The sequence below is a fragment of the Schistocerca serialis genome, chromosome 8 (genome assembly GCF_023864345.2).
Source record: "Schistocerca serialis cubense isolate TAMUIC-IGC-003099 chromosome 8, iqSchSeri2.2, whole genome shotgun sequence".
Lineage (NCBI taxonomy): Eukaryota > Metazoa > Arthropoda > Insecta > Orthoptera > Acrididae > Schistocerca > Schistocerca serialis.
In genome coordinates this window covers 22,350,682-22,494,860 of record NC_064645.1, presented here as the reverse complement: position 1 = coordinate 22,494,860, position 144,179 = coordinate 22,350,682, and the positions used below count along the sequence as shown (strand labels likewise).

The 144,179-nt window shown below is 42.1% G+C and overlaps 1 protein-coding gene across 1 annotated transcript; it reads left to right on the top strand.

The window, feature by feature from the left end:
• Positions 1 to 29,044: 29,044 nt before the first annotated feature.
• LOC126416530 (uncharacterized protein K02A2.6-like) lies at positions 29,045 to 117,900 on the top strand. The gene is made up of 3 exons (XM_050084277.1): positions 29,045 to 30,207; positions 106,417 to 106,992; positions 117,887 to 117,900. Exons 1-3 carry the CDS (start codon positions 29,181 to 29,183, stop codon positions 117,898 to 117,900), a joined length of 1,617 nt encoding a protein of 538 aa, XP_049940234.1. The 5' UTR covers positions 29,045 to 29,180.
• Positions 117,901 to 144,179: the final 26,279 nt, after the last annotated feature.

Sequence of the window (144,179 nt, the reverse complement as noted above, 5' to 3'; positions counted from 1 at the left end):
GCCGCCATAAGTACAAGAATAGAGACTCTTCTTACAGTCGGTGCTTTGAGCATTCCCTGTGAGACCAGTATTAGTTTCCGATACACCACTGCAGGTTCAATGTATTTCTTGGACCTTCACATTGACGATTATACACAGAAATAGAATCGGAATTAAATACAAAAGGCACAATGCCGCCTTACGTACAAGAATGGAGACTCTTCTTACAGTCGGTGTTTTGAGCATTCCTTGTGAGACCAGTATTAGTTTCCGATACACCACTGCAGGTTCAATGTATTCCTCGGAGCTTCACATTGACGATGAAACACACAAATCGCATCGGAATTAAATACAAAGGGCACAATGCCGACTTAAGTACAAGAATACAGACTCTACTTACAGTCGGTGCTTTGAGCATTCCCTGTGAGACCAGTATTAGTTTCCGATACACAACTGCAGGTTCAATGTATTCCTCGGAACTTCACATTGACGATGAAACACAGAAATCGCATCGGAATTAAATACAATAGGCCCAATGCCGCCATAAGTACAAGAATAGAGACTCTTCTTACAGTCGGTGCTTTGAGCATTCCCTGTGAGACCAGTATTAGTTTCCGATACACCACTGCAGGTTCAATGTATTCCTTGGACCTTCACATTGACGATGAAACACAGAAATCGCATCGGAATTAAATATCAAGGGCAGAATGCCGCCTTAAGTACAAGAACAGAGACTCTTCTTACAGTCGGAGCTTAGAGCAGTCCCTGTGAGACCTGTGTTAGTTTCCGATACAGCACTTTTGGTTCAATGTATTCCTTGGACGTCCACATTGACGATGAAACACAGAAATTGCATCGGAATTAAATACAACAGGCACAATGCCGCCTTAAGTACAAGAATAGAGATTCTTCTTACAGTCGGTGCTTTGAGCATTCCCTGTGAGACCAGTATTAGTTGCCGAAACACCACTGCAGGTTCAGTGTATTCCTTGGACTTTCACATCGGCGATGAAAAACAGAAATGGCATTGGAATTAAATACAAAGGGCACAATGCCGCCTTAAGTACAAGAATAGACACTCTTCATACAGTCGGTTTTTTGAGCATTCCCTGTGAGACCAGTATTAGTTCCGATACACCACTGCAGGTTCAATGTATTCCTTGGACCTTCACATTGACGATGAAACACTGAAATTACATCGGAATTAAATACAAAAGGAACAATGCCACCTAAAGTACAAGAATAGAGACTATTCTTACAGTCGGTACTTTGAGCATTCCCTGTGAGACCAGTATTAGTTTCCGATACACCACTGCAGGTTGAATGTATTCCTTGGAGCTTCACATTGACGATGAAACACACAAATCGGATCGGAATTAAATACAAAAATCACACTGCCGCCTTACGTACAAGAATACAGACTCTACTTACAGTCGGTGTTTTGAGCATTCCCTGTGATACCAGCATTAGTTTCCGATACGCCACTGCAGGTTCAATGTATTCCTCGGACCTTCTCATTGACGATGAAACACAGAAATCGCTTCGGAATTAAATACAAAAGGCCCAATGCCGCCATAAGTACAAGAATAGGGACTCATCTTACAGTCGGTGCTTTGAGCATTCCCTGTGAGACCAGTATTAGTTTCCGATACACCACTGCAGGTTCAATGTATTCCTTGGACCTTCACATTGACGATGAAACACAGAAATCGCATCGGAATTAAATATCAAGGGCAGAATGCCGCCTTAAGTACAAGAACAGAGACTCTTCTTAGAGTCGGAGCTTTGAGCAGTCCCTGTGAGACCTGTGTTAGTTTCCGATACAGCACTTTTGGTTCAATGTATTCCTTGGACGTCCACATTGACGATGAAACACAGAAATTGCATCGGAATTAAATACAACAGGCACAATGCCGCCTTACGTACAAGAATGGAGACTCTTCTTACAGTCGGTGCTTTGAGCATTCCTTGTGAGACCAGTATTAATTTCCGATACACCACTGCAGGTGGAATGTATTCCTTGGAGCTTCACATTGACTATGAAACACAGAAATCGCATCGGAATTAAATACAAAAGCCACAATGCCTCCTTAACTACAAGAATAGAATCTCTTCTTACCGGCGGTACTTTGAGCATTCCCTGTGAGACCAGTATTAGTTTCCGATACACCACTTTAGGTTCAATGTATTCCTTTGACCTTCACATTGACGATGAAACACAGAAATTGCATTGGAATTGAATACAACAGGCACAATGCCGCCTTACGTACAAGAATGGAGACTCTTCTTACAGTCGGTGCTTTGAGCATTCCTTGTGAGACCAGTATTAGTTTCCGATACACCACTGCAGGTTGAATGTATTCCTTGGAGCTCCACATTGACGACGAAACACACAAATCGCATCGGAATTAAATACAAAAGGCACAATGCCGCCTTAAGTACAAGAATACAGACTCTACTTAGAGTCGGTGCTTTGAGCATTCCCTGTGAGACCAGTATTAGTTTCCGATACACCACTGCTGGTTCCATGTATTCCTCGGACCTTCCCATTGACGATGAGACACAGAAATGGCTTCGGAATTAAATACAAAAGGCCCAACGCCGCCATAAGTTCAAGAATAGAGACTCTTCTTACAGTAGGTGCTTTGAGCATTCCCTGTGAGACCAGTATTAGTTTCCGATACACCACTGCAGGTTCAATGTATTCTTTGGACCTTCACATTGACGATGAAACACAGAAATCGCATCGGAATTAAATACCAAAGGCACAATGCCGTCCTAAGTACAACAATAGAGACTCTTCCTACAGTCTGAGCTTTGAGCATTCCCTGAGACACCGGTATTAATGTCCGTCACACTACTGCAGGTTCAATGTATTCCTTAGACATTCACATTGACGATGAAACACAGAAATCGCATCGGAATTAAATACCAAAGGCACAATGCCACCTTAAGTGCAAGAATAGAGACTCTTCTCACAGCCGGTTCGTCAAGTATTCCCTCTGAGACCAGTATTAGTTTCCGATACACAACTGCAGGTTCAATGTATTGCTTGAACATACACATTGACGATGAAACACTGAAATTACATCGGAATTAAATACAAAGGGCACAATGACGGATTAAGTGCAAGAAGAGTGAGACTTCTTAGAGACTGTGCTTTCATCCAAACCTGTGACACCAGTATTAGTTTCCGATACAACACTGCTGGTTCAATGTATTCCTTGGACCCTTACATTGACGATGAAACACAGAAATCGCATCGGAATTAAATACAAAGGGCAGAATGCCGCCTTAAGTACCAGAACAGAGACTCTACTTACAGTCGGTGCTTTGAGCATTCCCTGTGAGACCAGTATTAGTATCCGATACACCACTGCTGGTTCAATGTATTCCTCGGACCTTCACATTGACGATGAAACACAGAAATCGCTTCGGAATTAAATACAAAAGGCCCAATGCCGCCATAAGTACAAGAATAGAGTCTCTTCTTACAGTCGGTGCTTTGAGCATTCCCTGTGAGACCAGTATTAGTTTCCGATACACCACTGCAGGTTCAATGTATTCTCTGGACATTCACATTGACGATTATACACAGAAATAGCATCGGAATTAAATACAAAAGGCACAATGCCGCCTTACGTACAAGAATGGAGACTCTTCTTACGGTCGGTGCTTTGAGCATTCCCTGTGAGACCAGTATTAGTTTCCGATACACCACTGCAGGTCCAATGTATTCCTTGGACCTTCACATTGACGATGAAACACAGAAATCGCATCGGAATTAAATACAAAGGGCAGAATGCCGCCTTAAATACAAGAACAGAGAATCTTCTTACAGTCGTTGCTTTGAGCATTCCCTGTGAGACCTGTGTTAATTTCCGATACACCACTGCTGGTTCAATGTATTCCTTAGACGTTCACATTGACGATGAAACACAGAAATTGCATCGGAATTACATACAACAGGCACAATGCCGCCTTATGTACAAGAATGGGGACTCTTCTTACAGTCGGTGCTTTGAGCATTCCCTGTGAGACCAGTAGTAGTTTCCGATACACCACTGCAGGTTCAATGTATTCCTCGGACCTTCACATTGACGATGAAACACAGAAATAGCATCGGAATTAAATACAAAAGGCCCAAAGCCGCCTTAAGTACAAGAATAGAGACTCTTCTTACAGTCGGTGCTTTGAGCATTCCCTGTGAGACCAGTATTAGTTTCCGATACACCACTGCAGGTTCAATGTATTCCTTGGACCTTCACATTGACGATTATACACAGATATAGCATCGGAATTAAATACAAAAAGCACAATGCCGCCTTAAGTACAAGAATAGAGATTCTTCTTACAGTTGGTGCTTTGAGCATTCCCTGTGAGACCAGTATTAGTTGCCGACACACCACTGCAGGTTCAGTGTATTCCTTGGACTTTCACATCTGTGATGAGAAACAGAAATGGCATTGGAATTAAATACAAAGAGCACAATGCCGCCTTAAGTACAAGAATATACACTCTTCATACAGTCGGTTCTCTGAGCATTCCCTGTGAGACCAGTATTAGTTTCCGATTCACCACTGCAGGTTCAATGTATTCCTTGGACCTTCACATTGACGATGAAAGACGGAAATCGCATCGGAATTAAATACAAAAGGCCCAGTGCCGCCTTAAGTACAAGAATAGAGACTCTTCTTACAGTCGTTGCTTTGAGCATTCCCAGTGAGACCAGTATTAGTTTCCGATACACCACTGCAGGTTCAATGTATTCCTTGGACCTTCACATTGACGATGAAACACAGAAATCGCAACTGAATAAATAGAAAAGGCACAATGCCGCCTTAAGTACAAGAATACAGACTCTACTTACAGTCGGTGCTTGAGCATTCCCTGTGAGACCAGTATTAGTTTCCGACACACCACTGCAGGTTCAATGTATTCCTTGGACCATCGCATTGACGATGAAACACAGAAATCGCATTGGAATTAAATACAAAGGGCACAATGCCGCCTTAAGTACAAGAATAGAGGCTTTTCTTACCGTCTGTGCTTTGAGCATTCCCTGTGAGACCAGTATTAGTTTCCGATACACCACTGCAGGTCCAATGTATTCCTTGGACATACACATTGACGATGAAACACTGAAATTACATCGGAATTAAATACAAAAGCCACAATGCCTCCTTAACTACAAGAATAGAAACTCTTCTTACAGTCGGTGCTTTGAGCATTCCCTGTGAGACCAGTATTAGTTTCCGATACACCACTGCAGGTCCAATGTATTCCTTGGACCTTCACATTGACGATGAAGCACAGAAATCGCATCGGAATTAAATACAAAGGGCAGAATGCCGCCTTAAATACAAGAACAGAGAATCTTCTTACAGTCGTTGCTTTGAGCAGTCCCTGTGAGACCTGTGTTAGTTTCCGATACACCACTGCTGGTTCAATGTACTCCTTGGACCTTCACATTGACGTTGAAACACAGAAATCGCATCGGAAGTAAATACAAAGGGCACAATGCCGCCTTAAGTACAAGAATAGAGGCTTTTCTTACCGTCTGTGCTTTGAGCATTCCCTGTGAGACCAGTATTAGTTTCCGATACACCACTGCAGGTCCAATGTATTCCTTGGACATACACATTGACGATGAAACACTGAAATTATATCGGAATTAAATACAAAAGCCATAATGCCTCCTTAACTACAAGAATAGAAACTCTTCTTACAGTCGGTGCTTTGAGCATTCCCTGTGAGACCAGTATTAGTTTCCGATACAGCACTTTTGGTTCAATGTATTCCTTGGACGTTCACATTGACGATGAAGCACAGAAATCGCATCGGAATTAAATACAAAGGGCAGAATGCCGCCTTAAATACAAGAACAGAGAATCTTCTTACAGTCGTTGCTTTGAGCATTCCCTGTGAGACCAGTATTAGTTTCCGATACACCACTGCAGGTTCAATGTATTCCTCGGACCTTCACATTGACGATGAAACACAGAAATAGCATCGGAATTAAATACAAAAGGCCCAAAGCCGCCTTAAGTACAAGAATAGAGACTCTTCTTACAATCGGTGCTTTGAGCATTCCCTGTGAGACCAGTATTAGTTTCCGATACACCACTGCAGGTTCAATGTATTCCTTGGACCTTCACATTGACGATTATACACAGAAATAGCATCGGAATTAAGTACAAAAAGCACAATGCCGCCTTAAGTACAAGAATAGAGATTCTTCTTACAGTCGGTGCTTTGAGCATTCCCTGTGAGACCAGTATTAGTTGCCGACACACCACTGCAGGTTCAGTGTATTCCTTGGACTTTCACATCTGCGATGAAAAACAGAAATGGCATTGGAATTAAATACAAAGAGCACAATGCCGCCTTAAGTACAAGAATATACACTCTTCATACAGTCGGTTCTTTGAGCATTCCCTGTGAGACCAGTATTAGTTTCCGATACACCACTGCAGGTTCAATGTATTCCTTGGACCTTCACATTGACGATGAAAGACAGAAATCGCATCGGAATTAAATACAAAAGGCCCAGTGCCGCCTTAAGTACAAGAATAGAGACTCTTCTTACAGTCGTTGCTTTGAGCATTCCCAGTGAGACCAGTATTAGTTTCCGATACACCACTGCAGGTTCAATGTATTCCTTGGACCTTCACATTGACGATGAAACACAGAAATCGCAACTGAATAAATAGAAAAGGCACAATGCCGCCTTAAGTACAAGAATACAGACTCTACTTACAGTCGGTGCTTGAGCATTCCCTGTGAGACCAGTATTAGTTTCCGATTCACCACTGCCGGTTCAATGTATTCCTTGGACCATCGCATTGACGATGAAACACAGAAATCGCATTGGAATTAAATACAAAAGGTACAATGCTGCCTTCAGTACAAGAACAGATACTCTTCTTACAGTCTGTGCTTTGTCCATTCCCTGTGAGACCAGTTTTAGTATCCGATACACCACTGCAGATTCAATGTATTCCTTGGACACACACATTGACGATGAAACACTGAAATTACATCGGAATTAAACACGAAAGGAACAATGCCGCCTTAAGTACAAGAATAGAGACTCTTCTTACAGTCGGTGCTTTGAGCATTCCCTGCGAGACCAGTATTAGTTTCCGATACACCACTGCAGGTTCAATGTATTCCTTGGACATACACATTGACTATGAAACACTTAAATTACATCGGAATTAAATACAAAAGCCACAATGCCTCCTTAACTACAAGAATAGCAACTCTTCCTACAGTCGGTACTTTGAGCATTCCCTGTGAGACCAGTATTAGTTTCCGATACACCACTTTAGGTTCAATGTATTCCTTGGACCTTCACATTGACGATGAACACAGAAATTGCATTAGAATTAAATACAACAGGCACAATGCCGCCTTACGTACCAGAATGGAGACTCTTCTTACAGTCGGTGCTTTGAGCATTCCCTGTGAGTCCAGTAATAGTTTCCGATACACCACTGCAGGTTGAATGTATTCCTTGGAGCTTCACATTGACGATGAAACACACAAATCGGATCGGAATTAAATACAAAAATCACACTGCCGCCTTAAGTACAAGAATACAGACTCTACTTACAGTCGGTGCTTTGAGCATTCCCTGTGAGACCAGTATTAGTTTCCGATACACCACTGCAGGTTCAATGTATTCCTCGGACCTTCACATTGACAATGAAACACAGAAATCGCTTCGGAATTAAATACAAAAGGCCCAATGCCGCCATAAGTACAAGAATAGAGACTCTTCTTACAGTCGGTGCTTTGAGCATTCCCTGTGAGACCAGTATTAGTTTCCGATACACCACTGCAGGTTCAATGTATTCTTTGGACCTTCACATTGACGATTATACACAGAAATAGCATCGGAATTAAATACAAAATGCACAATGCCGCCTTACGTACAAGAATGGAGACTCTTCTTACAGTCGGTGCTTTGGGCATTCCCTGTGAGACCAGTATTAGTTTCAGATACACCACTGCAGGTTCAATGTATTCCTTGGACCTACACATTGACGATGAAACACAGAAATCGCATCGGAATTAAATACAAAAGGCACAATGCCGCCTTAATTCCAAGAAGAGTGAGACTTCTTAGAGTCTGTGCCTTGATCCTTTCCTGTGAGACCAGTATTAGTTTCCGATACACCACTGCAGGTTCCATGTATTCCTTGGACCTTCACATTGACGATGAAACACAGAAATCGCATCGGAATTAAATACAAAAGGCACAATGCCGCCTTAAGTACAAGAAAACAGACTCTACTTACAGTCGGTGTTTTCAGCATTCCCTGTGAGACCAGTATTAGTTTCCGATACACCACTGCAGGTTCAATGTATTACTTGGACCTTCAAATTGACGATGAATCACAGAAATCGCATTGGAATTAAATACAAAAGTCACAATGGCGCCTTAAGTACATGAGTAGAGACTCTTCTTACAGTCGGTGCTTGGAGCATTCCCTGTGAGACCAGTAATAGTATCCGATACACCACTGCAGGTTCAATGTATTCCTTGGACGATCACATTCACGATGAAGCACAGAAATCGCATCGGAACTAAATACAAAACGCACAATGCCGCCTTTAGTACAGGAATAGAGACACTTCGTACAGTCGGTGCTTTGAGCATTGCCTCTGAGGGCAGTATTAGTTTCCGATACACCGCTGCAGGTTCTAGGTATTCCTTGTACCTTCACATTGACTATGTAACACAGAAATCGCATCGGAATTAAATACAAAAGGCACAAGGAAGCCTTAAGTACAAGAATAGAGACTCTTCTTACAGTCGGTGATTTGAGCATTCCCTGTGAGACCAGTATTAGTTTCCGATACACCACTGCAGGTTCAATGTATTCCCTGGACATACACAATGACGATGAAACACTGAAATTACATCGGAATTAAATACAAAAGACACAATGCCTCCTTAATGCTAGAAGAGTGAGACTTCTTAGAGTCCATTCTTTGATCCTTTCCTGTGAGACCAGTATTAGTTTCCATACACCACTGCATGTTCAATGTATTCCTTGGACCCTCAAATTGACGATGAAACAAAGAAATCGCATCGGAATTAAATACAAAAGGCCCCATTGCCGTCTTAATCACAAGAATAGAGACTCTTCTTACAGTCGGTGCTTTGAGCATTCCCTGTGAGACCAGTATTAGTTTCCGATACACCACCGCGGGTTCAATGTATTCCTTAGACCATCACATTGACGATGAAACACAGAAATTGCATCGTAATTAAATACAAAAGGCACACTGCCGCCTTAAGTACAAGAATACAGACTCTACTTACAGTCGGTGCTTTGAGCATTCCCTGTGAGACCAGTATTAGTTTCCGATACACCACTGCAGGTTCAATGTATTCCTCGGACCTTCACATTGACAACGATACACAGAAATCGCTTCGGAATTAAATACAAAAGGCCCAATGCCGCCATAAGTACAAGAATAGAGACTCTTCTTACAGTCGGTGCTTTGAGCATTCCCTGTGAGACCAGTATTAGTTTCCGATACACCACAGCAGGTTCAATGTATTCTTTGGACCTTCACATTGACGATTATACACAGAAATAGCATCGGAATTAAATACAAAATGCACAATGCCGCCTTACGTACAAGAATGGAGACTCTTCTTACAGTCGGTGCTTTGAGCATTCCTTGTGAGACCAGTATTAGTTTCCGATACACCACTGCAGTTTGAATGTAGTCCTTGGAGCTTCACATTGACGATGAAACACACAAATCGCATCGGAATTAAATACAAAAGGCACAATGCCGCCTTAAGTACAAAAATACAGACTCTACTTACAGTCGGTGCTTTGAGCAGTCCCTGTGAGACCAGTATTAGTTTCCGATATACAACTGCAGGTTCAATGAATTCCTCGGACCTTCACATTGACGATGAAACACAGAAATCGCATCGGAATTAAATACAATAACCCCAATGCCGCCATAAGTACAAGAATAGAGACTCTTCTTACAGTCGGTGCTTTGAGCATTCCCTGTTAGACCAGTATTAGTTTCCGATACACCACTGCAGGTTCAATGTATTCCTTGGACCTTCACATTGACGATTATACACAGAAATAGGATCGGAATTAAATACGAAAGGCACAATGCCGCCTTAAGTACAAGATTAGAGATTCTTCTTACAGTCGGTGCTTTGAGCATTCCCTGTGAGACCAGTATTTGTTTCTAAACACACCACTGCAGGTTCAGTGTATTCCTTGGAGTTTCACATCGACGATGAAACACAGAAATGGCATCGGAATTGAATACAAAGGGCACAATGCCGCCTTAAGTACAAGCATAGACACTCTTCTTACAGACGGTGCTTTGAGCATTCCTGTGAGACCAGTATTAGTTTCCGATACACCACTTTAGGTTCAATGTATTCCTTGGACCGTCACATTGCAGATTATACACAGAAATCGCATCGGAATTAAATACAAAATGCACAATGCCGCCTTAAGTACAAGAATAGAGACTCTTCTTACGGTCGGTGCTTTGAGCATTCCCTTTGAGACCAGTATTAGTTTCCGATACACCACTGCAGGTCCAATGTATTCCTTGAAACTTCACATTGACGATGAAACACAGAAATCGCAACGGAATAAAAACAAAAGGCACAATGCCGCCTTAAGTGTAAGAATACAGACTCTACTTACAGTCGGTGCTTTGAGCATTCCCTGTGAGACCAGTATTAGTTTCCGATACACCACTGCAGGTTCAATGTATTCCTTGGACCATCGCATTGACGATGAAACACAGAAATCGCATTGTATTAAATACAAATGGCACAATGCCGCCTTAAGTACAAGAATAGAGAGTCTTCTTACTGTTGGTGCTTTGAGCATTCCCTGTGAGACCAGTATTTGTTTCCGATTCACCACTGCAGGTTCAATGTATTCCTTGGAATTACACATTGACGATGAAACACAGAAATGGCATCGGAATTTAATACAAAGGGCACAATGCCGACTTAAGTACAAGAGGACTGACACTCTCACTTTCTATGATTTGAACCTCTCCTGTGAGTACAGTTTTAGATTCCGATGCATCAATTCAGGTTTACTGTATCCCTTGGACCTTCTTATTGACGATGAAACACAGAAATTGCATCCGAATTTTATACAAAAGGCACAATTCCGACTTAACTACAAGAGGACTGACACTCTAACTTTCTATGATTTGAACCTCTGCTGTGAGTCCAGTTTTAGATTCCGAAGCTTCACTTCATGTTTACTGTATCCCTTGGACCTTCTTATTGTCGACGAAAAACAGAAATTGCATCCGAATATAATACAAAAGGCACAATGCCGACTTAAGTACAAGAGGACTGACACTCTAATTTTCTATGATTTGAACCTCTCCTGTGAGCCCAGTTTAAATTCCGCTGCTTCACTTCAGGTTTGCTGTATCCCTTGGACCTTCTTATTGACGATGAAACACAGATTTTGCATCCGAATTTAATACAAAAGGCACAATGCCGACTTTAGTACAAGAGGACTGACACTCTCAATTTCTATGATTTGAACCTCTCCTGTGAGTCCAGTTATGGTATCCGATGCTTCACTTCAGGTTAACTGTATTACTTGGACCTTTTTATTGACGATGAAACACAGAAATTGCTTCCGAATTTAATACAAAAGGCACAATGCCGACTTAAGTACAAGAGGACTGACACTATAAATTTCTATGATTTAAACCTCTACTATGAGTCCAGCTTTAGATTCCGATGCTTCACTTCAAGTTTCCTTTATACCTTGGACCTTCTAATTGACGATGAAACACAGAAATTGCATCTGAATTTAATACAAAAGGCACAATGCCGACTTAAGTACAAGAGGACTGACACTCTCACTTTCTATGATTTGAACCTCTCCTGTTAGTCCAGTTTTAGATTCCGATGCTTCACTTCAGGTTTCCTGTATACCTTGGACCTCTTATTGACGATGAAACACAGATATTGCATCCGAAATTAATACGAAAGGCCCAATGCCGACTTAAGTACAAGAGGACTGACACTCTAACTTTCTATGATTTGAACCAGTCCTGTGAGTACAGTTTTAGATTCCGATGCTTCACTTCAGGTTTACTGTATCCCTTGGACCTTCTTATTGACGATGAAACACAGAAATTGCATCCGAATTTTATACAAAAGGCACAATTCCGACTTAAGTACAAGAGGACTGATACTCTAACATTCTATGTATGAACCTCTCCTGTGAGTCCAGTTTTAGATTCCGAAGCTTCACTTCAGGTTTACTGTATCCCTTGGACCTTCTTATTGACGATGAAACACAGAAATTGCATCAGAATTAAATTCAAAAGGCACAATGCCGACTTAAGTACATGAGGACTGACACTCAAACTTTCTATGATTTGAACCTCTCCTGTGAGTCCACTTTTAGATTCCGAAGCTTCACTTCAGGTTTACTGTATCCCTTGGACTCTCTTATTGACGATGAAACACAGAAATTGCATCCGAAATTAATACGAAATTCACAATGCCGCCATAAGTACAAGGGGACTGACACGTTCAATTTCTATGATTTGAACCTCTCCTGTGAGTCAAGTTTTAGATTCCGATGCTTCACTTCAGGTTTTCTGTATTCCTTGGACCTTCTTATTGACAATGAATCACAGAAATTGCATCCGAATTTTATATGAAAGGCACAATGCCGACTTCAGTACAAGAGGACTGACACTCTAACTTACTATGATTTGAACCTCTCCTGTGGGTCCAGTTTTAGATTCCGATGCTTCACTTCAGGATTACTGTATCCCTTGGACCATCTTATTGACGATGAAACCCAGAAATTGCATAAGAATTTAATACAAAAGGCACAATGCCGACTTAAGTACAAGAGGACTGACACTCTCAATTTCTATGATTTAAACCTCTCCTGTGAGTCCACTTTTAAATTCCGATGCTTCACTTCAGGTTTCCTTTGTACCTTGGACCTTCTTATTGACAATGAAACATTGAAATTGATCCGTATTTAATACAAAAGGCACAATACCGACTTAAGTACAAGACAGTCACTCTCACTTTCTATGATTTGAACCTCTTCTGTGAGTCCAGTTTTAGATTCCGATGCTTCACTTCAGGTTTACTGTATCCCTTGGACCTTCTTATTGACGATGAAATACAGAAATTGCATCCGAATTTAATACAAAAGGCACAATGCCGACTTAAGTACAAGAGGACTGACACTCTCACATTCTATGATTTGAACCTCTCCTGTGAGTCCAGTTTTAGATTCCGATGCTTCACTTCAATTTTACGGTATCCCTTGGACTCCCATATTGACGATGAAACACAGAAATTGCATCCAAATTTAATACAAAATTCACAACGCCGACTTAAGTACAAGAGGACTGACACGTTTACTTTCTATGATTTGAACCTCTCCTGTGAGTCAAGATTTAGATTCCGATGCTTCACTTAAGGTTTACTGTATCCCTTGGACCTTCTTATTGACGATGAATCACAGAAATTGCATCCGAATTTTATATAAAAGGCACAATGCCGACTTAAGTACAAGAGGACTGACACTCTAACTTTCTATGATTTGAACCTCTCCTGTGAGTCCAGTTTTAGATTCCGATGCTTCACTTCAGGTTTACTGTATCCCTTGGACCATCTTATTGACGATGAAACACAGAAATTGTATCCGAATTTAATACAAAAGGCACAATGCCGACTTAAGTACAAGAGGACTGACACTCTCACTTTCTATGATTTGAATCTCTCCTGTGAGTCCAGTTTAGATTCCGATGCTTCACTTCAGGTTTCCTGTATACCTTGGACCTTCTTATTGACGACGAAACACTGAAATTGCATCCGATTTTAATACAAAAGGCACAATGCCGACTTAAGTACAAGAGGACTGACACTCTAACTTTCTATGATTTGAACCTCTCCTGTGAGTACAGTTTTAGATTCCGATGCATCACTTCAGGTTAACTGTATCCCTTGTACCTTCTTATTGACGATGAAACACAGAAATTGCATCCGAATTTTATACAAAAGGCACAATTCCGACTTAACTACAAGAGGACTGACACTCTAACTTTCTATGATTTGAACCTCTGCTGTGAGTCCAGTTTTAGATTCCGAAGCTTCACTTCAGGTATACTGTATCCCTTGGACCTTCTTATTGACGACGAAAAACAGAAATTGCATCCGAATATAATACAAAAGGCACAATGCCGACTTAAGTACAAGAGGACTGACACTCTAATTTTCCTATGATTTGAACCTCTCCTGTGAGCCCAGTTTTAAATTCCGCTGCTTCACTTCAGGTTTGCTGTATCCCTTGGACCTTCTTATTGACGATGAAACACAGATTTTGCATACGAATTTAATACAAAAGGCTCAATGCCGACTTTAGTACAAGAGGACTGACACTCTCACTTTCTATGATTTGAACCTCTCCTGTGAGTCCAGTTATAGAATCCGATGCTTCACTTCAGGTTAACTGTATTACTTGGACCTTCTTATTGACGATGAAACACAGAAATTGCATCAGAACTAAATTCAAAATTCACAATGCCGACTTAGGTACAAGAGGACTGACACTCTAACTTTCTATGATTTGAACCTCCCCTGTGAGTCCAGTTTTAGATTCCGATGCTTCACTTCAGGTTTACTGTATACCGTAGACCTTCTTATTGACGAAGAAACACAGAAATTGCATCGGAATTAAATTCAAAAGGCACTATGCCCACTTAGGTACAAGGGGGCTGACACTCTCACTTTCTATGATTTGAACCTCTCCTGTGAGTCCAGTTTTAGATTCCGATGCTTCACTTCAGATTTACTGTGTACCTTGGAACTTCTTATTGCCGATGAAACACAGAAATTGCATCCTAATTTAATACAAAAGGCACAATGCCGATTTAAGTACAAGAGGACTGACACTCTCAATTTCTATTATTTGAACCTCTCCTGTGAGTCTAGTTTTAGATTCCGATGCTTCACTTCAGATTTATTGTATACCTTGGACCTTCCTATTGACGATGAAACACAGAAATTGCATCCGAATTGAATACAAAAGGCACAATACCGACTTCACTACAAGAGGACTGACACTCAAACTTTCTATGATTTGAACCTCTCCGGTGATTCCAGTTTTAGATTCCGATGCTTCACTTCAGGTTATTGTATCCCTTGGACCGTCTTATTGACGATGAAACACAGAAATTGCATCCGAATTTAATACAAAAGGCACAATGCTGACTTAAGTACAAGAGGACTGACACTCTCCCTTTCTATGATTTGAACCTCTCCTGTGAGTCCAGTATTAGATTCCGATGCTACACTTCAGGTTTACTGTATCCCTTGGACCTTCTTATTGACAATGAAACACAGAAATTGCTTCCGAATTTAATACAAAAGGCACAATTCTCACATAAGTACAAGACGACTGACACTCTAACTTTGTATGATTTGAACCTCTCCTGTGAGTCGAGTTTTAGATTCCGTTGCTTCACTTCAGGTTTACTGTATCCCTTGGACCTTCTTATTTACGATGAAACACAGAAATTGCATCCGAATTAAATACAAAAGGCACAATGCCGACGTAAGTGCAAGACGACTGACACTCTCACTTTCTATGATTTGAACCTCTCCTGTGAGACGAGATTTAGATTCCGATGCTTCACTTCAGGTTTACTGTATCCCGTGGATTTTCTTATTGACGATGAAACACAGAAATTGCATCCAAATTTAATACAAAAGGCACAATGTCGACTTAAGTACAAGAGGACTGACACTTTCACTTTCTATGATTTGAACCTCTCCTGTGAGTCCAGTTTTAGATTCCGATGCTTCACTTCAGGTTTACTGTATACCATGGAACTTCTTATTGACGAAGAAACACAGAAATTGCATCGGAATTAAATTCTAAAGGCACAATGCCGACATACGTGCAAAAGGACTGTCACTCTAACTTCCTATCATTTGAAACTCTCCTGTGTGTCCAGTTCAAGATTCCGATGCAACACTTCAGGTTTACTGTATCACTTGGACCATCTTATTGACGATGAAACACAGAAATTGCATCCGAATTTAATACAAAAGGCACAATGCCGACATAAGTAAAGGAGGACTGACACTCTCACTTTCTATGATTTGAACCTCTCCTGTGAAACCAGTTTCAGATTCCGATGCTTCACTTCAGCTTTACTGTATCCCTTGGACCTTCTTATTGACGATGAAACACAGAAATTGCATCCGAATTTAATACAAAAGGCACAATACCGACTTAAGTACAAGTGGGCTGACACTCTAATTTTCTATGATTTGAACCTCTCCGGGGAGTCCAGTTTTAGATTTCGCTGCTTCTCTTCAGGTTTACTGTGTCCCTTGGACCTTCTTATGGACGATGAAACACAGAAATTGCATTCGAATTTAATACAAAATGCACAATTCTGACTTAAGTACAAGACGATTGACTTTCTAACTTTCTATGATTTGACCCTCTCCTGTGAGTCCAGTTTTAGATTCCGTTGCTTCACTTCAGGTTTACTGTGTTCCTTGGACCTTCTTATTGACGATGAAACACAGAAACTTCATCCGAATTTAATACAAGAGGCAAAATGCCGACTTAAGTACAAGAGGACTGACACTTTCACTTTCTATGATGTGAACCTCTCCTGTGAGTCCAGTTTTAGATTCCGAAGCTTCACTTCAGGTTCACTGTATCCCTTGGACCTTCTTATTGACAATGAAAAACAGAAATTGCATCCGAATTTAATACAAAAGGCACAATGCCGACTTAAGTACAAGAGGACTGACACTCTAATTTTCTATGATTTGAACCTCTCCTGTGAGTCCAGTTTTAGATTCCGAAGCTTCACTTCAGGTTCACTGTTTCCCTTGGACCTTCTTATTGACGACGAAAAACAGAAATTGCATCCGAATTTAATACAAAAGGCACAATGCCGACTTAAGTACAAGAGGACTGACACTCTAACTTTCTATGATTTGAACCTCTCCTGTGAATCCAGTTTTAGATTCCGATGCATCACTTCAGGTTTCCTGTTTACCTTGGACCTTCTTATTGACAATGAAACAGAAATTGATCTGTATTTAATACAAAAGGCACAATGCCGACTTAAGTACAAGACAGACACTCTCACTTTCTATGATTTGAACCTCTTCTGTGAGTCCAGTTTTAGATTCCGATGCTTCACTTCAGGTTTACTGTATCCCTTGGTCCTTCTTATTGACGATGAAACACAGAAACTGGATCCGAATTTAATACAAAAGGCACAAGGCCGACTTAAGTACAAGAGGACTGACACTCTCACATTCTATGATTTGAACCTCTCCTGTGAGTCCAGTTTTAGATTCCGATGCTTCACTTCAATTTTACGGTATCCCCTTGGACTCCCTTATTGACGATGAAACACAGAAATTGCATCCGAATTTAATACAAAATTCAGAATGCCGACTTAAGTACAACAGGACTGACACGTTCACTTTCTATGATTTGAACCTCTCCTGTGAGTCAAGTTTTAGATTCCGATGCTTCACTTCAGGTTTACTGTATCCTTTGGACCTTCTTATTGACGATGAATCACAGAAATTGCATCCGAATTTTATATAAAAGGCACAATGCCGACTTAAGTACAAGAGGACTGACACTCTAACTTTCTATGATTTGAACCTCTCCTGTGAGTCCAGTTTTAGATTCCGATGCTTCACTTCAAGTTTACTGTATCCCTTGGACCATCTTATTGACGATGAAACACAGAAATTGCATCCGAATTTAATACAAAAGGCACAATGCCGACTTAAGTACAGGAGGACTGACACTCTCACTTTCTATGATTTGAATCTCTCCTGTGAGTCCAGTTTTAGATTCCGATGCTTCACTTCAGGTTTCCTGTATACCTTGGACTTTCTTATTGACGACGAAACACTGAAATTGCTTCCGATTTTAATACAAAAGGCACAATGCCGACTTAGTTACAAGAGGACTGACACTCTAACTTTCTATGATTTGAACCTCTCCTGTGAGTACAGTTTTAGATTCCGACGCATCACTTCAGGTTTACTGTATCCCTTGGACCTTCTTATTGACAATGAAAAACAGAAATTGCATCCGAATTTAATACAAAAGGCACAATGCCGACTTAAGTACAAGAGGACTGACACTCTAATTTTCTATGATTTGAACCTCTCCTGTGAGTCCAGTTTTAGATTCCGAAGCTTCACTTCAGGTTCACTGTTTCCCTTGGACCTTCTTATTGACAATGAAACAGAAATTGATCTGTATTTAATACAAAAGGCACAATGCCGACTTAAGTACAAGACAGACACTCTCACTTTCTATGATTTGAACCTCTTCTGTGAGTCCAGTTTTAGATTCCGATGCTTCACTTCAGGTTTACTGTATCCCTTGGTCCTTCTTATTGACGATGAAACACAGAAACTGGATCCGAATTTAATACAAAAGGCACAAGGCCGACTTAAGTACAAGAGGACTGACACTCTCACATTCTATGATTTGAACCTCTCCTGTGAGTCCAGTTTTAGATTCCGATGCTTCACTTCAATTTTACGGTATCCCCTTGGACTCCCTTATTGACGATGAAACACAGAAATTGCATCCGAATTTAATACAAAATTCAGAATGCCGACTTAAGTACAACAGGACTGACACGTTCACTTTCTATGATTTGAACCTCTCCTGTGAGTCAAGTTTTAGATTCCGATGCTTCACTTCAGGTTTACTGTATCCTTTGGACCTTCTTATTGACGATGAATCACAGAAATTGCATCCGAATTTTATATAAAAGGCACAATGCCGACTTAAGTACAAGAGGACTGACACTCTAACTTTCTATGATTTGAACCTCTCCTGTGAGTCCAGTTTTAGATTCCGATGCTTCACTTCAAGTTTACTGTATCCCTTGGACCATCTTATTGACGATGAAACACAGAAATTGCATCCGAATTTAATACAAAAGGCACAATGCCGACTTAAGTACAGGAGGACTGACACTCTCACTTTCTATGATTTGAATCTCTCCTGTGAGTCCAGTTTTAGATTCCGATGCTTCACTTCAGGTTTCCTGTATACCTTGGACTTTCTTATTGACGACGAAACACTGAAATTGCTTCCGATTTTAATACAAAAGGCACAATGCCGACTTAGTTACAAGAGGACTGACACTCTAACTTTCTATGATTTGAACCTCTCCTGTGAGTACAGTTTTAGATTCCGACGCATCACTTCAGGTTTACTGTATCCCTTGGACCTTCTTATTGACGATGAAACACAGAAATTGCATCAGAATTAAATTCAAAATTCACAATGCCGACTTAGGTACAAGAGGACTGACACTCTAACTTTCTATGATTTGAACCTCCCCTGTGAGTCCAGTTTCAGATTCCGATGCTTCACTTCAGGTTTACTGTATACCTTAGACCTTCTTATTGACGAAGAAACACAGAAATTGCATCGGAATTAAATTCAAAAGGCACTATGCCCACTTAGGTACAAGGGGGCTGACACTCTCACTTTCTATGATTTGAACCTCTCCTGTGAGTCCAGTTTTAGATTCCGATGCTTCACTTCAGATTTTCTGTGTACCTTGCAGATTATACACAGAAATCGCATCGGAATTAAATACAAAATGCACAATGCCGCCTTAAGTACAAGAATAGAGACTCTTATTACGGTCGGTGCTTTGAGCATTCCCTTTGAGACCAGTATTAGTTTCCGATACACCACTGCAGGTTCAATGTATTCCTTGGACCATCGCATTGACGATGAAACACAGAAATCGCATTGGAATTAAATACAAAAGGCACAATGCTGCCATAAGTACAACAATAGAGACCCTTCTTACTTTCGGTGCTTTGAGCATTACCTGCGAGACCAGTATTAGTTTCCAATACACCACAGCTGGTTCAATGTATTCCTTGGACATACACATTTACGATGAAACACTGAAATTACATCGGAAATAAATACAAAAGCCACAATGCCTCCTTAACTACACGAATAGAAACTCTTCTTGCAGTCGGTGTTTTGAGCATTCCCTGTGAGACCAGTATTAGTTTCCGATACACCACTTTAGGTTCAATGTATTCCTTGGACCTTCACATTGACGATGAAACACAGAAATTACATTGGAATTAAATACAACAGGCACAATGCCGCCTTACGTTTAAGAATGGAGACTCTTCTTACAGTAGGTGTTTTGAGCATTCCTTGTGAGACCAGTATTAGTTTGCGATACACCACTGCAGGTTGAATGTATTCCATGGAGCCTCACATTGACGATGAAACACACAAATCGCATCGGAATTAAATACAATAGGCACAATGCCGCCTTAAGTACAAGAAAACAGACTATACTTACAGTCAGTGCTTTGAGCATTCCCTGTGAGACCAGTATTAGTTTCCGATACACCACTGCAGGTTCAATGTATTCCTCGGACAATCGCATTGACGATGAAACACAGAAATCGCATTGCAATTAAATACAAAAGGCACAATGCCGCCTTAAGTACAAGAATAGAGAGTCTTCTTACTGTCGGTGCTTTGAGCATTCCCTGTGAGACCAGTATTAGTTTCCGATACACCACTGCAGGTTCAATGTATTCCTCGGACCTTCACATTGACGATGAAACACAGAAATCGCATCGGAAGTAAATACAAAAGGCCCAATGCCGCCATAAGTACAAGAATAGAGACTCTTCTTACAGTCGGTGCTTTGAGCATTCCTTGTGAGACCAGTATTAGTTTCCGATACACCATTGCAGGTTCAATATATACTTTGGACCTTCACATTGCCGATTATACACAGAAATAGCATCGGAATTAAATACAAAAGGCACAATGCCGCCTTACGTACAAGAATGGAGACTCTTCTTACAGTCGGTGCTTTGACCATTCCTTGTGAGACCAGTATTAGTTTCCGATACACCACTGCAGGTTGAATGTATTCCTTGGAGCTTCACATTGACGATGAAACACACAAATCGCATCGGAATTAAATACAAAAGGCACAATGCCGCCTTAAGTACAAGAATACAGCCTCTACTTACAGTCGGTGCTTTTAGCATTCCCTGTGAGACCAGTATTAGTTTCCGATACACAACTGCCGGTTCAATGTATTCCTCGGACCTTCACATTGTCGATGAAACACAGAAATCGCATCGGAATTAAAGACAATAGTCCCAATTCCGCCATAAGTACAAGAATAGAGACTCTTCTTACAGTCTGTGCTTTGTCCATTCCCTGTGAGACCAGTATTAGTATCCGATACACCACTGCAGATTCAATGTATTCCTTGGACATACACATTGACGATGAAACACTTAAATTACATCGGAATTAAATACAAAAGGAACAATGCCGCCTTAAGTACAAGAATAGAGAGTCTTCTTACTGTCGGTGCTTTGAGCATTCCCTGTGAGACCAGTATTAGTTTCCGATTCACCACTGCAGGTTCAATGTATTCCTTGGAATTACACATTGACGATGAAACACAGAAATGGCATCGGAATTAAATACAAAGGGCACAATGCCGCCTTAAGAACAAGAATAGACACTCATCATACAGTCGGTGTTTTGAGCATTCCCTGTGAGACCAGTATTAGTTTCCGATACACCACTGCAGGTTCAATGTATTCCTTGCACCTTCACATTGACGATGAAAGACATAAATCGCATCGGAATTAAATACAGAAGGCCCAGTGCCGCCTTAAGTACAAGAATAGAGACTCTTCTTACAGTCGTTGCTTTGAGCATTCCCTGTGAGACCAGTATTAGTTTCCGATACACCACTGCAGGTTCAATGTATTCCTTGGACCTTCACATTGACGATTATACACAGAAATCACATCGGAATTAAATACAAAAGTCACAATGCCGCCTTAAGTACAAAAATAGAGACTCTTCTTACAGTCGGAGCTTTGAGCATTCCCTGTGAGACCAGTATTAGTTTCCGATACACCACTGCAGGTCCAATGTCTTCCTTGGACCTTCACATTGACGATGAAACACAGAAATCGCATTGGAAATAAATACAAAAGGCTCAATGCCGCCTTATGTACAAGAATACAGACTCTACTTACAGTCGGTGATTTGAGCATTCCCTGTGAGACCAGTATTAGTTTCCGATACACCACTGCAGGTTCAATGTATTCCTTGGACCATCGCATTGACGATGAAACACAGAAATCGCATTGGAAATAAATACAAAAGGCACAATGCTGCCTTAAGTACAAGAACAGAGACTCTTCTTACATTCTGTGCTTTGTCCATTCCCTGTGAGATAAGTTTTAGTATCCGATACACCACTGCAGATTCAATGTTTTCCTTACACATACACATTGACGATGAAACTCTGAAATTACATCGGAATTAAATACAAAAGGAACAATGCCGCCTAAAGTACAAGAATAGAGACTCTTCTTACTTTCGGTGCTTTGAGCATTCCCGGCGAGACCAGTATTAGTTTCCGATACACCACTGCTGGCTCAATGTATTCCTTGGACATACACATTGACGATGAAACACTGAAATTACATCGGAATTAAATACAAAAGCCACAATGCCTCCTTAACTACACGAATAGAAACTCTTCTTACAGTCGGTGCTTTGAGCATTTCCTGTGAGACCAGTATTAGTTTCCGATACACCACTTTAGGTTCAATGTATTACTTGGACCTTCACATTGACGATGAAACACAGAAATTGCATTGGAATTAAATACAACGGGCACAATGCCGCATTACGTACAAGAATGGAGACTCTTCTTACAGTCGGTGCTTTGAGCATTCCCTGTGAGACCAGTATTAGTTTCCGATACACCACTGCATGTTCAGTGTATTCCTTGGACTTTCACATCAACGATGAAACACAGAAATGGCATCGGAATTGAACACAAAGGGCACAATGCCGCCTTAAGTACAAGCATAGACACTCTTCTTACAGTCGGTGCTTTGAGCATTCCTGTGAGACTAGTAATAGTTTCCGATACACCACTTTAGGTTCAATGTATTCCTTGGACCTTCACATTGAAGATTATACACAGAAAATGCATCGGAATTAAATACAAAAGGCACTATGCCGCCTCAAGTACAAGAATAGAGACTCTTCTTACGGTCGGTGCTTTGAGCATTCCCTTTGAGACCAATATTAGTTTCCGATACACCACTGCAGGTCCAATGTATTCCTTGGACCTTCACATTGACGATGAAACACAGAAATCGCATCGGAATAAATACAAATGGCACAATGCCGCCTTAAGTGCAAGAATACAGACTCTACTTACAGTCGGTGCTTTGAGCATTCCCTGTGAGACCAGTATTAGTTTCCGATACACCACTCCAGGTTCAATGTATTCCTTGGACTATCGCACTGACGATGAAACACAGAAATCGAATTGCAATTAAATACAAAAGGCGCAATGCCGCCTTAAGTACAAGAATAGAGACTCCTCTTACAGTCTGTGCTTTGTCCATTCTCTGTGAGACCAGTATTAGTATCCGATACACCACTGCAGATTCAATGTATTCCTTGGACATACACATTGACGATGAAACACTGAAATTACATCGGAATTAAATACAAAAGGAACAATGCCGCCTTAAGTACAAGAATAGAGAGTCTTCTTACTGTCGGTGCTTTGAGCATTCCCTGTGAGACCAGTATTAGTTTCCGATTCACCACTGCAGGTTCAATGTATTCCTTGGAATTACACATTGACGATGAAACACAGAAATGGCATCGGAATGAAATACAAAGGGCACAATGCCGCATTAAGTACAAGAATAGACACTCTTCATACAGTCGGTGCTTTGAGCATTCCCTGTGGGACGAGTATTAGTTTCCGATACACCACTGCAGGTTCAATGTATTCCTTGGACCTTCACATTGACGATGAAAGACATAAATCGCATCGGAATTAAATACAAAAGGCCCAGTGCCGCCTTAAGTACAAGAATAGAGACTCTTCTTACAGTCGTTGCTTTGAGCATTCCCTGTGAGACCAGTATTAGTTTCCGATACACCACTGCAGGTTCAATGTATTCCTTGGACCTTCACATTGACGATTACACACCGAAATCGCATCGGAATTAAATACAAAAGGCACAATGCCGCCTTAAGTACAAAAATAGAGACTCTTCTTACAGTCGGTGCTTTGAGCATTACCTGTGAGACCAGTATTAGTTTCCGATACACCACTGCATTTCCAATGTATTCCTTGGACCTTCACATTGACGATGAAACACAGAAATGGCATCGGAATGAAATACAAAGGGCACAATGCCGCCCTAAGTACAAGAATAGACACTCTTCATACAGTCGGTGCTTTGAACATTCCCTGTGAGACCAGTATTAGTTTCCGATACACCACTGCAGGTTCAATGTATTCCTTGGACCATCGCATTGACGATGAAACAAAGAAATCGCATTGGAATTAAATACAAGAGGCACAATGCAGCCTTAAGTACAAGAACAGAGACTCTTCTTACATTCTGTGCTTTGTCCATTCCCTGTGAGATAAGTTTTAGTATCCGACACACCAATGCAGATTCAATGTATTCCTTGGACATACACATTGACGATGAAACACTGAAATTACATCGGAATTAAATACAAAAGGAACAATGCCGCCGTAAGTACAAGAATAGAGACGCTTCTTACTATCGGTGCTTTGAGCATTCCCTGTGAGACCAGTATTAGTTTCCGATACACCACTGCTGGTTCAATGTATTCCTTGGACATACACATTGACGATGAAACACTGAAATTACATCGGAATTAAATACAAAAGCCACAATGCCTCCTTAACTACACGAATAGAAACTCTTCTTACAGTCGGTGCTCTGAGCATTCCCTGTGAGACCAGTATTAGTTTCCGATACACCACTTTAGGTTCAATGTATTCCTTGGACCTTCACATTGACGATGAAACACAGAAATTGCATTGGAATTAAATACAACAGGCACAATGCCGCCTTACTTACAAGAATGGAGACTCTTCTTACAGTAGGTGCTTTGAGCATTCCTTGTGAGACCAGTATTAATTTCCGATACACCACTGCATGTTGAATGTATTCCTCGGAGCCTCATATTGACGATGAAACACAAAAATCGCATCGGAATTAAATACAAAAGGCACAATGCCGCCTTAAGTACAAGAATACAGACTCTACTTACAGTCGGTGCTTTGAGCATTCCCTGTGAGACCAGTATTAGATTCCGATACACCACTACAGGTTCAATGTATTCCTCGGACCTTCACATTGACGATGAAACACAGAAATCGGTTCGGAATTAAATACAAAAGGCCCAATGCCGATATAAGTACAAGAATAGAGACTCTTCTTACAGTCGGTGCTTTGAGCATTCCCTGTGAGACCAGTATTAGTATCCGATACACCACTGCAGGTTCAATGTATTCTTTATACCTTCACATTGACGATTATACACAGAAATAGCATCGGAATTAAATACAAAAGGCACAATGCCGCCTTACGTACAAGAATGGAGACTCTTCTTACAGTCGGTGCTTTGAGCATTACTTGTGAGACCAGTATTAGTTTCCGATACACGACTGCAGGTTGAAATTATTCCTTGGAGCTTCACATTGACGATGAAACACACAAATCACATCGGATTTAAATAGAAAAGGCACAATGCAGCCTTAAGTGCAAGAATACAGACTCTACTTACAGTCGGTGCTTTGAGCATTCCCTGTGAGACCAGTATTAGTTTCCGATACACTACTGCAGGTTCAATGTATTTCTCGGACCTTCACATTGACGATGAAACACAGAAATCGCATCGGAATTAAATACAATAGGCCCAATGCCGCCATAAGTACAAGAATAGAGACTCTTCATACAGTCGGTGCTTTCAGCATTCCCTGTGAGACCAGTATTAGTTTCCGATACACCACTGCAGGTTCAATGTATTCCTTGGACCTTCACATTGACGATTATACACAGAAATAGCATCGGAATTGTGGTGTCACCGCCAGACACCACACTTGCTAGGTGGTAGCTTAAATCGGCCGCGGTCCATTTAGTACATGTCGGACCCGCGTGTCGCCACTGTGTAATCGCAGACCTAGCGCCACCACCAAGGCAGGTCTCGTGATACGAGAGAGCACTCGCCCCAGTTGTACGAGAACCTAGCTACCGCCCAGTTGTACGAGAACCTAGCTACCGACCAGATGTACGAAGCCTTTCTCTCTCATTAGCCGAGAGACAGAATAGCCATCAGCTAAGTTAATGGCTACGAACTAGCAAGGCGCCATTTGTATCCGTGCCTATAGCTTACGAGTATTCAAGAGAGATGTATTCCAAGGACTAATTAAAAGATAAGTAATAAGCATCTACATACTTTTCTTCTTATTCATTTATAAGTTCTCATGTTCCAGACTTCACGCCCGTCGGCGTTAGCCTTGCGTGCCCTATCGACTACAGCGTTAGTCTAGCGTTCATTTTCAGCCATATCAACTTCACGGTGTCGGCCCAGCTACCGACACAACATTGGCGACGATTTAAAGTGTTCTGATTGCTTACATTTAATTGTGTCATGGCTTCGCCACATTCTCCAGATGTACTGTCCGAATTTTATCGCTTGCAGAATCAGCAGACGCAGGCGTTACTGGATGCCCTTGGACAGCTCGTCCAGGGTCAACGTACCATTCAAACCGATGCGGCCGCCGCCGCTTCTTCGCTACCGCTGCCACTAAACGCTGTTGCACCTCCCTTTCGACCATACGTGGCAGCCGATGAGACGTGGCAAGAGTGGTCTCGCCAGTTCAACTTCCACCTTGCTGCCTACAGAATTCCAGGTAATGAGCGGCAGCCGTTTTTGCTTTCGTGTGTCGGTGTGTCCACATACCGTGTGATAGTGAAATTGTTTCCCCGACGCGACGTAGCAACTCTGTCCTACGAGGAAATTTTGTCTGCATTAGATGCCTATTTCAAAGAAACAGTTAATGTGGTTGCAAAACGGTATACGTTCTTTTGTACAAAACGTACGGCCGGTCAAACTAATAAGGAGTGGGTAGCAACATTGCAAGGACTTACTAGGGACTGTGCTTTTGAATGTGACTGTGGTCTTTCTTATTCAGATACAATGGTGCGTGATGCAATTGCACAGAACGTTTCTGATGTTCGCATACGGGAGCAAATTTTGAAACTAGTTAATCCCTCCCTTCAACAAGTGATAGACATATTGGATAGACAGGACACACTTGACTGTGCTCAGGAATCTTTTGAAACTTCGCCAGCCGTGTGTAACATTAACCGGCCCGCTGGACGCGCTGCGCGGCCCGGTAACCGGGCCTCGCGAACGCCCGCACAACTGCCATCGCACAAACAAACGCAGCTGCCGCCGCGCGCTATGCCACGTGTGCCGCGCCAGCCCACAAATGTAGTGAAATCATGCCCGCGGTGTGCTACTAGACATTCGCGTGAACATTGCCCGTCACGCCAAGCTATTTGCTTTTTCTGCAATAAGAAAGGACATGTTCAAAGTGTTTGCCAGAAAAAGCTCAGATCCGACAATCACAATCATTCCAGGCCCTTTGCTTCGCGCCGGAATCGTACCAAGGACACTCAGGCTCGTGGACCTTCGCTTATGGACATTCATGTCGTTAATTCCGCTTCGTCCAGTGACACTTTCTCTCACAGTAACTGTGTTCGTCCCACAAAAACTGTGCGTCGACGTCGCCGGAAATCACGTCAATTAGCAAGTGATTCTGTACCAGTGTCTGTTCCAATTGCACAAAACAGTCGCTCTTGTCGTCAGCAGGACAATAAACTTTTTGTGGACTTAGACTTTGAAGGCAAAGTTATACCATTCCAGCTCGATACCGGAGCTGCAGTTTCATTGCTCAATCACGACACGTACAAACAACTGGGCAAACCTCCGTTGCGTTCCGCACATGTTAAGCTAACTACATATTCCGGACAGAAAATTCCTGTGTTAGGACAGTGCAGCCTTCTTGCAACATACAAGGGACAAACAAAACTTGTGTCATTTTACGTTCTTCGTTCTTCTTCTGCAGTGAACTTGTTTGGTCTAGACTTGTTTCAGTTGTTTAACATGTCTATTGTAAATCAGGTCCTATCAGTGAATCGGACTGTGCCTACAGACAGTGTTTCTCGGCTGTGTGACGAATTTGCAGACATTTTTGCACCGGGCTTAGGTTGCGCTAAAAACTATGAAGCACATTTAGAACTGAAGGTAAACGCGCAACCGAAATTTTTCAGGGCGCGCAATGTTCCCCACGCATTGCGTGATGAGGTCGCAAGAACGTTACACGATCTCGAATCACAGGGTGTAATTGAACGTGTGCAAGCTTCTCTCTGGGCCTCACCCTTAGTAATTTTGCCAAAACCTTCCGGAAAATTGAGACTTTGCGTGGACTTCAAGGCCACAGTGAATCCACAGCTAGTGACTGCTACTTTTCCTTTGCCCCGCCCGGAAGATCTTTTTGCTAAACTGTGCCCGGGAAAATATTTTTCAAAGTTGGACCTAGCCGATGCGTACTTGCAAATACCGGTGGACGACGAATCCCAGCGCGTATTGGTGGTTAACACGCATCTTGGATTGCACCGCTTCAAAAGACTGCCATTCGGGTGTGCATCCGCCCCTGCCTTGTTTCAGCAATATTTACAAACTATTTGTGCGTCGGTCCCTACTGCAGCAAACTATCTGGACGATATAGTGATCTCCGGACAGACAGAAGAAGATCATCTTGCGAACTTACGAACATTATTTCAGGTCTTGCGGCAAAATGGTCTTCGCTTGAGGAAGGACAAATGTGTGTTTTTTGCTCGTGACTTACCATACCTGGGACATGTCATTAATGCCCAAGGCATACATCCGAGTCCAGAGCACCTCCGTGCCATACAAGAATTGCCTTCCCCTCAAAATATGAAACAGCTACAGAGTGTGTTAGGTAAAATTAATTATTACAATAAATTTGTGCGCAATGCCTCTTCCATTTCAGCTCCGCTTCATCGCTTACGCCGTAAAGGTGTTCCGTTTCTCTGGACGACGGAATGCGAACGCGCCTTTCGCCAGTTGAAATCGGCGTTGCTTTCTAATACTTGCCTTACGCCATTCGATCCCCAGAAACCCCTTTTGTTGATGGTAGATGCATCGGATTTCGGGATCGGTGCTGTGCTTGCGCACAAAGTTGGCTCCCATGATCGCCCTATTGCCTTTGCGTCCAAATTGCTCTCGTCTGCGCAAAGAAATTATTCACAGATAGAGAAAGAAGCTTTGGCTCTCGTGTTTGGTGTTACTAAGTTCCATGATTTCTTGTATGGTCGTCACTTTACCATCATCACAGACCACAAACCTTTGACATCGCTTTTTCATCCGACCAAGCCTGTACCTCCACGTACAGCGCAGAAATTCATTCGCTGGTCTATTTTCCTCTCGCAGTACCGCTACGATATCTTGTATCGGTCCACTGCTAAGCACGGAAACGCCGATGCGTTGTCCCGTTTGCCTGTTGCTGAGGATAAAGCATTCGATTCTTCCGAACTTGCTTGCATGTTCATTGATTCGGAAACCGATGAAGTGGTCGAATCGTTTCCGATTGATTTTCGTCGTGTCGCTACAGCCACAGCTGCTGACCCTGTCCTTGCTACTGTTTTACGTTTTGTTACTACGCAATGGCCTTTGTCAAAGTCTCGGATCGAGGATCCGTTGGTTCGCCGATTTTTTGCTCACAAGGAGAGACTTTTTGTTCGACGTGGCGTTTTGTTGTTGCGTTCTGATAATGATCAGTCCAGAGTCGTGGTCCCACGTTCGTTACAGTCCTCTGTTTTACGGCTTCTTCACCAAGGACATTGGGGTATAGTGCGAACGAAACAACTTGCTCGTCAGCACTGTACTTGGTTCGGAATCGATGCTGCGATTACGAATATGTGTTCTTCGTGCCCGGCGTGTGCCGAACAACAATCCGCACCGCCGCGGAAAGTCTTTGCGTGGCCAAAAGCCACTTCCCCTTGGCAACGCTTGCACATTGATTTTGCTGGTCCATTCTGGAATGCTCGATGGTTGGTTCTGGTCGATGCCTTCAGTAATTTTCCTTTTGTTGTCCGGATGTCTTCCACGACGTCCTCCGCCACCATCCAAGCGTTGTCTGCTATCTTTTGCATTGAAGGTCTTCCGCAGACTATTGTTTCCGACAATGGCCCACAATTCATGTCCGCAGAATTTCAGTCATTCTGCCAGGCCAATGGTATTCAACATCTGACATCCGCGCCGTTTTCGCCTCAGTCCAACGGTGCCGCTGAACGATTGGTCCGGACTTTCAAGTCACAGATGTTGAAATTGAAAGAGTCGCATTCTCGGGAGGACGCATTGTTGCTCTTTTTGTCTTCGTATCGCTCTCAGCCCCGAGATGGTCGCTCGCCGGCCGAGTTGCTCCACGGTCGTCCTCATCGCACCTTGATGTCTTTGCTGCATCCGCCGCATCAGGTTCCTGTGCAGCGGCAGACTCCTGCTTTTGCTCCAGGCGACGTTGTATTTTATCGCAACTATCGAGGTTCACGGCGTTGGCTCGCAGGGCGCATTCTTCGCTGCCTCGGCCGCGCGATGTACTTGGTTTTGGGGGCCTCTGGTGAGGTGCGTCGGCATCTCAATCAGCTGCGCCTCTGTCGTCTCTCGGGTTCTGCCGCTCCCCGTCTGCTTTCAGCGACGGTGCCGTCCGGTCAGCGCCCTGGGGACCCAACTACTGGCTCGCCTCATCCCCAGGTGTTACCGACGATGCCTTCCATTTTGCCCCATGGCGACGCGCCGCCGCAGCAGCAGCAGCCGCCGCCGCCGCCGCTTGTTCTCCCGCCGGCGCCGCCCGCATTCGACGCTTCGTTGCAGCCGCCAAGCGCCTCCCAGGGTCACGCGCCGCCGATCGCTTCCCGTGACCAGCTGTCCTCCGCCATGGAACTCCCGCCCGCTCCGGACCACAAGACGTCATCGCGCGTCGGCTACCCCGACGCAATGGAGGTTGATCATTCGGTCCCTCCTCTCTCTTTACGGGCGCATACACCGCATGTTGACGTGCACCCTGGACTAGTTTTTCAGGCGTTTCCTAGCTCCCCTCGGACCGAATGGCCGGGTGCGGGTGGCACAGCCTCGCCTGTTGTTAGGCTCCCCACCTCCTCGCATACGTCAACATGTGGTCCTCCCCACGGCGGGCGGAAGCCTTATCACACGACCGTTCGCCGATTTGCGGGGGAGGAATGTGGTGTCACCGCCAGACACCACACTTGCTAGGTGGTAGCTTAAATCGGCCGCGGTCCATTTAGTACATGTCGGACCCGCGTGTCGCCACTGTGTAATCGCAGACCTAGAGCCACCACCAAGGCAGGTCTCGTGATACGAGAGAGCACTCGCCCCAGTTGTACGAGAACCTAGCTACCGCCCAGTTGTACGAGAACCTAGCTACCGACCAGATGTACGAAGCCTTTCTCTCTCATTAGCCGAGAGACAGAATAGCCATCAGCTAAGTTAATGGCTACGAACTAGCAAGGCGCCATTTGTATCCGTGCCTATAGCTTACGAGTATTCAAGAGAGATGTATTCCAAGGACTAATTAAAAGATAAGTAATAAGCATCTACATACTTTTCTTCTTATTCATTTATAAGTTCTCATGTTCCAGACTTCACGCCCGTCGGCGTTAGCCTTGCGTGCCCTATCGGCTACAGCGTTAGTCTAGCGTTCATTTTCAGCCATATCAACTTCACGGTGTCGGCCCAGCTACCGACACAACAGGAATTAAATACGAAAGGCACAATGCCACCTTAAGTACAAGAATAAAGATTCTTCTTACAGTCGGTGCTTTTAGCATTCCCTGTGAGACCAGTATTAGTTTCCGATACACCACTGCAGGTTCAGTGTATTCCATGGACTTTCACATCGACGATGAAACACAGAAATGGCATCGGAAAGAAATACAAAGGGCACAATGCCGCCTTAAGTAGAAGCATAGAAACTCTTCTTACAGTCGGTGCTTTGAGCATTCCCTGTGAGACCAGTATTAGTTTCCGATACACCACTTTAGGTTCAATGTATTCCTTATACCTTCATTTTGACGATTATACACAGAAATCGCATCGGAATTAAATACAAAAGGCACAATGCCGCCTTAAGTACAAGAATAGAGACTCTTCTTTCTGTCGGTGCTTTGAGCATTCCCTGTAAGACCAGTATTAGTTTCCGTTACACCACTGCAGGCCCAATGTATTCCTTGGACCTTCACATTGACGATGAAACACAGAAATCACATCGGAATAAATACAAAAGGCACAATTCCGCCTTAAGTACAAGAATACAGACTCTACTTACAGTCAGTGCTTTGAGCATTCCCTGTGAGACCAGTATTTGTTTCCGATACACCACTGCAGGTTCAATGTATTCCATGGACCATCCCATTGACGATGAAACACAGAAATCGCATTGCAATTAATTACCAAAGGCACAACGCCGCCTTCAGTACAAGACTAGGGACTCTTCTTACAGTCGGTGCTTTGAGCATTCCCTGTGAGACTAGTATTAGTTTCCGATACACCACTGCAGGTTCAGTGTATTCTTTGGACTCTCACATCGACGATGAAACACAGAAATGGCATCGGAAATAAATACAAAGGCCACAATGCCGCCTTAAGTACAAGAATAGACACTCTTCTTACAGTCGGTGCTTCGAGCATTCCCAGTGAGACCAGTATTAGTTGCCGATACACCACTGCAGGTTCAGTGTATTCCTTGGACTTTCACATCGACGACGAAAAACAGAAATGGCATCGGAATTAAATTCAAAGGGCACAATGCCACCTTAAGTACAAGAATAGACACTCTTCATACAGTCGGTGATTTGAGCATTCCCTGTGAGACCAGTATTAGTTTCCGATACACCACTGCAGGTTGAATGTATTCCTTGGAGCTTCACACTGAAGATGAAACACACAAATCGCATCGGAATTAAATACAAAGGCACAATGCCGCATTAAGTACAAGAATACAGACTCTACTTACAGTCGGTGCTTTGAGCATTCCCTGTGAGACCAGTATTAGTTTCCGATACACAACTGCAGGTTCAATGTACTCCTCGGACCTTCACATTGACGATGAAACACAGAAATCGCATCGGAATTAAATACAATAGGCCCAATGCCGCCATAAGTACAAGAATAGAGACTCTTCTTATAGTCGGTGCTTTGAGCATTCCCTGTGAGACCAGTATTAGCTTCCGATACACCACTGCAGGTTCAATGTATTCCTTGGACCTTCACATTGACGATTATACACAGAAATAGCATCGGAATTAAATACGAAAGGCACCATGCCGCCTTAAGTACAAGAATAGAGATTCTTCTTACAGTCGGTGCTTTGAGCATTCCCTGTGAGACCAGTATTAGTTTCCGATAAACCACTGCAGGTTCAGTGTATTCCTTGGACTTTCACATCGACGATGAAACACAGAAATGGCATCGGAATTGAACACAAAGGGCACAATGCCACCTTAAGTACAAGCATAGACACTCTTCTTACAGTCGGTGCTTTGAGCTTTCCCTGTGAGACCAGTATTTGTTTCCGATACAATATATTCCTTGGACCTTCACATTGCCGATTATACACAGAAATAGCATCGGAATTTAATCCAAAAGGCACAATGCCGCCTTAAGTACAGGAATAGAGATTCTACTTACAGTTGGTGCTTTGAGCATTCCCTGTGAGACCAGTATTAGTTGCCGATACACCACTGCAGGATCAGTGTATTCCTTGGACTTTCACATCGACGATGAAAAACAGAAATGGCATCGGAATTAAATTCAAAGGGCACAATGCCACCTTAAGTACAAGAATAGACACTCTTCATACAGTCGGTGCTTTGAGCATTCCCTGTGAGACCAGTATTAGTTTCCGATACACCACTGCAGGTAGAATGTATTCCTTGGAGCTTCACACTGAAGATGAAACACACAAATCGCATCGGAATTAAATACAAAGGCACAATGCCGCCTTAAGTACAAGAATAAGACTCTACTTACAGTCGGTGCTTTGAGCATTCCCTGTGAGACCAGTATTAGTTTCCGATACACAACTGCAGGTTCAATGTACTCCTCGGACCTTCACATTGTCGATGAAACACAGAAATCGCATCGGAATTAAATACAATAGGCCCAGTGCCGCCATAAGTACAAGAATAGAGACTCTTCTTACAGCCGGTGCTTTGAGCATTCCCTGTGAGACCAGTATTAGATTCCGATTTACCACTGCAGGTTCAATGCATACCTTGGACCTTCACATTCAAGATTATACACAGAAATCGCATCGGAATTCAATACAAAAGGCACAATGCCGCCTTAAGTACAAGGATAGAGACTCTTCTTACGGTCGGTGCTTTGAGCATTCCCTTTGAGACCAGTATTAGTTTCCGATACACCACTGCAGGTCCCATGTATTCCTTGGACCTTCACATTGACGATGAAACACAGAAATCGCATCGGAATAAATACAAATGGCACAATGCCGCCTTAAGTGCAAGAATACAGGCTCTACTTTCAGTCGGTGCTTTGAGCATTCCCTGTGAGACCAGTATTAGTTTCCGATACACCACTGCAGGTTCAATGTATTCCTTGGACCATCGCACTGACGATGAAACACAGAAATCGCATTGCAATTAAATACAAAAGGCGCAATGCCGCCTTAAGTACAAGAATAGAGACTCTTCTTACAGTCTGTGCTTTGTCCATTCCCTGTGAGACCAGTATTAGTATCCGATACACCACTGCAGATTCAATGTATTCCTTGGACATACACATTGACGATGAAACACTGAAATTACATCGGAATTAAATACAAAGGGGACAATGCCGCCTTAAGTACAAGAATAGAGAGTCTTCTTACTGTCGGTGCTTTGAGCATTCCCTGTGAGACCAGTATTGGTTTCCGATTCACCACTGCAGTTTCAATGTATTCCTTGGAATTACACATTGACGATGAAACACAGAAATGGCATCGGAATTAAATACAAAGGGCACAATGCCGCCTTAGGTACAAGAATAGACACTCTTCATACAGTCGGTGCTTTGAGCATTCCCTGTGAGACCAGTATTAGTTTCCGATACACCACTGCAGGTTCAATGTATTCCTCGGGCCTTCACATTGATGATGAAACACAGAAATCGTTTCGGAACTAAATACAAAAGGCCCAATGCCGATATAAGTACAAGAATAGAGACTCTTCTTACAGTCGGTGCTTTGAGCATTCCCTGTGAGACCAGTATTAGTATCCGATACACCACTGCAGGTTCAATGTATTCTTTGGACCTTCACATTGACGATTATACACAGAAATAGCATCGGAATTAAATACAAAAGGCACAATGCCGCCTTACGTACAAGAATGGAGACTCTTCTAACAGTCGATGCTTTGAGCATTCCTTGTGAAACCAGTATTAGTTTCCGATACACGACTGCAGGTTGAAATTATTCCTTGGAGCTTCACATTGACGATGAAACACACAAATCACATCGGAATTAAATACAAAAGGCACAATGCCGCCTTAAGTACAAGAATACAGACTCTACTTACAGTCGGTGCTTTGAGAATTCCCTGTGAGACCAGTATTAGTTTCCGATACAACACTTTAGGTTCAATGTATTCCTTATACCTTCACATTGACGATTATACACAGAAATCGCATCGGAATTAAATACAAAAGGCACAATGCCGCCTTAAGTAGTAGAATAGAGACTCTTCTTACTGTCGGTGCTTTGAGCATTCCCTGTCTGACCAGTATTAGTTTCCGATACACCACTGCAGGTCCAATGTATTCCTTGGACCTTCACATTGACGATGAAACACAGAAATCGCATCGGAATAAATACAAAAGGCACAATTCGGCCTTAAGTACAAGAATACGGTCTCTACTTACAGTCGGTGCTTTGAGCATTCCCTGTAAGACCAATATTAGTTTCCGATACACCACTGCAGATTCAATGGATTCCTTGGACCTTCACATTGACGATTATACACAGAAATGGCATCGGAATTAAATACGAAAGGCACCATGCCGCCATAAGTACAAGAATAGAGACTCTTCTTACAGTCGGGGCTTTGAGCATTCCCTGTGAGACCAGTATTAGTTTCCGATACACCACTGCAGGTTCAATGTATTCCTTGGACCTTCACATTGACGATTATACACAGAAATAGCATCGGAATTAAATACGAAAGGCACCATGCCTCCTTAAGTACAAGAATAGAGATTCTTCGTACAGTCGGTGCTTTGAGCATTCCCTGTGAGACCAGTATTAGTTTCCGATACACCACTGCAGGTTCAGTGTATTCCTTGGACATACACATTGACGATGAAATACTGAAATTACATCGGAATTAAATACAAAGGGAACAATGCCGCCTTAATTACAAGAATAGAGAGTCTTCTTACTGTCGGTGCTTTGAGCATTCCCTGTGAGACCAGTATTAGTTTCCGATACACCACTGCAGGTTCAATGTATTCCGTGGAATTACACATTGACGATGAAACACAGAAATGGCATCGGAATTAAATACAAAAGGCACAATGCAGCCTTACGTACAAGAATGGAGACTCTTCTTACAGTCGTTGCTTTGAGCATTCCTTGTGAGACCAGTATTAGTTTCCGATACACGACTGCAGGTTGAAATTATTCCTTGGAGCTTCACATTGACGATGAAACACACAAAGCACATCGGAATTAAATACAAAAGGCACAATGCCGCCTTAAGTACAAGAATACAGACTCTACTTACAGTCGGTGCTTTGAGAATTCCCTGTGAGACCAGTATTAGTTTCCGATACAACACTTTAGGTTCAATGTATTCCTTATACCTTCACATTGACGATTATACACAGAAATCGCATCGGAATTAAATACAAAAGGCGCAATGCCGCCTTAAGTACAAGAATAGAGACTCTTCTTACCGTCTGTGCTTTGTCCATTCCCTGTGAGACCAGTATTAGTATCCGATACACCACTGCAGGTTCAATGTATTCCATGGACCATCGCATTGACGATGAAACACAGAAATCGCATTGCAATTAAATACCAAAGGCACAATGCCGCCTTAAGTACAAGAATAGATACTCTTCTTACAGTCTGTGCTTTGTCCATTCCCTGTGAGGCCAGTATTAGTATCGGATACACCACTGCAGGTTCAATGTATTCCTCGGACATACACATTGACGATTACACACAGAAATCGCATCGGAATTAAATACGAAAGGCACAATGCCGCCTTAAGTACAAGATTAGAGACTCTTCTTACAGTCGGTGCTTTGAGCATTCCCTGTGAATCTAGTATTAGTTTTCGATACACCACTGCAGGTACAGTGTATTCCTCGGACTTACACATCGACGATGAAACACAGAAATGGCATCGGAATTAAATACAAAGGGCACAATGCCGCCTTAAATACAAGAATAGACACTCTTCTTCAGTCGGTGCTTTGAGCATTCCCTGTGAGACCAGTATTACATTCCGATACACCACTGCAGTTTCAATGTATTCCTTGGACCTTCACATTGACGATGAATGACAGAAATCGCATCGGAATTCAATACAAAAGGCCCAATGCCGCCTTAAGTACAAGAATAGAGATTCTACTTACAGTGGGTACTTTGAGCATTCCCTGTGAGACCAGTATTAGTTTCCGATACACCACTGCAGGTTGAATGTATTCCTTGGAGCTTCACATTGAAGATGAAACACACAAATCAAATCGGAATTAAATAGAATAGGCACAATGCCACCTTAAGTACAAGAATACAGACTCTACTTACAGTCGGTGCTTTGAGCATTCACTGTGAGACCAGTATTGGTTTCCGATACACAACTGCAGGTTCAATGTATTCCTCGGACCTTCACATTGACGATGAAACACAGAAATCGCATCGGAATTAAATACAATAGGCCCAATGCCGCCATAAGTACAAGAATAGAGACTCTTCTTACAGTCGGTGCTTTGAGCATTCCCTGTGAGACCAGTATTAGTTTCCGATACACCACTGCAGGTTCAGTGTATTCCTTGGACTTTCACATCGACGATGAAACACAGAAATGGCATCGGAATTGAACACAAAGGGCACAATGCCGCCTTAACTACAAGCATAGACACTCTTGTTACAGTCGGTGCTTTGAGCATTCCTGTGAGACCAGTATTAGTTTCCGATACACCACTTTAGGTTCAATGTATTCCTTGGACCTTCACATTGAAGATTATACACAGAAATCGCATCGGAATTAAATACAAAAGGCACAATGCCGCTTAAGTACAAGAATAGAGATTCTTCTTACGGTCGGTGCTTTGAGCATTCCCTGTGAGACCAGTATTAGTTTCCGATTCACCACTGCAGGTTCAATGTATTCCTTGGAAATACACATTGACGATGAAACACAGAAGTGGCATCGGAATTAAACACAAAGGGCACAATGCCGCCTTAAGTACAAGAATAGACACTCTTCATACAGTCGGTGCTTTGAGCATACCCTGTGAGGCCAGTATTAGTTTCCGATACACCACTGCAGGTTCAATGTATTCCTTGCACCTTCACATTAACGATTACACACAGAAATCGCATCGGAATTAAATACAAAAGGCACAATGCCGCCTTAAGTACAAAAATAGAGACTCTTCTTACAGTCGGTGCTTTGAGCATTCCCTGTGAGACCAGTATTTGTTTCCGAACACCACTGCTGGTTCAATGTATTCCTTGGACATACACATTGACGATGAAACACTGATATTACATCGGAATTAAATACAAAAGCCACAATGCCTCCTTAACTACACGAATAGAAACTCTTCTTACAGTCGGTGCTTTGAGCATTCCCTGTGAGACCAGTATTAGTTTCCGATACACCACTTTATGTTCAAGGTATTCCTTGGACCTTCACATTGACGATGAAACACAGAAGTTGCATTGGAATTAAATACAACAGGCACAATGCCGCCTTACGTACAAGAATGGAGACTCTTCTTACAGTAGGTGCTTGGAGCATTCCCTGTGAGACCAGTATTAGTTTCCGATACACCACTGCAGGTTCAATGTATTCCTTGGACCTTTACATTGACGATTATACACAGAAATAGCATCGGAATTAAATACGAAAGGCACAATGCCGCCTTAAGTACAAGAATAGAGATTCTTCTTACAGTCGGTGCTTTGAGCATTCCCTGTGAGACCAGTATTAGTTTCCGATACACCACTGCAGGTTCAGTGTATTCCTTGGACTTTCACATCGACGATGAAACACAGAAATGGCATCGGAATTAAATACAAAGGGCACAATGCTGCCTAAAGTAGAAGCAAAGAAACTCTTCTAACAGTCGGTGCTTTGAGCATTCCCTGTGAGACCAGTATTAGTTTCCGGTACACCACTATAAGTTCAATGTATTCCTCATACCTTCACATTGACGATTATACACAGAATTCGCATCGGAATTAAATACAAAAGGCACAATGCCGCCTTAAGTACAAGAATAGAGACTCTTCTTACTGTCGGTGCTTTGAGCATTCCCTGTCAGACCAGTATTAGTTTCCGATACACCACTGCAGGTCCAATGTATTCCTTGGACCTTCACATTGACGATGAAACACAGAAATCGCATCGGAATAAATACAAAAGGCACAATTCCGCCTTAAGTACAAGAATACAGACTCTACTTACAGTCGGTGCTTTGAGCATTCCCTGTGAGACCAGTATTAGTTTCCGATACACCACTGCAGGTTCAATGTATTCCATGGACCATCGCATTGACGATGAAACATAGAAATCGCATTGCAATTAAATACCAAAAGCACAATGCCGCCTTAAGTACAAGAATAGAGACTCTTCTTACAGTCTGTGCTTTGTCCATTCCCTGTGAGACCTGTATTAGTATCGGATACACCACTGCAGATTCAATGTATTCCTTGGACATACACATTGACGATTGCACACAGAAATCGCATCGGAATTAAATACGAAAGGCACAATGCCGCCTTAAGTACAAGACTAGGGACTCTTCTTACAGTCGGTGCTTTGAGCATTCCCTGTGAGACCAGTATTAGTTTCCGATACACCACTGCAGGTTCTGTGTATTCCTTGGACTTTCACATCGACGATGAAACACAGAAATGGCATCGGAAAGAAATACAAAGGGCACAATGCCGCCTTAAGTACAAGAATAGACACTCTTCTTACAGTCGGTGCTTTGAGCATTCCCTGTGAGACCAGTATTAGTTTCCGATACACCACTGCAGGTTCAATGTATTCCTCGGTCCTTCACATTGGCGATGAAACACAGAAATCGAATCGGAATTAAATACAAAAGGCCCAATGCCGCCTTAAGTACAAGAACAGAGACTCATCTTACAGTCGGTGCTTTGAGCATTCCCTGTGAGACCAGTATTAGTTTCCGATACACCACTTCAGGTTCAATATATTCCTTGGACCTTCACATTGCCGATTATACACAGAAATAGCATCGGAATTAAATCCAAAAGGCACAATGCCACCTTAAGTACAAGACTAGAGATACTACTTACAGTCGGTGCTTTGAGCATTCCCTGTGAGACCAGTATTAGTTGCCGATACACCACTGCAGGTTCAGTGTATTCCTTGGACTTTCAAATCGACGATGAAAAACAGAAATGGCATCGGAATTAAATACAAAGGGCACAATGCCGCCTTAAGTACAAGAATAGACACTCTTCATACAGTCGGTGTCTTGAGCATTCCCTGTGAGACCAGTATTACTTTCCGATTCACCACTGCAGGTTCAATGTATTCCTTGGACCTTCACATTGACGATTATGCACAGAAATCCCATCGGAATTAAATACAAAAGTCACATTGCCGCCTTAAGTACAAAAATAGAGACTCTTCTTACAGTCGGTGCTTTGAGCATTCCCTGTGAGACCAGTTTTAGTATCCGATACACCACTGCAGATTCAATGTATTCCTTGGACATACACATTGACGATGAAACACTGAAATTACATCGGAATTAAATACAAAAGGAACAATGTCGCCTTAAGTACAAGAATAGAGACTCTTCTTGATGTCGGTGCTTTGAGCATTCCCTGCGAGACCAATATTAGTTTCCGATACACCACTGCAGGTTCAATGTATTCCTTGGACATTCACATTGACGATGAAACACTGAAATTACATCGGAATTAAATACAAAAGCCACAATGCCTCCTTAACTACAAGAATTGAAACTCTTCTTACAGTCGGTGCTTTGAGCATTCCCTGTGAGACCAGTATTAGTTGCCGATACACCACTTTAGGTTCAATGTATTCCTTGGACCTTCAAATTGACGATGAAACACAGAAATTGCATTGGAATTAAATACAACAGGCACAATGCCGCCTTACGTACGAGAATGGAGACACTTCTTACAGTCGGTGCTTTGAGCATTCCATGTGAGACCAGTATTAGTTTCCGATACACCACTGCAGGTTGAATGTATTCCTTGGTGCTTCACATTGACGATGAAACACACAAATCGCATCGGAATTAAATACAAAAGGCACAATGTCGCCTTAAGTACAAGAATACAGACCCTACTTACAGTCGGTGCTTTGAGCATTCCCTGTGAGACCAGTATTAGTTTCCGATACACCACTGCATGTTCAATATATTCCTCGGACCGTCACATTGACGATTATACACAGAAATAGCATCGGAATTAAATACGAAAGGCACAATGCCGCCTTAAGTACAAGAATAGAGATTCTTCTTACAGGCGATGCTTTGAGCATTCCCTGTGAGACCAGTATTCGTTTCCGATACACCACTGCCAGTTCAGTGTATTCCTTGGACTTTCACATCGACGATGAAACACAGAAATGGCATCGGAATTAAATACAAAGGGCACAATGCCGCCTTAAGTACAAGCGTAGACACTCTTCTTACAGTTGGTGCTTTGAGCATTCCCTGTGAGACCAGTATTAGTATCCGATACACCACAGCAGGTTCAATGTATTCCTTGGACCTACACACTGACGATGAAAGACAGAAATCGCATCGGAATTAAATACGAAAGTCCCAGTGCCGCCTTAAGTACCCAAATAGATTCTTCTTACAGTCGTTGCTTTGAGCATTCCCTGTGAGACCAGTATTAGTTTCCGATATACCACTGCAGGTTCAATGTATTCCTTGGACCTTCTCATTGACGATTATGCACAGAAATCGCATCGGAATTAAATACAAAAGGCACAATGCCGCCTTAAGTACAAGAGTAGAGACTCTTCTTACAGTCGGTGCTTTGAGCATTCCCTGTGAGACCAGTATTAGTTTCCGATACACCACTGCAGATCCAATGTATTCCGTGGACCTTCACATTGACGATGAAACACAGAAATCGCATCGGAATAAATACAAAAGGCACAATGCCGCCTTAATTACAAGAACACAGACTCTACTTACAGTAGGTGCTTTGAGCATTCCCTGTGAGACCAGTATTAGTTTCCGATACACCACTGCAAGTTCAATGTATTCCTTGTACCATCGCATTGACGATGAAACACAGATATCGCATTGCATTTAAATACAAAAGGCACAATGCCGCCTTAAGTACAAGAATAGAGACTCTTCTTACAGTCTGTGCTTTGTCCATTCCCTGTGAGACCAGTATTAGTATCCGATACACCACTGCAGATTCAATGTATTCCTTGGACATACACATTGACGATGAAACACTGAAATTACATCGGAATTAAATACAAAAGGAACAATGCCGCCTTAAGTACAAGAATAGAGACTCTTCTTACTGTCGGTGCTTTGAGCATTCCCTGTGAAACCAGTATTAGTTTCCGATACACCACTGCAGGTTCAATGTATTCCTTGGAATTGCACATTGACGATGAAACACTGAAATTTCATCGGAATTAAATACAAAGGGCACAATGACGCCTTAAGTACAAGCAGAGTGAGACTTCTTAGAGTCTGTGTTTTGATCCTATCCTGTGTGACGCGTATTAGTTTCCGATACGCCACTGCAGGTTCAATGTATTCCTTGGACCTTCACATTGACGATTACACACAGAAATCGCATCGGAATTAAATACAAAAGGCACAATGCCGCCTTAAGTACAAGAATAGAGACTCTTCTTACAGTCGGTGTTTGAGCATTCATTGTGAGACCAGTATTAGTTTCCGATACACCACTGCAGGTTCAATGTATTCCTTGGACCTTCACATTGACGATGAAACACGGAAATCGCATCGGAATTAAATACAAAAGGCACAATGCCGCCTTAAGTACAAGAATACAGACTCTACTTACAGTCGGTGCTTTGAGCATTCCATGTGAGACCAGTATTAGTTTCTGATACACCACTGCAGGTTCAGTGTATTCCTCGGACTTTCACATCGACGATGAAACACAGAAATGGCATCGGAATTAAATACAAAGGGCACAATGCCACCTCAAGTACACGAATGGAGACTCTTCTTGCAGTCGGTGCTTTGAGCATTCCCTGTGAGACCAGTATTAGTTTCCGATACACCACTGCAGGTTCAAAGTATTGCTTGGACCTGCACATAGGCGATGAAAGACAGAAATCGCATCGGAATTAAATACAAACTGCCCAATGCCGCCTTAAGTACAAGAATAGAGACTCTTCTTACAGTCGGTGCTTTGAGCATTCCCTGTGAGACCAGTATTAGTTTCGGGATACACCACTGCAGGTTCAATGTATTCCTTGGACCTTCACATTGTCGATTATACACAGAAATCGCATCGGAATTAAATACAAAAGGCACAATGCCGCCTTAAGTACAAGAATAGAGACTCTTCATACAGTAGGTGCTTTGAGCATTCCCTGTGAGACCAGTATTAGTTTCCGATATACCACTGCAGGTTCAATGTATTCCTTGGACCTTCACATTGACGATGAAACACAGAAATCGCATCGGAATTAAATACAAAAGGCACAATGCCGCCTTAAGTACAAGAATACTGACTCTACTTACAGTCTGTGCTTTGAGCATTATCTGTGATACCAGTATTAGTATCCGATACACCACTGCAGATTCTATATATCCCTTGGACATACACATTGACGATGAAACTCTGAAATTACATCGGAATTAAATACAAAAGGAACAATGTCGCCTTAAGTACAAGATTAGGGACTCTTCTTACTGTCGGTGCTTTGAGCATACCCTGTGACACCAGTATTAGTTTCCGATACACCACTGCTGGTTCAATGTATTTCTTGGAAATACGCATTGACGATGAAACACTGAAATTACATCGGAATTAAGTACAAAGTGCACAATGACGCCTTAAGTACAAGCAGAGTGAGACTTCTTAGAGTCTGTGTTTTGATCCTTACCTGTGCGACCCGTATTAGTTTCCGATACGCCACTGCAGGTACAATGTATTCCTTGGACCTTCACATTGACGATTACACACAGAAATCGCATCGGAATTAAATACAAAAGGCACAATGCCGCCTTAAGTACAAGAATAGAGACTCTTCTTACAGTCGGTGCTTTGAGCATTCCCTGTGAGACCAGTATTAGTTTCCGATACACCACTGCATGTTCAGTGTATTCCTTGGACTTTCACATCGATGATGAAACACAGAAATGGCATCGGAATTATATACAAAGGGCATAATGCCGCCTTAAGTAAAAGAATAGGCACTCTTCTTACAGACGGTGATTTGAGCATTCCCTGTGAGACCAGTATTAGTTTCCGATACACCACTGCAGGTTCAATGTGTTCCTTGGACTTTCACATTGGCGATGAAACACAGAAATCGCATCGGAATCAAATACAAAAGGCACAATGCCGCCTTAAGTACAAGAATACAGACTCTTCTTACTGTCGGTGTTTTGAGCATTCCCTCTGAGACCAGTATTAGTTTCCGATACACCACTGCAGGTCCAATGTATTCCTTGGATCTTCACATTGACGATGAACCACAGAAAGCGCATCGGAATTAAATACAAAAGACACAATGCCGCCTTAAGTACAAGATTAGAGACTCTTCTTACAGTCGGAGCTTTGAGCATTCCCTGTGAGACCAGTATTAGTTTCCGATTCACCACAGCAGGTTCAATGTATACCTTGGACCTTCACATTGACGATTATACACAGAAATCGCATCGGAATTAAATACAAAATTCACAGTGCCGCCTTAAGTACAAGAATGGAGACTCTTCTTACAGTCGGTGCTTTGAGCATTCCCTGTGAGACCAGTATTAGTTTCCGATACACCACTGCAGGTTCAGTGTATTCCTTGTACTTTCACATCGACGATGAATCACAGAAATGGCATCGGAATTAAATACAAAGAGCACAATGCCGCCTCAAGTACAAGAATAGACACTCTTCTTACAGTCGGTGCTTTGAGCATTCCCTGTGAGACCAGTATTAGTTTCCGATACACCACTGCAAGTTCAATGTATTCCTTGGACCTTCACATTGACGATGAAAGACAGAAATCGCATCAGAATTAAATACAAAAGGCCCAATGCCGCCTTAAGTACAAGAATAGAGACTCTTCTTATAGTCGGTGCTTTGAGCATTCCCTGTGAGACCAGTATTAGTTTCCGATACACCACTGCAGGTTCAATGTATTCCTTGGACCTTCACATTGACGATTATACACAGAAATTGCATCGGAATTAAATACAAAACGCAAAATGCAGCCTTAAGTACAAGAATAGAGACTCTTCTTACAGTCGGTGCTTTGAGCATTCCCTGTGAGACCAGTATTAGTATCCGATACACCACTGCAGATTCAATGTATTCCTGGGACATACACATTGACGATGAAACACTGAAATTACATCGGCATTGAATACAAAAGCAACAATGCCGCCTTAGGTACAAGAATAGAGAAACCTTCTTACAGTCGGTGCTTTAAGCATTCCCTGTGAGACCAGTATTAGTATCCAATACACCACTCAGTGTTCAATGTATTCCTTGGACATACACATTGACGATGAAACACTGAAATTACATCGGAATTAAATGCAAAAGGAACAATGTCGCCTTAAGTACAAGAATAGAGACTCTTCTTACTGTCGGTGTTTTGAGCATTTCCTCTGAGACCAGTATTAGTTTCCGATACACCACTGCAGGTCCAATGAATTCCTTGGACCGTCACATTGACGATGAAACACAGAAATCGCATCGGAATTAAATACAAAAGGCACAATGCCGCCTTAAGTACAAGAATAGATACTCTTCTTCCAGTCGGTGCTTTGAGCATTCCCTGTGAGACCAGTATTAGTTTCCGATTCACCACTGCAGGTTCAGTGTATTCCTTGTACTTTCACATCGACGATGAAACACAGAAATGGCATCGGAATTAAATACAAAGGGCACAATGCCGCCTCAAGTACAAGAATAGACACTCCTCTTACAGTCGGTGCTTTGAGCTTTCCCTGTGAGACCAGTATTAGTTTCCGATACACCACCGCAGGTTCAATGTATTCCTTGGACCTTAACATTGACGATTATACACAGAAATCGCACCGGAATTAAATACAAAAGGCACAATGCCGCCTTAAGTACAAGAATACAGACTCTACTTACCGTCGGTGCTTTGAGCATTCCCTGTGAGACCAGTATTAGTTTCCGATACACCACTGCAGGTTCAATGTATTCCTTGGACCTTCACATTGACGATGAAACACAGAAATCGCATCGGAATTAAATTCAAAATGGCACAATGTTGCCTTAAGTACAAGAATAGGGACTCTTCTTACTGTCGGTGCTTTGAGCATACCCTGTGACACCAGTATTAGTTTCCGATACACCACTGCTGGTTCAATGTATTCCTTGGAAATACGCATTGACGATGAAACACTGAAATTACATCGGAATTAAATACAAGGGCACAATGACGCCTGAAGTACAAGCAGAGTGAGACTTCTTAGAGTCTGTGTTTTGATCCTTTCCTGTGCGACCCGTATTAGTTTCCGATACGCCACTGCAGGTACAATGTATTCCTTGGACCTTCACATTGACGATTACACACAGAAATCGCATCGGAATTAAATACAAAAGGCACAATGCCGCCTTAAGTACAAGAATAGAGACTCTTCTTACACTCGGTGCTTTGAGCATTCCCTGTGAGACCAGTATTAGTTTCCGATACACCACTGCAGGTTCAGTGTATTCCTTGGACTTTCACATCGATCATGAAACACAGAAATGGCATCGGAATTATATACAAAGGGCACAATGCCGCCTTAAGTAAAAGAATAGGCACTCTTCTTACAGACGGTGATTTGAGCATTCCCTGTGAGACCAGTATTAGTTTCCGATACACCACTGCAGGTTCAATGTATTCCTTGCACTTTCACATTGACGATGAAACACAGAAATCGCATCGGAATTAAATACAAAAGGCACAATGCCGCCTTAAGTACAAGAATACAGACTCTACTTACAGTCGGTGCTTTGAGCATTCCCTGTGAGACCAGTATTAGTTTCCGATACACCACTGCAGGTTCAATGTATTCCTTGGACATTCACATTGACGATGAAACACAGAAATCGCATCGGAATTAAATACAAAAGACACAATGCCGCCTTAAGTACAAGAATAGAGACTCTTCTAACAGTCGGTGCTATGAGCATACCCTGTGAGACCAGTATTAGTATACGGTACACCACTTCAGGTTCAATGTATTCCTTGGACATACACATCGACGATGAAACACAGAAATGGCATCGGAATTAAATTCAAAGGGCACAATGCCGGCTTAAGTACAACAATAGAGACTCTTCTTACAGTCGGTGCTTTGAGCATTCCCTGTGAGACCAGTATTAGTATCCGATACACCACTGAGTATTCAATGTATTCCTTGGACATACACATTGACGATGAAACACTGAAATTACATCGGAATTAAATGCAAAAGGAACAATGTCGCTTTAAGTACAAGAATAGAGACTCTTCTTACTGTCGGTGTTTTGAGCATTCCCTCTGAGACCAGTATTAGTTTCCAATACACCACTGCAGGTCCAATGTATTCCTTGGATCTTCACATTGACGATGAAACACAGAAAGCGCATCGGAATTAAATACAAAAGGCACAATGCCGCCTTAAGTACAAGAATAGAGACACTTCTTACAGTCGGTGCTTTGAGCATTCCCTGTGAGACCAGTATTAGCTTCCGATTCACCACAGCAGGTTCAATGTATACCTTGGACCTTCACATTGACGATTATACACAGAAATCGCATCGGAATTATATACAAAAGGCACAATGCCGCCTTAAGTACAAGAATAGAGACTTTTCTAACAGTCGGTGCTTTGAGCATTCCTTGTGAGACCAGTATTAGTTTCCGATACACCACTGCAGGTTCAGTGTATTCCTTGTACTATCACATCGACGATGAATCACAGAAATGGCATCAGAATTAAATACAAAGGGCACAATGCCGCCTCAAGTACAAGAATAGACACTCTTCTTACAGTCGGTGCTTTGAGCATTCCCTGTGAGACCAGTATTAGTTTCCGATACACCACTGCAAGTTCAATGTATTCCTTGGACCTTCACATTGAAGTTGACAGACAGAAATCGCATAAGAATTAAATACAAAAGGCCCAATGCCGCCTTAAGTACAAGAATAGAGACTCTTCTTACAGTCGGTGCTTTGAGCATTCCCTGTGAGACCAGTATTAGTTTCCGATACACCACTGCAGGTTCAATGTATACCTTGGACCTTCACATTGGCGATTATACACAGAAATCGCATCGGAATTAAATACCAAAGGCACAATACCGCCTTAAGTACAAGAATAGAGACTATTCTCATTGCCGGTGCGTCGAGTATTCCCTGTGAGACCAGTATTACTTTCCGATACACCACTGCAGGTTCAATGTAATCCTTGAACATACACATTGACGATGAAACACTGAAATTACATCGGAATTAAATACAAAGGGCATAATGACGCCTTAAGTGCAAGAAGAGTGAGACTTCTTAGAGTCTGTGCTTTGATCCTATCCTGTGACACCAGTATTAGGTTCCGATACAACACTGCAGTGTCAATGTATTCCTTGGACCTTCACATTGACGATGAAACACAGAAATCGCATCGGAATTAAATACAAAGGGCAGAATGCCGCGATAAGTACAAGAATAGAGACTCTTCTAACAGTCGGTGCTTTGAGCAGTCCCTGTGAGACCTGTATTAGTTTCCGATACACCACTGCTGGCTCAATGTTCTCCTGGACCTTCACATTGACGATGAAACACAGAAATCGCATCGGAATTAAATACAAAGGGCAGAATGCCGCGATAACTACAAGAATTGAGACTCTTCTTACAGTCGGTGCTTTGAGCATTCCCTGTGAGACCAGTATTAGTATCCGATACACCACTGAGGGTTCAATGTATTCCTTGGATATACACATTGACGATGAAACACTGAAACTACATCGGAATTAAATACAAAGGGAACAATGTCGCCATAAGTACAAGAATAGAGACTCTTCTTACTGTCGGTGTTTTGAGCATTACCTCTGAGACCTGTATTAGTTTCCGATACAACACTGCAGGTCCAATGTATTCCTTGGACCTTCACATTGACGATGAAACACAGAAATCGCATCGGAATTAAATACAAAAGGCACAATGCCGCCATAAGTACAAGAATACAGACTCTTCTTACAGTCAGTGCTTTGAGCATTCCCTGTGAGACCAGTATTAGTTTCCGATTTACCACTGCAGGTTCAATGTATACCTTGGACCATCACATTGACGATTATACACAGAAATCGCATCTTAATTAAATACAAAAAGCGCAATGTCGCCTTTAGTACAAGATTGGAGACTCTTCTTACAGTCGGTGCTTTGAGCATTCCCTGTGAGACCAGTATTAGTTTCCGATACACCACTGCAGGTTCAGTGTATTCCTCGGACTTACACATCGACGATGACACAAAGAAATGGCATCGGAATTAAATAAAAAGGGCACAATGCCGCCTTAAGTACAAGAATAGACACTCTTCTTACAGTCGGTGCTTTGAGCATTCCCTGTGAGACCAGTATTAGATTCCGATACACCACTGTAGGTTCAATGTATTCCTTGGTCCTTCACATTGACGATGAAAGACAGAAATCGCATCGGAATTAAATACAAAAGGCCATATGCCGCCATAAGAACAAGCATAGAGACTCGTCTTACAGTCGGTGCTTTGAGCATTACCTGTGAGACCAGGATTAGTTTCCGATACACCACTGCAAGTTCAGTGTATTCCTCGGACTTACACATCGACGATGAAACACAGAAATCGCATCGGAATTAAATACAAAGGGCACAATGCCGCCCAAAGTACAACAATAGAGACTCTTCTTACAGTCGGTGCTTTGAGCATTCCCTGAGAGACCAGTATTAATATCCGATACACCACTGCACGTTCAATGTATTCCTTAGACATTCACATTGACGATGAAACACAGAAATCGCATCGGAATTAAATACCAATGGCACAATACCGCCTTAAGTACAAGAATAGAGACTATTCTCATAGCCGGTGCGTCGAGTATTCCGTGTGAGACCAGTATTACATTCCGATACACCACTGCAGGTTCAAAGTAATCCTTGAACATACACATTGACGATGAAACACTGAAATTACATCGGAACTAAATACAAAGGGCACAATGACGCCTTAAGTGCAAGAAGAGTGAGACTTCTTAGAGTCTGTGCTTTGATCCTATCCTGTGACACCAGTATTAGGTTCCGATACAACACTGCAGTGTCAATGTATTCCTTGGACCTTCACATTGACGATGAAACACAGAAATCGCATCGGAATCATATACAAAAGGCACAATGCCGCCTTAAGAACAAGATTAGAGACTCTTCTTACAGTCGGTGCTTTGAGCATTCCCTGTGAGACCAGTATTAGTTTCCGATACACTACTGCAGGTTCAGTGTATTCCTCGGACATACACATCGACGATGAAACACAGAAATGGCATCGGAATTAAATACAAAGGGCACAATGCCGCCTTAAGTACAAGAATAGACACTCTTCTTACAGTCGGTGCTTTGAGCATTCCCTGTGAGACCAGTATTAGTTTCCGATACACCACTGCAGGTTCATTGTATTACTTGGACCTTCACATTGACGATGAAACATAGAAATTGCATCGGAATTAAATACAAAAGACACAATGCAGCCCTAAGTACAAGATATAGACTCTACTTACAGTCGGTGCTTTGAGTATTGCCTGTGAGACCAGTATTAGTTTCCGATACACCACTGCAGGTCCAATGTATTCCTTGGACCTTCACATTGACGATGAAACACAGAAATCGCAACGGAATTAAATAAAAAAGGCACAATGCCGCCTTAAGTACAAGATTAGTGACTCTTCTTACAGTCGGTGCTTTGAGCATTCCCTGTCAGATCAGTATTAGTTTCCGATACACCACTGCCGGTTCAGTGTATTCCTCGGACTTTCACATCGACGATGAAACACAGAAATGGCATCGGAATTAAATACAAAGGGCACAATGCCGCCTCAAATACAAGAATAGACACTCTTCTTACAGTCGGTGCTTTGAGCATTCCCTGTGAGACCAGTATCAGTTTCCGATACACCACTGCAGGTTCAATGTATTCCTTGGACCTTCACATTGACGATGACAGACAGAAATCGCATCAGAATTAAATACAAAGGGCCCAATGCCGCCTTAAGTACAAGAATAGAGACTCTTCTTACAGTCGGTGCTTTGAGCATTCCCTGTGAGACCAGTATTAGTTTCCGATACACCACTGCAGGTTCAATGTATTCCTTGGACATTCACATTGACGATTATACACAGAAATCGCATCGGAATTAAATACAAAACGCAAAATGCAGCCTTAAGTACAAGAATAGAGACTCTTCTTACAGTCGGTGCTTTGAGCATTCCCTGTGAGACCAGTATTAGTTTCCGATACACCACTGCTGGTTCAATGTATTCCTTGGACCTTCACATTGACGATGAAACACAGAAATTGCATCGGAATTAAATACAAAAGGCACAATGCAGCCTTAAGTACAAGAATAGAAATTCTACATACAGTCGGTGCTTAGAGCATTCCCTGTGAGACCAGTATTAGTTTCCGATACACCACTGCAGGTTCAATGTATACCTTGGACCTTCACATTGGCGATTATACACAGAAATCGCATCGGAATTAAAAAACAAAAGGCACAATGCCGCCTTAAGTACAAGATTAGAGACTCTTCTTACAGTCGGTGCTTTGAGCATTCCCTGAGAGACCAGTATTAATATCCGGAACACCACTGCAGGTTCAATGTATTCCTTAGACATTCACATTGACGATGAAACACAGAAATCGCATCGGAATTAAATACCAAAGGCACAATACCGCCTTAAGTACAAGAATAGAGACTATTCTCATAGCCGGTGCGTCGAGTATTCCCTGTGAGACCAGTATTACTTTCCGATACACCACTGCAGGTTCAATGTAATCCTTGAACATACACATTGACGATGAAACACTGAAATTACATCGGAATTAAATACAAAGGGCATAATGACGCCTTAAGTGCAAGAAGAGTGAGACTTCTTAGAGTCTGTGCTTTGATCCTATCCTGTGACACCAGTATTAGGTTCCGATACAACACTGCAGTGTCAATGTATTCCTTGGACCTTCACATTGACGATGAAACACAGAAATCGCATCGGAATTAAATACCAATGGCACAATACCGCCCTAAGTACAAGAATAGAGACTATTCTCATAGCCGGTGCGTCGAGTATTCCGTGTGAGACCAGTATTACATTCCGATACACCACTGCAGGTTCAAAGTAATCCTTGAACATACACATTGACGATGAAACACTGAAATTACATCGGAACTAAATACAAAGGGCACAATGACGCCTTAAGTGCAAGAAGAGTGAGACTTCTTAGAGTCTGTGCTTTGATCCTATCCTGTGACACCAGTATTAGGTTCCGATACAACACTGCAGTGTCAATGTATTCCTTGGATCTTCACATTGACGATGAAACACAGAAATCGCATCGGAATCATATACAAAAGGCACAATGCCGCCTTAAGAACAAGATTAGAGACTCTTCTTACAGTCGGTGCTTTGAGCATTCCCTGTGAGACCAGTATTAGTTTCCGATACACTACTGCAGGTTCAGTGTATTCCTCGGACTTACACATCGACGATGAAACACAGAAATGGCATCGGAATTCAATACAAAGGGCACAATGCCGCCTTAAGTACAAGAATAGACACTCTTCTTACTGTCGGTGCTTTGAGCATTCCCTGTGAGACCAGTATTAGTTTCCGATACACCACTGCAGGTTCATTGTATTACTTGGACCTTCACATTGACGATGAAACATAGAAATTGCATCGGAATTAAATACAAAAGACACAATGCAGCCCTAAGTACAAGATATAGACTCTACTTACAGTCGGTGCTTTGAGTATTGCCTGTGAGACCAGTATTAGTTTCCGATACACCACCGCAGGTTCAATGTATTCCTTGGACCTTCACATTGACGATGACAGACAGAAATCACATCGGAATTAAATACAAAAGCCCCAATGCCGCCTTAAGTACAAGAATAGAGACTCTTCTTAGAGTCGGTGCTTTGGGCATTCCCTGGAAGACCAGTATTAGAATCCGATACACCACTGAGGGTTCAATGTATTCCTTGGATATACACATTGACGATGAAACACTGAAATTACATCGGAATTACGTACAAAAGGAACAATGTCGCCTTAAGTACAAGAATAGAGACTCTTCTTACTGTCGGTGTTTTGAGCATTACCTCTGAGACCTGTATTAGTTTCCGATACACCACTGCAGGTCCAATGTATTCCTTGGACCTGCACATTGACGATGAAACACAGAAATCGCAACGGAATTAAATAAAAAAGGCACAATGCCGCCTTAAGTACAAGATTAGTGACTCTTCTTACAGTCGGTGCTTTGAGCATTCCCTGTCAGATCAGTATTAGTTTCCGATACACCACTGCCGGTTCAGTGTATTCCTCGGACTTTCACATCGACGATGAAACACAGAAATGGCATCGGAATTAAATACAAAGGGCACAATGCCGCCTCAAATACAAGAATAGACACTCTTCTTACAGTCGGTGCTTTGAGCATTCCCTGTGAGACCAGTATCAGTTTCCGATACACCACTGCAGGTTCAATGTATTCCTTAGACCTTCACATTGACGATGACAGACAGAAATCGCATCAGAATTAAATACAAAGGGCCCAATGCCGCCTTAAGTACAAGAATAGAGACTCTTCTTACAGTCGGTGCTTTGAGCATTCCCTGTGAGACCAGTATTAGTTTCCGATACACCACTGCAGGTTCAATGTATTCCTTGGACATTCACATTGACGATTATACACAGAAATCGCATCGGAATTAAATGCAAAACGCAAAATGCAGCCATAAGTACAAGAATAGAGACTCTTCTTACAGTCGGTGCTTTGAGCATTCCCTGTGAGACCAGTATTAGTTTCCGATACACCACTGCTGGTTCAATGTATTCCTTGGACCTTCACATTGACGATGAAACACAGAAATTGCATCGGAATTAAATACAAAAGGCACAATGCAGCCTTAAGTACAAGAATAGAAATTCTACTTACAGTCGGTGCTTAGAGCATTCCCTGTGAGACCAGTATTAGTTTCCGATACACCACTGCAGGTTCAATGTATTCCTTGGACCTTCACATTGACGATGACAGACAGAAATCGCATCGGAATTAAATACAAAAGCCCCAATGCCGCCTTAAGTACAAGAATAGAGACTCTTCTTACAGTCGGTGCTTTGAGCATTCCCTGTGGGACCAGTATTAGTTTCCGATACACCACTGCAGGTTCAATGTATTCATTGGACCTTCACATTGACGATTATACACAGAAATCGCGTCGTAATTAAATACAAAATGCACAATGCCGCCTTAAGTACAAGAATAGAGACTCTTCTTACAGTCGGTGCTTTGAGCATTCCCTGTGAGACCAGTATTAGATTCCGATACACCACTGCAGGTTCAGTGTATTCCTTGCACTTTCACATCGACGATGAAACACAGAAATGGCAACGGAAGTAAATACAAAGGGCACAATGCCGCCTCAAGTACAAGAATAGACACTCTTCTTACAGTCGGTGCTTTGAGCATTCCCTGTGAGACCAGTATTAGTTTCCGATACACCACTGCAGGTTCAATGTATTCCTTGGACCTTCACATTGACGATGACAGACAGAAATCGCATCGGAATGAAATACAAAAGCCCCAATGCCGCCTTAAGTACAAGAATAGAGGCTCTTCTTACAGTCGGTGCTTTGAGCATTCCCTGTGGGACCAGTATTAGTTTCCGATACACCACTGCAGGTTCAATGTATTCATTGGACCTTCACATTGTCGATTATACACAAATATCGCATCGGAATTAAATACAAAAGGGAAAATGCCACCTTAAGTACAAGAATAGAGACTCTTCTTACAGTCGGTGCTTTGGGCATTCCCTGTGAGACCAGTATTAGTATCCGATACTCCACTGAGGGTTCAGTGTATTCCTTGGATATACAAATTGACGATGAAACACTGAAATTACATCGGGATTAAATACAAAAGGAACAATGTCGCCTTAAGTACAAGAATAGAGACTCTTCTTACTGTCGGTGTTTTGAGCATTACCTCTGAGACCTGTATTAGTTTCCGATAGACCACTGCAGGCCCAATGTATTCCTTGGACCTTCACATTGACGATGAAACACAGAAATCGCAACGGAAGTAAATACAAAAAGCACAATGCCGCCTTAAGTACAAGAATAGAGACTCTTCTTACAGTCGGTGCTTTGAGCATTCCCTGTGAGACCAATATTAGTTTCCGATTTACCACAGCAGGTTCAATGTATACCTTGGACCTTCACATTGACGATTATACACAGAAATCGCATTGGAATTAAATACAAAGGCACAATGCCGCCTAAAGTACAAGATTAGAGACTCTTCTTACAGTGGGTGCTTTGAGCATTCCCTGTGAGACCAGTATTAGTTTCCGATACACCACTGCCGGTTCAGTGTATTCCTCAGACTTTCACATCGACGGTGAAACACAGAAATGGCATCGGAATTAAATACAAAGGGCACAATGCTGCCTTAAGTACAAGAATAGACACTCTTCTTACAGTCGGTGTTTGAGCATTCCTTGTGAGACCAGTATTAGATTCCGATACACCACTGCAGGTTCAATGTATTCCTTGGACCTTCACATTGACGATGAAACAAAGAAATCGCATCGGAGTTAAATACAAAAGGCACAATGCCGCCCTAAGTACATCAATAGAGACTCTTCTTAAAGTCGGTGCTTTGAGCATTCCCTGAGAGACCAGTATTAATATCCGATACACCACTGCAGGGTCAATGTATTCCTTAGACATTCACATTGACGATGAAACACAGAAATCGCATCGGAATTAAATACCAAAGGCACAATGCCGCCTTAAGTACAAGAATAGAGACTATTCTCATAGCTGGTGCGTCGAGTATTCCCTGTGAGACCAGTATTACTTTCCGATACACCACTGCAGGTTCAATGTAATCCTTGAACGTACACATTGACGATGAAACACTGAAATTACATCGGAATTAAATACAATGGGCACAATGACGCCTTAAGTGCAAGAAGAGTGAGACTTCTTAGTCTGTGCTTTGATCCTATCCTGTGACACCAGTATTAGTTTCCGATACAACACTGCAGTGTCAATGTATTCCTTGGACCTTCACATTGACGATGAAACACAGAAATCGCATCGGAATTAAATACAAAGGGCAGAATGCCGCGATAAGTACAAGAATAGAGACTCTTCTTACAGTCGGTGCTTTGAGCAGTGCCTGTGAGACCTGTATTAGTTTCCGATACACCACTGCTGGTTCAATGTACTCCTTGGAACTTCACATTGACGATGAAACACAGAAATTGCATCGGAATTAAATACAAAAGGCACAATGCCGCCTTAACTACAAGAATTGAGACTCTTCTTGCAGTCGGTGCTTTGAGCATTCCCTGCGAGACCAGTATTAGTATCCGATACACCACTGAGGGTTCAATGTATTCCTTGGATATACACATTGACGATGAAACACTGAAATTACATCGGAAATAAATACAAGAGGATCAATGTCGCCTTAAGTACAAGAATAGAGACTCTTCTTACTGTCGGTGTTTTGAGCATTAACTCTGAGACCTGTATTAGTTTCCGATACACCACTGCAGGTCCAATGTATTCCTTGGACCTTCACATTGACGATGAAACACAGAAATCGCATCGGAATTAAATACAAAAGGCACAATGCCGCCATAAGTACAAGAATAGAGACTCTTCTTACAGTCAGTGCTTTGAGCATTCCCTGTGAGACCAGTATTAGTTTCCGATTTACCACTGCAGGTTCAATGTATACCTTGGACATTCACATTGACGATTATACACAGAAATCGCATCGGAATTAAATACAAAAGGCACAATGCCGCCTTAAGTACAAGATTAGAGACTCTTCTTACAGTCGGTGCTTTGAGCATTCCCTGTGAGACCAGTATTAGTTTCCGATACACCACTGCAGGTTCAGTGTATTCCTCGGACTAACACATCGACGATGAAACACAGAAATGGCATCGGAATTAAATACAAAGTGTACAATGCCGCCTTAAGTACAAGAATAGACACTCTTTTTACAGTCGGTGATTTGAGCATTCCCTGTGAGACCAGTACTAGATTCCGATACACCACTGCAGGTTCAATGTATTAATTGGACCTTCACATTGACGATGAAAGACAGAAATCGCATCGGAATTAAATACAAAAGGCCCAATGCCGCCATAAGTAGAAGCATAGAGGCTCTTCTTACAGTCGGTGCTTTGAGCATTACCTGTGAGACCAGTATTAGTTTCCGATACACCACTTAAGGTTCAATGTATTCCTTGGACCTTCGCATTGACGATGAAACACAGAAATCGCATCGGAATTAAATACAAAAGGCAAAATGCCGCCTTAAGTACAAGAATAGGGACTCTTCTTACAGTCGGTGCTTTGAGCATTCCCTGTGAGACCAGTAATAGTTTCCGATACACCACTGAGGGTTCAATGTATTCCTTGGACCTTCACATTGACGATGAAACACTGAAATTACATCGGAATTAAATACAAAAGGAACAATGCCGCCTTAAGTACAAGATTAGAGACTCTTCTTACTGTCGGTGCTTTGAGCATTCCCTGAGAGACCAGTATTAGTTTCCGATACACAACTGCAGGTTCAATGTATTCCTTGGAAATACGCATTGACGATGAAACACTGAAATAACATCGGAATTAAATACAAAGGGCACAATGCCGCCTTAAGTACAAGAATAGACACTCCTCTTACAGTCGGTGTTTTGAGCATTCCCTGTGAGACCAGTATTGGTTTCCGATACACCACTGCAGGTTGAATGTATTCCTTGGAACTTCACGTTGACGATGAAAAACAGAAATCGCATTGGAATTAAATACAAAAGGCACAATGCGGCCTTAGGTACAAGAATAGAGACTTTTATTACAGTCTCAGCTTTGAGCAATCCCTGTGAGACCAGTATTAATATCCGATACACCACTGCAGATTCAATGTATTCCTTGGACATACACATTGACGATGTAACACTGAAATTACATCGGAATTAAATACAAAAGGAACAATGCCGCCTTAAGTACAAGAATAGAGACTCTTCTTACAGTCGGTGCTTTGAGCATTCCCTGTGAGACCAGTAGTAGTTTCCGATACACCACTGAGGGTTCAATGTATTCCTTGGACCTTCACATTGACGATGAAACACTGAAATTACATCGGAATTAAATACAAAAGGAACAATGCCGCCTTAAGTACAAGAATAGAGACTCTTCTTACAGTCGGTGCTTTGAGCATTCCCTGTGAGACTAGTATTAGTTTCCGATACACCACTGCTGGTTCAGTGTTTTCCTTGTACTTTCAGATCGACGATGAAAGACAGAAATGGCATCGGAATTAAATACAAAACGCAAAATGCAGCCTTAAGTACAAGAATAGAGACTCTTCTTACAGTCGGTGCTTTGAGCATTCCCTGTGAGACCAGTATTAGTTTCCGATACACCACTGCAGATTCAATGTATTCCTTGGACCTTCACATTGACGATGAAACACAGAAATTGCATCGGAATTAAATACAAAAGGCACAATGCAGCCTTAAGTACAAGAATACAAATTCTACTTACAGTCGGCGCTTAGAGCATTCCCTGTGAGACCAGTATTAGTTTCCGATACACCACTGCAGGTTCAATGTATTCCTAGGACCTTCACATTGACGATGAAACACAGAAATCGCATTGGAATTAAATACGAAAGGCACAGTGCGGCCTTAAGTACAAGAATAGAGACTCTTCTTACAGTCGGTGCTTTGAGCATTCCCTGTGAGACCAGTATTAGTTTCCGATACACCACTGCAGGTTCAGTGTATTCCTTGCACTTTCACATCGACGATGAAACACAGATATGGCATCGGAATTAAATACAAAGGGTATAATGCCGCCTCAAGTACAAGAATAGACACTCTTCTTACAGTCGGTGGTTTGAGTATTCCCTGTGAGACCAGTATTAGTTTCCGATACACCACCGCAGGTTCAATGTATTCCTTGGACCTTCACATTGACGATGACAGACAGAAATCACATCGGAATTAAATACAAAAGCCCCAATGCCGCCTTAAGTACAAGAATAGAGACTCTTCTTAGAGTCGGTGCTTTGGGCATTCCCTGGAAGACCAGTATTAGAATCCGATACACCACTGAGGGTTCAATGTATTCCTTGGATATACACATTGACGATGAAACACTGAAATTACATTGGAATTACGTACAAAAGGAACAATGTCGCCTTAAGTACAAGAATAGAGACTCTTCTTACTGTCGGTGTTTTGAGCATTACCTCTGAGACCTGTATTAGTTTCCGATACACCACTGCAGGTCCAATGTATTCCTTGGACCTTCACATTGACGATGAAACACAGAAATCGCAACGGAATTAAATAAAAAAGGCACAATGCCGCCTTAAGTACAAGATTAGTGACTCTTCTTACAGTCGGTGCTTTGAGCATTCCCTGTCAGATCAGTATTAGTTTCCGATACACCACTGCCGGTTCAGTGTATTCCTCGGACTTTCACATCGACGATGAAACACAGAAATGGCATCGGAATTAATTACAAAGGGCACAATGCTGCCTTAAGTACAAGAATAGACACTCTTCTTACAGTCGGTGTTTGAGCATTCCCTGTGAGACCAGTATTAGACTCCGATACACCACTGCAGGTTCAATGTATTCCTTGGACCTTCACATTGACGATGAAACAAAGAAATCGCATCGGAATTAAATACAAAAGGCACAATGCTGCCCTAAGTACATCAAAAGAGACTCTTCTTACAGTCGGTGCTTTGAGCATTCCCTGAGAGACCAGTATTACTATCCGATACACCACTGCAGGTTCAATGTATTCCTTAGACATTCACATTGACGATGAAACACAGAAATCGCATCGGAATTAAATACCAAAGGCACAATGCCGCCATAAGTACAAGAACAGAGACTCTTCTTACAGTCGGTGCTTTGAGCATTCCCTGTGAGACCAGTATTAGTTTCCGCTTTACCACTGCAGGTTTCAATGTATACCTTGGACCTTCACATTGACGATTATACACAGAAACCGCATCGGAATTAAATACAAAACGCACAATGCCGCCTTAAGTACAAGATTAGAGACTCTTCTTACAGTCGGTGCTTTGAGCATTCCCTGTGAGACCAGTATTAGTTTCCGATACACCACTGCAGGTTCAGTGTATTCCTCGGACTTACACATCGACGATGAAACACTGAAATGGCATCGGAATTAAATACAAAGGGAACAATGCCGCCTTAAGTACAAGAATAGACACTCGTCTTACAGTCGGTGCTTTGAGCATTCCCTGTGAGACCAGTAATAGTTTCCGATACACCACTTTAGGTTCAATGTATTCCTTGGACCTTCACATTGACGATGAAACACAGAAATAGCATCGCAATTAAATACAAAAGACACAATGCAGCCCTAAGTACAAGAATATAGACTCTACTTACAGTAGGTGCTTTGAGCATTCCCTGTGAGACCAGTAATAGTTTCCGATACACCACTGAGGGTTCAATGTATTCCTTGGACCTTCACATTGACGATGAAACACTGTAATTACATCGGAATTAAATACAAATGTAACAATGCCGCCTTAAGTACAAGAATAGAGACTCTTCTTACTGTCGGTGCTGTGAGCATTCCCTGTGAGACCAGTATTAGTTTCCGATACACCACTGCAGGTTCAATGTATTCCTTGGAAATACGCATTGACGATGAAACACTGAAATTACTTCGGAATTAAATACAATGGGCACAATGACGCCTTAAGCGCAAGAAGAGTGAGACTTCTTAGAGTCTGTGCTTTGATCCTATCCTGTGACACCAGTATTAGTTTCCGATACAACACTGCAGTGTCAATGTATTCCTTGGATCTTCACATTGACAATGAAACACAGAAATCGCATCGGAATTAAATACAAAGGGCAGAATGCCGCGATAAGTACAAGAATAGAGACTCTTCTTTCAGTCGGTGCTTTGAGCAGTCCCTGTAAGACCTGTATTAGTTTCCGATACACCACTGCTGGTTCAATGTACTCCTTGGACCTTCACATTGACGATGAAACACAGAAATTGCATCGGAATTAAATACAAAAGGCACAATGCCGCCTTAACTACAAGAATTGAGACTCTTCTTCAGTCGGTGCTTTGAGCATTCCCTGTGAGACCAGTATTAGTATCCGATACACCACTGAGGGTTCAATGTATTCCTTGGATATACACATTGACGATGAAACAGTGAAATTACATCGTAATTAAATACAAAAGGAACAATTTCGCCTTAAGTACAAGAATAGAGACTCATCTTACTGTCGGTGTTTTGAGCATTACCTCTGAGACCTGTATTAGTTTCCGATACACCACTGCAGGTCCAATGTATTCCTTGGACCTTCACATTGACGATGAAACACAGAAATCGCATCGGAATTAAATACAAAGGGCACAATGCCGCCATAAGTACAAGAATAGAGACTCTTCTTACAGTCGGTGCTTTGAGCATTCCCTGTGATACCAGTATTAGTTTCCGATTTACCACTGCAGGTTCAATGTATACCTTGGACCTTCACATTGACGATTATACACAGAAATCGCATCGGAATTAAATACAAAAGGCACAATGCCGCCTTAAGTACAAGATTAGAGACTGTTCTTACAGTCGGTGCTTTGAGCATTCCCTGTGAAACTAGTATTAGTTTTCGATACACCACTGCAGGTTCAGTGTATTCCTCGGACTTACACATCGACGATGAAACACAGAAATGGCATCGGAATTAAATACAAAGGGCACAATGCCGCCTTAAGTACAAGAATAGACACTCTTCTTCAGTCGGTGCTTTGAGCATTCCCTGTGAGACCAGTATTACATTCCCATACACCACTGCAGGTTCAATGTATTCCTTGGACCTTCACATTGACGATGAATGACAGAAATCGCATCGGAATTAAATACAAAAGGCCCAATGCCGCCTTAAGTACAAGAATAGAGACTCTTCTTACAGTCGGTGCTTTGAGCATTACCTGTGAGACCAGTATTAGTTTCCGATACACCACTTCAGGTTCAATGTATTCCTTGGACCTTCACATTGACGATGAAACACAGAAATCGCATCGGAATTAAATACAAAAGGCAAAATGCCGCCTTAAGTACAAGAATAGAGACTCTTCTTACAGTCGGTGCTTTGAGCATTCCCTGTGAGACCAGTATTAGTTTCCGATACACCACTGCAGGTTCAATGTATTCCTTGGACCTTCACATTGACGATGAAACATAGAAATTGCATCGGAATTAAATACAAAAGACACATTGCAGCCCTAAGTACAAGAATATAGACTCTACTTACAGTCAGTGCTTTGAGCATTCCCTGTGAGACCAGTAATAGTTTCCGATACACCACTGAGGGTTCAATGTATTCCTTGGACCTTCACATTGACGATGAAACAAAGAAATCGCATCGGAATTAAATACAAAAGGCACAATGCCGCCCTCAGTACATCAAAAGAGACTCTTCTTACAGTCGGTGCTTTGTGCATTCCCTGAGAGACCAGTATTACTTCCGATACACCACTGCAGGTTCAATGTATTCCTTAGACTTTCACATTGACGATGAAACACAGAAATCGCATCGGAATTAAATACCAAAGGCACAATGCCGCCTTAAGTACAAGAATAGAGACTATTCTCATAGCCGGTGCGTCGAGTATTCCCTGTGAGACCAGTATTACTTTCCGATACACCACTGCAGGTTCAATGTAATCCTTGAACATACACATTGACGATGAAACACGGAAATTACATCGGAATTAAATACAATGGGCACAATGACGCCTTAAGTGCAAGAAGAGTGAGACTTCTTAGAGTCTGTGCTTTGATGCTATCCTGTGACACCAGTATTAGTTTCTGATACAACACTGCAGTGTCAATGTATTCCTTGGACCTTCACATTGACGATGAAACACAGAAATCGCATCGGAATTAAATACAAAGGGCAGAATGCCGCGATAAGTACAAGAATAGTGACTCTTCTTACAGTCGGTGCTTTGAGCAGTCCCTGTGAGACCTGTATTAGTTTCCGATACACCACTGCTGGTTCAATGTACTCCTTGGACCTTCACATTGACGATGAAACACTGAAATTGCATCGGAATTAATAACAAAAGGCACAATGCCGCCTTAACTACAAGAATTGAGACCCTTCTTGCAGTCGGTGCTTTGAGCATTCCCTGTGAGCCCAGTATTAATATCCGATACACCACTGAGGGTTCAATGTATTCCTTGGATATACACATTGACGATGAAACACTGAAATTACATCGGAATTAAATACAAAAGGAACAATGTTGCCTTAAGTACAAGAATATAGACTCTTCTTACTGTCGGTGTTTTGAGCATTACCTCTGAGACCTGTATTAGTTTCCGATACACCACTGCAGGTCCAATGTATTCCTTGGACCTTCACATTGACGATGAAACACAGAAATCGCATCGGAATTAAATACAAAAGGCACAATGCCGCCATAAGTACAAGAATAGAGACTCTTCTTACAGTCGGTGCTTTGAGCATTCCCTGTGAGACCAGTATTAGTTTTCGATACACCACTGCAGGTTCAGTGTATTCCTCGGACTTACACATCGACGATGAAACACTGAAATGGCATCGGAATTAAATACAAAGGGAACAATGCCGCCTTAAGTACAAGAATAGACACTCTTCTTACAGTCAGTGCTTTGAGCATTCCCTGTGAGACCAGTATTACATTCCGATACACCACTGCAGGTTCAATGTATTCCTTGGACCTTCACATTGACGATGAAAGACAGAAATCGCATCGAAATTAAATACAAAAGGCCCAATGCCGCCTTAAGTACAAGAATAGAGACTCTTCTTACAGTCGGCGCTTTGAGCATTACCTGTGAGACCAGTATTAGTTTCCGATACACCACTTTAGGTTCAATGTATTCCTTGGACTTTCACATTGACGATGAAACACAGAAATCGCATCGCAATTAAATACAAAAGACACAATGCAGCCCTAAGTACAAGAATATAGCCTCTACTTACAGTAGGTGCTTTGAGCATTCCCTGTGAGACCAGTAATAGTTTCCGATACACCACTGAGGGTTCAATGTAATCCTTGGACCTTCACATTGACGATGAAACACTGTAATTACATCGGAATTAAATACAAATGAAACAATGCCGCCTTAAGTACAAGAATAGAGACTCTTCTTACTGTCGGTGCTGTGAGCATTCCCTGTGAGACCAGTATTAGTTTCCGATACACCACTGCAGGTTCAATGTATTCCTTGGAAATACGCATTGACGATGAAACACTGAAATTACATCGGAATTAAATACAATGGGCACAATGACGCCTTAAGCGCAAGAAGAGTGAGACTTCTTAGAGTCTGTGCTTTGATCCTATCCTGTGACACCAGTATTAGTTTCCGATACAACACTGCAGTGTCAATGTATTCCTTGGACCTTCACATTGACAATGAAACACAGAAATCGCATCGGAATTAAATACAAAGGGCCGAATGCCGCGATAAGTACAAGAATAGAGACTCTTCCTACAGTCGGTGCTTGAGCAGTCCCTGTAAGACCTGTATTAGTTTCCGATACACCACTGCTGGTTCAATGTACTCCTTGGACCTTCACATTGACGATGAAACACAGAAATTGCATCGGAATTAAATACAAAAGGCACAATGCCGCCTTAACTACAAGAATTGAGACTCTTCTTCAGTCGGTGTTTGAGCATTCCCTGTGAGACCAGTATTAGTATCCGATACACCACTGAGGGTTCAATGTATTCCTTGGATATACACATTGACGATGAAACAGTGAAATTACATCGTAATTAAATACAAAAGGAACAATGTCGCCTTAAGTACATGAATAGAGACTCATCTTACTGTCGGTGTTTTGAGCATTACCTCTGAGACCTGTATTAGTTTCCGATACACCACTGCAGGTCCAATGTATTCCTTGGACCTTCACATTGACGATGAAACACAGAAATCGCATCGGAATTAAATACAAAAGGCAAAATGCCGCCTTAAGTACAAGAATAGAGACTCTTCTTACAGTCGGTGCTTTGAGCATTCCCTGTGAGACCAGTATTAGTTTCCGATACACCACTGCAGGTTCAATGTATTCCTTGGACCTTCACATTGACGATGAAACATAGAAATTGCATCGGAATTAAATACAAAAGACACATTGCAGCCCTAAGTACAAGAATATAGACTCTACTTACAGTCAGTGCTTTGAGCATTCCCTGTGAGACCAGTAATAGTTTCCGATACACCACTGAGGGTTCAATGTATTCCTTGGACCTTCACATTGACGATGAAACAAAGAAATCGCATCGGAATTAAATACAAAAGGCACAATGCCGCCCTCAGTACATCAAAAGAGACTCTTCTTACAGTCGGTGCTTTGTGCATTCCCTGAGAGACCAGTATTACTTCCGATACACCACTGCAGGTTCAATGTATTCCTTAGACTTTCACATTGACGATGAAACACAGAAATCGCATCGGAATTAAATACCAAAGGCACAATGCCGCCTTAAGTACAAGAATAGAGACTATTCTCATAGCCGGTGCGTCGAGTATTCCCTGTGAGACCAGTATTACTTTCCGATACACCACTGCAGGTTCAATGTAATCCTTGAACATACACATTGACGATGAAACACGGAAATTACATCGGAATTAAATACAATGGGCACAATGACGCCTTAAGTGCAAGAAGAGTGAGACTTCTTAGAGTCTGTGCTTTGATGCTATCCTGTGACACCAGTATTAGTTTCTGATACAACACTGCAGTGTCAATGTATTCCTTGGACCTTCACATTGACGATGAAACACAGAAATCGCATCGGAATTAAATACAAAGGGCAGAATGCCGCGATAAGTACAAGAATAGTGACTCTTCTTACAGTCGGTGCTTTGAGCAGTCCCTGTGAGACCTGTATTAGTTTCCGATACACCACTGCTGGTTCAATGTACTCCTTGGACCTTCACATTGACGATGAAACACAGAAATTGCATCGGAATTAATAACAAAAGGCACAATGCCGCCTTAACTACAAGAATTGAGACCCTTCTTGCAGTCGGTGCTTTGAGCATTCCCTGTGAGCCCAGTATTAATATCCGATACACCACTGAGGGTTCAATGTATTCCTTGGATATACACATTGACGATGAAACACTGAAATTACATCTGAATTAAATACAAAAGGAACAATGTTGCCTTAAGTACAAGAATATAGACTCTTCTTACTGTCGGTGTTTTGAGCATTACCTCTGAGACCTGTATTAGTTTCCGATACACCACTGCAGGTCCAATGTATTCCTTGGACCTTCACATTGACGATGAAACACAGAAATCGCATCGGAATTAAATACAAAAGGCACAATGCCGCCATAAGTACAAGAATAGAGACTCTTCTTACAGTCGGTGCTTTGAGCATTCCCTGTGAGACCAGTATTAGTTTTCGATACACCACTGCAGGTTCAGTGTATTCCTCGGACTTACACATCGACGATGAAACACTGAAATGGCATCGGAATTAAATACAAAGGGAACAATGCCGCCTTAAGTACAAGAATAGACACTCTTCTTACAGTCAGTGCTTTGAGCATTCCCTGTGAGACCAGTATTACATTCCGATACACCACTGCAGGTTCAATGTATTCCTTGGACCTTCACATTGACGATGAAAGACAGAAATCGCATCGAAATTAAATACAAAAGGCCCAATGCCGCCTTAAGTACAAGAATAGAGACTCTTCTTACAGTCGGCGCTTTGAGCATTACCTGTGAGACCAGTATTAGTTTCCGATACACCACTTTAGGTTCAATGTATTCCTTGGACCTTCACATTGACGATGAAACACAGAAATCGCATCGCAATTAAATACAAAAGACACAATGCAGCCCTAAGTACAAGAATATAGCCTCTACTTACAGTAGGTGCTTTGAGCATTCCCTGTGAGACCAGTAATAGTTTCCGATACACCACTGAGGGTTCAATGTAATCCTTGGACCTTCACATTGACGATGAAACACTGTAATTACATCGGAATTAAATACAAATGAAACAATGCCGCCTTAAGTACAAGAATAGAGACTCTTCTTACTGTCGGTGCTGTGAGCATTCCCTGTGAGACCAGTATTAGTTTCCGATACACCACTGCAGGTTCAATGTATTCCTTGGAAATACGCATTGACGATGAAACACTGAAATTACATCGGAATTAAATACAATGGGCACAATGACGCCTTAAGCGCAAGAAGAGTGAGACTTCTTAGAGTCTGTGCTTTGATCCTATCCTGTGACACCAGTATTAGTTTCCGATACAACACTGCAGTGTCAATGTATTCCTTGGACCTTCACATTGACAATGAAACACAGAAATCGCATCGGAATTAAATACAAAGGGCCGAATGCCGCGATAAGTACAAGAATAGAGACTCTTCCTACAGTCGGTGCTTTGAGCAGTCCCTGTAAGACCTGTATTAGTTTCCGATACACCACTGCTGGTTCAATGTACTCCTTGGACCTTCACATTGACGATGAAACACAGAAATTGCATCGGAATTAAATACAAAAGGCACAATGCCGCCTTAACTACAAGAATTGAGACTCTTCTTCAGTCGGTGTTTGAGCATTCCCTGTGAGACCAGTATTAGTATCCGATACACCACTGAGGGTTCAATGTATTCCTTGGATATACACATTGACGATGAAACAGTGAAATTACATCGTAATTAAATACAAAAGGAACAATGTCGCCTTAAGTACATGAATAGAGACTCATCTTACTGTCGGTGTTTTGAGCATTACCTCTGAGACCTGTATTAGTTTCCGATACACCACTGCAGGTCCAATGTATTCCTTGGACCTTCACATTGACGATGAAACACAGAAATCGCATCGGAATTAAATACAAAGGGCACAATGCCGCCATAAGTACAAGAATAGAGACTCTTCTTACAGTCGGTGCTTTGAGCATTCCCTGTGATACCAGTATTAGTTTCCGATTTACCACTGCAGGTTCAATGTATACCTTGGACCTTCACATTGACGATTATACACAGAAATCGCATCGGAATTAAATACAAAAGGCACAATGCCGCCTTAAGTACAAGATTAGAGACTCTTCTTACAGTCGGTGCTTTGAGCATTCCCTGTGAATCTAGTATTAGTTTTCGATACACCACTGCAGGTTCAGTGTATTCCTCGGACTTACACATCGACGATGAAACACAGAAATGGCATCGGAATTAAATACAAAGGGCACAATGCCGCCTTAAGTACAAGAATAGACACTCTTCTTCAGTCGGTGCTTTGAGCATTCCCTGTGAGACCAGTATTACATTCCGATACACCACTGCAGTTTCAATGTATTCCTTGGACCTTCACATTGACGATGAATGACAGAAATCGCATCGGAATTAAATACAAAAGGCCCAATGCCGCCTTAAGTACAAGAATAGAGACTCTTCTTACAGTCGGTGCTTTGAGCATTACCTGTGAGACCAGTATTAGTTTCCGATACACCACTTTAGGTTCAATGTATTCCTTGGACCTTCACATTGACGATGAAACACAGAAATCGCATCGGAATTAAATACAAAAGGCAAAATGCCGCCTTAAGTACAAGAATAGAGACTCTTCTTACAGTCGGTGCTTTGAGCATTCCCTGTCAGACCAGTATTAGTTTCCGATACACCACTGCAGGTTCAATGTATTCCTTGGACCTTCACATTGACGATGAAACATAGAAATTGCATCGGAATTAAATACAAAAGACACATTGCAGCCCTAAGTACAAGAATATAGACTCTACTTACAGTCGGTGCTTTGAGCATTCCCTGTGAGACCAGTAATAGTTTCCGATACACCACTGAGGGTTCAATGTATTCCTTGGACCTTCACATTGACGATGAAACACTGAAATTACATCGGAATTAAATACAAAAGAAACAATGCCGCCTTAAGTACAAGAATAGAGACTCTTCTTACTGTCGGTGCTTTGAGCATTCCCTGTGAGACCAGTATTAGTTTCCGATACACCACTGCAGGTTCAATGTATTCCTTGGAAATACGCATTGACGATGAAACACTGAAATTACATCGGAATTAAATACAAAGGGCACAATGCCGCCTTAAGTACAAGAATAGACACTCTTCCTACAGTCGGTGCTTTGAGCATTCCCTGTGAGACCAGTATTGGTTTCCGATACACCACTGCAGGTTCAATGTATTCCTTGGACCTTCACATTGACGATGAACAACAGAAATCGCATCGGAATTAAATACAAAAGGCACAATCCCGCCTTAAGTACAAGAATAGAGACTCTACTTACAGTCGGTGCTTTGAGCATTCCCTGTGAGACCAGTATTTGTTTCCGATACACCACTGCAGGTTCAATGTATTCCTTGGACCTTCACATTGACGAAGAAACACAGAAATCGCATCGGAATTAAATACAAAAAGGCACAATGCCACCTTAAGTACAAGTATAGAGACTCTTTTTACAGTCGGTGCTTTGAGCATTCCCTGTGAGACCAGTATTAGTTTCCGATACACCACTGCAGGTTCAATGTATTCCTTGGACCTTCACATCGACGATGAAACACAGAAATCGCTTCGGAATTAAATACAAAATGCACAATGCCGCCTTAACTACAAGAATTGAGACTCTACTTACAGTCGGTGCTTTGAGCATTCCCTGTGAGACCAGTATTAGTATCCGTTACACCACTGCAGGTTCAATGTATTCCTTGGACCTTCACATTGACGATTAAACACCGAAATCGCATCGGAATTAAATACAAAAGGCACAATGAAGCACTAAGTACAACAATAGAGAATCTTCTTACAGTCGGTGCTTTGAGCAATCCCTGAGAGACCAGTATTAATATCCGATACACCACTGCAGGTTCAATGTATTCCTTAGACATTCACATTGACGATGAAACACAGAAATCGCATCGGAATTAAATACCAAAGGCACAATGCCGCCTTAACTACAAGAATTGAGACTCTTCTTACAGTCGGTGCTTTGAGCATTCCCTGTGAGACCAGTATTAGTATCCGATACACCACTGAGGGTTCAATGTATTCCGTGGATATACACATTGACGATGAAACACTGAAATTACATCGGAATTAAATACAAAAGGAACAATGTCGCCTTATGTACAAGAATAGAGACTCTTCTTACTGTCGGTGATTTGAGCATTACCTCTGAGACCTGTATTAGTTTCCGATACACCACTGCAGGTCCAATGTATTCCTTCGACCTTCACATAGACGATGAAACACAGAAATCGGATCGGAATTAAATACAAAAGTCACAATGCCGCCTTAAGTACAAGAATAGAGAGTCTTCTTACAGTCGGTGCTTTGAGCATTCCCTGTGAGACCAGTATTAGTTTCCGATTTACCACTGCAGGCTCAATGTATACCTTGGACCTTCACATTGACGATTATACACAGAAATCGCATAGGAATTAAATACAAAAGGCACAATGCCGCCTTCAGTACAAGATTAGAGACTCTGAATACAGTCGGTGTTTTGAGCATTCCCTGTGAGACCAGTATTAGTTTCCGATGCACCACTGCAGGTTCAGTGTATTCCTCGGACTTACACATCGACGATGAAACACAGAAATGGCATCGGAATTAAATACAAAGGGCACAATGCCGCCTTAAGTACAAGAATAGACACTCTTCTTACTGTCGGTGCTATGAGCAATCCCTGTGAGACCAGTATTAGATTCCGATACACCACTGCAGGTTCAATGTATTCCTTGGACCTTCACATTGACGATGAAAGACAGAAATCGCATCGGAATTAAATGCAAAAGGCCCAATGCCGCCTTAAGTACAAGAATAGAGACTCTTCTTACAGTCGGTGCTTTGAGCATTACCTATGAGACCAGTATTAGTTTCCGATAAACCACTTTAGGTTCAATGTATTCCTTGGACCTTCACATTGACGATGAAACACAGAAATCGCATCGGAATTAAATAGAAAAGGCAAAATGCCGCCTTAAGTACAAGAATAGAGACTCTTCTTACAGTCGGTGCTTTGAGCATTCCCTGTGAGACCAGTATTAGTTTCCGATACACCACTGCAGGTTCAATGTATTCCTTGGACCTTCACATTGACGATGAAACATAGAAATTGCATCGGAATTAAATACAAAAGGCACAATGCAGTCCTAAGTACAAGAATATACACTCTACTTACAGTCGGTGCTTTTAGCATTCCCTGTGAGACCAGTAATAGTTTCCGATACACCACTGAGGGTTCAATGTATTCCTTGGACCTTCACATTGACGATGACACACTGAAATTACTTTGGAATTAAATACAAATGGAACAATGCCGCCCTAAGAACAAGAATAGAAACTCTTCTTATAGTCGGTGCTTTGAGCATTCTCTGTGAGACCAATATTGGTTTCCGATACACCACTGCAGGTTCAATGTATTCCTTGGACCTTCACATTGACGATGAAAAACAGAAATCGCATCGGAATTAAATACAAAAAAGCACAATGCTGCCTTAAGTACAAGAATAGAGACTCTTTTTACAGTCGGTGCTTTGAGCATTCCCTGTGAGACCAGTATTAGTTTCCGATACACCACTGCAGGTTCAATGTATTCCTTGGAACTTCACATTGACGATGAAACACAGAAATCGCTTCGGAATTAAATACAATAGGCACAATGCCGCCTTAAGTACAAGAATACAGACTCTACTTACAGTCGGTGCTTTGAGCATTCTCTGTGAGACCAGTATTAGTATCCGATACACTACTGCAGGTTCAATGTATTCCTTGGACATACACATTGACGATGAAACACTGAAATTACATCGGAATTAGATACAAAAGGAACAATGTCGCCTTAAGTACAAGAATAGAGACTCTTCTTACTGTCGGTGTTTTGAGCATTCCCTCTGAGACCAGTATTAGTTTTCGATACACCACTGCAGGTTCAATGTATTCCTTGGACCTTCACATTGACGATGAAACACCGAAATCGCATCGGAATTAAATACAAAAGGCACAATGACGCCCTAAGTACAACAATAGAGACTCTTCTTACAGTCGGTGCTTTGAGCATTCCCTGAGAGACCAGTATTAATTTCCGATACACCACTGCAGGTTCAATGTATTCCTCAGACATTCACATTGACGATGAAACACAGAAATCGCATCGGATTTAAATACCAAAGGCACAATGCCGCCTTAAGTACAAGAATAGAGACTATTCTCTCAGCCGGTGCGTCGAGTATTCCCTGTGATACCAGTATTAGTTTCCGATACACATCTGCAGGTTCAATGTATTCCTTGAACATACACATTGACGATGAAACACTGAAATTACATCGGATTGAAATACAATGGGCACAATGACGCCTGAAGTGCAAGAAGAGTGACATTTCTTAGAGTCTGTGCTTTGATCCTATCCTGTGACACCAGTATTAGTTTCCGATACTACACTGCAGTGTCAATGTATTCCTTGGACCTTCACATTGACGATGAAACACAGAAATCGCATCGGAATTAAATACAAAGGGCAAAATGCCGCCTTAAGTACAAGAATAGAGACTCTTCTTACAGTCGGTGCTTTGAGCATTACCTGTGAGACCAGTATTAGTTTCCGATACACCACTTTAGGTTCAATGTATTCCTTGGACCTCACACTGACGATGAAACACAGAAATCGCATCGGAATTAAATACAAAAGGCAAAATGCCGCCTTAAGTACAAGAATAGAGACTCTTCTTACAGTCGGTGCTTTGAGCATTCCGTGTGAGACCAGTATTAGTTTCCGATACACCACTGCAGGTTCAATGTATTCCTTGGACCTTCACATTGACGATGAAACATAGAAATTGCATCGGAATTAAATACAAAAGACACATTGCAGCCCTAACTACAAGAATATAAACTCTACTTACAGTCGGTGCTTTGAGCATTCCCTGTGAGACCAGTAATAGTTTCCGATACACCACTGAGGGTTCAATGTATTCCTTGGACCTTCACCTTGACGATGAAACCCCGAAATTACTTCGGAATTAAATACAAAAGAAACAATGCCGAATTAAGTACAAGAATAGAGACTCTTCTTACTGTCGGTGCTTTGAGTATTCCCTGTGAGACCAGTACTAGTTTCCGATACACCACTGCAGGTTCAATGTATTCCTTGGAAATACGCATTGACTATGAAACACTGAAATTACATCGGAATTAAATACAAAGGGCACAATGCCGCCTTAAGTACAAGAATAGACACTCTTCTTACAGTCGGTGCTTTGAGCATTCCCTGTGCGACCAGTATTGGTTTCCGATACACCACTGCAGGTTCAATGTATTCCTTGGACCTTCACATTGACGATGAACAACAGAAATCGCATCGGAATTAAATACAAAAGGCACAATCCCGCCTTAAGTACAAGAATACAGACTCTACTTACAGTCGGTGCTTTGAGCATTCCCTGTGAGACCAGTATTAGTTTCCGATACACCACTGCAGGTTCAATGTATTCCTTGGACCTTCACATTGACGAAGAAACACAGAAATCGCATCGGAATTAAATACAAAAATGCACAATGCCACCTTAAGTACAAGTATAGAGACTCTTTTTACAGTCGGTGCTTTGAGCATTCCCTGTGAGACCAGTATTAATTTCCGATACACCACTGCAGGTTCAATGTATTCCTTGGACCTTCACATTGACGATGAAACACAGAAATTGCTTCGGAATTCAATACAAAAGGCACAATGCCGCCTTAACTACAAGAATTGAGACTCTACTTACAGTCGGTGCCTTGAGCATTCCCTGTGAGACCAGTATTAATATCCGATACACCACTGCAGTTCAATGTATTCCTTGGACATTCACATTGACGATGAAACACCGAAATCGCATCGGAATTAAATACAAAAGGCACAATGAAGCACTAAGTACAACAATAGAGAATCTTCTTACAGTCGGTGCTGTGAGAATTCCCTGAGAGACCAGTATTAATATCCGATACACCACTGAGGGTTCAATGTATTCCTTGGACCTTCACATTGACGAAGAAACACAGAAATCGCATCGGAATTAAATACAAAAGGCACAATGCCGCTTTAAGTACAAGAATAGAGAGTCTTTTTACAGTCGGTGCTTTGAGCATTTCCTGTGAGACCAGTATTAGTTTCCGATTTGCCACTGCAGGTTCAATGCATACCTTGGACCTTCACATTGACGATTATACACAGAAATCGCATCGGAATTAAATACAAAAGGCACAATGCCGCCTTAACTACAAGAATTGAGACTCTACTTACAGTCGGTGCTTTGAGCATTCCCTGTGAGACCAGTATTAGTTTCCGATACACCACTGCAGGTTCAATGTATTCCTTGGACCTTCACATTGACGATGAAACACAGAAATCGTTTCGGAATTCAATACAAAAGGCACAATGCCGCCTTAACTACAAGAATTGAGACTCTACTTACAGTCGGTGCTTTGAGCATTCCCTGTGAGACCAGTATTAGTATCCGATACACCACTGAGGGTTCAATGTATTCCTTGGATATACACATTGACGATGAAACACTGAAATTACATCGGAATTAAATACAAAAGGAACAATGTCGCCTTAAGTACAAGAATAGAGACTCTTCTTACTGTCGGTGATTTGAGCATTACCTCTGAGACCTGTATTAGTTTCCGATACACCACTGCAGGTTCAATGTATTCCATCGACCTTCACATAGATGATGAAACACAGAAATCGGATCGGAATTAAATACAAAAGGCACAATGCCGCTTTAAGTACAAGAATAGAGAGTCTTCTTACAGTCGGTGCTTTGAGCATTTCCTGTGAGACCAGTATTAGTTTCCGATTTACCACTGCAGGTTCAATGCATACCTTGGACCTTCACATTGACGATTATACACAGAATTCGCATCGGAATTAAATACAAAAGGCACAATGCCGCCTTAAGTACAAGATTAGAGACTCTTCTTACAGTCGGTGCTTTGAGCATTCCCTGTGAATCTAGTATTAGTTTTCGATACACCACTGCAGGTTCAGTGTATTCCTCGGACTTACACATCGACGATGAAACACAGAAATGGCATCGGAATTAAATACAAAGGGCACAATGCCGCCTTAAATACAAGAATAGACACTCTTCTTCAGTCGGTGCTTTGAGCATTCCCTGTGAGACCAGTATTACATTCCGATACACCACTGCAGTTTCAATGTATTCCTTGGACCTTCACATTGACGATGAATGACAGAAATCGCATCGGAATTCAATACAAAAGGCCCAATGACGCCTTAAGTACAAGAATAGAGACTCTTCTTACAGTCGGTGCTTTGAGCATTACCTGTGAGACCAGTATTAGTTTCCGATACACCACTTTAGGTTCAATGTATTCCTTGGACCTTCACATTGACGATGAATGACAGAAATCGCATCGGAATTCAATACAAAAGGCCCAATGACGCCTTAAGTACAAGAATAGAGACTCTTCTTACAGTCGGTGCTTTGAGCATTACCTGTGAGACCAGTATTAGTTTCCGATACACCCCTTTAGGTTCAATGTATTCCATCGACCTTCACATAGACGATGAAACACAGAAATCGGATCGGAATTAAATACCAAAGGCACAATGCCGCCTTACGTACAAGAATAGAGACTAATCTCTCAGCCGGAGCGTCGAGTATTCCCTGTGATACCAGTATTAGTTTCCGATACACCTCTGCAGGTTCAATGTATTCCTTGAACATACACTTTGACGATGAAACACTGAAATTACATCGGATTGAAATACAATGGACACAATGACGCCTGAAGTGCAAGAAGAGTGACATTTCTTAGAGTCTGTGCTTTGATCCTATCCTGTGACACCAGTATTAGTTTCCGATACTACACTGCAGTGTCAATGTATTCCTTGGACCTTCACATTGACGATGAAACACAGAAATCGCATCGGAATTAAATACAAAGGGCAAAATGCCGCCTTAAGTACAAGAATAGAGACTCTTCTTACAGTCGGTGCTTTGAGCATTACCTGTGAGACCAGTATTAGTTTCCGATACACCACTTTAGGTTCAATGTATTCCTTGGACCTCACACTGACGATGAAACACAGAAATCGCATCGGAATTAAATACAAAAGGCAAAATGCCGCCTTAAGTACAAGAATAGAGACTCTTCTTACAGTCGGTGCTTTGAGCATTCCGTGTGAGACCAGTATTAGTTTCCGATACACCACTGCAGGTTCAATGTATTCCTTGGACCTTCACATTGACGATGAAACATAGAAATTGCATCGGAATTAAATACAAAAGACACATTGCAGCCCTAACTACAAGAATATAAACTCTACTTACAGTCGGTGCTTTGAGCATTCCCTGTGAGACCAGTAATAGTTTCCGATACACCACTGAGGGTTCAATGTATTCCTTGGACCTTCATATTGACGATGACACACTGAAATTACTTTGGAATTAAATACAAATGGAACAATGCCGCCCTAAGAACAAGAATAGAGACTCTTCTTATAGTCGGTGCTTTGAGCATTCTCTGTGAGACCAATATTGGTTTCCGATACACCACTGCAGGTTCAATGTATTCCTTGGACCTTCACATTGACGATGAAAAACAGAAATCGCATCGGAATTAAATACAAGAAAGCACAATGCTGCCTTAAGTACAAGAATAGAGACTCTTTTTACAGTCGGTGCTTTGAGCATTCCCTGTGAGACCAGTATTAGTTTCCGATACACCACTGCAGGTTCAATGTATTCCTTGGAACTTCACATTGACGATGAAACACAGAAATCGCTTCGGAATTAAATACAAAAGGCACAATGCCGCCTTAAGTACAAGAATACAGACTCTACTTACAGTCGGTGCTTTGAGCATTCTCTCTGAGACCAGTATTAGTATCCGATACACTACTGCAGGTTCAATGTATTCCTTGGACATACACATTGACGATGAAACACTGAAATTACATCGGAATTAGATACAAAAGGAACAATGTCGCCTTAAGTACAAGAATAGAGACTCTTCTTACTGTCGGTGTTTTGAGCATTCCCTCTGAGACCAGTATTAGTTTTCGATACACCACTGCAGGTTCAATGTATTCCTTGGACCTTCACATTGACGATGAAACACCGAAATCGCATCGGAATTAAATACAAAAGGCACAATGACGCCCTAAGTACAACAATAGAGACTCTTCTTACAGTCGGTGCTTTGAGCATTCCCTGAGAGACCAGTATTAATTTCCGATACACCACTGCAGGTTCAATGTATTCCTCAGACATTCACATTGACGATGAAACACAGAAATCGCATCGGATTTAAATACCAAAGGCACAATGCCGCCTTAAGTACAAGAATAGAGACTATTCTCTCAGCCGGTGCGTCGAGTATTCCCTGTGATACCAGTATTAGTTTCCGATACACCTCTGCAGGTTCAATGTATTCCTTGAACATACACATTGACGATGAAACACTGAAATTACATCGGATTGAAATACAATGGGCACAATGACGCCTGAAGTGCAAGAAGAGTGACATTTCTTAGAGTCTGTGCTTTGATCCTATCCTGTGACACCAGTATTAGTTTCCGATACTACACTGCAGTGTCAATGTATTCCTTGGACCTTCACATTGACGATGAAACACAGAAATCGCATCGGAATTAAATACAAAGGGCAAAATGCCGCCTTAAGTACAAGAATAGAGACTCTTCTTACAGTCGGTGCTTTGAGCATTACCTGTGAGACCAGTATTAGTTTCCGATACACCACTTTAGGTTCAATGTATTCCTTGGACCTCACACTGACGATGAAACACAGAAATCGCATCGGAATTAAATACAAAAGGCAAAATGCCGCCTTAAGTACAAGAATAGAGACTCTTCTTACAGTCGGTGCTTTGAGCATTCCGTGTGAGACCAGTATTAGTTTCCGATACACCACTGCAGGTTCAATGTATTCCTTGGACCTTCACATTGACGATGAAACATAGAAATTGCATCGGAATTAAATACAAAAGACACATTGCAGCCCTAACTACAAGAATATAAACTCTACTTACAGTCGGTGCTTTGAGCATTCCCTGTGAGACCAGTAATAGTTTCCGATACACCACTGAGGGTTCAATGTATTCCTTGGACCTTCACCTTGACGATGAAACCCCGAAATTACTTCGGAATTAAATACAAAAGAAACAATGCCGAATTAAGTACAAGAATAGAGACTCTTCTTACTGTCGGTGCTTTGAGTATTCCCTGTGAGACCAGTACTAGTTTCCGATACACCACTGCAGGTTCAATGTATTCCTTGGAAATACGCATTGACTATGAAACACTGAAATTACATCGGAATTAAATACAAAGGGCACAATGCCACCTTAAGTACAAGAATAGACACTCTTCTTACAGTCGGTGCTTTGAGCATTCCCTGTGCGACCAGTATTGGTTTCCGATACACCACTGCAGGTTCAATGTATTCCTTGGACCTTCACATTGACGATGAACAACAGAAATCGCATCGGAATTAAATACAAAAGGCACAATCCCGCCTTAAGTACAAGAATACAGACTCTACTTACAGTCGGTGCTTTGAGCATTCCCTGTGAGACCAGTATTAGTTTCCGATACACCACTGCAGGTTCAATGTATTCCTTGGACCTTCACATTGACGAAGAAACACAGAAATCGCATCGGAAGTAAATACAAAAATGCACAATGCCACCTTAAGTACAAGTATAGAGACTCTTTTTACAGTCGGTGCTTTGAGCATTCCCTGTGAGACCAGTATTAATTTCCGATACACCACTGCAGGTTCAATGTATTCCTTGGACCATCACATTGACGATGAAACACAGAAATTGCTTCGGAATTCAATACAAAAGGCACAATGCCGCCTTAACTACAAGAATTGAGACTCTACTTACAGTCGGTGCCTTGAGCATTCCCTGTGAGACCAGTATTAATATCCGATACACCACTGCAGTTCAATGTATTCCTTGGACATTCACATTGACGATGAAACACCGAAATCGCATCGGAATTAAATACAAAAGGCACAATGAAGCACTAAGTACAACAATAGAGAATCTTCTTACAGTCGGTGCTTTGAGAATTCCCTGAGAGACCAGTATTAATATCCGATACACCACTGAGGGTTCAATGTATTCCTTGGACCTTCACATTGACGAAGAAACACAGAAATCGCATCGGAATTAAATACAAAAGGCACAATGCCGCTTTAAGTACAAGAATAGAGAGTCTTTTTACAGTCGGTGCTTTGAGCATTTCCTGTGAGACCAGTATTAGTTTCCGATTTCCCACTGCAGGTTCAATGCATACCTTGGACCTTCACATTGACGATTATACACAGAAATCGCATCGGAATTAAATACAAAAGGCACAATGCCGCCTTAACTACAAGAATTGAGACTCTACTTACAGTCGGTGCTTTGAGCATTCCCTGTGAGACCAGTATTAGTTTCCGATACACCACTGCAGGTTCAATGTATTCCTTGGACCTTCACATTGACGATGAAACACAGAAATCGTTTCGGAATTCAATACAAAAGGCACAATGCCGCCTTAACTACAAGAATTGAGACTCTACTTACAGTCGGTGCTTTGAGCATTCCCTGTGAGACCAGTATTAGTATCCGATACACCACTGAGGGTTCAATGTATTCCTTGGATATACACATTGACGATGAAACACTGAAATTACATCGGAATTAAATACAAAAGGAACAATGTCGCCTTAAGTACAAGAATAGAGACTCTTCTTACTGTCGGTGATTTGAGCATTACCTCTGAGACCTGTATTAGTTTCCGATACACCACTGCAGGTTCAATGTATTCCATCGACCTTCACATAGATGATGAAACACAGAAATCGGATCGGAATTAAATACAAAAGGCACAATGGCGCTTTAAGTACAAGAATAGAGAGTCTTCTTACAGTCGGTGCTTTGAGCATTTCCTGTGAGACCAGTATTAGTTTCCGATTTACCACTGCAGGTTCAATGCATACCTTGGACCTTCACATTGACGATTATACACAGAATTCGCATCGGAATTAAATACAAAAGGCACAATGCCGCCTTAAGTACAAGATTAGAGACTCTTCTTACAGTCGGTGCTTTGAGCATTCCCTGTGAATCTAGTATTAGTTTTCGATACACCACTGCAGGTTCAGTGTATTCCTCGGACTTACACATCGACGATGAAACACAGAAATGGCATCGGAATTAAATACAAAGGGCACAATGCCGCCTTAAATACAAGAATAGACACTCTTCTTCAGTCGGTGCTTTGAGCATTCCCTGTGAGACCAGTATTACATTCCGATACACCACTGCAGTTTCAATGTATTCCTTGGACCTTCACATTGACGATGAATGACAGAAATCGCATCGGAATTCAATACAAAAGGCCCAATGACGCCTTAAGTACAAGAATAGAGACTCTTCTTACAGTCGGTGCTTTGAGCATTACCTGTGAGACCAGTATTAGTTTCCGATACACCACTTTAGGTTCAATGTATTCCTTGGACCTTCACATTGACGATGAATGACAGAAATCGCATCGGAATTCAATACAAAAGGCCCAATGACGCCTTAAGTACAAGAATAGAGACTCTTCTTACAGTCGGTGCTTTGAGCATTACCTGTGAGACCAGTATTAGTTTCCGATACACCCCTTTAGGTTCAATGTATTCCATCGACCTTCACATAGACGATGAAACACAGAAATCGGATCGGAATTAAATACCAAAGACACAATGCCGCCTTACGTACAAGAATAGAGACTATTCTCTCAGCCGGAGCGTCGAGTATTCCCTGTGATACCAGTATTAGTTTCCGATACACCTCTGCAGGTTCAATGTATTCCTTGAACATACACATTGACGATGAAACACTGAAATTACATCGGATTGAAATACAATGGGCACAATGACGCCTGAAGTGCAGGAAGAGTGACATTTCTTAGAGTCTGTGCTTTGATCCTATCCTGTGACACCAGTATTAGTTTCCGATACTACACTGCAGTGTCAATGTATTCCTTGGACCTTCACATTGACGATGAAACACAGAAATCGCATCGGAATTAAATACAAAGGGCAAAATGCCGCCTTAAGTACAAGAATAGAGACTCTTCTTACAGTCGGTGCTTTGAGCATTACCTGTGAGACCAGTATTAGTTTCCGATACACCACTTTAGGTTCAATGTATTCCTTGGACCTCACACTGACGATGAAACACAGAAATCGCATCGGAATTAAATACAAAAGGCAAAATGCCGCCTTAAGTACAAGAATAGAGACTCTTCTTACAGTCGGTGCTTTGAGCATTCCGTGTGAGACCAGTATTAGTTTCTGATACACCACTGCAGGTTCAATGTATTCCTTGGACCTTCACATTGACGATGAAACATAGAAATTGCATCGGAATTAAATACAAAAGACACATTGCAGCCCTAACTACAAGAATATAAACTCTACTTACAGTCGGTGCTTTGAGCATTCCCTGTGAGACCAGTAATAGTTTCCGATACACCACTGAGGGTTCAATGTATTCCTTGGACCTTCACATTGACGATGAAACCCCGAAATTACTTCGGAATTAAATACAAAAGAAACAATGCCGAATTAAGTACAAGAATAGAGACTCTTCTTACTGTCGGTGCTTTGAGTAATCCCTGTGAGACCAGTACTAGTTTCCGATACACCACTGCAGGTTCAATGTATTCCTTGGAAATACGCATTGATTATGAAACACTGAAATTACATCGGAATTAAATACAAAGGGCACAATGCCGCCTTAAGTACAAGAATAGACACTCTTCTTACAGTCGGTGCTTTGAGCATTCCCTGTGCGACCAGTATTGGTTTCCGATACACCACTGCAGGTTCAATGTATTCCTTGGACCTTCACATTGACGATGAACAACAGAAATCGCATCGGAATTAAATACAAAAGGCACAATCCCGCCTTAAGTACAAGAATACAGACTCTACTTACAGTAGGTGCTTTGAGCATTCCCTGTGAGACCAGTATTAGTTTCCGATACACCACTGCAGGTTCAATGTATTCCTTGGACCTTCACATTGACGAATAAACACAGAAATCGCATCGGAATTAAATACAAAAATGCACAATGCCACCTTAAGTACAAGTATAGAGACTCTTTTTACAGTCGGTGCTTTGAGCATTCCCTGTGAGACCAGTATTAATTTCCGATACACCACTGCAGGTTCAATGTATTCCTTGGACCTTCACATTGACGATGAAACACAGAAATCGCTTCGGAATTCAATACAAAAGGCACAATGCCGCCTTAACTACAAGAATTGAGACTCTACTTACAGTCGGTGCCTTGAGCATTCCCTGTGAGACCAGTATTAGTATCCGATACACCACTGCAGTTCAATGTATTCCTTGGACATTCACATTGACGATGAAACACCGAAATCGCATCGGAATTAAATACAAAAGGCACAATGAAGCACTAAGTACAACAATAGAGAATCTTCTTACAGTCGGTGCTTTGAGAATTCCCTGAGAGACCAGTATTAATATCCGATTCACCACTGAGGGTTCAATGTATTCCTTGGACCTTCACATTGACGAAGAAACACAGAAATCGCATCGGAATTAAATACAAAAGGCACAATGCCGCTTTAAGTACAAGAATAGAGAGTCTTCCTACAGTCGGTGCTTTGAGCATTTCCTGTGAGACCAGTATTAGTTTCCGATTTACCACTGCAGGTTCAATGCATACCTTGGACCTTCACATTGACGATTATACACAGAAATCGCATCGGAATTAAATACAAAAGGCACAATGCCGCCTTAACTACAAGAATTGAGACTCTACTTACAGTCGGTGCTTTGAGCATTCCCTGTGAGACCAGTATTAGTTTCCGATACACCACTGCAGGTTCAATGTATTCCTTGGACCTTCACATTGACGATGAAACACAGAAATCGTTTCGGAATTCAATACAAAAGGCACAATGCCGCCTTAACTACAAGAATTGAGACTCTACTTACAGTCGGTGCTTTGAGCATTCCCTGTGAGACCAGTATTAGTATCCGATACACCACTGAGGGTTCAATTTATTCCTCGGATATACACATTGACGATGAAACACTGAAATTACATCGGAATTAAATACAAAAGGAACAATGTCGCCTTAAGTACAAGAATAGAGACTCTTCTACTGTCGGTGATTTGAGCATTACCTCTGAGACCTGTATTAGTTTCCGATACACCACTGCAGGTTCAATGTATTCCATCGACCTTCACATAGACGATGAAACACAGAAATCGGATCGGAATTAAATACAAAAGGCACAATGCCGCTTTAAGTACAAGAATAGAGAGTCTTCTTACAGTCGGTGCTTTGAGCATTTCCTGTGAGACCAGTATTAGTTTCCGATTTACCACTGCAGGTTCAATGCATACCTTGGACCTTCACATTGACGATTATACACAGAAATCGCATCGGAATTAAATACAAAAGGCACAATGCCGCCTTAAGTACAAGATTAGAGACTCTTCTTACAGTCGGTGCTTTGAGCATTCCCTGTGAATCTAGTATTAGTTTTCTATACACCACTGCAGGTTCAGTGTATTCCTCGGACTTACACATCGACGATGAAACACAGAAATGGCATCGCAATTAAATACAAAGGGCACAATGCCGCCTTAAATACAAGAATAGACACTCTTCTTCAGTCGGTGCTTTGAGCATTCCCTGTGAGACCAGTATTACATTCCGATACACCACTGCAGTTTCAATGTATTCCTTGGACCTTCACATTGACGATGAATGACAGAAATCGCATCGGAATTCAATACAAAAGGCCCAATGCCGCCTTAAGTACAAGAATAGAGACTCTTCTTACAGTCGGTGCTTTGAGCATTACCTGTGAGACCAGTATTAGTTTCCGATACACAACTTTAGGTTCAATGTATTCCTTGGATCTTCACATTGACGATGAAACACAGAAATCGCATCGGAATTAAATACAAAAGGCAAAATGCCGCCTTAAGTACAAGAATAGAGACTCTTTTTACAGTCGGTGCTTTGAGCATTCCCTGTGAGACCAGTATTAGATTCCGATACACCACTGCAGGTTCAATGTATTCCTTGGACCTTCACATTGACGATGAAACATAGAAATTGCATCGGAATTAAATACAAAAGACACATTGCAGCCCTAAGTACAAGAATATAGACTCTACTTACAGTCGGTGCTTTGAGCATTCCCTGTGAGACCTGTAATAGTTTCCGATACACCACTGAGGGTTCAATGTATTCCTTGGACCTTCACATTGACGATGAAACACTGAAATTACATCGGAATTAAATACAAAAGAAACAATGCCGCCTTAAGTACAAGAATAGAGACTCTTCTTACTGTCGGTGCTTTGAGCATTCCCTGTGAGACCAGTATTAGTTTCCGATACACCACTGTAGGTTCAATGTATTCCTTGGAAATACGCATTGACGATGAAACACTGAAATTACATCGGAATTAAATATAAAGGGCACAATGCCGCCTTAAGTACAAGAATAGACACTCTTCTTACAGTCGGTGCTTTGAGCATTCCCTGTGAGACCAGTATTGGTTTCCGATACACCACTGCAGGTTCAATGTATTCCTTGGACCTTCACATTGACGATGAACAACAGAAATCGCATCGGAATTAAATACAAAAGGCACAATCCCGCCTTAAGTACAAGAATACAGACTCTACTTACAGTCGGTGCTTTGAGCATTCCCTGTGAGACCAGTATTAGTTTCCGATACACCACTGCAGGTTCAATGTATTCCTTGGACCTTCACATTGACGAAGAAACACAGAAATCGCATCGGAATTAAATACAAAAAGGCACAATGCCACCTTAAGTACAAGTATAGAGACTCTTTTTACAGTCGGTGCTTTGAGCATTCCCTGTGCGACCAGTATTAATATCCGATACACCACTGCAGGTTCAATGTATTCCTTAGACATTCACATTGACGATGAAACACAGAAATCGCATCGGAATTAAATACCAAAGGCACAATGCCGTCTTAAGTACAAGAATTGAGACTCTTCTTACAGTCGGTGCTTTGAGCATTCCCTGTGCGACCAGTATTAGTATCCGATACACCACTGAGGGTTCAATGTATTCCTTGGATATACACATTGACGATGAAACACTGAAATTACATCGGAATGAAATACAAAAGGAACAATGTCGCCTTATGTACAAGAATAGAGACTCTTCTTACTGTCGGTGATTTGAGCATTACCTCTGAGACCTGTATTAGTTTCCGATACACCACTGCAGGTCCAATGTATTCCTTCGACCTTCACATAGACGATGAAACACAGAAATCGGATCGGAATTAAATACAAAAGTCACAATGCCGCCTTAAGTACAAGAATAGAGAGTCTTCTTACAGTCGGTGCTTTGAGCATTCCCTGTGAGACCAGTATTAGTTTCCGATACACCACTGCAGTTTCAATGTATTCCTTGGACCTTCACATTGACGATGAATGACAGAAATCGCATCGGAATTCAATACAAAAGGCCCAATGCCGCCTTAAGTACAAGAATAGAGACTCTTCTTACAGTCAGTGCTTTGAGCATTACCTGTGAGACCAGTATTAGTTTCCGATACACCACTTTAGGTTCAATGTATTCCTTGGACCTTCACATTGACGATGAAACACAGAAATCGCATCGGAATTAAATACAAAAGGCAAAATGCCGCCTTAAGTACAAGAATAGAGACTCTTTTTACAGTCGGTGCTTTGAGCATTCCCTGTGAGACCAGTATTAGTTTCCGATACACCACTGCAGGTTCAATGTATTCCTTGGACCTTCACATTGACGATGAAACATAGAAATTGCATCGGAATTAAATACAAAAGACACATTGCAGCCCTAAGTACAAGAATATAGACTCTACTTACAGTCGGTGCTTTGAGCATTCCCTGTGAGACCTGTAATAGTTTCCGATACACCACTGAGGGTTCAATGTATTCCTTGGACCTTCACATTGACGATGAAACACTGAAATTACATCGGAATTAAATACAAAAGAAACAATGCCGCCTTAAGTACAAGAATAGAGACTCTTCTTACTGTCGGTGCTTTGAGCATTCCCTGTGAGACCAGTATTAGTTTCCGATACACCACTGTAGGTTCAATGTATTCCTTGGAAATACGCATTGACGATGAAACACTGAAATTACATCGGAATTAAATATAAAGGGCACAATGCCGCCTTAAGTACAAGAATAGACACTCTTCTTACAGTCGGTGCTTTGAGCATTCCCTGTGAGACCAGTATTGGTTTCCGATACACCACTGCAGGTTCAATGTATTCCTTGGACCTTCACATTGACGATGAACAACAGAAATCGCATCGGAATTAAATACAAAAGGCACAATCCCGCCTTAAGTACAAGGATACAGACTCTACTTACAGTCGGTGCTTTGAGCATTCCCTGTGAGACCAGTATTAGTTTCCGATACACCACTGCAGGTTCAATGTATTCCTTGGACCTTCACATTGACGAAGAAACACAGAAATCGCATCGGAATTAAATACAAAAAGGCACAATGCCACCTTAAGTACAAGTATAGAGACTCTTTTTACAGTCGGTGCTTTGAGCATTCCCTGTGAGACCAGTATTAGTTTCCGATACACCACTGCAGGTTCAATGTATTCCTTGGACCTTCACATCGACGATGAAACACAGAAATCGCTTCGGAATTAAATACAAAAGGCACAATGCCGCCATAACTACAAGAATTGAGACTCTACTTACAGTCGGTGCTTTGAGCATTCCCTGTGAGACCAGTATTAGTATCCGTTACACCACTGCAGGTTCAATGTATTCCTTGGACCTTCACATTGACGATGAAACACCGAAATCGCATCGGAATTAAATACAAAAGGCACAATGAAGCACTAAGTACAACAATAGAGAATCTTCTTACAGTCGGTGCTTTGAGCATTCCCTGAGAGACCAGTATTAATATCCGATACACCACTGCAGGTTCAATGTATTCCTTAGACATTCACATTGACGATGAAACACAGAAATCGCATCGGAATTAAATACCAAAGGCACAATGCCGTCTTAACTACAAGAATTGAGACTCTTCTTACAGTCGGTGCTTTGAGCATTCCCTGTGCGACCAGTATTAGTATCCGATACACCACTGAGGGTTCAATGTATTCCTTGGATATACACATTGACGATGAAACACTGAAATTACATCGGAATTAAATACAAAAGGAACAATGTCGCCTTATGTACAAGAATAGAGACTCTTCTTACTGTCGGTGATTTGAGCATTACCTCTGAGACCTGTATTAGTTTCCGATACACCACTGCAGGTCCAATGTATTCCTTCGACCTTCACATAGACGATGAAACACAGAAATCGGGTCGGAATTAAATACAAAAGTCACAATGCCGCCTTAAGTACAAGAATAGAGAGTCTTCTTACAGTCGGTGCTTTGAGCATTCCCTGTGAGACCAGTATTAGTTTCCGATTTACCACTGCAGGCTCAATGTATACCTTGGACCTTCACATTGACGATTATACACAGAAATCGCATAGGAATTGAATACAAAAGGCACAATGCCGCCTTAAGTACAAGATTAGAGACTCTTCATACAGTGGGTGTTTTGAGCATTCCCTGTGAGACCAGTATTAGTTTCCGATGCACCACTGCAGGTTCAGTGTATTCCTCGGACTTACACATCGACGATGAAACACAGAAATGGCATCGGAATTAAATACAAAGGGCACAATGCCGCCTTAAGTACAAGAATAGACACTCTTCTTACTGTCGGTGCTATGAGCAATCCCTGTGAGACCAGTATTAGATTCCGATACACCACTGCAGGTTCAATGTATTCCTTGGACCTTCACATTGACGATGAAAGACAGAAATCGCATCGGAATTAAATGCAAAAGGCCCAATGCCGCCTTAAGTACAAGAATAGAGACTCTTCTTACAGTCGGTGCTTTGAGCATTACCTATGAGACCAGTATTAGTTTCCGATAAACCACTTTAGGTTCAATGTATTCCTTGGACCTTCACATTGACGATGAAACACAGAAATCGCATCGGAATTAAATAGAAAAGGCAAAATGCCGCCTTAAGTACAAGAATAGAGACTCTTCTTACAGTCGGTGCTTTGAGCATTCCCTGTGAGACCAGTATTAGTTTCCGATACACCACTGCAGGTTCAATGTATTCCTTGGACCTTCACATTGACGATGAAACATAGAAATTGCATCGGAATTAAATACAAAAGACACAATGCAGTCCTAAGTACAAGAATATACACTCTACTTACAGTCGGTGCTTTTAGCATTCCCTGTGAGACCAGTAATAGTTTCCGATACACCACTGAGGGTTCAATGTATTCCTTGGACCTTCACATTGACGATGACACACTGAAATTACTTTGGAATTAAATACAAATGGAACAATGCCGCCCTAAGTACAAGAATAGAGACTCTTCTTATGGTCGATGCTTTGAGCATTCTCTGTGAGACCAATATTGGTTTCCGATACACCACTGCAGGTTCAATGTATTCCTTGGACCTTCACATTGACGATGAAAAACAGAAATCGCATCGGAATTAAATACAAAAAAGCACATTGCTGCCTTAAGTACAAGAATAGAGACTCTTTTTACAGTCGGTGCTTTGAGCATTCCCTGTGAGACAAGTATTAGTTTCCGATACACCACTGCAGGTTCAATGTATTCCTTGGAACTTCACATTGACGATGAAACACAGAAATCGCTTCGGAATTAAATACAAAAGGCACAATGCCGCCTTAAGTACAAGAATACAGACTCTACTTACAGTCGGTGCTTTGAGCATTCTCTGTGAGACCAGTATTAGTATCCGATACACCACTGCAGGTTCAATGTATTCCTTGGACACACACATTGACGATGAAACACTGAAATTACATCGGAATTAGATACAAAAGGAACAATGTCGCCTTAAGTACAAGAATAGAGACTCTTCTTACTGTCGGTGTTTTGAGCATTCCCTCTGAGACCAGTATTAGTTTTCGATACACCACTGCAGGTTCAATGTATTCCTTGGACCTTCACATTGACGATGAAACACCGAAATCGCATCGGAATTAAATACAAAAGGCACAATGACGCCCTAAGTACAACAATAGAGACTCTTCTTACAGTCGGTGCTTTGAGCATTCCCTGAGAGACCAGTATTAATTTCCGATACACCACTGCAGGTTCAATGTATTCCTCAGACATTCACATTGACGATGAAACACAGAAATCGCATCGGAATTAAATACCAAAGGCACAATGCCGCCTTAAGTACAAGAATAGAGACTATTCTCTCAGCCGGTGCGTCGAGTATTCCCTGTGATACCAGTATTAGTTTCCGATACACCTCTGCAGGTTCAATGTATTCCTTGAACATACACATTGACGATGAAACACTGAAATTACATCGGATTGAAATACAATGGGCACAATGACGCCTGAAGTGCAAGAAGAGTGAGATTTCTTAGAGTCTGTTCTTTGATCCTATCCTGTGACCCCAGTATTAGTTTCCGATACTACACTGCAGTGTCAATGTATTCCTTGGACCTTCACATTGACGATGAAACACAGAAATCGCATCGGAATTAAATACAAAGGGCAAAATGCCGCCTTAAGTACAAGAATAGAGACTCTTCTTACAGTCGGTGCTTTGAGCATTCCGTGTGAGACCAGTATTAGTTTCCGATACACCACTGCAGGTTCAATGTATTCCTTGGACCTTCACATTGACGATGAAACATAGAAATTGCATCGGAATTAAATACAAAAGACACATTGCAGCCCTAAGTACAAGAATATAGACTCTACTTACAGTCGGTGCTTTGAGCATTCCCTGTGAGACCTGTAATAGTTTCCGATACACCACTGAGGGTTCAATGTATTCCTTGGACCTTCACATTGACGATGAAACACTGAAATTACATCGGAATTAAATACAAAAGAAACAATGCCGCCTTAAGTACAAGAATAGAGACTCTTCTTACTGTCGGTGCTTTGAGCATTCCCTGTGAGACCAGTATTAGTTTCCGATACACCACTGTAGGTTCAATGTATTCCTTGGAAATACGCATTGACGATGAAACACTGAAATTACATCGGAATTAAATATAAAGGGCACAATGCCGCCTTAAGTACAAGAATAGACACTCTTCTTACAGTCGGTGCTTTGAGCATTCCCTGTGAGACCAGTATTGGTTTCCGATACACCACTGCAGGTTCAATGTATTCCTTGGACCTTCACATTGACGATGAACAACAGAAATCGCATCGGAATTAAATACAAAAGGCACAATCCCGCCTTAAGTACAAGAATACAGACTCTACTTACAGTCGGTGCTTTGAGCATTCCCTGTGAGACCAGTATTAGTTTCCGATACACCACTGCAGGTTCAATGTATACCTTGGACCTTCACATTGACGAAGAAACACAGAAATCGCATCGGAATTAAATACAAAAACTCACAATGCCACCTTAAGTACAACTATAGAGACTCTTTTTACAGTCGGTGCTTTGAGCATTCCCTGTGAGACCAGTATTAGTATCCGTTACACCACTGCAGGTTCAATGTATTCCTTGGACCTTCACATTGACGATGAAACACCGAAATCGCATCGGAATTAAATACAAAAGGCACAATGAAGCACTAAGTACAACAATAGAGAATCTTCTTACAGTCGGTGCTTTGAGCATTCCCTGAGAGACCAGTATTAATATCCGATACACCACTGCAGGTTCAATGTATTCCTTAGACATTCACATTGACGATGAAACACAGAAATCGCATCGGAATTAAATACCAAAGGCACAATGCCGTCTTAACTACAAGAATTGAGACTCTTCTTACAGTCGGTGCTTTGAGCATTCCCTGTGCGACCAGTATTAGCATCCGATACACCACTGAGGGTTCAATGTTTTCCTTGGATATACACATTGACGATGAAACACTGAAATTACATCGGAATTAAATACAAAAGGAACAATGTCGCCTTATGTACAAGAATAGAGACTCTTCTTACTGTCGGTGATTTGAGCATTACCTCTGAGACCTGTATTAGTTTCCGATACACCACTGCAGGTCCAATGTATTCCTTCGACCTTCACATAGACGATGAAACACAGAAATCGGGTCGGAATTAAATACAAAAGTCACAATGCCGCCTTAAGTACAAGAATAGAGAGTCTTCTTACAGTCGGTGCTTTGAGCATTCCCTGTGAGACCAGTATTAGTTTCCGATTTACCACTGCAGGCTCAATGTATACCTTGGACCTTCACATTGACGATTATACACAGAAATCGCATAGGAATTAAATACAAAAGGCACAATGCCGCCTTAAGTACAAGATTAGAGACTCTTCATACAGTGGGTGTTTTGAGCATTCCCTGTGAGACCAGTATTAGTTTCTGATGCACCACTGCAGGTTCAGTGTATTCCTCGGACTTACACATCGACGATGAAACACAGAAATGGCATCGGAATTAAATACAAAGGGCACAATGCCGCCTTAAGTACAAGAATAGACACTCTTCTTACTGTCGGTGCTATGAGCAATCCCTGTGAGACCAGTATTAGATTCCGATACACCACTGCAGGTTCAATGTATTCCTTGGACCTTCACATTGACGATGAAAGACAGAAATCGCATCGGAATTAAATGCAAAAGGCCCAATGCCGCCTTAAGTACAAGAATAGAGACTCTTCTTACAGTCGGTGCTTTGAGCATTACCTATGAGACCAGTATTAGTTTCCGAAAACCACATTAGGTTCAATGTATTCCTTGGACCTTCACATTGACGATGAAACACAGAAAACGCATCGGAATTAAATAGAAAAGGCAAAATGCCGCCTTAAGTACAAGAATAGAGACTCTTCTTACAGTCGGTGCTTTGAGCATTCCCTGTGAGACCAGTATTAGTTTCCGATACACCACTGCAGGTTCAATGTATTCCTTGGACCTTCACATTGACGATGAAACATAGAAATTGCATCGGAATTAAATACAAAAGACACAATGCAGTCCTAAGTACAAGAATATACACTCTACTTACAGTCGGTGCTTTTAGCATTCCCTGTGAGACCAGTAATAGTTTCCGATACACCACTGAGGGTTCAATGTATTCCTTGGACCTTCACATTGACGATGACACACTGAAATTACTTTGGAATTAAATACAAATGGAACAATGCCGCCCTAAGTACAAGAATAGAGACTCTTCTTATGGTCGATGCTTTGAGCATTCTCTGTGAGACCAATATTGGTTTCCGATACACCACTGCAGGTTCAATGTATTCCTTGGACCTTCACATTGACGATGAAAAACAGAAATCGCATCGGAATTAAATACAAAAAAGCACAATGCTGCCTTAAGTACAAGAATAGAGACTCTTTTTACAGTCGGTGCTTTGAGCATTCCCTGTGAGACAAGTATTAGTTTCCGATACACCACTGCAGGTTCAACGTATTCCTTGGAACTTCACATTGACGATGAAACACAGAAATCGCTTCGGAATTAAATACAAAAGGCACAATGCCGCCTTAAGTACAAGAATACAGACTCTACTTACAGTCGGTGCTTTGAGCATTCTCTGTGAGACCAGTATTAGTATCCGATACACCACTGCAGGTTCAATGTATTCCTTGGACATACACATTGACGATGAAACACTGAAATTACATCGGAATTAGATACAAAAGGAACAATGTCGCCTTAAGTACAAGAATAGAGACTCTTCTTACTGTCGGTGTTTTGAGCATTCCCTCTGAGACCAGTATTAGTTTTCGATACACCACTGCAGGTTCAATGTATTCCTTGGACTTTCACATTGACGATGAAACACCGAAATCGCATCGGAATTAAATACAAAAGGCACAATGACGCCCTAAGTACAACAATAGAGACTCTTCTTACAGTCGGTGCTTTGAGCATTCCCTGAGAGACCAGTATTAATTTCCGATACACCACTGCAGGTTCAATGTATTCCTCAGACATTCACATTGACGATGAAACACAGAAATCGCATCGGAATTAAATACCAAAGGCACAATGCCGCCTTAAGTACAAGAATAGAGACTATTCTCTCAGCCGGTGCGTCGAGTATTCCCTGTGATACCAGTATTAGTTTCCGATACACCTCTGCAGGTTCAATGTATTCCTTGAACATACACATTGACGATGAAACACTGAAATTACATCGGATTGAAATACAATGGGCACAATGACGCCTGAAGTGCAAGAAGAGTGAGATTTCTTAGAGTCTGTGCTTTGATCCTATCCTGTGACACCAGTATTAGTTTCCGATACTACACTGCAGTGTCAATGTATTCCTTGGACCTTCACATTGACGATGAAACACAGAAATCGCATCGGAATTAAATACAAAGGGCAAAATGCCGCCTTAAGTACAAGAATAGAGACTCTTCTTACAGTCGGTGCTTTGAGCATTCCGTGTGAGACCAGTATTAGTTTCCGATACACCACTGCAGGTTCAATGTATTCCTTGGACCTTCACATTGACGATGAAACATAGAAATTGCATCGGAATTAAATACAAAAGACACATTGCAGCCCTAACTACAAGAATATAAACTCTACTTACAGTCGGTCCTTTGAGCATTCCCTGTGAGACCAGTAATAGTTTCCGATACACCACTGAGGGTTCAATGTATTCCTTGGACCTTCACATTCACGATGAAACTCCGAAATTACTTCGGAATTAAATACAAAAGAAACAATGCCGAATTAAGTACAAGAATAGAGACTCTTCTTACTGTCGGTGCTTTGAGTATTCCCTGTGAGACCAGTATTAGTTTCCGATACACCACTGCAGGTTCAATGTATTCCTTGGAAATACGCATTGACTATGAAACACTGAAATTACATCGGAATTAAATACAAAGCGCACAATGCCGCCTTAAGTACAAGAATAGACACTCTTCTTACAGTAGGTGCTTTGAGCATTCCCTGTGCAACCAGTATTGGTTTCCGATACACCACTGCAGGTTCAATGTATTCCTTGGACCTTCACATTGAAGATGAACAACAGAAATCGCATCGGAAATAAATACAAAAGGCACAATCCCGCCTTAAGTACAAGAATACAGACTCTACTTACAGTCGGTGCTTTGAGCATTCCCTGTGAGACCAGTATTAGTTTCCGATACACCACTGCAGGTTCAATGTATTCCTTGGACCTTCACATTGACGAAGAAACACAGAAATCGCATCGGAATTAAATACAAAAATGCACAATGCCACCTTAAGTACAAGTATAGAGACTCTTTTTACAGTCGGTGCTTTGAGCATTCCCTGTGAGACCAGTATTAGTTTCCGATACACCACTGCAGGTTCAATGTATTCCTTGGACCTTCACATTGACGATGAAACACAGAAATCGCTTCGGAATTCAATACAAAAGGCACAATGCCGCCTTAACTACAAGAATTGAGACTCTACTTACAGTCGGTGCTTTGAGCATTCCCTGTGAGACCAGTATTAGTATCCGATACACCACTGCAGGTTCAATGTATTCCTTGGACATTCACATTGACGATGAAACACCGAAATCGCATCGGAATTAAATACAAAAGGCACAATGAAGCACTAAGTACAACAATAGAGAATCTTCTTACAGTCGGTGCTTTGAGAATTCCCTGAGAGACCAGTATTAATATCCGATACACCACTGAGGGTTCAATGTATCCCTTGGACCTTCACATTGACGAAGAAACACAGAAATCGCATCGGAATTAAATACAAAAAGGCACAATGCCACCTTAAGTACAAGTATAGAGACTCTTTTTACAGTCGGTGCATTGAGCATTTCCTGTGAGACCAGTATTAGTTTCCGATACACCACTGCAGGTTCAATGTATTCCTTGGACCTTCACATTGACGATGAAACACAGAAATCGTTTCGGAATTCAATACAAAAGGCACAATGCCGCCTTAACTACAAGAATTGAGACTCTACTTACAGTCGGTGCTTTGAGCATTCCCTGTGAGACCAGTATTAGTATCCGATACACCACTGAGGGTTCAATGTATTCCTTGGATATACACATTGACGATGAAACACTGAAATTACATCGGAATTAAATACAAAAGGAACAATGTCGCCCTAAGTACAAGAATAGAGACTCTTCTTACTGTCGGTGATTTGAGCATTACCTCTGAGACCTGTATTAGTTTCCGATACGCCACTGCAGGTCCAATGTATTCCATCGACCTTCACATAGACGATGAAACACAGAAATCGGATCGGAATTAAATACAAAAGGCACAATGCCGCTGTAAGTACAAGAATAGAGAGTCTTCTTACAGTCGGTGCTTTGAGCATTTCCTGTGAGACCAGTATTAGTTTCCGATTTACCACTGCAGGTTCAATGCATACCTTGGACCTTCACATTGACGATTATACACAGAAATCGCATCGGAATTAAATACAAATGGCACAATGCCGCCTTAAGTACAAGATTAGAGACTCTTCTTACAGTCGGTGTTTTGAGCATTCCCTGTGAGACCAGTATTAGTTTCCGATGCACCACTGCAGGTTCAGTGTATTCCTCGGACTTACACATCTACGATGAAACACAGAAATGGCATCGGAATTAAATACAAAGGGCACAATGCCGCCTTAAGTACAAGAATAGACACTCTTCTTACTGTCGGTGCTATGAGCAATCCCTGTGAGACCAGTATTAGATTCCGGTACACCACTGCAGGTTCAATGTATTCCTTGGACCTTCACATTGACGATGAAAGACAGAAATCGCATCGGAATTAAATGCAAAAGGCCCAATGCCGCCTTAAGTACAAGAATAGAGACTCTTCTTACAGTCGGTGCTTTGAGCATTACCTATGAGTCCAGTATTAGTTTCCGATAATCCACTTTAGGTTCAATGCATTCCTTGGACCTTCACATTGACGATGAAACACAGAAATCGCATCGGAATTAAATACAAAAGGCACAATGCCACCATAAGTACAAGAATAGAGACTCTTCTTACAGTCGGTTCATCGAGCATTCCCTTTGAGACCAGTATTATTTTCCGATTTACCACTACAGGTTCAATGTATACATTGGACCTTCACATTGACGATTATACACAGAAATCGCATCGGAATTAAATACAAAAGGCACAATTGCGCCTTAAGTACAAGATTAGAGACTCTTCTTACAGTCGGTGCTTTGAGCATTCCCTGTGAGACCAATATTAGTTTTCGATACACCACTGCAGGTTCAGTGTATTCCTCGGACTTACACATCGACGAAGAAACACAGAAATAGCATCGGAATTAAATACAAAGTGCACAATGCCGCCTTAAGTAAAAGAATAGACACTCTTCTTACAGTCGGTGCTTTGAGCATTCCCTGTGAGACCAGTATTACATTCCGATACAGCACTGCTGGTTCAATGTATTCCTTGGACCTTCACATTGACGATGAAAGACAGAAATCGCATCGGAAATAAATACAAAAGGCCCAATGCCGCCTTAAGTACAAGAATAGAGACTCTTCTTACAGTCGGTGCATTGAGCATTACCTGTGAGACCAGTATTGGTTTCCGATACACCACTTTAGGTTCAATGTATGCCTTGGACCTTCACATTGACGATGAAACACAGAAATCGCATCGGAATTAAATACAAAAGGCAAAATGCCGCCTTAAGTACAAGAATAGAGACTCTTCTTACAGTCGGTGCTTTGAGCATTCCCTGTGTGACCAGTATTAGTTTCCGATACACCACTGCAGGTTCAATGTATTCCTTGGACCTTCACATTGACGATGAAACATAGAAATTGCATCGGAATTAAATACAAAAGACACAATGCAGCCCTAAGTACAAGAATATAGACTCTACCTACAGTCGGTGCTTTGAGCATTCCCTGTGAGACCAGTAATAGTTTCCGATACACCACTGAGGGTTCAATGTATTCCTTGGACCTTCACATTGACGATGAAACACTGAAATTACATCTGAATTAAGTACAAAAGAAACAATGCCGCCTTAAGTACAAGAATAGACACTCTTCTTACAGTCGGTGCTTTGAGCATTCCCTGTGAGACCAGTATTAGTTTCCGATACACCACTGCAGGTTCAATGTATTCCTTGGACCTTCACATTGACGAAGAAACACAGAAATCGCATCGGAATTAAATACAAAAAGGCACAATGCCACCTTAAGTACAAGTATAGAGACTCTTTTTACAGTCGGTGCTTTGAGCATTCCCTGTGAGACCAGTATTAGTTTCCGATACACCACTGCAGGTTCAATGTATTCCTTGGACCTTCACATTGACGATGAAACACAGAAATCGCTTCGGAATTAAATACAAAAAGCACAATGCCGCCTTAAGTACAAGAATATAGACTCTACTTACAGTCGGTGTTTTGAGCATTCCCTGTGAGACCAGTATTAGTTTCCGATACACCACCGCAGGTTCAATGTATTCCTTGGACCTTCACATTGACGATGAAACACCGAAATCGTTTCGGAATTAAATACAAAAGGCACAATGAAGCACTAAGTACAGCAATAGAGTATCTTCTTACAGTCGGTGCTTTGAGCATTCCCTAAGGGACCAGTCTTAATATCCGATACACCACTGCAGGTTCAATGTATTCCTTAGACATTCGCATTGACGATGAAACACAGAAATCGCATCGGAATTAAATACCTAAGGCACAATGCCGCCTTAAGTACAAGAATAGAGACTATTCTCACAGCCGGTGCGTCGAGTATTCCCTGTGAGACCAGTATTAGTTTCCGATACACCACTGCAGGTTCAATGTATTCCTTGAACATACACATTGGCGATGAAACACTGAAATTATTACGGAATAAAATACAAAGGGCACAATGACGCCTTAAGTGCAAGAAGAGTGAGACTTCTTAGGGTCTGTGCTTTGATCCTATCCTGTGACACCAGTATTAGATTCTGATACAACACTGCAATTTCAATGTATTCCTTGGACCTTCACAATGACGATGAAACACAGAAATCGCATCGGAATTAAATACAATGGGCAGAATGCCGCGATAAGTACAAGAATAGAGACTCTTCTTACAGTCGGTGCTTTGAACAGTCCCTGTGAGACCTGTATTAGTTTCCGATACACCACTGCTGGTTCAATGTACTCCTTGGACCTTCACATTGACGTTGAAACACAGAAATTGCATCGGAATTAAATACAAAAGGCACAATGCCGCCTTAACTACAAGAATTGAGACTCTTCTTACAGTCGGTGCTTTGAGCATTCCCTGTGAGACCAGTATTAGTATCCGAAACACCACTGAGGGTTCAATGTATTCCTTGGATATACACATTGACGATGAAACACTGAAATTACATCGGAATTAAATACAAAAGGAACAATGTCGCCTTAAGTACAAGAATAGAGACTCTTCTTACTGTCGGTGATTTGAGCATTACCTTTGAGACCTGTATTAGTTTCCGATACACCACTGCAGGTCCAATGTATTCCTACGACCTTCACATAGACGATGAAACACAGAAATCGCATCGGAATTAAATACAAAAGGCACAATGCCCCCTTAAGTACAAGAATAGAGACTCTTCTTACAGTCGGTGCTTTGAGCATTCCCTGTGAGACCAGTATTAGTTTCCGATTTACCACTGCAGGTTCAATGTATACATTGGACCTTCACATTGACGATTATACACAGAAATCGCATCGGAATTAAATATAAAAGGCACAATGCCGCCTTAAGTACAAGATTAGAGACTCTTCTTACAGTCGGTGCCTTGAGCATTCCCTCTGAGACCAGTATTAGTTTTCGATACACCACTGCAGGTCCAATGTATTCCTTGGACCTTCACATTGACGATGAAACACCGAAATCGCATCGGAATTAAATTCGAAAGGCACAATGCCGCCTTAAGTACAAGAATAGAGATTATTCTCACAGCCGGTGCGTCGAATTTTCCCTGTGATACCAGTATTAGTTTCCGATACACCACTGCAGGTTCAATGTATTCCTTGGACCTTCACATTGACGATGAAACATAGAAATTGCATCGGAATTAAATACAAAAGACACAATGACGCCTTAAGTACAAGAATAGACACTCTTCTTACTGTCGGTGCTATGAGCAATCCCTGTGAGACCAGTATTAGATTCCGATACACCACTGCAGGTTCAATGTATTCCTTGGACCTTCACATTGACGATGAAAGACAGAAATCGCATCGGAATTAAATGCAAAAGGCCCAATGCCGACTTAAGTACAAGAATAGAGACTCTTCTTACAGTCGGTGCTTTGAGCATTACCTATGAGACCAGTATTAGTTTCCGATAAACCACTTTAGGTTCAATGTATTCCTTGGACCTTCACATTGACGATGAAACACAGAAATCGCATCGGAATTAAACACAAAAGGCAAAATGCCGCCTTAAGTACAAGAATAGAGACTCTTCTTACAGTCGGTGTTTTGAGCATTCCCTGTGAGACCAGTATTAGTTTCCGATACACCACTGCAGGTTCAATGTATTCCTTGGACCTTCACATTGACGATGAAACATAGAAATTGCATCGGAATAAATACAAAAGACACAATGCAGCCCTCAGTACAAGAATATACACTCAACTTACAGTCGGTGCTTTGAGTATTCCCTGTGAGACCAGTAATAGTTTCCGATACACCACTGAGGGTCCAATGTATTCCTTGGACCTTCACATTGACGATGAAACACTGAAATTACATCGGAATTAAATACAAATGAAACAATGCCGCCCTAAGTACAAGAATAGAGACTCTTCATACTGTCGGTGCTTTGAGCATTCCCTGTGAGACCACTATTAGTTTCCGATACACCACTGCAGTTTCAATGTATTCCTTGGAAATACGCATTGACGATGAAACACTGAAATTACATCGGAATTAAATACAAAGGGCACAATGCCGCCTTAAGTACAAGAATAGACACTCTTCTTACAGTCGGTGCTTTGAGCATTCCCTGTGAGACCAGTATTGGTTTCCGATACACCACTGCAGGTTCAATGTATTCCTTGGACCTTCACATTGACGATGAAAACCAGAAATCGCATCGGAATTAAATACAAAAGGCACAATGCCGCCTTAAGTACAAGAATAGAGACTCTTTTTACAGTCGGTGCTTTGAGCATTCCCTGTGAGACCAGTATTAGTTTCCGATACACCACTGCAGGTTCAATGTATTCCTTGGACCTTCACATTGACGATGAAACACAGAAATCGCATCGGAATTAAATACAAAAAGGCACAATGCCGCCTTAAGTACAAGAATAGAGACTCTTTTTACAGTCGGTGCTTTGAGCATTCTCTGTGAGACCAGTATTAGTTTCCGATACACCACTGCAGGTTCAATGTATTCCTTGGACCTTCACATTGACGATGAGACACAGAAATCGCCTCGGAATTAAATACAAAAGGCACAATGCCGCCTTAAGTATAAGAATACAGACTCTACTTACAGTCGGTGCTTTGAGCATTCCCTGTGAGACCAGTATTAGTATCCGATACACCACTGCAGGTTCAATGTATTCCTTGGACATACACATTGACGATGAAACACAGAAATTGCATCGGAATTAAATACAAAAGGCACAATGCCGCCTTAACTACAAGAATTGAGACTCTTCTTACAGTCGGTGCTTTGAGCATTCCCTGTGAGACCAGTATTAGTATCCGATACACCACTTAGGGTTCAATGTATTCCATGGATATACACATTGACGATGAAACACTGAAATTACATCGGAATTAAATACAAAAGGAACAATGTCGCCTTAAGTACAAGAATAGAGACTCTTCTTACTGTCGGTGTTTTGAGCATTACCTCTGAGACCTGTATTAGTTTCCGATACACCACTGCAGGTCCAATGTATTCCTTGGACCTTCACATTGACGATGAAACACAGAAATCGCATCGGAATTAAATACAAAAGGCACAATGCCGCCTTAAGTACAAGAATAGAGAGTCTTCTTACAGTCGGTGCCTTGAGCATTCCCTGTGAGACCAGTATTAGTTTCCGATTTACCACTGCAGGTTCAATGTATACCTTGGACCTTCACATTGACGATTATACACAGAAATCGCATCGGAATTAAATACAAAAGGCACAATGCCGCCTTAAGTACAAGATTAGAGACTCTTCTTACAGTCGGTGCTTTGAGCATTCCCTGTGAGACCAGTATTAGTTTCCGATACACCACTGCAGGTTCAATGTATTCCTTGGAAATACGCATTGACGATGAAAAACTGAAATTACATCGGAATTAAATACAAAAGGCACAATGCCGGCTTAAGTACAAGAATAGACACTCTTCTTACAGTCGGTGCTTTAATCATTCCCTGTGAGACCAGTATTGGTTTCCGATACACCACTGCAGGTACAATGTATACCTTGGACCTTCACATTGACGATGAAAAACAGAAATCGCATCGGAATTAAATACAGAAGGCACAATGCCGCCTTAAGTACAAGAATACCGACTCTACTTACAGTCGGTGCTTTGAGCAATCCCTGTGAGACCAGTATTAGTTTCCGATACACCACTGCAGGTTCAATGTATTCCTTGGACCTTCACATTGACGATGAAACACAGAAATCGCATCGGAATTAAATACAAAAAGGCACAATGCCGCCTTAAGTACAAGAATAGAGACTCTTCTTGCAGTCGGTGCTTTGAGCATTCCCTGTGAGACCAGTATTAGTTTCCGATACACCACTGCAGGTTCAGTGTATTCCTTGGACCTTCTCATTGACGATGAAACACAGAAATCGCTTCGGAATTAAATACAAAGGGCACAATGCCGCCTTATGTACAAGAATACAGACTCTACTTACAGTCAGTGCTTTGAGCATTCCCTGTGAGACCAGTATTAGTATCCGATACACCACTGCAGGTTCAATGTGTGGTGTCACCGCCAGACACCACACTTGCTAGGTGGTAGCTTAAATCGGCCGCGGTCCATTTAGTACATGTCGGACCCGCGTGTCGCCACTGTGTGATCGCAGAACTAGCGCCACCACAAGGCAGGTCTCGAGAGACGATATAGCACTCGCCCCAGTTGTACGAGGAGATTGCTAGCGACCATACGGACGAAGCCTTCCTCTCATTTGCCGAGAGCCAGTTAGAATAGCCTTCTGCTAAGTCCATGGCTATGACCTAGCAAGGCGCCATTACCCTTACCTACTTTGAGAGTTATAGTATAAATGTCTCAAGAAGAATGCTGTAGTCATCAAATAATAAAGTTAAGCATAAAGCAGCTACGTACTTTTCTTGCTACCATTCAATAGTTATCCTGTTCCAGAATTGACGCCCGTCGGCGTGAGTGTGTACGCGTGCCTTTCTATCGGCTACCCGTCACTGTGGACTGGCTGCTTTGTCAGCCCACTTCATTGACGACGAGTCTACAAAGGATCTTGTGTTTTGCTTTGCCCTAATTTATTTGTGTCATGGCTTCGCCAGATGTACTGTCCGAATTTTATCGATTGCAGAATCAGCAGACGCAGGCGTTATTGGATGCCCTTGGACAGCTCGTCGAGGGTCAACGTGAGCTGCACACCGATGCGGCCGCCGCCGCTTCACCGCTACCGCAGCAACAACCTGCCGTTGCACCGCCTTTTAGGCACTACGACCCGCACCAAGAGACCTGGCAAGAGTGGTCCCGACAGTTCGCCTTCCACCTCGCTGCCTACAGAATTCAAGGTAATGAGCGGCAGCCGTTTCTGCTTTCTTGTGTCGGTGTGTCCACCTACAGTGTGATAGTGAAATTGTTTCCCCGACGAGACGTAGCAACTCTGTCCTACGAGGAAATTGTGTCTGCATTAGATGCCTATTTCAAAGAAACAGTAATGTGGTTGCAAAACGGTATACGTTCTTTCGTACAAAACGTACGGCCGGTCAAACTAATAGGGAGTGGGTAGCAACATTGCAAGGACTTACTAGGGACTGTGCCTTTGAATGTGACTGTGGTCTTTCTTATTCAGATACAATGGTGTGTGATGCAATTGCACAGAACGTTTCTGATGTTTGCATACGGGAGCAAATTTTGAAACTAGTTAATCCCTCCCTTCAACAAGTGATAGACATATTGGATAGACAGGACACACTTGACTGTGCTCAGGAATCTTTTGAAACTTCGCCAGCTGTGTGTAACATTAACCGGCCCGCCGGGCGCTCTCGAGCTGCGCGGCCCGGTCAACTGCCCTCGCATACGTCCGCACAGCTGCCGCCGCGCGCTAAGCCAGGTGTGCCGCGCCAGCACACAAATGCAGTGAAATCATGCCCGCGGTGTGCTACTAGACATTCGCGTGAACATTGCCCGTCACGCCAAGCTATTTGCTTTTTCTGCAATAAGAAAGGACATGTTCAAAGTGTTTGCCAGAAAAAGCTCCGTTCAGACAATCACAACCATTCCAGGCCCTTTGCTTCGCGCTGGAAGCGAACCAAGGACACTCAGGCTCGTGGACCTTCGCCTATGGACATTCATGTCGTTAATTCCACTTCGTCCAGTGACACTTTCTCTAACAGTGACTGTGTTCGTCCCACAACAACTGTGCGTCGACGTCGCCGGAAATCACGTCAATTAGCAAGTGATTCTGTACATGTGTCTGTTCCAATTGCACAAAACAGTCGCTCTTGTCATCAGCAGGACAATAAACTTTTTGTGGACTTAGACTTTGAAGGCAAAGTGATACCATTACAGCTCGATACCGGAGCTGCAGTTTCATTGCTCAATCACGAAACGTACAAACAACTGGCAAACCTCCGTTGCGTTCCGCAAATGTTAAGCTAACCACATATTCAGGACAGACAATACCTGTGTTAGGACAGTGCAGCCTTCTTGCCACATACAAGGGCCAAACAAAACTGGTGTCATTTTACGTTCTTTGTTCTTCTACGGCAGTGAACTTGTTTGGCTTAGATTTATTTCAGTTGTTTAACATGTCTATAGTAAATTAGGTCCTATCAGTGAATCAGACTGTGCCTACAGACAGTGTTTCTCGTGTATGTGACGAATTTGCAGACATTTTTGCAGCGGGCTTAGGTTGCGCTAAAAACTATGAAGCACATTTGGAACTGAAAGTAAACGCGGAACCGCAATTTTTCAGAGCGCGCAATGTTCCCCACGCATTGCGTGATGAGGTCGCAAGACCATTAAACGATTTAGCATCACAAGGTGTGAGTGAATGTGCGCAATGCCTCTTTCATTTCAGCTCCGCTTCATCGCTTACGCCGTACAGGTGTTTCGTTTCTCTGGACGACGGCATGCGAACGCGCCTTTCGCCAGTTGAAATCGGCGTTGCTTTCTCAGACTTGCCTTACGCCATTCGATCCCCAGAAACCCCTTTTTGTTGATGGTAGCTGCATCGGATTTCGGGATCGGTGCTGTGCTTGCTCACAAAGTTGGCTCCTATGATCGCCCTATTGCCTTTGCGTCCAAATTGCTCTCGTCTGCGCAAAGAAATTATTCACAGATACAGAAGGAAGCTTTGGCTCTCGTGTTTGGTGTTACTAAGTTCCATGATTTCTTGTATGGTCGTCACTTCACCATCATCACAGACCACAAACCTTTGACATCGCTTTTTCATCCGAACAAGCCTGTACCTCCGCGTACAGCGCAGAAATTCATTCGCTGGTCTATTTTCCTCTCGCAGTACCGCTACGATATCTTGTATCGGTCCACTGCTAAGCACGGAAACGCTGATGCGTTGTCCCGTTTGCCTGTTGCTGAGGATAAAGCATTCGATTCTTCCGAACTTGCTTGCATGTTCATTGCTTCGGAAACCGATGAAGTGGTCGAATCGTTTCCGATTGATTTTCGTCGTGTAGCTACAGCCACAGCTGCTGACCCTGTCCTTGCTACTGTTTTGCGTTTTGTTGCTACGCAATGGCCTTTGTCAAAGTCTCGGATCGAGGATCCGATGGTTCGCCGATTTTTTGCTCACAAGGAGAGACTTTTTGTTCGACGTGGTGTTTTGTTGTTGCGTTCTGATAATGATCAGTCCAGAGTCGTGACCCCACGTTCGTTACAGTCCTCTGCTTTACGGCTTCTTCACCAAGGACATTGGGGTATAGTGCGAACGAAACAACTTGCTCGTCAGCACTGTACTTGGTTCGGAATCGATGCTGCGATTACGAATATGTGTTCTTCTTGCATGGCGTGTGCCGAACAACAATCCGCACCGCCGCGGAAAGTCTTTGCATGGCCAAAAGCCACTTCCCCTTGGCAACGCTTGCACATTGATTTTGCTGGTCCATTCTGGAATGCTCGATGGTTGGTTCTGGTCGATGCCTTCAGTAATTTTCCTTTTGTTGTCCGGATGTCTTCCACGACGTCCTCCGCCACCATCCAAGCGTTGTCTGCTCTCTTTTGCATTGAAGGTCTTCCGCAGACTATTGTTTCCGACAGTGGCCCACAATTCATGTCCGCAGAATTTCAGTCATTCTGCCAGGCCAATGGTATTCAACATCTGACATCCGCGCCGTCTTCGCCTCAGTCCAACGGTGCCGCTGAACGATTGGTCCGGACTTTCAAGTCACAGATGTTGAAATTGAAAGAGTCGCATTCTCGGGAGGACGCATTGTTGCTCTTTTTGTCTTCGTATCGCTCTCAGCCCCGAGATGGTCGCTCGCCGGCTGAGTTGCTCCACGGTCGTCCTCATCGCACCTTGATGTCTTTGCTGCATCCGCCGCATCAGGTTCCTGTGCAGCGGCAGACTCCTGCTTTTGCTCCAGGCGACGTTGTATTTTATCGCAACTATCGCGGTTCACGGCGTTGGCTCGCAGGGCGCATTCTTCGCTGCCTCGGCCGCGCGATGTATTTGGTTTTGGGGGCCTCTGGTGAGGTGCGTCGGCATCTCAATCAGCTGCGCCTCTGTCGTCGCACGGGTTCTGCCGCTCCCCGTCTGCTTTCAGCAACGGTGCCGTCCGGTCAGCGCCCTGGGGACCCATCTACTGGCTCGCCTCATCCCCAGGTGTTCCCGACGATGCCTTCCATTTTGTCCCATGGCGACGCGCCGCCGCAGCAGCCGCCGCCGCCGCCGCCGCCGCCGCCGCCGCCGCAGCCGCCGGTCCTCCGGCCGGCGCCGCCCGCATTCGACGCTTCGTTGCAGCCGCCAAGCACCTCCCAGGGTCACGCGCCACTGATCGCTTCCCGTGACCAGCTGTCCTCCGCCATGGAACTCCCGACCGCTCCGGACCACATGACGTCATCGCGCGTCGGCTACCCCGACGCAATGGAGTTCAACACTTCGGCCCCTCATGTTTCCTTACGGGCGCATACACCACATGTTGACGTGCACCCTGGACTAGCTTTTCAGGCGTTTCCTAGCTCCCCTCGGACCGAATGGCCGGGTGCGGGTGGCACAGCCTCGCCTGTTGTTAGGCTCCCCACCACGTCGCATACGTCAACATGGGGTCCTCCCCACGGCGGGCGGAAGCCTTATCTCACGACCGTTCGCCGATTTGCGGGGGAGGAATGTGGTGTCACCGCCAGACACCACACTTGCTAGGTGGTAGCTTAAATCGGCCGCGGTCCATTTAGTACATGTCGGACCCGCGTGTCGCCACTGTGTGATCGCAGACCTAGCGCCACCACAAGGCAGGTCTCGAGAGACGATATAGCACTCGCCCCAGTTGTACGAGGAGATTGCTAGCGACCATACGGACGAAGCCTTCCTCTCATTTGCCGAGAGCCAGTTGGAATAGCCTTCTGCTAAGTCCATGGCTACGAAATAGCAAGGCGCCATTAGCCTTACCTACTTTGAGAGTTATAGTATAAATGTCTCAAGAAGAATGCTGTAGTCATCAAATAATAAAGTTAATTATAAAGCAGCTACGTACTTTTCTTGCTACCATTCAATAGTTATCCTGTTCCAGAATTGACGCCCGTCGGCGTGAGTGTGTACGCGTGACTTTCTATCGGCTACCCGTCACTGTGGACTGGCTGCCTTGTCAGCCCACTTCACAATGTATTCCTTGGACATACACATTGACGATGAAACACTGAAATTGCATCGGAATTAAATACAAAAGGAACAATGTCGCCTTAAGTACAAGAATAGAGACTCTTCTTACTGTCGGTGTTTTGAGCATTCCCTCTGAGACCAGTATTAGTTTTCGATACACTACTGCAGGTCCAATGTATTACTTGGACCTTCACATTGACGATGAAACACAGAAATCGCATCGGAATTAAATACGAAAGGCACAATGAAGCCCTAAGTACAACAATAGAGACTCTTGTTACAGTCGGTGTTTTGAGCATTCCCTGAGAGACCAGTATTAATATCCGATACACCACTGCAGGTTCAATGTATTCCTTAGACATTCACATTGACGATGAAACACAGAAATCGCATCGGAATTAAATACCAAAGGCACAATGCCGCCTTAAGTACAAGAATAGAGACTATTATCACAGCCGGTGCGTCGAGTATTCCGTGTGAGACCAGTATTAGTTTCCGATACACCACTGAAGGTTCAATGTATTCCTTGAACATACATATTGACGATGAAACATTGAAATTACATCGGAATTAAATACAAAGTGCCCAATAACGCCTGAAGTGCAAGAAGAGTGAGACTTCTTAGAGTCTGTGCTTTGATCCTATCCTGTGGCACCAGAATTAGTTTCCGATACAAAACTGCAGTTTTAATGTATTCCTTGGACCTTCACATTGACGATGAAACACAGAAATCGCATCGGAATTAAATACAAAGGGCAGAATGCCGCCACAAGTACAAGAATAGAGACTCTTCTTACAGTCGGTGGTTTGAGCAGTCCCTGTGAGACCTGTATTAGTTTCCGAAACACCACTGCTGGTTCAATGTACTCCTTGGTCCTTCAGATTGACGATAAAACACAGAAATCGCATCGGAATTAAATACAAAAGGCACAATGCCGCCTAAACTACAAGAATAGAGACTCTTCTTACAGTCGGTGCTTTGAGCATTTCCTGTGAGACCAGTATTAGTTTCCGATTCACCACTGCAGGTTCAATGTATACCTTGGACCTTCACATTGACGATTATACACAGAAATCGCATCGGAATTAAATACAAAAGGCACAATGCCGCCTTAAGTACAAGAATAGAGACTCTTCTTACAGTCGGTCCTTTGAGCATTCCCTGTGAGACCAGTATTAGTTTCCGATACACCACTGCAGGTTCAGTGTATTCCTCGGACTTTCACATCGACGATGAAACACAGAAATGGCATCGGAAGTAAATACAAAGGGCACAATGCCGCCTTAAGTACAAGAATAGACACTCTTCTTACAGTCGGTGCTCTGACCATTCCCTGTGAGACCAGTATTAGATTCCGATACACCACTGCAGGTCCAATGAATTCCTTGGACCTTCACATCGACGTTGAAACACAGAAATCGCATCGGAATTAAATACAAAAGGCCGAATGCCGCCTTAAGTACAAGAATAGAGACTCTTCTTACAGTCGGTGCTTTGAGCATTCCCTGTGAGACCAGTATTAGTTTCCGATACACCACTGCAGTTTCAATGTATTCCTTGGACCTTCACATTGACGATGAAACACAGAAATCGCATCGGAATTAAATACCAAGGGCACAATTCCGCCTTAAGTACAAGAATAGAGACTATTCTCACAGCCGGTGCATCGACTATTCCCTGTGAGACCAGTATTAGTTTCCGATACACCACTGCAGGTTCAATGTATTCCTTGAACATACACATTGACGATGAAACACTGAAATTACATCCGAATTAAATACAAAGGGCACAATAACGCCTGAAGTGCAAGAAGAGTGAGACTTCTTAGAGTCTGTTCTTTGATCCTATCCTGTGACACCAGAATTAGATTCCGATACAACACTGCAGTTTTAATGTATTCCTTGGACCTTCACATTGACGATGAAACACAGAAATCGCATCGGAATTAAATGCAAAGGGCGGAATGCCGCCACAAGTACAAGAATAGAGACTTTTCTTACAGTCGGTGCTTTGAGCATTCCCTGTGAGACCAGTATTAGTTTCCGATACACCACTACAGGTTCAGTGTATTCCTCGGACTTTCACATCGACGATGAAACACAGAAATGGCATCGGAATTAAATACAAAGGACACAATGCCGCCTTAAGTACAAGAATAGATACTCCTCTTGCAGTCGGTGCTTTGAGCATTCCCTGTGAGACCAGTAAGAGATTCCGATACACCACTGCAGGTTCAATGTATTCCTTGGACCTTCACATTGTCAATGAAACACAGAAATCGCATCGGAATTAAATACAAATGGCAGAATGCAGCCATAAGTACAAGAATAGAGACTCTTCTTACAGTCGGTGCTTTGAGCATTCCCTGTGAGACTAGTATCAGTTTCCAATTCACCTCTGCAGGTTCAATGTATAGCTTGGACCTTCACATTGACGATTATACACAGAAATCGCATCGGAAGTAAATACAAAAGGCACAATGCCGCCTTAAGTACAAGAATAGAGACTCTTCTTACAGTCGGTGCTTTGAGCATTCCCTGTGAGACCAGTATTAGTTTCCGATACACAACTGCAGGTTCAGTGTTTTCCTTGGACTTTCACATCGACGATGAATCACAGAAATGGCATCGGAATTAATACAAAGGGCACAATGCCGCCTTAAGTACAAGAATAGACACTCTTCTTACAGTCGGTGCTTTGAGCATTCCCTGTGAGACCAGTATTACATTCCGATACACCACTGCAGGTTCAATGTATTCCTTGGACCTTCACATTGACGATGAAACACAGAAATTGCATCGGAATTAAATACAAAGGGCACAATAACGCCTTAAATGCAAGAAGAGTGAGACTTCTTAGAGACTGTGCTTTGATCCTATCCTGTGACACCAGTATTAGTTTCCGATACAACACTGCAGTTTTAATGTATTCCTTGGACCTTCACATTGACGATGAAACACAGAAATCGCATAGGAATTAAATACAAAGGGCAGAATGCCGATATCAGTACAAGAATAGAGACTCTTCTTACAGTCGGTGCTTTGAGCATTCCCAGTGAGAACAGTATTAATTTCCGATACACCACTGCAGGTTCAGTGTATTCCTTGGACTTTCACATCGACGACGAAACACAGAAATGGCATCGGAATTAAATACAAAGGGCACAATGCCGCCTTAAGTAGAAGAATAGACACTCTTCTTACAGTCGGTGCTTTGAGCTTTCCCTGTGAGACCAGTATTAGTTTCCGATACACCACTGCAGGTTCAATGTATTTCTTGGACCTTCACATTGACGATGAAAGACAGAAATCGTTCGGAATTAAATACAAAAGGCCCAATGCCGCCTTAAGTACAAGAATAGAGACTCCTTTTACAGTCGGTGCTTTGAGCATTCCCTGTGAGACCAGTATTAGTTTCCGGTACACGACTGCAGGTTCAGTGTTTTCCTTGGACTTTCACATCGACGATGAATCACAGAAATGGCATCGGAATTAAATACAAAGGGCACAATGCCGGCTTAAGTACAAGAATAGACACTCTTCTTACAGTCGGTGCTTTGAGCATTCCCTGTGAGACCAGTATTAGTTTCCGATACACCACTGCAGGTTCAATGTATTCCTTCGAACTTCACATTGACGATTATACACAGAAATCGCTTCGGAATTAAATACAAAAGGCACAATGCCGCCTTAAGTACAAGAACTGAGACTCTTCTTACAGTCGGTGCTTTGAGCATTCCCTGTGATACCAGTATTAGTTTCCGATACACCACTGCAGGTTTAATGTATTCCTTGGACCTTCACATTGACGATGAAACACAGAAATCGCATCGGAACTAAATACAAAAGGCACAATGCCGCCTTAAGTACAAGAATACAGTCTCTACTTACAGTCGGTGCTTTGAACATTCCCTGTGAGACCAGTATTAGATTCTGATACACCACTGCAAGTTCAATGTATTTTTTGGACCTTCACATTGACGATGAAACACAGAAATCGCATTGGAATTAAATACAAAAGGCACAATGAAGCCCTAAGTACAACAATAGAGACTCTTCTTACAGTCGGTGCTTTGTGAATTCCCTGAGAGACCAGTATCAATATCCGATACACCACTGCAGGTTCAATGTATTCCTTAGAAATTCACATTGACGAAGAAACACAGAAATCGCATCGGAATTATATTCCAAAGGCACAATGCCGATTTAAGTACAAGAATAGAGACTATTCTCACAGCCGGTGCATCGACTATTCCCTGTGAGACCAGTATTAGTTTCCGATACACCACTGCAGGTTCAATGTATTCCTTGAACATACACATTGACGATGAGACACTGAAATTACATCCGAATTAAATACAAAGGGCACAATAACGCCTGAAGTGCAAGAAGAGTGAGACTTCTTAGAGTCTGTTCTTTGATCCTATCCTGTGACACCAGAATTAGTTTCCGATACAACACTGCCGTTTTAATGTATTCCTTGGACCTTCACATTGACGATGAAACACAGAAATCGCATCGGAATTAAATACAAAGGGCGGAATGCCGCCACAAGTACAAGAGTAGAGACTTTTCTTACAGTCGGTGCTTTGAGCATTCCCTGTGAGACCAGTATCAGTTTCCAATTCACCACTGCAGGTTCAATGTATTCCTTGGACCTTCACATTGACGATGAAACACAGAAATCGTTCGGAATTAAATACAAAAGGCCCAATGCCGCCTTAAGTACAAGAATAGAGACTCCTTTTACAGTCGGTGCTTTGAGCATTCCCTGTGAGACCAGTATTAGTTTCCGATACACCACTGCAGGTTCAATGTATTCCTTGGGCCTTCACATTGACGATGAAACCCAGAAACTGCATCGGAATTAAATACAAAAGCCACAATGCCGACTTAAGTACAAGAATAGAGACTCTTCTTACAGTCGGTGCTTTGAGCATTCCCTGTGAGACCAGTATTAGTTTCCGATACACCACTGCAGTATCAATGTATTCCTTGGACATTCACATTGACGATGAAACACGGAAATCGCATCGGAATTAAATACAAAAGGCACAATGCCGCCTTAAGTACAAGAATACAGACTCTACCTACAGTCGGTGCTTTAAGCATTCCCTGTGAGACCAGTATTAGTTTCCGATACACCACTGCAGGTTCAATGTATTCCTTGGACCTTCACATTGACGATGAAACACAGAAATCGCATTGGAATTAAATACAAAAGGCACAATGCCGCCTTAAGTACAAGAATAGATACTCTTCTCACTGTCGGTGCTTTGAGCTTTCCCTGTGAGACCAGTATTAGTTTCAGATACACCACTGCAGGTTCAATGTATTCCTTCGAACTTCACATTGACGATTATACACAGAAATCGCTTCGGAATTAAATACAAAAGGCACAATGCCGCCTTAAGTACAAGAACTGAGACTCTTCTTACAGTCGGTGCTTTGAGCATTCCCTGTGATACCAGTATTAGTTTCCGATACACCACTGCAAATGTAATGTATTCCTTGGACCTTCACATTGACGATGAAACACAGAAATCGCAGCGGAACTAAATACAAAAGGCACAATGCCGCCTTAAGTACAAGAATACAGTCTCTACTTACAGTCGGTGCTTTGAACATTCCCTGTGAGACCAGTATTAGATTCTGATACACCACTGCAGGTTCAATGAATTCCTTGGACCTTCACATTGACGATGAAACACAGAAATCGCATTGGAATTAAATACAAAAGGCACAATGAAGCCCTAAGTACAACAATAGAGACTCTTCTTACAGTCGGTGCTTTTTGAATTCCCTGAGAGACCAGTATCAATATCCGATACACCACTGCAGGTTCAATGTATTCCTTAGAAATTCACATTGACGAAGATACACAGAAATCGCATCGGAATTATATTCCAAAGGCACAATGCTGATTTAAGTACAAGATAAGAGACTATTCTCACAGCCGGTGCAACGACTATTCCCTGTGAGACCAGTATTAGTTTCCGATACACCACTGCAGGTTCAGTGTATTCCTTGGACTTTCACATCGACGATGAAACACAGAAATGGCATCGGAATTAAATACAAAGGCACAATGCCGCCTTAACTAGAAGAATAGATACTCCTCTTGCAGTCGGTGCTTTGAGCATTCCCTGTGAGACCAGTATTAGTTTCCGATACACCATTGCAGGTTCAGTGTATTCCTCGGACTTTCACATCGACGATGAAACACAGAAATGGCACCGGAATTAAATACCAAGGACACAATGCCACCTTTAGTACAAGAATAGATACTCCTCTTGCAGTCGGTGCTTTGAGCATTCCCTGTGAGACCAGTATTAGATTCCGATACACCACTGCAGGTTCAATGTATTCCTTGGACCTTCACATTGACGATGAAACACAGAAATCGCATCGGAATTACATACAAATGGCAGAATGCCTCCTTAAGTACAAGAATAGAGACTCTTCTTACAGTCGGTGCTTTGAGCATTCCCTGTGAGACCAGTATCAGTTTCCAATTCACCACTGCAGGTTCAATGTATACCTTGGACCTTCACATTGACGATTATACACAGAAATCGCATCGGAATTAAATACAAAAGGCACAATGCCGCCTTAAGTACAAGAATAGAGACTCTTCTTACAGTCGGTGCTTTGAGCATTCCCTGTGAGACCAGTATTAGTTTCCGATACACGACTGCAGGTTCAGTGTTTTCCTTGGACTTTCACATCGACGATGAATCACAGATATGGCATCGGAATTAAATACAAAGGGCACAATGCCGCCTTAAGTACAAGAATAGACACTCTTCTTACAGTCGGTGCTTTGAGCATTCCCTGTGAGACCAGTATTAGATTCCGATACACCACTGCAGGTTCAATGTATTCCTTGGACCTTCACATTGACGATGAAACACAGAAATTGCATCGGAATTAAATACAAAGGGCACAATAACGCCTTAAATGCAAGAAGAGTGAGACTTCTTAGAGTCTGTGCTTTGATCCTATCCTGTGACACCAGTATTAGTTTCCGATACAACACTGCAGTTTCAATGTATTCCTTGGACGTTCACATTGACGATGAAACACAGAAATCGCATAGGAATTAAATACAAAGGGCAGAATGCCGATATCAGTACAAGAATAGAGACTCGTCTTACAGTCGGTGCTTTGAGCATTCCCAGTGAGAACAGTATTAGTTTCCGATACACCACTGCAGGTTCAGTGTATTCCTTGGACTTTCACATCGACGACGAAACACAGAAATGGCATCGGAATTAAATACAAAGGGCACAATGCCGCCTTAAGTAGAAGAATAGACACTCTTCTTACAGTCGGTGCTTTAAGCATTCCCTGTGAGACCAGTATTAGTTTCCGATACACCACTGCTGGTTCAATGTATTCCTTGGACCTTCACATTGACGATGAAACACAGAAATCGCATTGGAATTAAATACAAAAGGCACAATGCCGCCTTAAGTACAAGAATAGATACTCTTCTCACTGTCGGTGCTTTGAGCTTTCCCTGTGAGACCAGTATTAGTTTCCGATACACCACTGCAGGTTCAATGTATTCCTTCGAACTTCATATTGACGATTATACACAGAAATCGCTTCGGAATTAAATACAAAAGGCACAATGCCGCCTTAAGTACAAGAACTGAGACTCTTCTTACAGTCGGTGCTTTGAGCATTCCCTGTGATACCAGTATTAGTTTCCGATACACCACTGCAGGTTTAATGTATTCCTTGGACCTTCACATTGACGATGAAACACAGAAATCGCATCGGAACTAAATACAAAAGGCACAATGCCGCCTTAAGTACAAGAATACAGACTTTACTTACAGTCGGTGCTTAGAACATTCGCTGTGAGACCAGTATTAGATTCTGATACACCACTGCAGGTTCAATGTATTCCTTGGATCTTCACATTGACGATGAAACACAGAAATCGCATTGGAATTAAATACAAAAGGCACAATGAAGCCCTAAGTACAACAATAGAGACTCTTCTTACAGTCGGTGCTTTGTGAATTCCCTGAGAGACCAGTATCAATATCCGATACACCACTGCAGGTTCAATGTATTCCTTAGAAATTCACATTGACGAAGAAACACAGAAATCGCATCGGAATTATATTCCAAAGGCAAAATGCCGATTTATGTACAAGATAAGAGACTATTCTCACAGCCGGGGCATCGACTATTCCCTGTGAGACCAGTATTAGTTTCCGATACACCACTGCAGGTTCAGTGTATTCCTTGGACTTTCACATCGACGATGAAACACAGAAATGGCATCGCAATTAAATACAAAGGGCACAATGCCGCCTTAACTACAAGAATAGATACTCCTCTTGCAGTCGGTGCTTTGAGCATTCCCTGTGAGACCAGTATTAGTTTCCGATACACCACTGCAGGTTCAGTGTATTCCTCGGACTTTCACATCTACGATGAAACACAGAAATGGCATCGGAATTAAATACCAAGGACACAATGCCGCCTTAAGTACAAGAATAGATACTCCTCTTGCAGTCGGTGCTTTGAGCATTCCCTGTGAGACCAGTATTAGCTTCCGATACACCACTGCAGGTTCAATGTATTCCTTGGACCTTCACATTGACGATGAAACACAGAAATTGCATCGGAATTAAATACAAAGGGCACAAGAACGCCTTAAATGCAAGAAGAGTGAGACTTCTTAGAGTCTGTGCTTTGATCCTATCCTGTGACACCAGTATTAGTTTCCGATACAACACTGCAGTTTCAATGTATTCCTTGGACCTTCACATTGACGATGAAACACAGAAATCGCATAGGAATTAAATACAAAGGGCAGAATGCCGATATCAGTACAAGAATAGAGACTCGTCTTACAGTCGGTGCTTTGAGCATTCCCTGTGAGACCAAAATTAGTTTCCGATACACGACTGCAGGTTCAAAGTTTTCCTTGGACTTTCACATCGACGATGAATCACAGAAATGGCATCGGAATTAAATACAAAAGGCACAATGCCGCCTTAAGTACAAGAACTGAGACTCTTGTTCAGTCGGTGCTTTGAGCATTCCCTGTGATACCAGTATTAGTTTCCGATACACCACTGCAGGTTTAATGTATTCCTTGGACCTTCACATTGACGATGAAACACAGAAATCGCATCGGAACTAAATACAAAAGGCGCAATGCCGCCTTAAGTACAAGAATACAGACTCTACTTACAGTCGGTGCTTTGAACATTCCCTGTGAGACCAGTATTAGTTTCTGATACACCACTGCAGGTTCAATGTATTCCTTGGACCTTCACATTGACGATGAAACACAGAAATCGCATTGGAATTAAATACAAAAGGCACAATGAAGCCCTAAGTACAACAATAGAGACTCTTCTTGTGGTGTCACCGCCAGACACCACACTTGCTAGGTGGTTGCTTAAATCGTCCGCGGTCCATTTAGTACATGTCGGACCCGCGTGTCGCCACTGTGTAATCGCAGACCTAGCGCCACCACCAAGGCAGGTCTCGTGATACGAGAGAGCACTCGCCCCAGTTGTACGAGAACCTAGCTACCGACCAGATGTACGAAGCCTTTCTCTCTCATTAGCCGAGAGACAGAATAGCCATCAGCTAAGTTAATGGCTACGAACTACCAAGGCGCCATTAGCCATACAGTGATTGTACTTAAAGTCTTCTGTGTATCGTCAAGATCGATGTACCACAAGGAATGAGTAAAGTTAAGTATTAAACCTGCTCCGTACTTTTCTTCCTAACATTAATTACGTATCCTGTTCCAGTACTTCACGCCCGTCTGCGTTAGTCTAGCTTGCCTTTTCAGCCATCTCAACTTCACGGTGTCGGCCCAGCTACCGACACAACACTTCTTACAGTCGGTGCTTTGTGAATTCCCTGAGAGACCAGTATCAATATCCGATACACCACTGCAGGTTGAATGTATTCCTTAGAAATTCACATTGACGAAGAAACACAGAAATCGCATCGGAATTATATTCCAAAGGCACAATGCCGATTTAAGTACAAGAATAGAGACTATTCTCACAGACGGTGCGTCGAGTATTCCCTGTGAGACCAGTATTAGTTTCCGATACACCACTGCAGGTTCAATGTATTCCTTGAACATACACATTGACGATGAAACACTGAAATTACATCGGATTTAAATACAAAGGTCACAAAAACGCCTTAAGTGCAAGAAGAGTGAGACTTCTTAGAGACTGTGCTTTGATCCTATCCTGTGACACCAGTATTAGTTTCCGATACACCACTGCAGTTTCAATGTATTCCTTGGACCTTCACATTGACGATGAAACACAGAAATCGCATCGGAATTACATACAAAGGGCAGAATGCCGCCATAAGTACAAGAATAGAGACTCTTCTTACAGTCGGTGCTTTGAGCATTCCCTGTGAGACCAGTATTAGTTTCCGATACACCACTGCAGTATCAATGTATTCCTTGGACCTTCACATTGACGATGAAACACAGAAATCGCATTGGAATTAAATACAAAAAGCACAGTGCCGCCTTAACTACAAGAATAGAGACTCTTCTTACAGTCGGTGCTTTGAGCATTCCCTGTGAGACCAGTATTAGTTTCCGATTCACCACTGCAGGTTCAATGTATACCTTGGACCTTCACATTGACGATTATACACAGAAATCGCATCGGAAGTAAATACAAAAGGCACAATGCCGCCTTAAGTACAAGAATAGAGACTCTTCTTACAGTCGGTGCTTTGAGCATTCCCTGTGAGACCAGTATTAGTTTCCGATACACGACTGCAGGTTCAGTGTTTTCCTTGGACTTTCACATCGACGATGAATCACAGAAATGGCATCGGAATTAAATACAAAGGGCACAATGCCGCCTTAAGTACAAGAATAGACACTCTTCTTACAGTCGGTGCTTTGAGCATTCCCTGTGAGACCAGTATTAGTTTCCGATACGCCACTGCAGGATCAATGTATTTCTTGGACCTTCACATTGACAATGAAAGACAGAATTCGCATCGGAATTAAATACAAAAGGCAAAATGCCGCCTTAAGTACAAGAATAGAGACTCTTCTTACAGTCGGTGCTTTGAACATTCCGTGTGAGACCAGTATTAGTTTCCGATACACCACTGCAGGTTCAATGTATTCCTTGGACCTTCACATTGACGATGAAACACAGAAATCGCATCGGAATTAAATACAAAAGGCACAATGACGCCTTAAGTACAAGAATACAGACTCTACTTACAGTTGGTGCTTTGAGCATTCCCTGTGAGACCAGTATTAGTTTCCGATACACCACTGCAGGTTCAATGTATTCCTTGGACCTTCACATTGACGATGAAACACAGAAATCGCATCGGAATTAAATACAAAGTGGCACAATGCCGCCTTAAGTACAAGAATAGAGACTCTTCTTACAGTCGGTGCTTTGAGCATTCCCTGTGAGACCAGTATTAGTATCCGATACACAACTGCAGGTTCAATGTATTCCTTGGACATACACATTGACGTTGAAACACTGAAATTACATCGGATTTAAATACAAAAGGAACAATGTCGCCTTAAGTACAAGAATAGAGACTCTTCTTACTGTCGGTGTTTTGAGCATTCCCTCTGAGACCAGTATTAGTTTCCGATACACCACTGCAAGTCCAATGTAATACTTGGACCTTCACATTGACGATGAAACACAGAAATCGCATCGGAATTAAATACAAAAGGAACAATGCCGCCTAAAAAACAAGAATAGAGACTCTTCGTTCAGTCGGTGCTTTGAGCATTCCCTGTGAGACCAGTATTAGTTTCCGATACACCACTGCAGGTTCAGTGTATTCCTTGGACTTTCACATCGACGATGAAACACAGAAATCGCATCGGAATTAAATACAAAAGGCACAATGAAGCCCTAAGTACAACAATAGAGACTCTTCTTACAGTCGGGTCTTTGAGAATTCCCTGAGAGGCCAGTATCAACATCCGAAACACCACTGCAGTTTCAATGTATTCCTTAGAAATTCACATTGACGATGAAACACAGAAATCGCATCGGAATTAAACACCAAAGGCACAATGCCGATTTAAGTACAAGAATAGAGACTATTCTCACAGCCGGTGCGTCGAGTATTCCCTGTGAGACCAGTATTAGTTTCCGATACACCACTGCAGGTTCAATGTATTCCTTGAACATACACATTGACGATGAAACACTGAAATTACATCGGATTTAAATACAAAGGTCACAATAACGCCTTAAGTGCAAGAAGAGTGAGACTTCTTAGAGACTGTGCTTTGATCCTATCCTGTGACACCAGTATTAGTTTCCGATACAACACTGCAGTTTCAATGTATTCCTTGGACCTTCACATTGACGATGAAACACAGAAATCGCATCGGAATTAAATACAAAGGGCAGAATTAAGCCATAAGTACAAGAATAGAGACTCCTCTTACAGTCGGTGGTTTGAGCAGTCCCTGTGAGACCTGTATTAGTTTCCGAAACACCACTGCAGGTTCAATGTACTCCTTGGACCTTCACATTGACGATGAAACACAGAAATCGCATTGGAATTAAATACAAAGAGCACAATGCCGCCATAACAACAAGAATAGAGACTCTTCTTACAGTCGGTGCTTTGAGCATTCCCTGTGAGACCAGTATTAGTTTCCGATTCACCACTGCAGGTCCAATGTGTACCATGGACCTTCACATTGACGATTATACACAGAAATCGCATCGGAATTAAATACAAAAGCACAATGCCGCCTTAAGTACAAGAATAGAGACTCTTCTTACAGTCGGTGCTTTGAGCATTCCCTGTGAGACCAGTATTATTTTCCGATACACGACTGCAGGTTCAGTGTTTTCCTTGGACTTTCACATCGACGATGAAACACAGAAATGGCATCGGAATTAAATACAAAGGGCACAATGCCGCCTTAAGTACAAGAATAGACACTCTTCTTACTGTCGGTGCTTTGAGCATTCCCTGTGAGACCAGTATTAGTTTCCGATACACCACTGCAGGTTCAATGTATTCCTTGGACCTTGACATTGACGATGAAACACAGAAATCGCATCGGAATTAAATACAAAAGGCACAATGCCGCCTTAAGTACAAGAATACTGACTCTACTTCCAGTCGGGGCTTTGAGCATTCCCTGTGAGACCAGTATTAGTTTCCGACACACCACTGCTGGTTCAATGTATTCCTTGGACCTTCACATTGACGATGAAACACAGATATCGCATTGGAATTAACATACAAAAGGCACAATGCCGTCTTAAGTACAAGAATAGAGACTCTTCTTACGGTCTGTGCTTTGAGCATTCCCTGTGAGACCAGTATAAGTATCCGATACACCACTGCAGATTCAATGTATTCATTGGACATACACATTGACGATGAAACTCTGAAATTACATCGGAAATAAATACAAAAGGAACAATGCCGCCTTATGTACAAGAATAGAGACTCTTCTCACAGTCGGTGCTTTGAGCATTCCCAGTGAGACCAGTATTAGTGTCCGATACACCACTGCAGGTTTATTGTATTCCTTGGAAATACGCATTGACGATGAAACACTGAAATTACATCTGAATTAAATACAAAGGGCAGAATGACTCCTTAAGTACAAGCCGAGTGAGACTTCTTAGAGTCTGTGTTTTGATCCTTTCCTGTGCGACCCGTATTAGTTTCCGATACGCCACTGCAAGTTCAATGTATTCCTTGGACCTTCTCATTGTCGATTACACACAGAAATCGCATCGGAATTAAATACAAAGGGCGCAATGCCGCCTTAAGTACAGTAATAGACACTCTTCTTACAGTCGGTGCTTTGAGCATTCCCTGTGATACCAGTATTAGTTTCCGATACACCACTGCAGGTTCAATGTATTCCTTGGACCTTCACATTGACGATGAAACACATAAATCGCATCGGAATTAAATACAAAAGGCACAATGCTGCATTAAGTACAAGAATAGACACTCTTCTTACAGTCGGTGCTTTGAGCATTCCCTGTGATACCAGTATTAGTTTCCGATACACCACTGCAGGTGCATTGTATTCCTTGGACCTTCACATTGACGATGAAACACAGAAATCGCATCGGAATTAAATACAAAAAGGCACAATGCCGCCTTAAGTACAAGAATAGAGACTCTTCTTACAGTCGTTGCTTTGAGCATTCCCTGTGAGACCAGTATTAGTATCCGATACACCACTGCAGGTTCAATGTAATCCTTGGACATACACATTGACGATGAAACACTGAAGTTACATCGGATTTAAATACAAAAGGAACAATGTCGCCTTAAGTACAAGAATAGAGACTCTTCTTACTGTCGGTGTTTTGAGCATTCCCTCTGAGACCAGTATTAGTTTCCGATACACAACTGCAGGTCCAATGTAATCCTTGGACCTTGACAATGACGATGAAACAATGAAATCGCATCTGAATTAAATACAAAAGGCGCAATGCCGCCTTAAGTACAAGAATAGGGACTCTTCTTACAGTCGGTGCATTGAGCATTCAGTGTGAGACCAGTATTAGTTTCCGATACACCACTGCAGGTTCAGTGTATTCCTTGGACTTTCACATCGACGATGAAAGACAGAAATGGCATCGGAATTAAATACAAAGGGCACAATGCCTCCATAAGTACAAGAATAGACACTCTTCTTGCAGTCGGTGCTTTGAGCATTCCCTGTGAGACCAGTATTAGTTTCCGATACACCACTACAGGTTCAATGTATTCCTTGCACCTTCACATTGACGATGAAAGACAGAAATCGCATCGGAATTAAATACAAAAGGCCCAATGCCTCCTTAAGTACAAGAATAGGGACTCTTCTTACAGTCGGTGCTTTGAGCATTCCCTGTGAGACCAGTATTAGTTTCCGATTCACCACTGCAGGTTCAATGTATTCCTTGGACCTTCACATTGACGATGAAAGACAGAAATCGCATCGGAATTAAATACAAAAGGCCCAATGCCGCCTTATGTACAAGAATAGAGACTCTTCTTACTGTCGGTGTTATGAGCATTCCCTGTGAGACCAGTATTAGTTTCCGATACACCACTGCAGTTTGAATGTATTCCTTGGACCTTCACATTGACGATGAAACACAGAAATCGCATCGGAATTAAATACAAAAGGCACAATGCCGCCTTAAGTACAAGAATACTGACTCTACTTCCAGTCGGGGCTTTGAGCATTCCCTGTGAGACCAGTATTAGTTTCCGATACACCAGTGTTGGTTCAATGTATTCCTTGGACCTTCACATTGACGATGAAACACAGAAATCGCATTGGAATTAACATACAAAAGGCACAATGCCGTCTCAAGTACAAGAATAGAGACTCTTCTTACAGTCTGTGCTTTGAGCATTCCCTGTGAGACCAGTATTAGAATCCGATACACCACTGCAGATTCAATGTATTCATTGGACATACACATTGACGATGAAACTCTGAAATTACATCGGAATTGAATACAAAAGGAACAATGCCGCCTTAAGTACTAGAATAGAGACTCTTCCCACACTCGGTGCTTTGAGCATTCCCTGTGAGACCAGTATTAGTGTCCGATACACCACTGCAGGTTCAATGTATTCCTTGGAAATACGCATTGACGATGAAACACTGAAATTACATCTGAATTAAAAAACAAAGGGCAGAATGACTCCATAAGTACAAGCAGAGTGAGACTTCTTAGAGTCTGTGTTTTGATCCTTTCCTGTGCGACCCGTATTAGTTTCCGTTACGCCACTGCAAGTTCAATGTATTCCTTGGACCTTCTCATTGACGATTACACACAGAAATCGCATCGGAATTAAATACAAAGGGCACAATGCCGCCTTAAGTACATGAATAGACCCTCTTCTTACAGTCGGTGCTTTGAGCATTCCCTGTGATACCAGTATTAGTTTCCGATACACCACTGCAGGTTCAATGTATTCCTTGGACCTTCACATTGACGATGAAACACATAAATCGCATCGGAATTAAATACAAAAGGCACAATGCCGCCTCAAGTACAAGAATACAGACTCTACTTATAGTCAGTGCTTTGAGCATACCCTGTGAGACCATTATTAGTATCCGGTACACCACTTCAGGTTCAATGTATTCCTTGGACATACACATCGACGATGAAACACAGAAATGGCATCGGAATTAAATACGAAGTGCACAATGCCGCCTTAAGTACAAGAACAGACACTCTTCTTACAGTCGGTGCTTTGAGCATTCCCTGAGAGACCAGTATTAGTTTCCGATACACCACTGCAGGTTCAATGTATTCCTTGGACCTTAACATTGACGATGAAACACAGAAATCGCATCGGAATTAAATACAAATGGCACAATGCCGCCTTAAGTATAAGAATACAGACTCTACTTACAGTCGGTGCTTTGAGCATTCCCTGTGAGACCAGTATTAGTTTCCGATACAGCACTGCAGGTTCAATGTATTCCTTGGACCTTCACATTGACGATAAAACACAGAAATCGCATTGGAATTAAATACAAAATGGCACAATGCCGCCTTAAGTACAAGAATTGGGACTCTTCTTACAGTCGTTGCATTGAGCATTCCCTGTGAGACCAGTATTAGTATCCGATACACCACTGCAGGTTCAATGTAATCCTTGGACATACACATTGACGATGAAACACTGAAGTTACATCGGATTTAAATACAAAAGGAACAATGTCGCCTTAAGTAGAAGAATAGAGACTCTTCTTACTGTAGGTGTTTTGAGCATTCCCTCTGAGACCAGTATTAGTTTCCGATACACCTCTGCAGGTCCAATGTAATCCTTGGACCTTCACAATGACGATGAAACACAGAAATCGCATCTGAATTAAATAGAAAAGGCACAATGCCGCCTTAAGTAGACGAATAGAGACTCTTATTACAGTCGGTGCTTTGAGCATTCCCTGTGAGACCAGTATTAGTTTCCGATACACCACTGCAGGTTCAATGTATTCCTTGGACCTTCACATTGACGATGAAACACAGAAATAGCATTGGAATTAAATACAAAAGGCACAATGAAGCCCTAAGTACAACAATAGAGACTCTTCTTACAGTCGGTGCTTTGAGAATTCCCTGAGAGACCAGTATCAATATCCAATACACCACTGCAGTTTCAATGTATTCCTTAGAAATTCACATTGACGATGATACACAGAAATCGCATCGGAATTAAATACCATAGGCACAATGCCGATTTAAGTACAAGAATAGAGACTATTCTCTTAGCCGGTCCGTCGAGTATTCCCTGTGAGACCAGTATTAGTTTCCGATACACCACTGCAGGTTCAATGTATTCCTTGAACATACACATTGACAATGGAACACTGAAATTACATCGGAATTAAATACAAAGGTCACAATAACGCCTTAAGTGCAAGAAGAGTGAGACTTCTTAGAGACTGTGCTTTGATCCTATCCTGTGACACCAGTATTAGTTTCCGATACAACACTGCAGTTTCAATGTATTCCTTGGACCTTTACATTGACGATGAAACACAGAAATCAAGTCGGAATTACATACAAAGTGCAGAATGCCGCCATAAGTACAAGAATAGAGACTCTTCTTACAGTCGGTGGTTTGAGCAGTCCCTGTGAGACCTGTATTAGTTTCCGATTCACCACTGCTGGTTCAATGTACTCCTTGGACCTTCACATTGACGATGAAACACAGAAATCGCATTGGAAATAAATACAAAAAGCACAATACCGACTTAACTACAAGAATAGAGACTCGTCATACAGTCGGTGCTTTGAGCATTCCCTGTTAGACCAGTATTAGTTTCCGATTCACCACTACAGGTTCATTGTATACGTTGGACCTTCACATTGACGATTATACACAGAAATCGCACCGGAATTAAATACAAAAGGCACAATGCTGCCTTAAGTACAAGAATAGAGACCCTTCTTACAGTCGGTGCTTTGAGCATTCCCTGTGAGACCAGTATTAGTTTCCGATACACGACTGCAGGTTCAGTGTTTTCCTTGGACTTTCACATCGACGATGAATCACAGAAATGGCATCGGAATTAAATACAAAGTGGCACAATGCCGCCTTAAGTACAAGAATAGAGACTCTTCTTACAGTCGGTGCTTTGAGCATTCCCTGTGAGACCAGTATTAGTTTCCGATACACCACTGCAGGTTAAGTGTATTCCTTGGACTTTCACATCGACGATGAAACACAGAAATGGCTGCGGAATTAAATCCTTTCCTGTGCCGCCATAAGTACAAGAATAGACTCTCTTCTTACGGTCGGTGCTTCGGGCATTCCCTGTGAGACCAGTATTAGTATCAGATACACCACTGCAGATTCAATGTATTCATTGGACATACACATTGACGATGAAACTCTGAAATTACATCGGAATTAAATACAAATGGAACAATGCCGCCTTAAGTACAAGAATAGAGACTCTTCTTACTGTCGGTGTTTTGAGCATTCCCTGTGAGACCAGTATTAGTTTCCGATACACCACTGCAGGTTCAATGTATTCCTTGGACCTTCACATTGACGATAAAACACAGAAATCGCATCGGAATTAAATACAAAATGGCACTATGCCGCCTTAAGTACAAGAATAGAGACTCTTCTTACAGTCGTTGCATTGAGCATTCCCTGTGAGACCAGTATTAGTATCCGATACACCACTGCAGGTTCAATGTAATCCTTGGACATACACATTGACGATGAAACACTGAAGTTACATCGGATTTAAATACAAAAGGAACAATGTCGCCTTAAGTACAAGAATAGAGACTCTTCTTACTGTCGGTGTTTTGAGCATTCCCTCTGAGACTAGTATTAGTTTCCGATACACCTCTGCAGGTCCAATGTAATCCTTGGACCTTCACAATGACGATGAAACAGAGAAATCGCATCTGAATTAAATACAAAAGGCACAATGCCGCCTTAAGTAGAAGAATAGAGACTCTTCTTACAGTCGGTGCTTTGAGCATTCCCTGTGTGACCAGTATTAGTTTCCGATACACCACTGCAGGTTCAATCTATTCCTTGGACCTTCACATTGACGATGAAACACAGAAATCGCATCGGAATTAAATACAAAAGGCACAATGCCGCCTTAAGTAGAAGAATACAGACTCTACTGACAGTCGGTGCCTTGAGCATTCCCTGTGAGACCAGTATTAGTTTCCGATACACCACTGCAGGTTCAATGTATTCCTTGGACCTTCACATTGACGATGAAACACAGAAATCGCATTGGAATTAAATACAAAAGGCACAATGAAGCCCTAAGTACAACAATAGAGACTCTTCTTACAGTCGGTGCTTTGAGAATTCCCTGAGAGACCAGTATCAATATCCAATACACCACCGCAGGTTCAATGTATTCCTTAGAAATTCACATTGACGATGAAACACAGAAATCGCATCGGAATTAAATACCATAGGCACAATGCCGATTTAAGTACAAGAATAGAGACTATTCTCTTAGCCGGTGCGTCGAGTATTCCCTGTGAGACCAGTATTAGTTTCCGATACACCACTGCAGGTTCAATGTATTCCTTGAACATACACATTGACGATGGAACACTGAAATTACATCGGATTTAAATACAAAGGTCACAATAACGCCTTAAGTGCAAGAAGAGTGAGACTTCTTAGAGACTGTGCTTTGATCCTATCCTGTGACACCAGTATTAGCTTCCGATACAACACTGCAGTTTCAATGTATTCCTTGGACCTTCACATTGACGATGAAACACAGAAGTCAAGTCGGTATTACATACAAAGGGCAGAATGCCGCCATAAGTACAAGAATAGAGACTCTTCTTACAGTCGGTAGTTTGAGCAGTCCCTGTGAGACCTGTATTAGTTTCCGATACACCACTGCTGGTTCAATGTACTCCTTGGACCTTCACATTGACGATGAAACACAGAAATCGCATTGGAATTAAATACAAAAAGCACAATGCCGCCTTAACTACAAGAATAGAGACTCGTCTTACAGTCGGTGCTTTGAGCATTCCCTGTGAGACCAGTATTAGTTTCCGATTCACCACTACAGGTTCATCTTATACCTTGGACCTTCACATTGACGATTATACACAGAAATCGCATCGGAATTAAATACAAAAGGCACAATGCTGCCTTAAGTACAAGAATAGAGAACCTTCTTACAGTCGGTGCTTTGAGCATTCCCTGTGAGACCTGAATTATTTTCCGATACACGACTGCAGGTCAGTGTTTTCCTTGGACTTTCACATCGACGATGAATCACAGAAATGGCATCGGAATTAAATACAAAGGGCACAATGCCGCCTTAAGTACAAGAATAGACACTCTTCTTACAGTCGGTGCTTTGAGCATTCCCTGTGAGACCAGTATTAGTTTCCGATACGCCACTGGAGGTTCAATGTATTTCTTGGACCTTCACATTGACGATGAAAGACAGAAATGGCATCGGAATTAAATACAATGTGCACAACGCCGCCTTAAGTACAAGAATAGACACTCTTCTTACAGTCGGTGCTTTGAGCATTCCCTGTGAGACCAGTATTAGTTTCCGATACACCACTGCAGGTTCAATGTATTCGTTGGACCTTCAAATTGACGATGCAACACAGAAATCGCATCGGAATTAAATACAAAGTGGCACAATGCCGCCTTAAGTACAAGAATAGAGACTCTTCTTACAGACGGTGCTTTGAGCATTCCCTGTGAGACCAGTATTAGTATCCGATACACCACTGCAGGTTCAATGTATTCCTTGGACATACACATTGACGATGAAACACTGAAATTACATCGGATTTAAATACAAGAGGAACAATGTCGCCTTAAGTACAAGAATAGAGACTCTTCTTACTGTCGGTGTTTTGAGCATTCCCTCTGAGACCATTATTAGTTTCCGATACACCACTGCAGGTCCAATGTAATACTTGGACCTTCACATTGACGATGAAACACAGAAATCGCATCGGAATTAAATACAAAAGGCACAATGCCGCCTTAAATACAAGAATAGAGACTCTTCTTACAGTCGGTGCTTTTAGCATTCCCTGTGAGACCAGTATTAGTTTCCGATACACCAATGCAGGTTAAGTGTATTACTTGGACTTTCACATCGACGATGAAACACAGAAATGGCATCGGAATAAAATACAAAGGGCACAATGCCGCCATAAGTACAAGAATAGACTCTCTTCTTACGGTCGGTGCTTTGAGCATTCCCTGTGAGAACAGTATTAGTTTCCGATACACCACTGCAGGTTCAATGTATTCCTTGGACCTTCACATTGACGATTGTACACAGAAATCGCTTCGGAATTAAATACAAAAGGCACAATGCCGCCTTAAGTACAAGAGCAGAGACTCTTCTTACAGTCGGTGCTTTCAGCATTCCCTGTGATACCAGTATTAGTTTCCGATACACCACTGCAGGTTTAATGTATTCCTTGGACCTTCACATTGACGATGAAACACAGAAATCGCATCGGAATTAAATACAAAAGGCACAATGCCGCCTTAAGTACAAGAATACAGACACTACTTACAGTCGGTGCTTTGAGCATTCCCTTTGAGACCAGTATTAGTTTCCGATACACCATTGCAGGTTCAATGTATTCCTTGGACCTTCACATTGACGATGAAACACAGAAATCGCATTGGAATTAAATACAAAAGGCACAATGAAGCCCTAAGTACAACAATAGAGACTCTTCTTACAGTCGGTGCTTTGAGAATTCCCTGAGAGACCAGTATCAATATCCGATACACCACTGCTGGTTCAATGTATTCCTTAGAAATTCACATTGACGATGAAACACAGAAATCGCATCGGAATTAAATACCAATGGCACAATGACGATTTAAGTACAAGAATAGAGACCATTCTCACAGCCGGTGCGTCGAGTATTCCCTGTGAGACCAGTATTAGTTTCCGATACACCACTGCAGGTTCGATGTATTCCTTGAACATACACATTGACGATGAAACAATGAAATTACATCGGATTTAAATACAAAGGTCACAATTTACGCCTTAAGTGCAAGAAGAGTGAGACTTCTTAGACACTGTGCTTTGATCCTATCCTGTGACACCTGTATTAGTTTCCGATACAACACTGCAGTTTCAATGTATTCCTTGGACCTTCTCGTTGTCGATTACACACAGAAATCGCATCGGAATTAAATACAAAGGGCACAATGCCGCATTAAGTACAATAATAGACACTCTTCTTACAGTCGGTGCTTTGAGCATTCCCTGTGAAACCAGTATTAGCATCCGATACACCACTGCAGGTTCAATTTATTCCTTGGACCTTCACATTGACGATGAAACACATAAATCGCATCGGAATTAAATACAATGGGCACAATGCTGCCTTAAGTACAAGAATAGACACTCTTCTTACAGTCGGTGCTTTGAGCATTCCCTGTGAGACCAGTATTAGTTTCCGATACACCACTGCTTGTTCAATGTATTCGTTGGACCTTCAAATTGACGATGAAACACAGAAATCGCATCGGAATTAAATACAAAGTGGCACAATGCCGCCTTAAGTACAAGAATAGAGACTCTTCTTACAGACGGTGCTTTGAGCATTGCCTGTGAGACCAGTATTAGTTTCCGACACACAACTGCAGGTTCAGTGTATTCCTTGGACCTTCACATTGACGATGAAACGCAGAAATCGCATCGGAATTAAATACCAAAGGCACAATGCCGCCTTAAGTACAAGAATAGAGACTCTTCTCACAGCCGGTGAGTCGAGTATTCCCTGTGAGACCAGTATTACTTTCCGATACAACACTGCAGTTTCAATGTATTCCTTTTACCTTCACATTGACGATGAAACACAGAAATCGCATCGGAATTAAATACAAGGGGCAGAATGCCGCCTTAAGTACACGAATAGAGACTCTTCTTACAGTCGGTGCTTTGAGCATTCCCTGTGAGACCAGTATTAGTTTCCGATACACCACAGCAGGTTCAAAGTATTCCTTGGACCTTCACATTGACGATGAAAAACAGAAATTATATCGGAATTAAATACAAAAGGCACAATGACGCCTTAAGTGCTAGAAGAGTTAGATTTTTTTGAGTCTTTTTTTGATCCTTTCCTGTGAGACCAGTAATAGTTTCCGATACACCACTGCAGCTTCAATGTATTCCTTGGACATTCATATTGACGATGAAACACTGAAATCGCATCGGAATTAAATACAAAAGGCACAATGCGGCCTTAAGTACAAGAATACAGACTCTTCTTACAGTCGGTGCTTTGACCATTCCCCGTGAGACCAGTATTAGTATCCGATAATCCATTGCAGGTTCAATGTATTCCTCGGACCTTTACATTGACGATGAAACACAGAAATCCCATCGGAATTAAATATAAAATGGACACTGCCGCCTTAAGTACAAGAATTGAGAATCATCTTGCAGTCGGTGCTTTGAGCATTCCCTGTGAGACCAGTATTAGTTACCGATACACCACTGCAGGTTCAATGTATTCCTTGGACATACACATTGACGATGAAATACTGAAATTACATCGGAATTAATTACAAAGGGCACAATGACGCCTTAAGAACAAGAAGAGTGACACTTCTTAGGGTCTGTGTTTCGATCCCTTCCTGTGAGACCAGTATTAGATTCCGATACACCACTGCAGGTTCAATGTATACCTTGGACGTTCACATTGGCGATGCTACACAGAAATCGCATCGTAAATAATACAAAAGGCACAATGCTGCTATTAAGTACAAGAATAGAGACGCTTCTTACAGTCGGTGCTTTGAGCATTCCCTGTGAGACTTGTATTAGTTCTCGATACACCACTGCATGTTCAATGTATTCCTTGGACCTTCAAATTGACGATGAAACACATATATCGCATCGGAATTAAATACAAAAGGCACAATGCCGCCTTAAGTACAAGAATAGAGACTCTTCTAACAGTCAGTGCTTTGAGCATTCCCTGTGCGACCAGTATTAGTTTCCTATACACCACTGCAAATTCAAGGTATTCCTTGGACATACACATTGATGATGAAACACTGAAATTACATCGGAATTAAATATAAAGGGCACATTGAGCCTTAAGTGCAAGAAGAGTGAGACTTCTTAGAGGCTGTGCTTTGATCCTTTCCTGTGAGACCAGTATTAGTTTCCGATACACCGCTGCTGGTTCAATGTATTCCTTGGTCCATCACATTGCCGATGAAACACAGAAATGGCATCGGAATTAAATACAAAATGCACAATGCCGCATTAAGTACTAGAATAGAGACTCTTCTTACAGTCGGTGCTTTGAGCATACCCTGTGAGACCAGTATTAGTTTCCGAAACGCCACTGTAGGTTCAATGTATTCCTTGGACATACACATTGACGATGAAACACTGAAATTACATGGCAATTAAATACAAAAGGCACAATGCCGCCTTAAGTGCATGACTAGAGACTCTTCTTACAGTCGGTGCTTTGAGCATTCCCTGTGAGACCAGTATTAGTTTCCGATACACCACTGCAGGTTAAATGTATTCCTTGGACCTTCACATTGATGATGAAAAACAGAAATCGCATCGGAATTCAATACAAAAGGCACAATGACGCCTTAACTACAAGAATAGAGACTCTTCTTACAGTCGGTGTTTTGAGCATTCCCTGTGTGACCAGTATTAGTGTCCGATACACCACTGCAGGTTCAATGTATTCCTTGGACATTCACATTGACGATGAAACACTGAAATTATATTGGAATTAAATACAAAAGGCACAATGCCGCATTATTTGCAAGAAGAGTGAGACTTCTTAGAGTCTGTGCTTTGAACCTTTCCTGTGAGACCAGTATTAGTTTCCGATACACCACTGCAGGGTCAATGTATTCCTTGGACCTTCACATTGACCATGAAACACAGAAATCGCATTGGAATTAAATACAAAAGCACAATGCCGCCTTAAGTACAAGTACACAGACTCTTCTTACAGTCTGTGCTCTGAGCATTTCCTGTGAGACCAGTATTAGTTTCCGATACACCACTGCAGGATCAATGTATTCCTTGGACCTTCACATTGACGATGAAATACAGAAATCGCATCGGAATTAAATACAAAAGGGACAATGCCGTCTTAAGTGCAAGAAGAGCGAGACTTCTTAGAGTCTGTGCTTTGATCCTTTCCTGTGAGACCAGTATTAGTTTCTGATACACCACTGCAGATTTAATGTATTCCTAGGAGCATCACATTGACGATGAAACACAGAAATCGCATCAGAATTCAATACAAAAGGCACAATGCCGCCTTAAGTGAATGAGTAGAGTCTCTTCTTACAGTCTTTGCTTTGAGCATTCCCTGTGAGACCAGTATTAGTTTCCAATACACCACTGCAGGTTCAATGTATTCCTTGGACATTCACATTGACGATCAAACACTGTAATTACATTGGAATTAAATGCAAAAGGCACAAAGCCGCCTTAATTGCAAGAAGAGTGAGACTTCTTAGAGTCAGTGCTTTGATCCTTTCCTGTGAGACCAGTATTAGTTCCGATACACCACTGCAGGTTCAATGGATTCCTTGGACCTTCACATTGACGATGAAACACAGAAATCGCATCGGAATTAAATACAAAAGGCACAATGCCGCCTTAAGTACAAGAACACAGACTCTTCTTACGGTCTGTGCTTTGAGCATTCCCTGTGAGGCCAGTATTAGTTTCCGATACACCACTGCAGGTTCAATGTATTCCTTGGACCTTCACATTGCCGAAAAAACACAGAAATCGCATCGGAATTACATACAAAAGGCACAATGCCGTCTGAAGTACAAGAATAGAGACTCTTCTTACAGTCGGTGCTTTGAGCATTCCCTGTGAAACCAGTATTAGTTTCCGATACACCACTGCAGGTTCAATGTATTCCTTGGACCTTCACATTGACGATGAAACACAGAAATCGCATCGGAATTAAATTCAAAAGGCAGAAAGCCGCCTTAAGTACAAGAATAGAGACTCTTCTTACAGTAGGTGCTTTGAGCATTCCCTGTGAGAGCAGTATTACTTTCTGATACACCACTGCAGGTTCAATGTATTCCTTGGACATACACAATGACGATGAAACACTAAAATTACATCGGAATTAAATACAAAAGACACAATGCCGCGTTAATGCATGAAGAGTGAGACTTCTTAGGGTCCATTCTTTGATACTTTCCTGTGAGTCCAGTATTAGTTTCCGATTCAACACTGCAGGTTCAATGAATTCCTTGGACCCTCACATTGACGATAAAAAACAGAAAATGCATCGGAATTAAATACAAATGGCACAATGACGCCTTAAGTACAAGAATAGAGACTCTTCTTACTGTCGGTGGTTTGAGCATTCATTGTGAAACCAGTATTAGTTTCAGATGCACCACTGCAGATTTAATGTATTCCTTGGAGCTTCACATTGACGATGAAACACAGAAATCGCATCGGAATTCAATACAAAAGGCACAACGCCGCCTTAAGTGAATGAGTAGAGCCTCTTCTTACAGTCGTTGCTTTGAGCATTCCCTGTGAGACCAGTATTAGTTTCCAATACACCACTGCAGGTACAATGTATTCCTTGGACATTCACATTGACGATCAAACACTGTAATTACATTGAAATTAAATACAAAAGACACAATGCCGCCTTAATTGCAAGAAGAGTGAGACTTCTTAGAGTCAGTGCTTTGATCCTTTCCTGTGAGACCAGTATTAGTTTCCGATACACCACTGCAGGTTCAATGAATTCCTTGGACCTTCACATTGACGATAAAACACAGAAATCGCATCGGAATTAAATACAAAAGGCACAATGCCGCCTTAAGTACAAGAACATAGACTCTTCTTACAGTCTGTGCTTTGAGCATTCCCTGTGAGGCCAGTATTAGTTTCCGATACACCACTGCAGGTTCAATATATTCCTTGGACCTTCACATTGCCGAAGAAACACAGAAATCGCATCGGAATTACATACAAAAGGCACAATGCCGTCTTAAGTACAAGATTAGTGACTCTTCTTACAGTCGGTGCTTTCAGCATTCCCTGTGAGACCAGTATTACTTTCTGATACACCACTGCAGGTTCAATGTATTCCTTGGACGTTCACATTGGCGATGCTACACAGAAATCGCATCGGAATTAAATACAAAAGGCACAATGCTGCTATTAAGTACAAGAATAGAGACTCTTCTTACAGTCGGTGCCTTGAGCATTCACTGTGAGACTTGTATTAGATTCCGATACACCACTGCAGACTCAATGTATTCCTTGGACATACACATTGACGATGAACACTGAAATTACATCGTAATTAAATATGAAAGGCACAATGCCGCCTTAAGTTCAAGAAGAGTGAGACTTCTTAGAGACTGTGCTTTGATCCTTTCCTGTGAGACCAGTATTAGTTTCCGATACACCACTGCAGGTCCAATGTATTCCTTGGACCTTCAAATTGACGATAATACACAGATATCGCTACGGAATTAAATACAAAAGGCACATTGCCGCCTTAAGGACAAGAATAGAGACTCTTCTTACAGTCGGTGCTTTGATCATTCCCTGTGATACCAGTATTAGTTTCCGATGCACCACTGCAGGCTCAATGTATTCCTTGGACCTTCACATTGACGATGAATCACAGAAATGGCATCGGAATTAAATACAGAAGGCACAATGCCGACTTAAGTACAAAAATAGACACTCTTCTTACAGTCGACGATTCTAGCATTCCCTGTGGGACCAGAATTAGTTTCCGATACACCACTGCAGGTTCAATGTATTCCTTGGACATTCGATTGACGATGAAACACTGAAATTACACTGGAATTAAATACAAAAGGCACAATGCCGCCTTATTTGCAAGAAGAGTGAGACTTCTTAGAGTCTGTGGTTTGAACCTTTCCTGTGAGACCAGTATTAGTTTCCGATACACCACTGCAGGTTCAATGTATTCCTTGGACCTTCACATTGACCATGAAACACAGAAATCGCATTGGAATTAAATACAAAAGTACAATGCCGCCTTAAGTACAAGAACACAGACTCTTCTTACAGTCTGTGCTCTGAGCATTCCCTGTCAGACCAGTATTAGTTTCCGATACACCACTGCAGGTTCAATGTATTCCTTGGACATACACATTGACGATGAAACACTGAAATTACATCAGAATTAAATACAATAGGCACAATGCCGCCTTATTTGCAAGATGTATGAGACTTCTTTGAGTCTGTGCTTTGATCCTTTCCTGTGAGACCAGTATTAGTTCCGATACACCACTGCACGTTCAATGCATTCCTTGGACCGTCACATTGAATATGAAAGGCAGAAATCGTATCGGAATTAAACTCAAAAGGCACTAAGCCGCCATAAGTACAAGAATACAGACTCATCTTACAGTCGGTGCTTTGAGCATTCCCGGTGACACCTGTATTAGTTTGCGATACACCACTGCAGCTTCAATGTATTCCTTGGACCTTCACATTGACGATGAAACACAGAAATCGCTTCGGAATTAAATACAAAAGGCACAATGCCGCCTTACGTACAAGAATAGAGACTCTTCTTACAGTCGGTGCTATGAGCATTTCCTGTGAGACCAGTATTAGTTTCCGATACACCACTGCAGGATCAATGTATTCCTTGGACCTTCACATTGACGATGAAATTCAGAAATCGCATCGGAATTAAGTACAAAAGGGACAATGCCGTCTTAAGTGCAAGAAGAGCGAGACTTCTTAGAGTCTGTGCTTTGATCCTTTCCTGTGAGACCAGTATTAGTTTCTGATACACCACTGCAGGTTCAATGTATTCCTTGGACCTTCACATTGACGATGAATCACAGAAATCGCTTCGGAATTAAATACAAAATGCACAATGGCGCCTTAAGCACAAGAATAGAGACTCTTCTTACAGTCGGTGCTTTGAACATTCCCTGTGAGACCAGTATTACTTTCAGATACACCACTGCAGATTTAATGTATTCCTTGGAGCTTCACATTGACGATGAAACACAGAAATCGCATCGGAATTCAATACAAAAGGCACAATGCTGCCTTAAGTGAATGAGTAGAGTCTCTTCTTACAGTCTTTGCATTGAGCATTCCCTGTGAGACCAGTATTAGTTTCCAATACACCACTGCAGGTTCAATGTATTCCTTGGACATTCACATTGACGATCAAACACTGTAATTACATTGGAATTAAATACAAAAGGCACAATGCCGCCTTAATTGCAAGAAGAGTGAGACTTCTTAGAGTCAGTGCTTTGATCCTTTCCTGTGAGACCAGTATTAGTTTCCGATCCACCACTGCAGGTTCAATGAATTCCTTGGACCTTCACATTGACGATGAAACACAGAAATCGCATCGGAATTAAATACCAAAGGCACAATGCCGCCTTAAGTACAAGAACTCAGACTCTTCTTACGGTCTGTGCTTTGAGCATTCCCTGTGAGTCCAGTATTAGTTTCCGATACACCACTGCAGGTTCAATGTATTCCTTGGACCTTCACATTGCCGAAGAAACACAGAAATCGCATCGGAATTACATACAAAAGGCACAATGCCGTCTGAAGTACAAGAATAGAGACTCTTCTTACAGTCGGTGCTTTGAGCATTCCCTGTGAAACCAGTATTAGTTTCCGATACACCACTGCAGGTTCAATGTATTCCTCGGACCTTCACATTGACGATGAAACACAGAAATCGCATCGGAATTAAATTCAAAAGGCACAAAGCCGCCTTAAGTACAAGAATAGAGACTCTTCTTACAGTAGGTGCTTTGAGCATTCCCTGTGAGAGCAGTATTACTTTCTGATACACCACTGCAGGTTCAATGTATTCCTTGGACATACACAATGACGATGAAACACTAAAATTACATCGGAATTAAATACAAAAGACACAATGCCGCCTTAATGCATGAAGAGTGAGACTTCTTAGGGTCCATTCTTTGATACTTTCCTGTGAGTCCAGTATTAGTTTCCGATTCAACACTGCAGGGTCAATGAATTCCTTGGACCCTCACATTGACGATAAAAAACAGAAATTGCATCGGAATTAAATACAAAAGGCACAATGCCGCCTTAAGTACAAGAATAGAGACTCTTCTTATTGTCGGTGGTTTGAGCATTCATTATGAAACCAGTATTAGTTTCAGATACACCACTGCAGATTTAATGTATTCCTTGGAGCTTCACATTAACGATGAAACACAGAAATCGCATCGGAATTCAATACAAAAGGCACAACGCCGCCTTAAGTGAATGAGTAGAGGCTCTTCTTACAGTCGTTGCTTTGAGCATTCCCTGTGAGACCAGTATTAGTTTCCAATACACCACTGCAGGTTCAATGTATTCCTTGGACACTCACATTGACGATCAAACACTGTAATTACATTGGAATTAAATACAAAAGACACAATGCCGCCTTAATTGCAAGAAGAGTGAGACTTCTTAGAGTCAGTGCTTTGATCCTTTCCTGTGAGACCAGTATTAGTTTCCGATACACCACTGCAGGTTCAATGAATTCCTTGGACCTTCACATTGACGATGAAACACAGAAATCGCATCGGAATTAAATACAAAAGGCACAATGCCGCCTTAAGTACAAGAACACAGACTCTTCTTACAGTCTGTGCTTTGAGCATTCCCTGTGAGGCCAGTATTAGTTTCCGATACACCACTGCAGGTTCAATGTATTCCTTGGACCTTCACATTGCCGAAGAAACACAGAAATCGCATCGGAATTACATACAAAAGGCACAATGCCGTCTTAAGTACAAGAATAGATACTCTTCTTACAGTCGGTGCTTTGAGCCTTCCCTGTGAGACCAGTATTACTTTCTGATACACCACTGCAGGTTCAATGTATTCCTTGGACATACACAATGACGATGAAACACTGAAATTACATCGGAATTAAATACAAAAGACACAATGCAGCCTTAATGCAAGAAGATTGAGACTTCTTAGGGTCCATTCTTTGATACTTTCCTGTGAGTCCAGTATTAGTTTCCGAGTCAACACTGCAGGTTCAATGAATTCCTTAAACCCTCACATTGACGATAAAAAACAGAAATTGCATCGGAATTAAATACAGAAGGCACAATGCCGCCTTAAGTACAAGAATAGAGACTCTTTTTACTGTCGGTGGTTTGAGCATTCATTGTGAAACCAGTATTAGTTTGCGATACACCACTGCAGGTTCAATGTATTCCTTGGACCTTCACATTGACGATGAAAAACAGAAATCGCATAGGAATTAAATACAAAAGGCACAATGCCACCTTCATTGCAAGAATAGAGACTCATCTTACAGTCGGTGCTTTGAGCATACCCTGTGAGACCAGTATTAGTTTCCGATACACCACTGCAGGTTCAATGTATTCCTTTGACCTTAACATTGACGATGAAACACAGAAATCGCATCGGAATTAAATACAAAAGGCACAATGCCGCCTTAAGTACATGAATAGAGCCTCTTCTTACTGTCGGTGTTTTGAGCATTCCCTGTGAGACCAGTATTAGTTTCCGATACACCACTGCAGGTTCAATGTATTCCTTGGACCTTCACATTGACGATGAAACACAGAAATCGCATTGGAATTAAATACAAAAGGCACAATGCCGTCTTAAGTGCAACAAGAGTGAGAGTTCTTAGAGTCTGTGTTTTGATCCTTTCCTGTGAGACCAGTATTAGTTTTAAATCGACCACTGCAGGTTCAATGTATTCCTTGGACCGTCACATTGGCGATGGAGGATAGAAATCGCATTGGAATTAAATACAAAAGGCACAATGCCGCCCTAAGTACAAGAATACAGACTCTTCTTACAGTCGGTGCTTTGAGCATTCCCTGTGACCCCTGTATTAGTTTCCAATACACCACTGCAGGCTCAATGTATTACTTGGACCTTCACATTGACGATGAATCACAGAAATGGCATCGGAATTAAATACAAAATGCACAATGCCGCCTTAAGTGCAACAAGAGTGAGACTTCTTGGAGTCTGCCCTTTGATCCTTTCCTGTGAGACCAGTATTAGTTTCCGATACACCACTGCACGTTCAATGCATTCCTTGGACCGTGACATTGAATATCAAAGACAGAAATCGTATCGGAATTAAAGTCAAAGAGCACTAAGCCGCCTTAAGTACAAGAATAGAGACCCTTCTTACAGTCGGTGCTATGAGCATTCCCTGTGAGACCAGCATTAGTTTCAGATACAGCACTGTAGATTCAATGTATTCCTTGGACCTTCACATTGACGATGAAACACAGAAATCGCATAGGAATTAAATACAAAAGCCACAATGGCGCCTTAATTAAAAGATTAGAGACTCTTCTTACAATCGGTGCTTTGAGCATTCTCTGTGAGACCAGTATTAGTTTCCGATACACCACTGCAGATTCAATGTATTCCTTGGAGGTTCACATAGACAATGAAACACAGAAATCGCATCGGAATTAAATACAAAAGGCACAATGCCGCCTTAAGTGAGGGAGTAGAGACACTTCTTACAGTCGTTGCTTTGAGCATTCCCTGTGAGACCAGTATTAGTTTCCGATACACCACTGCAGGTTCAATGTATTCCTTGGACCTTCACATTGACGACGAAACACAGAAATCGCAACGGAATTAAATACAAAATGCACAATGCCGCCTTAAGTACAAGAACACAGACTCTTCTTACAGTCTGTGCTTTGAGCATCCCCTGTGAGACCAGTTTTAGTTTCCGATACACCACTGCCGGTTCAATGTATTCCTTGGACTTACACATTGCCGAAGAAACACAGAAATCGCATCGGAATTAAATACAAAAGGCACAATGCCGTCTTAAATACAAGAATAAAGACTCTTCTTACAGTCGGTGCTTTGAGCATTCCCTGTGAAACCAGTATTAGTTTCCGATACACCACTGCAGTTTCAATGTATTAGTTGGACCTGCACATTGACGATGAAACACAGAAATCGCAACGGAATTAAATACAAAAGGCACAATGCCGCCTTAAGTACAACAATAGAGGTTCTTCTTACAGTCGGTGCTTTGAGCATTCCCTGTGAGACCAGTATTGGTTTCCGATACACCACTGCAGGTTCAATGTGTTCCTTGGACATACACATTAACGATGAAATACTGAAATTACATCGGAATTAAATACAAAAGGCACAATGCCGCCTTAATACAAGAATAGAGACACTTCTTACAGCCTGTGCTTTGAGCATTCCCTCTGAGAGCAGTATTAGTTTCCGATACACCACTGCAGGTTCAAGGTATTCCTAGGAACCTTCACATTGACTATGAAACACAGAAATCGCATCGGAATTAAATACAAAAGGCACAATGCCGCCTTAAGTACAAGAATAGAGACTCTTCTTACACTCGGTGTTTTGAGTATTCCCTGTGAGACCAGTATTAGTTTCCGATACACCACTGCAGGTTCAATGTATCCTTGGACCTTCACATTGAATATGAAATATAGAAATCGCATCGGAAATATACAAAAGGCTCAATGCCGCCTTAAGTACAAGAATAGATACTCTTCTTACAGTCGGTGCTTTGAGCATTCCCTGTGAGACCAGTATTAGTTTCCGATACACCACTGCAGGTTCAAAGTATTCCTTGGACATTCACATTGCCGATGAAACACAGAAATCGCATCGGAATTAAATACAAAAGGCACAATGCCGCCTGAAGTACAAAAATAGAGACTCTTCTTACAGTCGGTGCTTTGAGCATTCCCTGTGAGTCCAGTATTAGTTTCCGATACCCCACTTAAGGTTCAATGTGTTGCTTAGACATACACAATGACGATGAAACACTGAAATTACATGGGAATTAAATACAAAAGACAGAACGCCGCCTTAATGCAAGAAGATTGAGACTTCTTAGAGTCCATTCTTTGATCCGTTCCTGTGAGACCATTATTAGTTTCCGATACACCACTGCAGGTTCAATGTATTCCTTGGACCTGCACATTGACGATGAAACACAGAAATCGCATCGGAACTAAATACAAAAGGCACAATGCCGAATTAATTACAAGAATAGAGACTCTTCTTACAGTCGGTACTTTGAGCATTCATGTGAGAAAAGTAATAGTTTCCGATACACCACTGCAGCTTCCATGTATTCCTTGGACATTCAAATTGACGATGAAACACAGAAATCGAATCGGAATTAAATACAAAAGGCACAATGCCGCCTTAAGTACAAGAATAGAGACTCTTCTTACAATCGGTGCTTTGAGCATTCCCTCTGAGAGCAGTATTAGTTTCCGATCCACCACTGCAGGTTCAAGGTATTCCTTGGACCTTCACATTGACTATGAAACACAGAAATCGCATCGGAATTAAATACAAAAGGCACAAGGCCACCTTAAGTACAAGAATAGAGACTCTTCTTAGAGTCGGTGCTTTGAGCATTCCCTGTGAGACCATTATTAGTTTACGATACACCACTGCACGTTCAATGTATTTCTAGGAACGTCACATTGACGATGAAAGACAGAAATCGCACTGGAATTAAATCCAAAAGGCACAATGACGCCTTAAGTACAAGAATACAGACTCTTCTTACAGTCGGATCTTTGAGCATTCTCTGTGAGACCTGTATCAGCTTCCGATCCAGCACTGCAAGTTCAATGTATTCCTTGGAGCTTCACATTGACGATGAAACACAGAAATCGCATCGGAATTAAATTCAAAAGGCACAATGCCGCCTTAAGTACAAGAATAGAGACTCTTCTTTCAGTTGGTGCATTGAGCATTCCCTGTGAAACCAGTATTAGTTTCCGATACACCACTGCAGATTCAAAGTATTCCTTGGAGCTTCACATTGACGATGAAACACAGAAATCGCATCGGAATTAAATACAAAACACACAAAACCGCCATAAGTGAGGGAGTGGAGACTCTTCTTACAGTCGTTGCTTTGAGCATTCCCTGAGAGACCAGTATTAGTTTCCGATACACCACTGCAGGTTCAATGTATTCCTTGGACCTTCACATTTGCGATGAAACACAGAAATCGCATCGGAATTAAATACAAAAGGCACAATGCCGCCTTAAGTACAAGAATAGAGACTCTTCTTTCAGTTGGTGCATTGAGCATTCCCTGTGAAACCAGTATTAGTTTCCGATACACCACTGCAGGTTCAATGTATTCCTTGGACCTTCACGTTGACGATGAAACACAGAAATCGCATCGGAATTAAATACAAAAGGCACAATGCCGCCTTAAGTACAAGAATAGAGACTCTTCTTTCAGTTGGTGCATTGAGCATTCCCTGTGAAACCAGTATTAGTTTCCGATACACCACTGCAGGTTCAATGTATTCCTTGGACCTTCACATAGACGATGAAACACAGAAATCGCATCGGAATTAAATACAAAAGGCAGAATGCCGCCTTAAGTACAAGAACACAAACTCTTCTTACAGTCTGTGCTTTGAGCATTCCCTGTGAGACCAGTATTAGTTTCCGATACACCACTGCAGGTTCAATGTATTCCTTGGACCTTCACATTTGCGATGAAACACAGAAATCGCATCGGAATTAAATACAAAAGGCACAATGCCGCCTTAAGTACAAGAATAGAGACTCTTCTTTCAGTTGGTGCATTGAGCATTCCCTGTGAAACCAGTATTAGTTTCCGATACACCACTGCAGGTTCAATGTATTCCTTGGACCTTCACGTTGACGATGAAACACAGTAATCGTATCGGAATTAAATACAAAAGGCACAATGCCGCCTTAAGTACAAGAATAGAGACTCTTCTTACAGTCGGTGCTTTGAGCATTCCCTGTGAGACCAGTATTACTTTCTGATACACCACTGCAGGTGCAATCTATTCCATGGACTTACACAATGACGACGAAAGACTGAAATTACATCGGAATTAAATACAAAAGACACAATGGCGCCTTAATGCAAAAAGAGTGAGACTTCATAGAGTCCATTCTTTGATCCTTTCCTGTGAGTCCAATATTAGTTTCCGATACACCACTGCAGGTTCAATGTATTCCTTGGACCCTCACATTGATGATAAAAAACAGAAATTGTATCGGAATTAAATACAAAAGGCACAATGCCGCCTTAAGTACAAGAATAGAGA

Bases quoted from the DNA above. Each gene is read 5' to 3' on its own strand.
- LOC126416530 (XM_050084277.1), top strand. From the start codon at position 29,181: ATGGTAGATGCATCGGATTTCGGGATCGGTGCTGTGCTTGCGCACAAA. The intron at 30,208-106,416 runs GTCTTCCGCAGA...TTTGCATTGAAG, and splicing joins TGCTATCTTTTGCATTGAAG to GTCTTCCGCAGACTATTGTT.